Source organism: Cynocephalus volans, chromosome 15 (genome assembly GCF_027409185.1).
Source record: "Cynocephalus volans isolate mCynVol1 chromosome 15, mCynVol1.pri, whole genome shotgun sequence".
NCBI lineage: Eukaryota > Metazoa > Chordata > Mammalia > Dermoptera > Cynocephalidae > Cynocephalus > Cynocephalus volans.
Window position 1 is genome coordinate 85,661,181 of NC_084474.1, and position 144,179 is coordinate 85,805,359.

A 144,179-nucleotide genomic window follows, 5' to 3' on the forward strand; every position below is an offset into this window, starting at 1 on the left:
GTTTTGTGTTGCTATAACAGAAATACCCGAGACTGGGTAATTTCTAAAGGAAAGAGGTTTATTTGGCTTACGATTCTGGGACAGCTGCATCTGGCACAGGCCTCAGGCTGCTTCTACTCATGGTGGAAGGTGACAGGCAGGTGGTGGGTACAAGCAGATCACATGGCGAGAGGAAGCAAGAGAGAGAGAGAAGGTGCCAGGGTCATTTTAAGCAACGAGCTCTTGCGGGAACTAATAGAGTGAAAACTCACTCATTAATCCCCCCTCCCCCAGGGAGAGCATTAATCCATTCATGAGAGATCCGCCCCCATGACTCAATCAGTTTCCAACACTGCCACATTGGAGATCAAATTTCCACATGAGTTTTGGAGGAGAGAACACATCCAAACTCCATCACCCTCACTGTCACTTTTCTGTAATAGTCTTGTGGCAGCCACAGAGGTGTGTGGCTCAGACCTCTCTCCAGAGAGAACCTGCCACATGGAGAGCACAGAGCCAACAGCCTCAGCTGCAGTGCCTCCAGGATCCACTGCAGCAATGGAGCCAAGGCCATTTCTGCTCCACGTGTTCAACTTCTGTGGACAGTCTTTGTGCCAAAGCTCCCCGCTGGGCTGGCTGAGACTTCCTCAGAGCTGCACTGCAGTCAGAGGCTCCTTCCAGCCAATCTTCCTTCTCCCTCATTTTATAGGTGTCAAGCCTGTGTCTAAAGCCAAAAGCCTGAAGGCTTTTTCTTCCTACTTCTGCTCCCTCTCTGCTCCTTCTTTCTCTGGCATTATCCCCAATAAATCTCTTGCACTTCTCTGTTTTGGGGTCTTCCTCCTGGAAGATCCAAATACATAAGACTCTTCAAGGTCCTCTCAGCTTGACTGCTTCCTGGTCCCAAGCAATGACCATATGTCTTAAGTTTTTTTTATGGTAGCACTGCACTTCCAGGTACCAAATCTGTTCTAGTTGCTCTTGCTTCAAAAATAGCTACCCCCAAGTTTATGGAATTAAAACAACCATTTTATTCTGCTCACAATTTTGTAGGTTAGATTTTGAGAAACCTCAGCTGTGCAGATTTCATTTGGGGTCTCTCCTGTTGTTGCAGTCAGATGTTGGCAGGATTGCAGTAATCTGAAATCTTGACTGGACTGGTGTCAAAGATGGCATACTGTTTGGTTAGAATTTAATGTGTTCAGCTGGGAGTGCTGCTGGGGCTCAACTGGAATGTCTACATGTGACAATTCCAGCATAACAGTCACAGGGTAGCTGGACTTCTTACATGGTAGCTGGATTCCCCCAGAGGGAGTGTTCCAAGAGAACCAAGCAGATGTGGTATGGCCTTTTTCACCATGAAGTGGTACAGTCTTGACAGCAGTGTAGCATCATGTCTACTAGTTAGATGCAAGTCACTGAGGTTAGCCCAGATTCAAGGTGAGAGGACAGACTCTACTTCTTGATGGAAACAGTGTCAAATAATTTGTAGGAATGTTTTCAGACTTCCACAGTGACCAATATGACAATACCAGAAGTTAACATTGAGCTCCTTATACAGTCCTTTAAAGTCCCCAAGGGACTAGCCAGCCACCTGGCAGCAGGTTAATTACACTGGAACACTTCTATCATGGAAGGGCCTGAGCCTTGTTCTCACTGCAAGATACACTTATTCTGAATATTAATCTGCCTTCTTTTCCTACAGTGCTTCTACTAAAATCACTATCTGTGAATTTACATAATGAATGCCATATTCACTGTCATAGTATTTCATGGAATGTCGCCTCTGACCAGGAAACTCAATTTACAGTAAATAAAGTATGCCAATGGAATGATGTTATGAAATTCAGTGGACTTACCATATTCTTCAGCATCCTGGAGAAACTGACTTGATAGAACAGTAAAGTGGCCTTTGGAAAACTCAACTACAGTGCTAATGGGGTGTAATACTTTGTGTTGGTGAGGTAATGTTCCCTAGGATAAAGTTATGCTCTAAATTCCCATTCAGTACGTGATGCTGTCTCTCCCATAGCCGAGATGCATGGATCTGGAACCAAGGGATTGAAATGGAAGTGACTCCTTTCACTATTATCTCTAATAATTAACTAGCCAGTTTTACTCCCTGTTTCTGCAACTTTAGGCTCTACCGGCTTAGAGACATTAGTTCCAAAGGAAAGCGTGCTTCCATCTGAGAACACAACATGTTGCCTTCTAACTGGGAATTAAGACCAATCTGGCCGCTTTGGGATCCTTGTGCCAATAAAATGACTAAGAAGGAAATTAGTTTACTGGCTGTGTGATGTGACTACCACAGGAAAATGGGATGGCTACTACTCAGGGGAAGTGGGGGGAGAACAGGGAAAAATATAACTAAAATGCAGATGCTACCTGGGGCATCTCTTAGTACCTTCAATTCCTGTGGTAACAGTAAATGGAAAAGTAAATAACCCAATAGAGGCAGGACTGTGAGCGGCATAAAATTTGCAGAAATGAAGGCTGGTTGTTCCACCAGGCCAGAAACTAATCACCACCTGAGGTGCTTGCTGAGGGAAAGGTAATGTGAAATAGGTGGTGGGAGAAAGAAACTATAAATACAGTACAGTCATCAGCTACAACCATGAGACCAGCTGCAGAAACAAGAACTCTACTAGTGATGGTGTTTCTTCCTTGCTTTCATATGAATATATATGTGTATATATTTATCCATATATAAAAATCTATCTCTAAGTGTATGGATAAAATTTATATAATTACCTTTACTTTGTTTTCCTGCTCCCATTCTAACATGTGTTAATAGCGTTTAACTTTAATTCATAGGTTATCAAAAGAAGAGTGTGACTCCTTTAGAAAAGGGATAAAACCATCACCCAAGGATGGAAAAGATCACATATGGGACTTTGTGTATCTTTTTTTGGGAGAGGGACAGTGTCTTAGTCAGCTTGGGTTGCCATCAAAAACTGCTATAGACTGGATGGCTTAAACAAAAGTTTATTTCCCTCAGTTCTGGAGGCCAGAAGTCCAACTTCAAGGTGCCAGATGCTTAGGTTCCTGATGAAGACTCTCTTCCTGACTTCTTGCTGTGTCCTCAGATGGCTGAGAGAGCAAGAGAGCTCTGGTGTCTCTTCCTCTTCTTATAAAAACACCAATCCCATAAGGGCCCCACCCTTACGAGCTCATCTAAACCTAATTACCTCCCAAAGGCCCCACCTCCAAATACCATTACATTGGGGGTTAGAGCTTCAATATATGAATTTTGGGGAGATGCAAACATTCAGTCCATAATAGATAGCATGCTTCTGGTTGTTTAAGGGATAGTTGCATTAGTTTAGTCAGAAGGATAATTTGGATTTGTCTTTATGTGGAAATTAAATATAGTCTCATCAATGTAAATGGTTGCCAAGTTGATACGGGTTGGGCTCTGTTGGACTGTGAGATGTGGACTTGGATAAGACTATGGGACCTCTGTTTTCCAGAATCCCCTTCCCTGGTTGATGGGAAGAGTTGACCAAAAGAGGAAGCTGCATGAAGTTCGGGAAGTGGAATTAAAGCAAAAGGTGTTATCCTTGGACAGTCATCACCATCAGACACAGGACAGAGGCAGAGGTACCTAGCAGGCCCCAGCCTGCCCATGGTCTTCTCCACTCTGTGCCCATCTATCTTTCTTACTGCAGGCCTGCTGACAAAGGCTGCCCCAAGACCACCCACAAGGAGCTTGGCCATGGACCCAGTGGGCAGCAGCTGAACAGAGGCAGCACTTCAGCAGAGTGGTGTGCAAGCTCTGCTCGTCCACCTGCACCTGTCATCTTCCTCCAATTCTCCCCTCTCCCTTCTAGAACTTCACATTCCAGCTCCTCCCACACTAGTGTCAAATTATGTTCGTATAATCAGTCTCTTATCTTTATCTATAGTGGCTCAGTTTCCCAACTGAACACTGACTGATACCTTTTGGTCCTCTGCTAAAACGTGAGCAGAGCCTTCTCTTGGAAGTTTCTGGTAGAGAGAGGTCCTATCCAAAAATGCTCCCCATTACGACTGAGCTGCTCATGCTGCCCGACTCCCTCACAGCTCTCATCCCACCTTACATAGTCTACGTTTACACATGTGGCTGCTTTGCTGCAACTGAATCCCTGATCAACAGAGCAGTTGCCAGCACTCAATAGCTGCTCAGTATTTGTCGAATGAATATTTGGGAAAGCCTGATTTAAATGCTGACATATCATGACCAGAGTAACAATGATTCTTCCTACAGTGTATGTGGATTATTGAATTCATAATGTTCTAGATAAAGAAGAAGAGGTAAAAGTATGGAAAAAGTAAGGAAGGGGAGGGGGAGGAGGGGGGAGGGGGAGAGAGAGGGAGTGGAGGGAGAGAGGAGGGTAGAAGCAGGGAGAGGGAAGAAGGGGGAGGGGGTGGGGGAGGGGGAGGAGGGGGAGGGGTGGGGAAAGGGGAGGAGGGGGGAGGGGAGGAGAGGGGAGGGGGAGGAGGGGGAAGAACGAAGGGCTCTGAACGTGTGGCTGCCGCCGCGCTGAGTGCTTTATACAGCTGATTCTGAGACAGACTTTTGAAGCGAGCACAATTATTCCACAGTCACAGATGAAGCCACTACAGCTCAGAGAATTAAAGGACTTGCTGAAGGTCTTCACAAAGGGACTGAGCTGGAATCCAAATCCAGGGTGTCTAATTTCCAAACTCATATTCCTGCCATTCCACCATTCCACCAGAGACAGCAAACACGTCATACGAAGAAACCATGTTTGAAATCATATTAAAGCAATCCAATTGGGTCTGAAATTACAGTTTTAACTTCTGAGCTCCACCAATTTGCTGAACTACCAATTTAATAGTCAGTCATTTTATTTGTGACTCAATCTATTGCATAAGCAGGCAGTTATATGATGTATAATCAATGTTTTATGTAATAGTTCTATGATTTCACTGAGCATTTTTACTAGCCAACCCTTTATTAAAGACAAATGATGAGTTATGGCATATTTAAGGAGCACATTTTAACTTAAACTAGTTTAAGAATATTACTGTACTAAGTAGGAGTTAAAACGTTGGAGTAATAGTAACACCATTTTTACCCTGGAAATGATAATGCATATACTCTCTGCACCAAGCAAAACTGGATCTGGTAGGTCACAGCCAACGACAACGCAGTCTGATGTTTCAAATCAGTGGAGGCACTTCGGGGTTATCTTCAAAGTCTGGGTCTTCCTCACTTGGTATAATTTTGGGTTCAGATCCCAACCTTCTGGGTGTGTGGTTTTTCTCTTGGACTATGTTAGTCACATCAGGGAACGAATGCTTGCTAGGATCTACTTCTAGTTTCTCGATTTGCTTATTTCTACAACAAAAAAGCAAAGGGGAATTGATGTTACATCATTTAACACTGTGTTTCAGATAGATTCATTCATTTATTCAGCAAATATTATCAAGTGCTATCCCTGGAGCATAGAGATAAAAGTAAGAGCCCATTCCTGGCTTCAAGCAGCTTAGAACCTTGTAGGAGCAAGATTTTGGCCAGTGGAGAAATAAAGTGCCAAAAAGTGCTACAGGGCTGTGCTAATGCAAGGCAGTTGGAGGAGAGGTCACCTGGGAGACTCTGCTTACTAAGAGTTCTTTTGATACTTGCAGTGCTATAGCAGGCGAAGCTCCACAGGCAGGATCAATAATACAATCACTCTAGGTAGGTCTTACTCCTGAATACAGCTGATCAGATTTTGAACCCTGCTGCTTCAGACAAACCAAGCTGTCATGGTTTAGCAGTGGAATTTATACTACAAATTCCAAAGGCTCCCTCCCACAAGAACTTCCCCTCCCACAAGAACCTGTTCCTACTGCCCACACGCAGTTCTCTCAGCAATAGCAAGAATAAAACAAAACAAGGAAGAATCTCCGTCGGCCAATGATTTCCAATATCTTGTTCATACAGAAAACTCTGTAGATAATGCAGGTCCCTGTACTGCTTTCCTAGAAATTTTGATTCAATTGGTCTGGAGTTAGGCCTAGTAATTTTTATGTTTATAAAAGTTTCCCTAGTAATTTTGATAATCAGTGAAACTGTTTTGGAATCCCAGCACCATTCATTCATTCAACAGATACATATTAAGTGCCTACTATATTCTAGGTGCTATAGCAGGCACCATGGATTCCACGGTCTGTACAAATAGACAAGATTCCTAGTAACATTTAATAGTGCAGTGTAGTGCTCTAACAAAGAATTTATTATACGGTCATGTCACTGTGTCATTATTGGTCTGTTTTGCTATAAAACTGACATCTTTGAGGCAAAAATTTTACATCTTGTACTCTTGGCATAAAACCATACCAAATAAATACTTGTTGAATAAGTGAAAAAAAATTATTATTGTTCTATTGGGGAAATACTGAAATTACATAAGAAATTATTTCTGACCCAAAGAAAATCATGGCCAGTCTAATCCAGGAGCCACAAACTGGTGTCCTTGGACTGCTAAGTTTATCCAGCACACACCTTTTGTTGGGGAGAGAAAGGTTCAATCTTCTCTTGTAAGTGTGAACTCTCCATTGTCCTTGCAACCCTCCCTCCCATTTCTGTACCCTGCTCAGCCCTTGAAAACATGTGATTTTTCAATTCCTCTTAGACTAATACATACGGAACTGACAGAGAAAAATACAAAGTCTACAAAGAATATAGAATAGTATATCTTGAAGACCCAGATTATACGCTATAAACTACGTATGCCACAGGAGGAAGACGAAATCAAAAGGGGCTTGTGCATTCTCCAAAGAGGTGAAACAGGTGGGGACCCAAAGATGCTCTGAAGGATGATAAATGACGTGGATGAGCAGAGAAGGGAAACCAATGCTCTAGATAAATGAATGGTGCTGTGGCCATGACCTGAACACACTTCCTCTGGGATGCCTTTGTGCCATGGTATTCAGACTCCTCTGCATTTAAAAGGACAGAGTTGTGGCTTCAGCTATGATGTTGCCAGTCATCAATACACAGGAAATAACAGCCATGGATGACTGTGCAGAAAAGCATGAACATAGCAGGCCAGAGATGACTATCTTTAGAAAGTCCTGACTGTAAGGTCAAGCACTGGCTGGTAAACAGTTCCCTACACCGACATGCAACTTTCCCTAAACAGTGAGTGTGGCCCACTTTGGCTAGCAATATATGCAGGCAACATGGTTCATGCTCTCTTTCTGGGAGCACAGAGCTTTGGTAAATGTTAGGCATAAGGTGCCTACCAGCCCCCAGTAAAACCCCTGAGCACAGTGTCTCTAATGAGCTTCCCTGATGAACGTTTCATGCATGTTGTGGCAACTCATTGCTGGAGGAATTAGGTGTGTCCTTTGGTCCCACAGGGAGAGAACTCTTAGAAGCTTGCACCTGGTTTTCTCTGGACTTTGCACTTTGTTGATTTTGCTTTGTGTCTTTTTGCCATAATAAATCTTAACCCTGAGTACTACCATATGCTGAGTCCTGTGGGTGCTTCTAATGAATCATTGAACCTGGAGTCATTCTGGGGACTCCTGAAACACTGCCCTTTTCTGAGTCCTGTGCTAAGCTTTTTGTGTCATTAAATCCTCCGACAACCCTGTTATCACCTCCTTCTGACACGGGGAGGACAAGAGCAGTCAGCCAAGGTCCCACAGATAAACAGGCAGGGCTGGGTGCTGAAGCAAGGCCTGTGGTATTAACACACACAGTTACTTGTAGAATAATTAGGGACCACACAGCACAAATAGTGGATTTTCTATCCTTAGCATTTGGCACATAAGATTTTATCCCTCAGAAAAGTCCTCTAAGTCAGTACTAATTCTAAAACCAATTGTGTCATAGCAACAGTAAATCCATTACCTGCTAGGCCTTCTTTCACCTCACTTCTAGTTAATCAAGTGACAAAGTCTGTTACATCTGTTACTGGAAGTCAGGAGGCAGTAGAGTGACCAGGTTAGCTTGCAAAACCCTGGCTCCTGCCCACTGAGCCGAGTGCTCTTGGATGAGTTACTCAGCCACACTGTGGCTCTATGACCTCATCTTTAAAAATCGGGATGATGACAATAAATATAAGGCTGTGGACAATATCAAATAAGTTCACAGGTATAGAGGACAACGAGCAGTGACAGAAACTTGGTGAGCATTCAGTAAATGTTCAGTACTTTGTGCTACAAGAGTGCCTACGTCTGTATGCAGTAGTGTATGGGCAAGATTCAATTCAGCGTGCTTGTCGGTACACATCCTTTAGGTGTCCAGTGCTAAAACCAGTGCTAGGAATTTAAAGATGAGTAAGACATGGCTTGTGTCTACAATCAAATGAGAAGGACACACACATACTTGGCTGTCATGCACCATTATGGCAGGGGCTCTGCAAGTGGGATAAAGAAATCATGTTGAAGCACAGAGGAGGAAATGATCACCAAGGCCTGGAAAGAATTAGTTAGGAAAGGAATCATATGGGAAAGGAACGTGGCACCTGGCACTGAGGGAGGATAGGATTTTGCTAGATTTTGAAGGGGAAGAACATTCCAGAGAGATAACACAGACAAAAGGTAAGACAACATTTGCACTGCTCCCTCTTAGCCTGATACCTCCCGAGAATGAGAAACCTGCGACAGGGGGAAGGGCATTGGGAGTAGGAGCACTGGGCCCAGGATGGCCATGGTAGGGCCTCAGAAACTGAGGACAAGATGACAGATGAGTTGGGTTGACACGTTGAGGAGGCTGCCTGGAGAACTATGTTTGAGTCAAGTGCTGAAAGGCTTTGGATACATGGCAAGTGTTAATGCCCCAACTCTTGGGCACTGGACCACCTCACCCCACCATATTTTTCTTTTCATATTGGGGATACCCAAGCACTAGGTGTGTGTTTATTTTTAGGAAAATTACAGCCAGTAATTTTTTTAAAGAATAATGTGTAACCACCTATTAATTATATTGAGAGTCACATAAATTTAGTCAGAAAACAGAACACTGATACCATTCTCTGTTATTCTCCTGCTTTCCAAATTTCACATTTTTCCTTAATTGCTAATTGTCACAGACAAGATTATTTACTGTCTCTCCTTTAGCTGTTCACAATTCATGTGCCCATTCATTCAACTATCGTCTCCTGAGTATGTGCCCAGATTTGTTTGGGTCCTGGAGACTGAAGAGACCTCTTCCCATCCTTAGTACACTCACACTAAGTATATCAAGTGATATTATAGGTATTCGCAACAGGAGCTATTACAATAACAGTAATTATTGTTTTTAAAGTAGCCTTATGATCTGTGCCCAAGTGAGACAGTCTGACTGACCAAATTGCCCAGCTGCCCTGAGCTAAAAGCGATGTGCTGCTGCTTCTGCTGACCTCACTGTGCAGGAACAGCCTTCTGGAAGCTACGCCAGCCCTGAGCCTGCCCCACAGAGGAGTGTGAAGCTGCAGCTGAAGGCCAGGCTCAGGATTGTGGTGAGTGAAGATATTTCACTTAATATGTGGTCATCCTAATAACTTTTTAAACCTTTTTATTGAGTGCAGTACAGGTACAGAAAAGTGCCCAAATCACAAGCGTCAAGCTGTCATGAACTGAACACCCTGTGGATTAAGAAACAGAAAGCTGTCAGCACTCTACAAGCCCCCAGCCCCTGAGTGCCTCTCCTAGTCACGATGTCCTACCCCACACCTGGAATCACTATCCTGATTTCCAACAGCTTAGGTTTTACCTGTTAATTTTAAAGCTGAAAAAGCTTGTAGGCCCCTCTGTGCACCTCCCCAGAAGCTACTGACCTGCATCTTCTCTGACTTCAGGCCCTGGCAGAAACCCCCTGATCACAGGGAAGGAGGGTGTAAGGAAAATTAAGTAAATGGTCAGACTCCCTCAGCTGTTCGGAATCTTCCCAAGCATGATCTATCCTGATTGACGCAGATACGGTAACTGCCCACATGCACCCAGGTGTTCCTTGGCTATTGCCTGATGTAATTGGCATGTGCACCCAGGTGTTCCTGGGTTATCTGACTTAAGTATAAAGGACAAATGACTCTGATCCACAGTGGACCTGGAGACACCCCCTTCCCCCACCCCCCAGGAGGCCATGGCCTCTGCTGCTGGACCTGCTGCCGAGGTGGCTGGGGCTGAGCTCACATCCTAGTAAAGCATGTCAACTTTGCCAATGGCTCACAGGATCTTTTCCAATTGCCTAGCTCGCAGACTGAATATGAAGGGTCTGTGACCCCATCTGCATGATGGATTTGAAGGGGCTGGATCCCTAGCCCGATAGAGGGCTTTCAGCACCAAGGGAAGAGTCATAAATGACCCAACCCCCCCGGGCAACTCTACCCCGACACTCGTGCTTGCAGATGCATGGCTGCCCACCAGCAGCAGGAGTAGTTTGTCGGCCTGGAGCCTGGCAAGTAGGAAGTCCTATCCAGCTCCCTTTTGTATGAGTTTCCTCTTGCTGCTATAAGAAATTACAACTTAGTGGCTTAAAACAATGCAAATGTGTTATCTCACAGTTCTGTAGGTCAGAACTCTGAAATGGTTCTTGCTGGGCTGAAATCAATGGGTCAGCATAACTATATCCCTTCTGCAGAGTCTGGGGGACAATCAGCGTCTCTGCCTTTTCTAGCTTCTCAAAGCTGCCACATTCCCTGTTTCATAACCCTGCCCACCTTCAAAGCCAGCAACGGCCAGTTTAGTCTTTCTCACACTGCATCTGACTGCCTCTCCTGCCTCCTTCTTTCATTTATAAGGGTGCTGTGATGACACTGGGTTCCCCTGGGTAACCCAGGAAACGCCCTATCTTAAGGTCAGCTGATTGCACCTGCACCCTTAATTCCCCCTTGCCATGAAAGGTAACCTATTCACAAGTTCTGGGTTGTAAGATGGGGACATCTTTGTGGGCTACTATTTTGCCTACCATGACTTCCTTATGTCAGGATGCTGACATAAAAACTTGCTATGTGAAGCTTCAGAAGTCTTCTGTGATGCTGAAGGAAAGGCCAAAAAAATCACAGAGATACTAACCTGGAGCCTTAACTACTAAGCAGCTGAGCCCCTGTGGCACTACCTACTTCTAGACTAATTGTTATTTGGGATAATTAAACATCCTTTGGCAAAGGCAACCTAACTGGCACAAGTTACGTCCAAATGTCACCTATGTATAGAAATACAGGAAAAAGAACACCAACTCTGCCTGAAACCAGGAATCCCACAGCCTAACATGAATCTTTGCATAGCTCTAAGATAAACTGAACCAGTTGTCACTAAGTTTTCATACTTATAGTTCTCATTTAGTATAATTATTTAATTGTATAAGTAATAGTAATAATAACAATCACTGACACCGACATGCACTTTTCAGTTTGGAAAATAGGTTCTCATAGAAATGTAGGAAATTACAGTTTTCAAGGACCTATGTTACAGTCATTAAATAAAGCTCTACATTTCTTTCTTTCTCTCCCCTTTCATTTTGATATAAAACCCTATTTTTTAATTACTATGTTCTTTTTTAAAAGGTCATCTGTGTCTTAAGTAAATATCTGAATTCATCTATTATAATTATGTTGTCCTTGACTTTGAGGAAAAACAGCCTATCACAGTTCCAGGCATATCTCTTGGGCCCTAGTTTCTGGATTTTAGCAATAAACAATGAACTTAGCCAGGACACAGTTATCTGCAGCTCACCTGCCTCAGATGTGAGGGACAGGCTAATTTGCGATGGAGGACTTTAATTACTCATGAATCTCTAGGGGTAGTAAACAGGGAGCAGCTAAGCCTGGGGCACTTGAGGATTGCACTAATCCCCAACACAAAGAGCCGAGGGGCTTTTCTTCCCTGCTGTTTCCTGCTTCAGTGTCAGAGGCTTGAAGGACAGATGCCCATCACTGGTTTTACCCAACACCTGACTGTCAGAACCAGAACCTCTGCAGTCTAGTAAGAATAGCTGGAAGACAAAATGATCAGATTTATCATCATGGAAGTAAGCAAGAAAAAAAATGTCTAAAGTCAATGCCTAGGTGTAAAACACATCAGAGATCAATTCCTTCTATTAAAGAACATTAAAAAAAAAGAACTTTTTTCCTAGTAATATGGTGAGCTAGCTTATCTGGACCACTCCACGCTGCCACTGAAAACTTTCTTGAGATCATGAAAGGTCTGATAAGATCATACGGATCTACAAGGTCAGAACTCAGTGAAAGTAGAGCACAGAAGGAGAAGCAGAGCCCTGAAGCCACCTTTGCTCTGAGGGCATTTGTTGGGCCCTGGAAGTTGTGCTTTGGTCTTTCTGACCTTACAGAGTCTGAGGAGAGAGGTCAAAGTCCTGAGCATGCCCTGTGGGCAGTCTAACAAAACACCCTCTCCATAATAAGGGTACAGGGCCAAAGGGCTTCTCTTAATCATTAAGAGTGAATTAAAAATCAACCTTCTCTGCCCACCTCCCCAGCGTACTCAGGACAGCTGCTTTAGTGGGGCAGAAGAGGGCTGAATTGTCACCACAAGCTGGCAAGTTCACAGCAGCTGGTGGTTAAAAACCCTCAATCTTAAATTTCAATGAACGTAGTTTCAAATAGGCAGTGTTCTTCTCTGAAGCACATGCCAATGCTCCCTTGTCAAGTACCTCCCAGGCCTCTGAGAAGCCCCCAAACTATTTTCTAAGGCTATGGAGTGTGAAACAGGTTCACTGTGCACTGGCTACCGACTTGTCTGAGTCCAGCGAAATGGAACACCCACACACAGAACAAGTTACATGAAGCAGGTGTATTACTTACAGACTGGCAGCGAGGGACAACAGAAGCCCAGGAGACACTCATTGGGTGCTGGTCCCCCAAGGCTTGGAAAAGCTGCCTATGCCCCGGTTGCACTGCAGTTGAGAAACCCAGAAAGCAGCCCACCCTGGGTTTTATACCCCAGGGTGATGTGATTGCTGGGCTAAAGAATTAAAGGACAACCTGTTTCTGGGGCAGGGAAGGGGACTGGAACAAAGACTTAGCTATTCCTGCCACTTCCCCCTTATCTCAAAATGTTGCATTCCCAGCACATTCTACAGTTATTCTTGAGAACTACAAATGAGAAAGGAGGGAAACTTGGCCGGTCCAAAGTTACCCGGAGAACTGTTCTGCATGCAGCTCACATTAAAAAGTAAACAACATTTAAGGAAAAAGGATACTTTGCATGAGAACCAGCAGAAGCAATGAAAACCAAAATAGAATCATAAAAACTTCAGATATTAGAATACAAAAGCATGAATGCTAAAACCACTACAACTACTATGTTTAAATAAAATGTTACAGACTTAGTAAAATGCTGAATACTTTCACTCTGGGATTGGCAATAAGACAAAAATATCTGTTACCACTCCTCCATTCAACATTATACTGGAGCATTTCCCTATGCAGTAAGATATGAAAAAGAAAGAAAAGAGATGAGGATTGGAAAGAAAACAAACTATCATTCTTTGCAGATATGTAGAGAATCTAAAGGAACCCACAATAAATTAATAAAACAATAAGAGACATTGGTAGGGTTGCTGGGAACAAAAACAAACAGAAAAGTGAATTATGTAGTGGTGATGGTGGCAACATTGTGAACATACTAAATGCCACTGAATTATACACTTTACAGCATCAAAAACAGCACACGCCTAAAAATTAAGAAAACATGAGTATACTTATGAAAAATCATAAATTTTTACAGAGAGAAATCAAATAAGACTGAAAAAGACTTAGAGATGATAATGCTATAAGAATTGTTCTCTCTAAACTGATCCATATGTCCAATACAATTCCAAATAAAATCTCAATACACGTGTGTGTGTGTGTGTGTGTGTGTGTGTGTGTGTGTAAAACTCGACAAATTGATTCTAAAATATATATGAAATTGCAGAGCCAAGAATAGCCAACTCACTCTTCAAGAAGATTAAGGTGAGAAGACTTTTCTGACCAGTTTTAAAGAAAGACTCATTATAAAATTATGGGAAATTAAGGAATTAGAACAGAAGAGTCCAGAAACAGATCTATATGTACGCGGACACTTGATCTATGACAGAGGTGGCCTTGATGACCAATGCAAAAAGGACCAACTTTTTAATAAGAGACATTGGGACACCAGAGTGTCCATGTTGGAAAAAAATTAAATTGCCATATCTTCAATAAAGATCGCTTCCTGACAGATTATACATAAATGTGAAAGGTAAAACGGTGAAGCCTTACAACATGAGAGACTAACTTTATGACTTCAGGGTATGATAGGATTTCTAGAACAAGACAAAGAAAGGATTAACCATAAAAAAAGGTTAATATTTTTGATTATTTTAAAATCAAGATCTTCGGTTTATTAAAAGATACCATGACGAGAGTAAGAAGGTGAACCCAAAGTTTTATAATCCCGGTTCTACCACGCATCAACTTTGTGATCTTGGGCAAATTCAATTTCTCTGAATCTCGGCAAATTAGAAATAATAGTATTTATCTTGCAGTGTTATTTTGAAGATGAAACACACACACAGCATCACGTAACACAGTCAGCACTCAATCCATACCTTCAATTTTGAGGAAGTTGTGCGTCTTCCTTTGTGTGACAGTGTCATGGGACTGCAGGGGTTCGGCAAGTGTCACCCTCCAGTCCCAAGGAATAAAACCCTTTCACATTTGCCCTTCTCCTCATTGCCTCCGTGGCTGGAAAAAGGGACCACTCTGGCTAAGGGAGGGTTGGGAGGCCTCTTCTGCCCCCGGCGTACTGCTGCACCTGCCGTCTTTCTTTCCCTGCAACCGGTAACCCTGCCTGACTGCAAGCCCCATGTGCAACCTTAACAGGCAGCTGTTTGGTTAATGGGGTTGCCAGACAGAGGCTGAGATAATGTGTACAGCGACGTTTGTCAAGGATTAAGAAGGACCACAAACAACTTGCACATAGACATTTTCCATGTGGTTGTGAGGTGATCATTTCTCAGTAATCAAAATGAAAAAGAGTTTGCAAAAGTACTACAGGAGAGATGACTGAGGAATTGCGCTAAGACATCTCAAATCCTCAAGTGTAATCACAGTAATGATAGTTTTCCTGGAGTCTGAAAACCAGCTTCAAACTGTTTACAGTGATTTCACTTCCCATCCGTGCGATTCCTCACAAATTAGATTCAGACTCTTTACATGTGTTGAGGCTGCTGGGGGTTAATTATGACTGTGAATATCCATAATAGCTATAATACTTTTGGATCTTGTACCTGCAATGAAAATCACCAAGCTGGGAAATATGAGAGTGGATTTCCAAGGTTAAAGGCAGAAACTCACTTTTTAGTAGGAATTCAATTTCATACCTGTTGTTCCAATAAACCCCATGTTTAAAATCTCTCCAAAACTTTGACAGTTGTCTTTGAATAGAAGAATGCCTGACTGCTTTATTATGCAAGACAAAAATATAGCACTCGCTCAGGTATTTTTATGATGGTAATTCTAGCATACACATTTGTATCACAAAGATAGTTTGCCTTAGTTCAAAATAGATTTCACCATCTGGATGGTAAGAGTCTTGAAGTCGTGAGAAGTAGAAGGACAGTTGAAAGAACTGGGGTCTGGTTCCAGAGAAGAACTAAGAAATAGGAGAGCTTTGTGGGAAATACCTCAAAGGACGTCACTGCTTACAGGGGACTGGCTTTGGTCTGAGGGTTTCCAGGGGCCAGAGACAGGATCTTCACGTAGGAATCAGAGAGAGGCTTTGTAACATGGGGGAACACTGAGAATGCGATGAAGGTTCTTTAGGGAGGGTGAGGGTCCTACTGGGAAATTGATTTAAACGAAGGCTGGAAGGTGATCTACAATCAGGAGATTGACAGGATGATGATGTCAATCAACAGGATGATGGGGTTCTCGGGCCCTTTTAGCCCCGAGAGTCGAGGAGTCTATGAAGTGACATGTCGATCATAAAAGGGGAGCTGTGGGAGCAATGTCATGAGCAGGGCTCAGGGAGTTGTCGCAACATGTCACAGCTCCGTGACCTTGAGAACACTCTAAATGTCTCTCTCCCTCAGTTTCCCCATTTGTAAACTGAGGACAAAAACTGTGAGAATTAAGTGTGTTAAATACAGGTTAAGCTCATGGAATAGTGGCTGACACAAAGCAAGTGCTCAGAGATGTTAGTAGTCACTGGTGTTGTATTATCAGTCTTGCTATAATAATAGTAATAATAATAATTATTATTATTATCATTAATTATTATTATTATCATTAATTATAATTATAATTATTAATAATTATTAGAAATTATTAATTATTACTATTATTATCATCATTATTATTATTATTAGAAATTGGGACCTGCATGGATACAGATTTGTTGTTTAGGGATTGAGAGCCCTACAAATCAAGTCAAGGTTTGGAAAACTAACATTCATGGTGTGAATCACTAAACTTTAAATAATTGTATCATTTTGGAAGCTGTACTCTACCCAACAAACAACAGTGAAGAGCCTTTTAACAAAGCTGAGGACGCTGGGGAGGAGGTACCTTCTGCTTGTTTGCTCTCTGCTGCTGTTCAAGCTAGTTCTCGCATTCTTGGATGTTTGTCGACCACTTGCAATCACTTCTTCTACCTAAAATAAAAATACAACGCACTCTAAGTGGTGCATTATCCCCTGATATATCCTCAAAAATATACGTTACATATATATAGTTGGAGATATACATATTTTTAAAAGATGCTAAAACATTTAAATTTTTATCTACATATTCCCTGAAAGAAGCAAACTTTAAGCCCCTGTATGTGGTATAGAGATGGTTATATCACAAATTGTATCTGTTCACAGTAGTCTTGCAAAGCCACAAGCTATCTTACAATTGCCAAAGGACAAGCAGGGGAAGATGACAAATTAGTTTATTTAATAAACATTATCTGAAAGCCAATAACATGGCAGACACTTTGCAGCGGGTATTTGGGACACAGCGGGTATTGAGACGCTCCTTTGAGGTGCTCCCAGTGAAACGCGCTGTGTTGGAAAGCACTGAGCTGGAAGCTTCAATCCCTGTTCCCCCAGCTCACTGGGCCCTGGTTTCTTCCTCTGCAACATGAAGGAATTAGATCATGATCTCAAACGTTTCTTCTTGATCTGAAAAATCCTGTAATTCTTTTAAAATCCTACTTCTTTTAAACTAAATAGGCTCAGTGCTAAGCACATTGAGATATAAATAAATACAACTGATTGGTTCCATTTAACAGCCTGCAAAGATCATTCAGACCCAGCACCTCCCCTCAAGAAGCTCATGAAATATCCAAGAGTGGAGAGCAGAGAAATTGATCCTTTATGAGGCCCTGACCACATGCTAGGCACAGGCCTACAAATACGAGGTATTTTACTTCGTTTAAGCCCCCACCTCCCAACATCCCTATGAGACAGGGGTTCCTTATAGGCAGAGAGAAGGAATTTAGCACTCTCTCCTCGTGCTGCCTGCGTCCAGTGACCGAGGTGGGACTCCTGCTATTTCTTTTCAAGGAGAGGGTGATCTAGAGTAGGTGTCCACTCCTCTCTCCACCCTCATCAAGTCCCCCTCTGAGTGGGACGGGCTCATTCACTGGCCACACCTATTGAGCAGGCCACTGCTCTGAAGGGTGAGGGCCACCTGCCAGCCTTTCCCTGTTCTGCCTGGAACTGGGTGTGTTGTGCACCTGTGATCCAGGTCCATGCAACCACTAAGGAAAAAGTGTGGGCTTGGACTTTGAGGGCGTATCACCTCCCGGCTCCCATCTGCTGGCTCAGGCAAGCATGCTGGACTCCCGATCTGTGTTTGGGAAGGGAAATGGGAGCCTCAGTTTAGCTTCAACTCTAGGCCACATTCTCCTCTCCCTACTTTACTAGACTTTGCCATTGGAGTGCTGGGCACTTCATCAAATTAGTACATGGGGTAATTTGTTTCTCATTTGACTAAGGATTCTTGGTTGTGTGCTCCACTGGTCAGAACCCCACAAGCCTAGCCAATTGTTTATCATGCGTCTGCTTCAAATGATGAATGACGGATGAACAGGTAAAGGAATACACCCTAATCTGGGGGACTGCAGCATCAGACTCGGGAGGTGGGTGCTCTCATGGACGTCCGCCCCTAGGTGGCAATTCTCCTATGTCACCATAACACACTGGCACAAGAGCCAGTTTTTCACATAGTGCAGCTGCATAATTTTCTATCGGATTTTATAAAAATGCAACGTGTGTATGTATGTGCAGTATAGTCTGGATCCTTCACATAGGAACATAAGTACGTCCTTCTCTTCCCATTGGCCTCGTGGTGTTGTGGAAGGAGATGCCAAAAGAAACGGAGTCACTTGGAGAGACAGAGAACACAGATTTATTATGCCAGCAGACGCAGGGGGAATTAGCATTCCAAAGACGTGAGCCCAGAATGCAGGGAGAACTAGCCTTACATACTCTTCTTGGGTAGGTAAACAGCAAGCATTTTTATTGGCTCTGTCTGTATTCAGGCAGAGTTACCTAAATTAGGGGTCTTTAACAGGTGGTTAACTAGGTCAGTGGCTTTGGGGAGGGGGCTTTATCACAGCTGGGAGCAAGGGCAGGAAGTGTGGTCAAAGAGCAAGACTACTTGCATGAGATCTTGAGTAGGGGTCTTCTTCAGCACAAATTAAAAAGCAATTTTGATTCTCATCTACACAGGAAATTGCTGGCAGGCTGTGGTTTAGTACTAACATAGGAAGGCAAAAAAAGTGACAGGCTTGTAACCACAGAACTACGGAGAGCAAAAAGGCATTCAGCTATTAACCCTTAACACAACTCTAGATAGAAACTTACATACAGGCTAATATCAGCTGGAAAAAATTAACATAAGGGTTAAAGAAGGGGAGGACAAGGAATTCAGCCATATTAGTGGGAGGCCTATGTATGGCACAAAAAGAAAAATCTGCTCAAGCTCCACGCTGTCAATATGAGGGTACTTAAAATTTTGTAGAAAACATAATAGGAATCTTTCCATGAACTTTTTGAGGTGCCCTCTTGTAGGCATTAAACACCAAACTCAGGAAAAATAAGACCCTTAAGCACTACAAATGGTTTGTGCAGTAGCCAGACTTTTGCTATGACTCTAGAAGAGAAAAATGAAGAATGCCACTAAAGACATTAAATGTTCAGGCTGAGTTTACTCAGAAATGTTTCGAAAGAGGTACAATCTGTGTTACAGAAACTTGTAGAAGAATGCTGCAGAAGAATCAGCAACAAAGCCACCAAGGTAATGTTTACTGAGTGACTGAAGAAGGTGACAGAAGGAAAGAGTCACCCAACCAAGGTTTTCATGATCAAACATGGTTTGCTTTGGAGTAAGATAATTCTAAAATGTTTTATTTGCTGTGTTTTCAAATACAGTTGATGTCATAAATTTATCATTTTCCATTAATTTTTTGCTGGCCAATGATGTTATATTTTTGGATGTTAATATGGCAGGGTAGGGCCGGCCCCGTGGCTCACTCGGGAGAGTGCAGCACTGGTAGCACTGAGGTCACGGGTTCGGATCCTATATAGAGATGGCTGGTGTGCTCACTGGCTGAGCGTGGTGCAGACCACACTGTGCCGAGGGTTGCGATCCCCTTACCAGTCAAAATATATATATATATGGCAGGGTATTTAACACTGTTTTAATATGAAACAACTGGTTTTCTTCCTTTTCTTTAATGGAACTAGTGGGTTGAATACAAATATTTTCTCTCATCTTGACCTACCCTTAAGGAAAAGGCAGCACTTTTCAGTTGCTATTAATTCAAGTTATGGTTTACCAAACCAGATTAATGTCGATTGTGAATGAAAAGAAAAATAGAATCAAGAAGAGAGACTAAAACAAAATTCCGCTTAATTTTAGCGGAGGAGAGAGAGGCCAAGGGTGTTGGAGCAGTGAGAACTGGCACTTGCTCTGGCCACATCCAGGGAGGCAGCAAGGCCCCCGAGTGAGGTGCTGCACAGCACGTGGACAGCAGCTCCGTCAGTGGACTTTCCTGCAGTTCTATTTTATTCCAACGTTTCTGACGGAAATGTTCTGTGCTATCCAACACAATAGCCACTAACCATATGTGGCTACTGAGCATTTGAAATGTGGTTAGTGCAACTGAAAAACTGAAGTTTTAATTTTATTCAATTTTAATTAATTTTAATTTACATTTGTCTAGCCAGAGAGGTAGAAACATGACCAGAGTCAGCCCCAGACCATGTGTGGTGGTTGTGTGATGGGCTCCCAGGACTCCTCTTCACTAAGGAAGGACATTGTCCATAGCAATTAGCCCTGATTCATCTGTGGTCCTGGACCACATGGGCTTTTCAGTCCTGGAACTCTCTGCTCCTTCCTTGACATACCTGGGACCTGGCACTGTCAGAGAAGTGTGAGAACCTGGGAGTCTATAATCCAATCTCTCTGATCAATGTGGGGTCTAAAGGATGTTCCTCTTAGCCTGACACGGACAACTGTAAATGTCCGTATCAGCCACAGAGCTCTCTGAGGTGTTGGCTGAGGCCTCTGTTGGGCCTGCATAGCCGCTCAACTCCCCTCCCCCATTCCTGGCTCCTTCCCTCCCATCCCAGCTCTTGCTCCTTAGGGCACTGTTTACTAAATATTTTGCATGCTCATGTCCATCTCAGAATCTGCTTCCCAGAGAGCAGTGGCACCTTAGTACCTTTTTTATTTTTTAATATTTTAATTAACTTAAATGAGGTCAGTACTAATTAAAATTCACTAAAATATCAGCTTTAAAAAACAACCCTTGAACCCAAAGTACAAGCTTTGTATTGCTTCACGCTGTAAATATACCAACAAGAATGAGAGCATATGCATAATTAGTCTTAAAACACCCCATTTCTAACACTGTTATTTGTCACATCATAAGCACAGACAAAGATTCTCTGTGTTTATGGAAATGCAAATCGAGTCACAAATTTGGAACTTTCCTTCACAGGGAATTTGCTGTGTACCAGAATCTAAATGTGTTTCTTATTTTTAAAAGATATTTTTGGCTCATTTAGTTTCAAGGATTCTTTTAAGTTTAAAAGTTAGAGGGAATTTAGGAATCGGCAGTAAAAAATTATTAACACCAACATTCGTATTACACTGCAATTCCCCTTACCTCCAAGACTCATGTCAATGGCAGGTAAAATTCTCCTGGTGAGATCTAATTTGCCCAAGCCGAGGACTGCAGATTCAGAGTTTCAAGGTTTTACAATCCTGACATTTGGTGTCCTACTGTACCTGCAGTCCCGGGCCGTTCTTCCTCTAGGAAGTGATGCTTATTAACATCAAACATCGTCTATTCATTTGTACTGTGTGTTTAGAGATGACGAATGGAAAAGTTGTAAGGGCCAAAATATGTTTAATAAATTAGATAGCATGAGACTAATGATTTCCTAAATCTATACAGAGAGAAATGTAATCGACTACTTAAAAAATTGAATTGCAGGATAGGCACAAAAGTACAAATTAACTTTTTAATGATGTTACCTTATTTTAACTCTCACAGAGTCATGCAACTGAAAGTTGGAGTGAACGGAGCAGTAATATGTACAGTTCACTTCTCTACAGAATACAAAAGTCGCTCCTAAGGCTTATCTGGCAGATGACTTTCCAGCCTCTGCTTATATAGTACCCTGGGCTGGAGTCCTTTCACCTCCTGAGGCAGCTCCCTGCACTGAGAAGATCTGTATCTACTTTAAATGTGTGCGGCTGCTTTACCAACTATAGAAGTTACTCATACAAAGAAACACAGACTATCTGAGCTGTGTAAAACTACACCGAACTGGCGCAAGGAAGAGTCTTAGCTCTTAATCCTTTTGCTTTGGTTGAACCATAGAAATTGCCAATATCTGACTATTTGATCCATAAAACCGTGATTTCACATGGTTCGACTTAGTAGTTATTTATATAAATTTAAAGAATGAGCAATCAATCACTCCATTGCAGATGAATACTTGCTACTCGTAAATTAAGAGTAAATGGCCAAAGAAAATGGAATATAATCATAGATATTTGCTGAGAAATAAAATAAAAAAGAAAGTCCCATCTATTATATACCAAGCATAGAACCCAGTTGTAGACATGGAATTATAGATTAAAAAGGTATCCCTGATCATTTCATGGGGGAGAAAGTTATAACATTTAGAATACATTGAAAAAAGTACACTTGATGGATGTATGCATAGACTGCTACGGAAGCCCAAGGGAGGGATATGTAACGGGTGGCAGAGGGAGAAGGGATCAAATAAAGCATACTGGAGGATGTGAAGTTTGATGTGAATTTTAAAGAAAAAGTAGAAATTTTCCAGAAGATGGAGGTCATGCAAGGGACAAAGAACATTCCAAAGAGAGAAAAGCATGAGCAAAGACAGGAAAGTAAATGACCACACAAATAAGCACAGGATATTAGGCAGATGGTAGCTGGAGATAAGGCTGAAGAACTGGAAAAGGTCAGATCTTGGGGAATTTATTTCAAGGTGATTGGACTTTGCTCAAAAGGTGATGGGATCTTTGTAGTGCCTTTTTTTTTCTTAGTTATATAATTACCTATCTCAGCTCAAGAGCAATATTTTAAACATGCTTATTTTCTTTAGACAAGGTGTGTGATGTTAATAAAAATACTAAGTTCAGTGGAGTGATAGCTTTCTAAAGAAGCATCTCTTTCCTCACTAGATGAAAATAGACTTTTCTTTCTTTTCAGATTATTACAGTCAAGTTTCTGTCTCCCTATGCCCCCTTCCCCAACCCACTCTGAAAATACTAATAACATACAATTTGTGGAATATACTAAAAGCACATGTACTTCACAGGATCTGGTTTTCCAGAGTCTTGCAGTTTCAAATATTGACTTTGTGGAGGACTGGAAATTTTCCTCAGGCTATAAGTCTCTGGTGTAAGATAAAGATTTGTGGCACAGCAAGGTTGCTGGCTCAAGGACAGACTAGTTACTGATTGTTATGTAAAGATACTGAGAAATTGCTGTAAGAAGGAATGTTTGCTAAGATCAAGCTTTTGTTAATTGCCTTACTGGAATGTCATCTGGCTTGTTTCACTGAAAGTTACCAGCCTACATTGTTAAACTATAACCCCACCTATGTTCTCTTCCTGTAACTTCCTGGTCTGGAAAATAAATGCAGGAAGAGAACCCCAATTTGGGGTTAATTTCCCAAGGAAGGGTTGCCTCTCGCTTGAGGGTTCCAATGGGAGATTAACCACTTTGGGGCTTCTCGCTGCTCAGAAGAGATGGGCTTTGAGTAATCCTTTGCATCTCCATCACCCAGGGGAAGTGGGGTGACAAATCCATGGGGGGTGAAGCAACACAAAGCAACAAAATGGTGCCCCATGTGAGGATGTTCTCCACAGATTGGAGACTGACCTGCCAAGCATTGGAGAGGAAATGGACGTCTGATTTCATCCCAGCAAGGCAGTCCCTAGTAAGGGAAATGCATCCTGGTACAGGAATCACAGGTGGCTTTCGATTAGTAATTGCACACCTGCGGCAGGTCAAAGTTAGGTCTTTTTCAACCCTGGAGATATTTTTTCCTTGTCTTTACTTTTAAAGTATGGATAATTCATTAAAGAAAGGGGAGACTGAACATACATTACAACTCCAATGTCTCCTTAAAGCAGCAGGCTGTAAGTAACTGAATGGCAGCTTGTAAAACTGTTAGTGGATATTAAACAACCATGTCCTTGATACCTCAGGGAAGGGAGCCTTAACATAAAAATTTGGGAACAAATTGGTCACTGGTCATTTATGCAGTGGGTCTTGTTAAGGCTTTCCACCTAACAACTAGGAATCTATGTCAAGTCACTCTGAAACCTATCCAAGACCTTGACAAAAACTAAGACATGTTTATGTCACCAAAAAAGGATAAAACTTAATCTTTGCCAGTGACTGAGAAAATTTTAAATTGGACAATCTAAAGTAAAAGAATTTAATATTTACAATGTTGGTATTGTTTGAGCATGTTTTTATCTGCACGATGCTTCTCTCCTCTCTTAAATGCAGTGGGTCTTTTCTTAACTGCATGTGCTACTCTTTTTCTCTAAAGACTCTGGAGTTTTATGAAGAAAAGCAGCCATGGTGCCAACCAGACCCCTTTTGGGTCTTCTGCTCTTCTCCTAAAAACCTCAAGAGTCAAGTGATTTCATCTCTGATAGGTGGCTCAGCTCTTGAGCTCAGTAAGCCGTTTAAAAAACAAAAACTAGACTAAAATCTACCTGTTTAACTAGATGGTTTCAAATTTTCTGGCATCCACTTGGTTATCTTAAACAGATTTCTAAATTCTCTTCTAGTCTCACCTATGTATTTCTTCACAAAATCCTATTGGTAGAATTCTATGCTATTTTCTTAAGGGAAGAACGTCTTCTCTGCATCTTCTTGAAAAGGCTTGCATACTTTGCTTTAGAATGTAAATTTGTTATCTTGCTTTATTTAAGGTAGGGTGAGGCCTCACCAATAGGTCTTTTTGAAAAAACACAATCTAAACCAGAGACTGTCCTTTTTACTAGTGAGCTTTTCTATTACAGTTTAAACAAAACCTATAAGATCCTTAATTGTTCTTGTTGTTTATGTCAGCATATATGCATGTGTAAGATGTATGTTATTTCTATATGTTCATGTCTGTTTGTGTAATTGTGTTATGTGCAAGGTACCAAATTGGCTTATAATTAATGCACGCTCATTAAATAAATAAGTATACTTTTCAGGTTCACATGACTTAAATCTTCTAAAGTTTTGATAAATATATTTTCAAAATTTGATTTAAACCTTTTACCTAAATTTGTCTCTAGGTCAATATGTCTTCTTGTTATCTCAGCTCTGCCTCCTGGCCATGCTGGGAGAAACAACATCTTTTAGACATAGATAGTGGATACTGCCCTCTGCCTCTCTGGATTCCACTTGGCTCCAAATGCCACGTGGAAACCCGGGACCTAAAATGGCTAGTGAAAGGAAACCTATGACAAATATCGCATAGACCCTAGTTAGCATTAACTGATAAAGGGTATAGATCTAATACACCAAGTTTTTGGCTGGAAAACCATAAATATGTATTTGGTAAATATAGCTAAAACTCTAACTGGGCTTTGTATAATTTGCTCTGATAAACGGACGCCTATTTACTAACCTGAATGTATAAAAATGTTCTTATCAACACACATTGTTGCCTGAGTTTACTAATCAAAAAGGACTACATTTGTCTTTGCTAGAGGCTTTTAAGTTGTAAACCCCACCAAAACCAAAAAAACCCAAACCCTTTTTATATATAATTTTTAGACAAATTAGGCCAATTTAACATTGATAAAAAAGAAACAAGTATGTAAAAAGGAGGTGGTTTAAAGAAGGCTATGGGTGTGGGAATATGGTTATGGTTGGAGGGGCTAGAGAGAAAGAAAAATAATTTTTATATAAGAAAGCATCTGGTACAGTGTATTTTTGTCCTAGAGTAAAATGACTGGCTATTTAGAAAGTAGGAAGTATAGGACAAAAACTGAATGTCTGAGTAAGTCTTGATAATCGTTTATGTAGATAAGTTTGTTAAAAGGGTTTTACAGTAAAAAAATTAACTGGATTTAAAAACAAATTATGTGTGTTTTTCTAAAAATTAATGTCAAAAGTATTCTAATACAGAGTTAGAATTTGCTCTCCTGCGATGGAACAACCAGATTTTCTAAAAAAAAAAAAACACTTGAGGCCGAGCCCGTGGCGCACTTGGTAGAGTGCTGCGCTGGGAGCGCGGCGAGGCTCCCGCCGCGGGTTCGGATCCTATATAGGACTGACCAGTGCACTCACTGGCTGAGTGCCGGTCACGAAAAAACGATAAAAAAAACACTTGACTGCTCTTAATACAAAATTGTAAAAGGTTTTCTTTGTCCCTTAGATAACTGGTTTAAAAAACTTATTTCATGATAAGTTCTTGTGCTCTCTGCCTTTGAAGCGCTCTGTCATTTTGGTTTTACTTTTGGTAATAATTTGTGATCTTATTCAACTACATGTTTTAAGCCTTTTGTTATTTAACAAAACTTTCCAAAACCAAATTCTGAAAGCTCAACATTTTAACTTTAACTTTGAGGAATTCCAAGGGCCCTGGAGTTTCTCAAAGGATATATAAAAGATGTATCAAAAGTAATTGGCTTATTTAATAAATTAGACTATATGAGAAAGCATTGTCAGTACTGAAGGTGGTATGGATATGTGTTCCAAAATCTTGTAAGATTCTTAAATATCTGTGCCTTGATATAAATGCTACCAATCATAATCTTGGTTTAATTATAATTTTAAAATGTAATGTCTTCAAATATTTTATGAAAAAACTCTGATAGGTACAGTTTCCCTACAAACTTTGAGTTAACAGCTTTAAACTGAAGTTCCAAAACTCTAGTGAAGAAACTGATGGGTTTGTGAAATTGTTCACAAAGTTCAAAGCCACAAAAGTTAATTGGTAAATTAAAAAGAATTATGGGTTTTTACAATTTCCTTATTTTAAAATACTGCTGGTTCTCCTAATGTTTTCCAAATGTAAGAAAACTCTCTCTCTCTTAAGCTATCTATAACTAACAACAGTGTGGTAAAATGTCAGAGATAAAAGCATGTGTTTTCTCCCTACTTGATCCCCCCCAAAATTTAATAACTTTAAGTATCCTTATGATTATTATGGCAATGTGGCTATTTTTATAAGTTCAATGAGAACTGACTCTCTGCCAATGTTTTATGTGAGTGTGCATGAACACCACATACACACACTATTTAAAGGTATTAAAGAGCAACCAAAACTGAGCAAAAACTAGTGGGAAGTTGACCTTTGACAGAAGGAACTGCAATTAGTAAGATGCATGTTTAGATGGTTTGTCACTGCAAGGCACTCCCTGGTCCTTGCTGGATGCGGTAGCTGGAACTCTAGCAGAAAGGTGCACTCTTACTGGCTTGAGGACTTAAAAGATTGAATTTGAGACCACCAGAGTGGGTGAAAAGCGAAGAATCTACAGAAAGGGGCCCCAAAACATGCATATAAACTCCAGAAGTCCTTGGCTGGTTATGCATGCAGAGAAGCTCAGCAAAATGCAAAAACTAGAAGGCTAAAAACAAATAAACAAACTAAGCAGAAATTCCAGTTGCAGCCTGCTGCAGGAGACAGAGTTTAGAAACTGAGTATAGTCAAATTAACTGCCACAGCAATATCAACTTCTCAGAGGATAAAAGAAAACAGAGTCTCTACAACATATAATCTACAATGTCCAGAGCACAATAAAGAATTATTAGACATGTGAAGAAACAGAAAAATGTTTCTGACTTCACAGCCAGGAAGAAGAGAAACAGACAAGATGATCCAGATGCTGGAATTGGAAAATGAATAAATATATCAGGAATCTCGGCAGAAAACCAGGTCGTTTTTAAAATAAAAATTCCATAACTGAAAAGTATAATATTGGAGATTTAAAAAAAAAATTCACTGAATAGAACTAACAGCAAAATGGAGATGGCCAAAGAAAGGGTCAGTAAACTGGAAGACAGGTCAATAGAAATTATCCAATCTGAATAACAGAAGGAAAAATATTTTTAAAAATGCACAGAGCATCATTGTCAGGTGGGGCAATATCAATCTATAGATAGGTGCCTGAGAATCCAGTTTTTTTTAAACAGGATTTCTCCAGGTGATTCTTAAATTCAAATGGTTCAGCATATGCCTGGCTATGATCGTAAAGAAAAAAAGAGAGGGTATTAGGCAGGACAAATATTTAAAGAAATGGTTAAAAACTCCCTGAATTTGATTAAATACACATGCCTAGTGATTCAAGAAACACATAAAACCCTAAGCTATATAAAAACAAATACAATCATACAAATCAAAACAAAAGATAAGGACAAAATCTTGAAAGCAGCCAGAAAAAAATGGCACATTACATACAGCAGACAGCAATATAAACTAGTGTCTACTTCTCTCTAGAAACAATGAAACAACACCTTTAAAATACTGAACAATGAAAAAGAAACCTGTCAAAGAAAGTAACACATATCTAGTGAAAACATTCTTTGAAAATAAAGGCAAATTCCACATCTGACCATGTTGAAAGAACTGGTATTGGATTTGATCCACTGCTATAAATAACTGGAAAACTAAACAAAAATAAATAAAACAGCTATTTTCAGACAGTGGGTACCAGGCAGTGCAGGAATGTAATCTAGGGAAGGAGAAGAATATATGAAGGGAGACCTGTGATAGTCTGGACTTTCTCTGGGATAACTTTCCAACAATAGATAGATAAACAAGCAAAGAAACAAGGAATAAAGTTTGAAAGGCAAGAAATAAAACTCTGTTCACAGATGACATGATTTTTTAAAAACAGAAATCCTAAACAACATTTGAAAAAATTATTACTTCTGGCAATTAAAAATTACTACTTCTAGTAATTAAGAACATTTAATAAGATAAATACACAAAAGTACACAAAACTTCACAAAATAATACACAAAAAACACAAAATAATACACAAAATTCACTTATTTCTATATATTAGCAGTAATAATAGAAAAAATAAAAATTTTAAAATAATTTTATCTATAATGGTGACAAAAAAAAAAAAAAAACAAAACCCAACATAAAATGGAAATAATTTTAACCGAAGCTGGGCATGACTTCTACATTTAAAAGTAAAAATTGCTTCTGAGAGATAAATTTTAAAACACCTAATGGAGAAAAACCATAGCTGGGAAAGTTTAATAAGGACCATAGATTGGCAAATTTAATAATGTTAAGATGTCAGTTCTTCCCAGGTTCACCTACAGAGTCACACAGTCCGATTTACAACCTTCAAGCTTTATTATAAAGCTACAGTAATCAACATAGTGTGATACTGGCACAAGGATAAACAGATCAATGGAACAAAATACAAAGCCTAAAAATAGACCCTTACTTATAAGGCCACTGATTTTTGACCAAGGTGCCAAAGCAATACAATGAGGAAAGTAAAATCTTTGGGGGCTAGAACTGCATATCCATAAGGGAAAAAAATTAACCTTAACAACTGCTTCATACCATACATAAAAATCAATTTCAAATAGATCACAGACCTAAAGGTAATAGCTAAAATTATAAAGCTTCTAGAAAAAAATATAGGAGAATATCTATGAAGCCAAAGATTTCATGAACAGAAAATAGGAGGCAATCACCAAAAGAGAAGTAAAATAACACATAAGAATTAATCAAAGCTAAAAACCTCTACTTATTCTCCAATAAGAAAATAATAAGCAAATGAATGGCTGGAAGAAAATATTCAAAAAATGTATAAGGTACAATAAGATATAAATAAGAAGCTTTTGGAGTTTCATTTTTCAACCAGTATTTACCCACTAGAAGACAGGGACTATTCCAGACATTGAATGAATCAAGGTCTCTACTTTCATGAAGCTTACATTTAGATAGATGAAGACAAATCATACATAAACAACAAATAAGGCTATTTCATTCAGTAATAAATACTGTGATCAAAATAAACCAGGTAATATAGCTGAGAAAGATGACTAAGAAAATGTGACTGACCATGTTAGTTCTGGTATTCAAGAAAAGTGCCTTTGAAAATGTAGCATCTGAGCTAAGACCTCCATGATATAAAGGAGACAGGTGTGAAAAAGGCGGGCAGAGTACTCTCAGCAGAAAAAACTGGAAGGTACAAAAGTCCCATTGTGGGAGTGAGGTCACTATGTTCCAGGAAGAGGAAAAAAGCTGTGTCCAGAATATAAAGAGAAGAGGAAGGTAAAAGAAGATGCCAGAAACATAGGCAGAAGCTACCTTATACACAGCCTTCCAGGTCACAACAGGAATGTGAATATTATTCCAAGTGTTATGGAAAGCCATTGGTGGGTTTCAAAAAGGGAATAAAATGATCACATTTTTAAAAGGTGATTCTGGCTTCTCTACGGAGAAAGAATCAAACGGCAGTTAGAAGGCTGAATGAGGTAGTGTGGTTGAGAGATGATACTGGCTCGAGCAGGGGTAAGGGGTGAGGTGGTGATAAGTAACTGAATTCAGGGTATTTTTTGTGGTAGTGCCAACAAGATGTAAGGTGTGAGGTGTCACGGATGCTTTCTAATCTTTGACTTTGACAATTGGAGAGATGATGATGCCATTTTCTGAGACAGAGAAGACTTATGGGATGAGCAGGACTAGAGAAGAAAATCATGGGTTCATTCGGCCATTTGAAATTATTGATGCTGGACTCCAGCAAGATGGCAGAGGAGCAAGTCTGTGACAGTTACGCGTTCACCTGGCTTGTCAGCAGGCAGGTGCATAAATAGTCTCTTTGATTCTAAAGCCTATGAGCTTTGCTAATATTTACATTTTTCATTTTCCGAATAACATGCAATTACATTTTTTATTTCCTTTGTGGTTTATAGTAGCATTTTAGGACAGCATTTTGATTTTCTCAGTTTTATTTGTTGCTTTACTCTTTATTTTATACTCAATTTTATTTCTATTGACTTGTACTTAAATTTCTATAATTTTTTCTTTTGGAAATAAAAATGACATTGTCATAGCATTTTGCTTATTATGAACTTTTAAAATTATTAATGTTTTAAAAGAAGGTTTTTATTCTCCTCATAAGGGATGTAGATATTCCAAAATAAAAGGCCTGGATCCCTGTACCGACTAGCCACCAAAGAAAAAAAAAATTATTATTCAAATAATAAATGGTCTTACTTTTTATTGATCACATATATTAAAAGCAGAAATTGGTCATAAGTCTTCTTGTAGGATGGTTCTGTAGATTTTTCCTTGCCTTTCTAGGATCTTATGTTTTTTACACTTAAATAATAAAAAATCTAGTGAATAAAAAGCAGTTAGTTCTTTATTTTACATTATTTTTGTTACTGTAGAATAATTCTCATGGTTCCATTTAATGCTTTTTTCTTTTAAATTCTGCCATCTGATATTAATTTTTCCATAACTAATTTTGCTTGCACTCACCTAATATAGATTTCTATTCTTTTCCTTATATATTTCCTGTGTCTTTTAGATTTGGGTGTGTTCTTGTAAGCTGGATAGCATAATTGATTTTATATCTGTTACTTCCTTACAAATGTTTTTCTATACCATAAAACTGTATTGACTTTCGTTTATAATTATTTTCTGTAATGCTTTTTAATTAACACATTTTTATTTAAATTTACTCATTTTCTCTGAAAATATGTATATTAAATATCAATATGAATAAAGTGCAATTGTATATATTTGGAAGTTGTGAGAGAGAAAGTGTTATATATTTGTTCTCCCCACCCATAATTTTCCTATTTTCATGTTTTCATCTGAGTTTTATAAATAACATAATTTTCTTTTTATCTCATCTTCACTATTTCTTCCAAGGAAAATAATAACTTTTAGGGTCTTTGTGAAACCTTATCCAAAATAATTACAACTATTTATATAAGACCATTGAAATACTTTAGAGAAAAACCAGAGTGTCACAGCAGGAGAAGGGTAATGGGGGAGTGACATAATAGAGACTGGGAAATGAGAATCCATCACTAGGTCTTCAGTTCAAGGCCACATCTCAGGAAAGTATCACAGCCTCTGTCCTAACTCTTCAAGAGGATATATCCCTGGGCTATACAATTCAGTGAAAGTCTTCCTTTTTCTTTGCATTTTCACGAACCCAACATAGGTGCCTAGCACACAGTAGGAGCTCATTAAAAGTTATGGAGTATCTGAATGAATGAATAAACAGCTACAGACTATAACAAAGAGAAGAGACCCCTGGAGATGCCTATTCCTGCCTGTTGTATCTGTAAATGAGAAGGAGATGGGAATTCTGTATGCTGAAGCTTCGTGTAAGTTGGGCTTTGCTGGTGCTGGGTCTAACGGGGGTGGGGGAGAGAGGAATTTGGGAAGCCATAAAAGATCTCAGCAGTAATGACTATGATGTTAACCTCTGAACCAGCAACATAAATTCAAATCTAAGTGAAGGGAAGAGAAGCTACTTAGGAAGAGTTTAAGCCTATTTGAAACTGGGCCTTAGAGACTGGGGCAAGGGCAGATCTGGGTCTGTAGGAGGGACTGGCAGTCAATTTGACAAGGAGGACACAGGAAGGAGGACCTAAGAGACCCATATTATGTTTTTTTCTCTTCTGCAGTAATTTGCACAGTGCTTTGTATATACTAAGTGCTTACTAAATCTTTGTTGAATGAATATTTTAATTGATTAACAATTCATTAATGGTCTAAAGTTTTTCTGAATTTTGAGGGAGGTTTTCTATTTCTGAGTTCTAGCAACTTACTTCCATGGGTAGCAGCCCAAACCTGATAAACAATTCCCTCATCTGATATTAATAACTTCCATATAATTTATTTATGGATGTAGCAGATCTTTTCCCATCATCATTTTGCTTAAGTATCCACATTCAATGTCTTCACTATGCCTCATAAATAATTTCTAAAAATGCCCCCACATTTTTTTCTTTATAAAGCTCCCAAACCGTCTAAGTCCTTTACATACCAGCCTGCTTTGACATAAGCCAATTATACGATTTTGCGGCTGGGGAGAGTTCAATCAGGCTGTGTTAACAGTGTTCAGTGGTGAGGACCAGCCACACGACTCAAACGGACTGCTATTTTCTAGAAATCCTTATATTAATTCCAGAGTAATCTGCTCACTTACAAATTGTTCATCTTATTACATATTGCTGGTGTTTATATTTATTAGCTAATTACCATAATACCAGTGCTGACTCCCAGAAAGGAGTATTGATAATCTGAAACCTCAGCATCAACAAATCCCCTGGCACTAGAGGAGGTATGCAGGGGTCTTCAGAAGGTTCATGAAGAATTTGTATTATCTTTTAGTTCAAATTTTCCATGAACTTTTTGAAGTACCTTCATGTACACATATTTATGCCAATTTATTGTTGATATTTTGATTCCAGATGTGTTGTTTCTTAACTGTGCTATGATTGACTTTTCTAAGAAAAGCTCATAATTCACTGGGCATATTAAAAAAAAACATTCTGTAAGGAAAACAAGATCTTTTTTTCTATTTTAAAAGAGGTCATTAATTCACAATATTAGAAAATTTGTAAATTACCATTGGCACATTATTTTAAAATCTTTGAGGCGATAGAAAATAGCTGTATAAGTCAACCATTTTTGAAGTATATTCTCTCTCAAATAAGTGCATAATTGCAGGAAAGAAAAATAAAATTTGGAAAAACTGGAAAAATAAGGATGAGAGTGCTATTCTCCTTTCAGTCCAAAGATACTCAAGTTGTCTGAGGAAAATTTCAAAATGTGTAATTACTGATATGTGTAAAATTAATATTGACAGTTACATAAGACAGCTATATGGCTTTGAAAAAAAATGTAAGACAAATCTATCAACTAGTTCCTTAAAATTCTTTTATACTTGTATAGTATAAAATAACAGTTCCTCGTGGAGGATCATTCATACACTGCAGCCTGAAATTGAAAACGCTGTTTTATTAAGCTGGAACAAACATCAAGAATGATAATGTTTTAAAAGAAAAAAAAAAATCCTTTTATAACCTTGCTAGAGATAATATCAGTGGGAAACATCATCCATGTACTTAAAAAAGTTCATTACTCTTGCTTGTCATTCATTCATTCAGCAAACTACTATGGAGCATCCGCTACGGGCCAGGCAATTTTTTTTTTTTTTTTTGGTCATGAGGATTCAGCAGTGAACAAAGCTCACAAAAATTCTGAGCCTCATGAGCTTACATTCTAGTGGGGTGATAGGGTTTCAGGGAACACCTACTGGGAAGGAGATTTTTGAGGGAAGACTTAAAGGAGGTAAGAGAACAAGCCCTTCGAGGAGCAGGGGAGGATTTATCCTGACAGAGAGAACAGCAGGTGCAAAGGCCCTGAGAGCGGAGAGGCCCGGCATGAAGCGCAGCAGCCGGGGGCAGGGAGGCTCACTGGAGAGGGCCAAGGGCGGGCGGCAGGCAGCAATGTCTGCGAGGTGCCCTGGAGGACTGGGGGTACCCGGGCTTGAATTCTGTGTGCGATGGGCAGCAGTTGGAGCATCCTGAGCAGGGGAGGGATGTGGACATGACCTCTCTTGTGATACAGGTCCCTGGGCTGTGGTGTTGAGAACACACTGCAACACGCTAGAGCAGAAGGAAGGAGACTCAGTGGGAGGCTATGGCAGTGACCCAGGACAGAGAGACAAGGGCGGGACAAGGGCGGGACAAGGCTGGGCCAGGCAGAGGTGGTGAGAAGTGGTCAGATTCTGGACTTAGTTTGGACAGAACCAGCAGGGTTTGCTGATGTGTAAGCTGTGCAGAGAGGGTGACGGGGGTCCAGGTCGTCCTCCAGCTGTCTCTCTGTCACCCTTGGCTTTCCCGTACCTTGTGTGGTTTCTAACACAAGGGGAGATGTACACCTTCTTCTTTCTTTCAGACACTCATGGCAGCCCTTCCCGCTTGCAGAAATGTTTTCAGCTTTTTTGAGAAATGAGGGCCAGCCAGGCTCCGATCCTGAATGTTCTGCTCTCACCACCGCACCGCCCTGCTCTTGCCAAGTCTCCCTCTCCTCTTCCTCCACCTGAGAACAGCTGCGTCACCTGCTTTATCATCACGGCAATGTCTGGGGAATCTCCTCCCCCAATGCTGGGGGACCTGGTCCCTCCTGTCTCCTCTCCAGGTTCTCTTCATGGGCTGTGTCCCCTGTCCTTCAAGCTCTCTGGAAAGATAAATAAATAGAATATTCTGCCATTGGCTGTGCTTCCCATCAAACTACTCTGTTCTTCTTCATCTACATGGAAGATTTCTTCAATTTCCCTTTGACCTTATCTCACATGAGATACAAAAAGAGAACAAAAGGAAAGGAAATGCCAACTTATGCTTTTCCTACAAAGACTCTGATAATCTCACCTGAGGAAAAGGTCACGTGGCTACAAAAATATTTTTCTTTGCAGTGGGGGTTAGTCTTGTTTTCTCCTGAAGTAAAATGAGGCCAAATAAGCCAATAACAACGAGGCTCCACTTTTTCCAGCACCTCTTAGGAATAAATAAGACAAAGAGAAGTAAGCACCTCCTCGGAGGCAGAGGACTCCTGGGAGTGGGGGCGGGCAGGAGGGGACATAACCAAAGCGCCGGGCCCAGGTGTGACAGGACTCCCACAGTGAACACCTGCTGCGGCCAGATGACACAAGGAGCTCAGACTCTACCAAGGAGTGGGAGTGTCGACGGAGGAGAAAGGGTCAAGGTCAGCTAAGAGAAGCAGAGGAATTAAATGAGCGAATTTGGGGACACTGTGTCGGTGAGCACAACCTTAAGGAGAAGCTACAAACCTCCGCAGGAGAAAGGAGGCGGAGGAGAGGGCAAGAGCAGGCAGAACCGTGGGACGGTGCGCGTGAGCTCGTGCACGAGGTGACAGTGGGAGAAGCCAGAGCCACATGGCGCGGGCTGCGCTCCTTTGGCGAGACCATTAGGTGGGCAGCCCTGTCTGATCAGGCCTAGTAGCCACGACCTTAGGCTTCTCCTACTGATGGTGGCAGAGTTCTCTCAGGTAAAAAGTGTCAGGAGATATCCAGGCTGCCTTGCCTGGCCTTCTCCAGCCTCCCTGCTTAGAAGAAAACCCTAAAAATCAGGAACACTGGAATGAAAAAAATAAAAGCAATGCTCCCTCTCTTGTGGCCCCGGGTAAGGATCCAGAGTGATGGAGGCATTGGCCTGGTTCCCGGCCTCGGGGGACTATGGTGAGATATGCCAGATGAGGGACAGACATTCAGGTAATTATGAATGCCCACGGTGTCTGCCAGTTGTCGGGCTTCTGTGGCTGGAGCGTTTTTCCCGGAACCCTGGAGATCTGCTTGATCTATGCCAGCAGCAGTGCAGAAGTACTGGGGAATTGATGTCCCCACTGCCACCGCCACCATCCTGCAATCCACAACAGGGAGCAGCCATCAGTCAGAGACTCTCAGGTGCTGCTTTAAGATATCCCAGACCCATCGCCCTTAGGCAGAGTTAGCCTGAGCCATGTGTTTTGCACCGTCTCCTGGAGTTTTCCCCTGGGGTAGCTGGTTTCATAGAGCTCTTGCTGTTGGCAGCCTTTCCTTCCCTACTTCCTGACCAGCAAATAAACTACATTTCTATGGTAGGTTCTGCTTCTGGGAGACCCCCATTAAAACAGTGCTTTACAGTCTGTGTCTCACAATATAACATCTGCAATAACTGTGGGACTCTCAAGGTTATCCTGAAGGAGGAAGAGCAACAATCTGGCGTAACCGCGTTCCAAAACACTGAACGGGGTTTCTTCTGGATCTGTGTCCAGTTTATTTTTGTGTGCCAGACACTTAATTGAAATATACATATATATAATAATATGTATTATGGAGAAATTATATTATAGATAAATAATGTCTCCATGTATGGCTAGTTTATCTTTATGTGCCACTTAATTGAAATATATATATATATATAATTATATATAGAGAGAAATCATATATACATATGTAAAGTTTGAGTCCATGGGTGCTGTTAACTTCTAGAAAGACTTTTCAGTGGGTTTGGCCAGGAATATGCAGCTGTTACTCCTCCGAGACTACATTCTCCCAAGTCGAAGGCCCGGTTTGGGGGCCACTGGGAAAGTGCAAAGATGGGCTGCAGGACCTGGGGACTGGCTTCTTTCTTACTCACCTGACTCCTAGGTTACAATCCTTCAGAGTCACATCCCAAAGTGGGATGGCTTACTAGTGTCTGTTTTAAGAGTTTTGCAGTAAAGCAGATCAGGTCAATAAATAGAGGGAGAAGTTTTTATTTTGTGCTTTTTTTGTTTTTAAGAGGGGAGATATTTCAGCTTGTTTTCTAGTGTAAGATCCAGGGGGAAAAATTCAATGAAGCAGTACAGAGAGGAGAGAATTGCCAAAGGGAGAAAAATAAGTCTTCCGAAGGCAAGTGGAAATAAGATCCAGCACACGCCGGAGGGTTCGGATAGACCACAGGCAGTGCATTCATAGAGAATCAGAAGGGAGGAAGGCCAAGCAAGGGAATATAAATGCAGGTGGGTTGTAGATATGATGGTTGAAGTATGTGGAAATTACCCTTGAATGCTTCTATTATTTCAGTGTTGGAAGTTTTAGTAATTAGCTGAGAATGAGAAATAAAAGAGTAAAACTTTGAAAGAAACAGGGAGACCCAGCAAGAAGACCAGGCAGCACTACAGATCCACCGACAATCAGAAAATACAAGTGAGTTTATGTTGGATATATCACAATCATACCTGAGCAGAGAGAAAGTACTGTGAAATGTGTCCAGCTAATAAAGAGAAGGGAATCTAAGTCTTTGTTTTTTAAAATTATGGTCAGTTTTATTGAACTTGATGTGTGACCTTCACCTCCTGTGCTCAAATACACCTCCTGTGTATAAACAGAATCAATCAAGATATTTACCAACTGAAGTGGTAAATGTATTTTGCTGTTCAGTTCAGATGGCAACTTCCTTAATCTCAGTTAATTATTCTAAAAGAACACCCATAGGAAATCATGAAGTATATTCTTGGAGTGGTCTTGTAACTTGTCAATTGAAAATCTAGATCGGAGTTTAATTTAATGACTTTGATGCAAGTGAACAGGGCTCTCAGGGAATGCAAAATATCAGTTAAATCTTGTTAAGTTGGACGGTGGTGAGATCATATGCCAAGTGATGGGGCATATGATCTCATATGACGTAGGGGCTGATGACGATAAGACTGTTCATGTGCATATGACTTAGTCTGATTATACATTTCAAAAAATAGACTGAAGGGTGAGCATAAACTCTTAGAAAACGTGATGGAGAATAATCCCACTCAAAATAAGAACTAAAATTATATGTATGGTATCTATAAATAACCTTTAGAAAGTGTGTAGCAATTATAGAAAGAAAACTACAAAAGAACCTTCTGAGGGACAGAGAATTAGAGTAATAATGGAGAAATACATTACTGGATATCCAGTGTTGATAATGTTAAGATAGTCAGCATTCCATATCCATGGGTTCCACATCGTGGATTCAGCCAACTTCAGATTGAAAATATTCGGGAAAAAGCAAAACAAACAAAAAATAACTGCATCTGTACTGAACATGTATAGACACTGAATATGTACAGACTTTTTTCTTGTCATTTTCCCTTAAATAATACAGTATAAGAACTGTTTACACAGCATTTACATTGTACTATGTATTATAAGTACTCCAGAGATGATTTAAAATATATGGGAGGATGTGTGTAGGTTATATGCAAATACAACCTATAAATTCAATGTAATCTCAATAATTATAAAACAATGTAACTAAAAACAATGAATATTAATTATTTCATATTAATTACTAGTAATGAATAATATTAATTAACAGTAAACATTAATGCAATGTGTATTATGTCCCAAGTGCTGTTCTAGGTGCTTTACTTGCATTATTTACATAATCCTCAAAACAACCTTTTGAGGCCTGAATTATTAATATCATTTTATGGATGAGGAATTTGAGGCACAGAGAGATTAATAATTTGCCAAGGTCACACAGCTGCTGAGTGAAAGTGTCAGGACTTAACTCAGGGTCTCTGGCTTCAGAGCTCATTCTCTTAATCACTTCTTTCCACTGCCACTAAATCCATGGCAATAAAAACTCCAATGGCCTTTTTCAAAGCAGAATTTGATAAACTTATTTTAAAGTTAACCTGGAATAATATGCACAGAAAAATAATCAGGAAATGGTTGAGAGGAAGAGTAATTAGGGGAGATTCATGTTCTAAATATTAAAATGTATTTTTAAAATGCATTTAATGTAGTCACTCATTCAACAAAAATTTATCGAGTACCTACTCTTCACCAGGCTTTGTTCCAGGTGCCAATGACACAGCAGTGGCAGTGACAAGAACAGACAATCCCTGTTCTCATGAAGCTTAAATTCTTATTGGGGGAAATAGGGAATAAATGATTAAATGTTTAGACTGTCAGGTGGTGGTAAGTTCCATGGAGAAAAATACAGCAGAAACAGGGAATATAGAATGCTGGGACAGAGGAGGAGATGCTTTCTACACACAGGGATCAGGAAAGGCCTCACTAAAAAAATGTAACTTGAGCAGAAACCTTAGAGATGAGAGAGCAGGTTATGAGGCTCTCTGGGGGAAGAGCATCCAGCGGAGGGAACAACAGGTGCTAAGTCACTGGGGTAGAAAGATGCTTGTCATGTTTGTGAAATAGCAAGACAGCCACTGTGGCCGAATGATTAGAGTTTAAAGTGGTGGAAGATGATGTCAGGGAGATAATGGGAGGTGGGTGCCAGTTCTCAGGGGATTTCACCTTTAACTCAGAATGAAATGGGAAAAGTGACTTGGTCTGACTTACATATGTGATAAAATGATCACTCTGGCCACTGTGTTGAAAAAAGAATTACTAACTCTTCTCCAAAGAAGTGAGTTCCTGGTTGATAGATGACACTCATCGATCCATGTTTCTTGACTGGATATATCTAATGTCATAAAAGGCCACCAGCACTGGAGATTGAGACTCTTTATATCACTTCCAAAAGCCATGACTGATGAATAAAACAGTGCCAGAAGCTACCAAAGAACCTCTACTGACCAGTGGACAAGATTGAGAACTCCCCTCCCCCACCGCAACACAGCATGTCCTGGGCAGGTGATCCTCCCTTGTCTGAGGCTACCTCTATGAGAAGGCCAGAGTACTCTCTATCTGCTGCCATTCCGCATGCCACTTCTAGCCTAGACAGCAGCTCTAACGAAATGGTAGACAAGGCACAGTGGGAGTTGGATTTCTGGAAGATGTGGTTACCCACAAGTTAAGCTATAAAAATGATGACTGGAAAGTCCTAGCAGCATGCTAGGGATTGTGATATTTGTGTATTACATCAATCCATGCTATAGCATAGACTCTGCGGTGGATGTTAGGAAGCATCTAGGATTGCAGAGCTAGCGTGAGGTGAAGCCTCCGGGAATAAGGAGCTGAGATGGGGGCACCTACAAACCAGTCAGCAACAGAAAATTTAGCCATGACCCATGTAACAGGGAACAGACTAAAGTTGCTGAATCTTGTCTATCGATCAGTACCCAGTCTGTATAGATCCAGCCCCATGTAGGGGTAAGAGAAAAATAACAATTTGACATCATGAAAAAAATGCTGAATGAAGTGTCTAATAAAAAATACCACAGTTTTGCGGCTTCAGTGACAAAACTGGTGTACTTAGAAAATGTATACGAAGTTCATCATTGAATTTCCGCATATAAACATGATATAATCATCGCACCCACAGACACCATCAAATAGGTCAGTCTGTCACAGTATTCTTTACAAATACTGTCACAAAGAGGGAACTACTAAACATCAAATCTGATATTCTTTTAATTTATTCAGAGTATCCAAATATTATAAACCCTTAAGGGCTATTTTAGATTTCCTGGAAGTACGAAGTTTCACTTAACATATTGACAACACTATTCTATGAATAAATTGAAATTGTACCTAACTGTCTACCTGATTCTTTTTTTTTTTTTTTAAGGTAAGGTAATTTTTTTTGATTATTTAAACCACTTTGAGTCAGTATTTTCTGTTATTTGAAGCCAAAAGCGTCCTAATTATAGGACTTTTTAAAAATAAAATTTATTATGTATATTCAAGGTCTACGTGTTAGGAAAACATATAGATAGTAAAAACGTTACCACAGTGAAGTAAATTAACATATCCATCATCTCACATAGATGCGCTTTTTTTGGTTGTTGTAGTTTTTTGTGGCAAAAGCATCTAATATCTACTCATTCAGCATGACTCCCAAATACGAAGTACCCTCGTACTGAACAATTTTATTTCCTCTAGTCCTCCGGTTGTGCATTAGATTCTAGACTTGTTCATGCTGCATATTTGCTACTTTGCATTCTTTGACCTGCATCTCCCCACATCCTCCCCAACCCCCTGCCCCTGGTAACCACTGTTTCGTCTCTAGGCTCATTCACGTGCTGGAGAGTGACAAGATCTTGTTCTTTTTAAGGACTAAATAATGCTACATTGTATATATATGATGGTACTTCAAAGACTTTGTGGAAAGATTTGTATTATCTTTTAATTCTATTTTTCCACAAACTTTTTGAAGTCTCCCTATCCCACTGTTTATCAATTTGTCCATCGACAGATGGCTTAGGTTGATTCTTACAATATCCTTTAAGATTCCAAAAATACACTTCAGTAATTATAATGCAGGCCACACTCAAACAATTCCACAATAAGTGAGTAAATCTAGACATACAGAATAGCTCAGTGGATTAAACTTCAGTACCTAAAATATTTCCATCAATAGGAATTATGATGTTAATTTTCAGTAATACACATTTTTAATACTAAGTATAAAGATAGAGATTTGTTTTTTAACTTTTGATGATTTTTTTTTAAAAAAACCTTTTGTTATTTGAGCTTTACAGTCTTTGCAAATAACTACTCAAAAATAAAAACAACTAATTTGGGGGGCAAGTTATTAATCTCCAAAGTTTGTTTTTACTATCTGCCTTTTAAAAGAAATAATGACAGAAGACGACTCTAACTGATACGCCAATGTTACTTTAACATAGTAGTCTAAAATCTTAAAAAGTTGTGCATAGTTTATTGTTAGGGAAAAAAAGAACAATTCTTAGTCCTTCTATATAAATGATCTCATCTTCCACCAAACACTTTTTCCTTAATAATCCATTTATTATAGTTTTCATGTTTTTAATGTGAAAAATTTAGACAGATATAAAAACAGAAGGGAAAATGGAGATAGAATATTGAATTTATTTAAAAGACTCACAAGAAGTGACAGTGAGGGTTCTCTCATCAATTTCCCGACACTCTGCAAAAGGTGCACAAGTCCTGTGTTTTGATTCCTTTTAGGAAATTGCAGAGTTACCATTTAATCTTTGGCTTTTCAGTTACAATGGAAGTTTCCAAAAAAAGGCTGCTGATCATAGTGTCATACAAATGTTTGTATCAAAATACTGAAGTAATTACATTATCATGTAGATTTCCCTGCAGGATATTCTAGTTATTATAGAAGCATTTCCTTAATTTGTTGTAGTCACCAAGAACAATGTGATTCTTACAGTTGTGTTTGTTATTTTATTGCTTGACAACTAATTGTATTTGCTGTTTTATTGCCTCAAAGTAAAAACTGATTACCTATAATCAATCTGCTGGAAAATTGGCTACCGGAAAAGGAAGAATTATTACATCATTATGGAAATCTTATTGGCTAATCAAGTTTATACTCTTTGCACCAGACACTCCTACCCCCATTTTTCTTTCTTCCTCCCCAGCACAATTCCATTTTAACTGGTTGATCTACTCTTCTTTGAAATCTGAGTGATTTGGGCAAAGTTGATCCCACTCCTAACTCATGGGATAAGGTCTGATTAATAGGAACCAATCAAAGTACTACCATCCCTTTGGCCACAGACTGGTTCAACTATTCAAGGCTTGCTGGGCTCTTCAGCTAGATAAGCATAACCAATCCTGAGGAATTTTTATTCCATGGTGATGGGGAGAGATACTCTCTCTGTGTCTGTTTCTCTGATTCTCTTTTTATCTCATGCAAAGGTTAATGGACACAAGAAATGTAATGATGAACATGGTAATTATCCTGATTTGAACATCATATATTGTACACAGGTATTGATACTCAACTCAGTGTCCAACAAATACATGTAATAAATTACGCTTCATAAACAAAACAAAAATAAAGTAAGAACATGAAAGCATGGTGCCCAAGTTACGGCTAGTGCTCATCTCATGGGAGGAGGTCAGTCGAAGGACAAAGCTGACATATTAGAAAGACTGACCCTATCTGCCTGGGGCTCTCCCTGCCTTCTCCTATCTTGTTATGAGAGAAAACATTTCTTTCTGGTTAAAGCTGGTTATACTTGGGGTTTCTACAGTTTACTGCAGGAAACATCCTAACTCATTCACGGAGCATGTAATGTGGAATCCAGATATGGACAAATTAATTTTTTTTTATGTTTAATTTCCTTAAGTTCTTTCAGGCTTGTCATCTCTGCTAAGCCTGCCAAGCTTCCAAACAACTTCTGTCTCAGACACTTAACTCTGAGATTAAGGAGTCTGTTAAGGACTCTGAAAGTCATTAAGTCAGCAGAGGCAATACTACCAGTTTTTAGAAGCTATAAACACTAAGATTTTAATTCACCAGGGAGGTGAAACCTATATTTTATCTTCTTTTTTGCACTCAACATTCAATGAGTCTTTTATTCTATTTCTTTAATGTATCTTCTAGGTGTATCATCGCTGACCTCAACAACCCTGCCTTGATTCTTCATCCCCCTCCAGGCACTGGCCCATTTCTCTGTTCCCAATCACAGCAAAATTTCTTAAAATAGTTGTCTGAAATTCCTGTCTCCCCTTCCATACCACTAATTCTCTCAGCCACCCTTCCTGACAGGTTTCCATTGTCACTGCCCCACTGAAAAGACTTTCATCACTACCATTGATGGCCTCCGTTTCGGCAAATCCAATCATCACACACTGTACACAGGTATTGATATTCAACTCTAATTTTTCTATTTTTCCTCCTAATTCATTTGGCTGTCCATCCATTATTTCCTGTTCTGGCTCCTTCTCTATGCAACCTCAAAATGACGGAATGCCCCACTGCTCACTGTCTCTCTCCCCAGATGTGATCTTTTTCAGTCTCATGTTTATAACTGTCATCTATTTGCTCATAATTTCCAATTTCATATCTTTGGCCCTTTCTCTCCACTGAGCTCACGGCTTATGTATGCAAATGCTTGTCTGAGATGTCACCTGGATGCCTCAAGGATCTGTAATTTAAAATGGTCAGATGAACCCATAATTTACTTTCCTAAATCTGTTCCTGCCATAGTCTTCCCCATCTCAGAAAATGGCACCATGATCTACCCATTAGCTAAAGACAAAGATTAGAGAGCATCCTTGAGTTACCTCTTACCCTCACAACCTATGTCTTGTTGGCACTACCACCAAAATACGTCCAGACCACCTCACAGAGCCTTCTCACTGTTTCCACTGCTTCTTTTCTTTCTACCCTTTGATTCTTCACCTACTTAAAACCCCCCATGGCTCTCCATGACCCTTGCAATAATGCTCATATTCTCCACTGTGACCAGGAAGGCTGTGCACAAGGTAGTTTCTACCTATGTTTCAGGCATCATCTTTTTTCCACTTTTCTGCTCCTCATTACATTCCAGATAGTCTGAATTTTTTTCCTGTTCCGGGAATGATAGCTTCCTTCCCACCATGGGCCTCTTGCAGCTGTTGTTTCTGCTCAGCATGAGCTGTTTGCACACATCTTTACACACCTGGGTTACTCCTATCATTCAGGTCTCAGTTTAAATGTTATCTTTTCACAGGGGCCTTTCTTGACCATTCAACCTAAAGTGATCAGTCACATGCCCTCAGTTGTCCCTCTCAGTCTTATCGCCTGCTTTATTTTCATCACAGTGCTTACATCCATCTGGAACAACCTTGTCTGCTGAATTGTGTGTGGTTTGTCTTCCCTTCTCCAACTCTATGGTCCATGAGAGTGGAGACCATGGTTCATTCAGCACCTAAAACAGTACCTGGCTTCCATTAGGCACTCATTAAATATTAAAGAATCAAATTATAGTTCATACCTTTATCATTTTCCATCTCGATTTCTCCAGTAGCTGCCTCTCTGGTTTCCCCAGTATATCCCAATACCAAATTGCATCGAGTGATGTTTCTGTCTAAGGTCATCCATGATGACCTTCTAGCTCCCTGGTCCTCCCCTCTCTCACATTTGTCCTGTGTGCCACAGCCACGTGGACCCCCTGTCTGCTGGCAGACTGTGCCTCACGCTTCCTGCCTCCTTGCCACTTGGCCTTTCCCTTTACCCCTTTCGAAATCACAGCCCCACTTTGCCTTATCTCCAAACTAGAGCCCGTAACTCCACTATTTCTAGTACATTATTCCATTATTGTTTTTCTCAGACTGTAGTGAAATTACTTGTTTATAATCTTGTCTCCTCTACTAGACTATCAGCTTATTAAAGACCTGAAGTTTCTTGGTCATCTTTAGGCCAGCAACTGGCACAGTGGAGACCCCTCAATAAATGATTGCTGAGTTGAACTGAACCAAATTAACCCCAGGCCGCATAAAAAATACACGTATACTACCACCAGCCCCCAGGGGAAAAGAAAGTAGTTTTAGCCAAAATACCATCTGTCCCATATCATAAAAATACCACTGAAAATAATACTAACAATATTCATTGAGGGCTAACCATGCTATTAATTTATGTGCAGTGCATTCTCTCTCTTAAGAGCGATATTAGGAAACAGGCCTACAAAGGTTAGTAACTTGCTCAAAGTCACAAAACTATTAAGCCCAAAATTTGGAATTCAAATACATTTTTTTTCAGTGATCCAAGACCTACTACATCTCCTTTCAAAATTATTTGTAAGGAAAGTACTGGTCACCATGTAACAGACATGTTCAAGGGTACCTGTTCCACTTGACAGAACCATGTGATTTATCCAACCCAATTTCCACCCAGACTCTGGTCTGCAGAGATACAAGAAGGCTGCAGAGACCAGAACTGCTGCTGGTGAAGCAATGAAAAGATGAGCCACCTCAAACCCAACTACATCCCAGGCCCAGCTCTTTGTTCTCACAGGCCTTTGGTCTATCTAAGTTGGTGTGAGTAGATTTTCTGGTTCTCTTAACTAAAAGTACCTTAATGAGAAGTCATTAATCCTGATGGGTCAAGTTCCTATTGGAACCAACATATCCAGACTTGAAATCGATCCAAATGACATTACCTACCTTAGGCATGCAGATTACCAAATGTCCTGTTGTCTGAGATCTTTTAGCAGAGCTGCTGTCAGGTTTGACTTCTGCAGGAAGGACAAGCTGAAACGGCTGAAAATAAGTGGAGGGATCATGGAGAGTGCGGGCATGTTACAGGAGAGAGTGACCTTAATAGGTATTTTCATTACAAATTCAAGATGCACTGTTCAGTTAAGAAATCTGCTTAGACTTATTGGAAAATAATACATGAGCTATGCTTGATATGCATTAACTATTTTACTATTTTAATGAAAAGCCTAAAGAACAGTCATCAATCACAAACAGTGAAACACTCATGGGTCCATTTATGGTTGAAAAGTTTTATAGATAAAACTTTTTGTCATAAAATATCAACATATTTTCATTTTAAAGTCTTCAGTCTAACCCATATGAATGCTCTGAATCAGCAAAAAAGTACCACTTCAAAAATGATGATAAGATTATAGTTGCTATGAATGAAAACAATGACACTTTAGACTAGGTATACTATTTAACCTTGCGTGTATGCTACCACACTTATGATCATGGTATCAGCTTTGAAAAAGCACAACACAATAGACACGTATTTAAAATATTATCTTATCAAGCCCTACAATGATCAGCAGACATTTCCACTGTATACCATATTACCATGGCATAAAACCATTGCCTAAAAAAATAGCTCTCTGATTGGGCTTCTCTTTTCTATTTTAACAATACCTTTTAAAAATTGAAGCAACACAGCTTAGTTCAGGCCTTAGCCATTGAAACTGTAACAGTCTGCAGAGTTATACTTACCTTTCCTTTGACCATTACTCGCACATAAGTTGGCTGCACATCAACATCAATTAAAGAGGTATCCATATACCTTCAAAATTAAACATGCCAAATCTTATAATTTTCAAAAATATTAAGTTTAAAGAAGTACAAATAAAAATTCAAAGTTATGAGACCATTTAAAATAAAGAAGGTTTAAAATTTCCATGCTAAACAGGTCTTAAAAAATTAGTCTTAAATTAATCCCCAGACCAAAGGACATTCAATATATCAGCAATTTCATTTTTAGACCTACAAGTACACTTGGCATTGATTGTCCCTAACCCCAAAATATCTGAGGTCTGAAACACCAGAGGTTTGCAAAAAAACAGCTTGCCATGTTATTTCATGAATATTCTATTTTAAGCCCCTAGGATTTGAGTAGCCAGGAATGCTGAATCCACTCTGCTTGGGGCCTGCAACCACCAGCTCCTGTTCCTTGGTGGCTCCGGATTCCCTGCAGCTGTTCTGCAGCTGCCCTGATACCATCTCTCCTGGAAGACTAGCTTCCTTCTCCCCTACAAGGCACATCCTGCTGAACAAGCAAAGCCTCCCATTTATGGCAGTGACTCTAAGATCAGGTGGCAAGTATTCTCCTTGACTCATGAGCAAATTAAGGATTAGATTTCACATTATTTGTTACACTATGAAGTTTAGCTGCATAATTATTTGTATGTATTTTAAAATACTGATTGTGAACATTAGAAAATGTAACAATGATTCAAAAATCACAAATATTAAGGGAAGTAAGCTAACACAGGGTTACAGGCATAGGCTTGGGAGTCACACTGACTTATGAGGAATTGACTCCACCCCTTCCTGCTTTATTACCTTGGACCATGTCCCTTAACCTCTCCAAGCCTCAGTTTTCTCACCTCTAGAATGAGGATACTAATAGTGCCTGCCCCCTAAGATTGCTATGAAGGTACATGCACAGTTAGTGTCAATATACAGTTAGTGTCAATAATTACTATGTGTTATTTTTTTTAAAAAATATAATTAAAAATAGAGACATGGTTTCCTACAACTTTACGTGTAATATTTGACACTTTAATGGATTACATATTCTTTTCCTTGCTTGACCTCCTCCAAGCTGTCCCTGCCTGCAAAGCTTTTCTCTGCCTCTAACATTCTTCTGCCAGTTCTTCTGCACAGCAAATTACTTCTCATCCTTTAATTTTTATTGCTCCTGTCTCGATCCTTCACTGACCAACCCACACCACCAACCCCCGGACCCTACATACACCATTATTCTCCATCCTTGAACACTGTTGCACTGTCCCCTTCCTTTGCAGCACTCTTCTCCGTTTGTAATTACTCACTAGGTGCTATTTATCCCCTCCCCTTCTCCACTGGGCCATAAGCTACAGGAGAGCAGGGACTGTATTTAGAATACCCCAGTTACAGTCTCCCTGTGCCTGGCACATAGTAGGTATTCTACATATATTTGTTGAATAAAGGCAGGAAGCATACATGAATGAATGAATTTAACTTTCATGTATATACCTGTGGACCAATAAAAATAAAAAAGGAATTTTAGCATATTTCTTTTAGACAGAATCACGGGAATGGAAGAGTTTTACTACATCGACAGGAGAAATATCACCACCCCTCAAAATTCACATGCCTGGGGGTGAGGAAAGTTTCCATTTGAGGACTGAATAGGAAGCAGCCAATAGAGCTGAAAGAGAAAGGGTTACACATTCACGAAACTCCAGAACTAAGGCCTCACATGAAAGAAATTAAAAGGATGAAATAGTGAATGTTTAACTGAAACACAACAGAAAGGGCAGATTGGAGAGCTGCAGGAACGGCTGGACACTCTTTAAGGGCAGGTGAGCAGCCAGTAAGTTGGCTGCAAGTGGGCAGAAGGGTTGATAGGAGGTGTGGGAAAGACCGTTTGGTGGGAGGAGGAAGGAGCAGACTAACAGCCAGCTCCAATTCACAATCACCCGAAGGCAAAAGCAATGTGAATGTCCATCAGTGACAATAGATAAACAATATGTGGATCTATCTGTACAGTGGGATATTAGTGGACATAAAAAGGAAGGAAATTCTGACACATGTTACAACATGGATGAGCCTTGAAGGCAGTATGGCAAGTGAAGGAAACCAGACACAAAGACCACATATTGTTTGACTCTTTTTATGAAATATCCAGAATAGACAAATCCATAGAGATTGAAAGCAGATTAGTGGTTGCCACAGGGAGGGGGAAATGGGGAACGATTGTTTAATGGGTATAAGGTTTCCTTTTGGGGTGATAAAAATTTTCTGGAACTAAACAATGATAATGATTTAATAACACTGTGCATTTATTAAATGCCACTGAGCTGTACACTTTGAAATGGTTGAAATGGTAAATTTTAAGTTTATGTGTATTTTACCACAATTAAAAAAGTAAAGTTGGACAAAGCCCTGAGGGTTTATGTTCTGGCTCCTCCAATTACTGTTCTCTTTGACAAGACTCACCCTCTGAAAATGCATCCCCTATTGAGTAATTCCAGGATTACAATTCCTCCTACCTCCCAAAGCTACAGAGAGCTTAAATAACATAGAGCACATAAAAATCCATGAAAAAGAGATAAGCCTTTATTACAATTTGTAAATGTTCATTGACTCCCATAATCGTATTCATTCATTCATTCATTCATTCATTTCTGTATTTATTGAGCACCTAACAGGTCCAGGCACTGTTGTAGGTGCTAGAGATACAGGGAGAGAAGAACAAACAAATCAAAGTTCCTAAAATGACCACAGATTTTTAAAAATACAGAAAAATTTATACTCTGTCCAAAGGAAACAGAAAAGCAGAGAGAGGTGGAAGGAAGACCTGGGGCAGGGGTAGGTGCTGCTTTATATTGGGTGGTAAGGCAGAGACACCTCTCTGATCAGGTGACATCTGAACAGAGGCCGGAAGGACATGAGGCAACAAGGGGACCTAGGGTGAGAGTGACACAGGAAGTGGTCCCTGAGATCATGCAAGTGGACACTGATGTCACCAGAAGGACACAAAGAGAGTGAGCCAGAAACTAAAATCTCTAGTTTCTAGAGAATGAGGCAGAGTGACCTGGTGTCTTCGATGACTTCCACAAGGAAGGGCAGAAGGTGATATAGGTAGAGGGTGTGAATGTCAAAGCTGTGGAGCTTCAGGGAGGACAGAGAAACAACAGTGGTGGTCAGGGCAGGCAGGACACCTGTGCCACACCTGCCCACTGGAACAAAGCATGGTGGGAAAGCAGCCGAGGCATGAGCAGTGGCAGGGGAAGAGCTGCGGTGACCCACAGGCGGCCATGTACCCCCAGGATGGGACTGGGTGGGGGCCAAACAACTGACGTTTATTGTTACAGCAAAGTGTTTTGGAAAAATAACAACGAGGGATATAAAAGTAAAGTGGCAGCAGTGACAGCAGAGGGGGTCCTTGTGGTATCAGCATCAGAAAACAGTGGAGCTTTGCGAACTGTCGAAACTCTGCCTTAGACATTCTGGAGTTCACAGCCATGGAATTGAGGGTTTAGTTACTTTTCTTTTCTTTTCATTTCCACACTTTAAAAAAATTATAGTAACTTCTCTGTCATAACAAAATATACACAGTTCTTCCTCATTTAACTACATGGCAAACCAAATTCCATTTCAAAAGGTTTCAGAACTCAAAAGATTGCTACTGAAAATGAAAACAGACAGAAATGCCATTAATTAGATACATAGTAAAGTCTTTACCTATAGACAGCAAGGTCCAGGATGATCTGGTTATGTTTTTCATCATCTTTCAAAGAGAAGTCAAGTCTAAGAATAACACATTGGGGGAAAAAAGATGTCTTTAGGATACTGTATAGATAACCCCATCACATAATCAAATGTAAATTTTATAATAATCATATAATAATCTCCAATGACAAACTTATTTTGGTAGTTGGACAATAAAATGTGTATGTTAATTTTAAAATTTCTACAGAGACTTACAACATATCAATAAATTATTTATGTTTACATTGTTTAAATGTGAGACTTTTAAGGTAAATTACATACAAAAACTTAGCTTTGGTGCAGAGACAGAGACATCTGGTGGCTAAAGTTTTCTTTTCCATTTCATTGACTTTGCTAGAAGCAAACTAAAATACTGGAATTATTTGTGGAGAACTAAATGTTGTATTTGCCTCCCTTTTATCCAGCATTCTATTCCTGATGTTTTAAACAGTACTGTTTTCCTTTTTTCCTTTCCATCACTCTGGGAAAGGCAAGACACTGCCCATTATCTATTATCTCCACTTTACAGATGAAGAACAGAGGCTCACTGAGGTTGGTATAGCTGGGAAGAGGCCACAGGAGCCTGGATAGGCAGGACTGCAAAGCCCTCAGTCTTTCAGCTGTACCCTTGGCCTAAGTCCTAGGTATAATTTCCATACTGTCAACACACTATTTAGAATTACCTGGTCGATTTTCTTTTGAGAACTTCATTTATTATATTATTCTGTAATATACTTAACAACATTAAAGAACATAAGCTACATTGTTTGGAAAAATGTAAAGTTAGCTGTAGGGTTGGCTGTCAGTGGTATGTCTGCTTGTGGTGGGTGTGGTCTCATTGCCTCCAATAGTAGTGGTGCTGGACTTCCTCAGTGTCTCAGATGACCCATGCATTCTTTATCTTATCTCAGGAGCCTTTTTATGTGCTGTCCCTTCTGCCTTGATTACTTATTCCCCAATTCTCCAGCCAGCCAACTTGTATTCTCTCTTTACATATCACTTAAAAGGTAATTTCAGAGAGGTTTTCTATGACAGAATTGCTATTCATTCCCCACTATCTGCTTCCCCTTTATCTATAGTGATAGGACCCATGACTTTAACTAGGCACATGGCTATGTAGAACAAAGGCTACATTTTCCAGCCTCCCTTGCAGCTAGGCAAGGTCATGGGAGCAACTGTGTTGTATGGCACTTTCCAGGAATTTTCCTTAAGAAAGGGAGTGTGTGTCCTTTCTTCCCTTCCTTCTTTACTCAGCTGAGTACGATAGATTGCAGGAGGCCAACAGATGAACCACAGAGACTACTTAACAAGCTATTGCAATTGTCTAGGCAAGAGATGGTGCTGGCTTGTTCTAAGGTGGTGGTGATGGAGTTAGTGAGAAATGGTTGACTTCTGCTAATATTGAAGGAAGAGTTCATAGAGCCATAGAGCTCACTGATAAAGTGAGAGAGGGAAGAATCAAGAATAAACCCAAGGTTTTTGGTCTTAACAAATGGGTGAGTGCTTGCTGCTGAGATGGAGAACACTGGGAGACATGCACTTTACGGTGAAGAGTGGAAATCAGGAGTTCTGTTTTAGTTATGACAAGTTTGTGATAACTATTTTATATCCACACAATGTCAAACAGCTAACTGAATATACAAGCCTTCAGCTCAAAGAAGAGGCTGAATCTGCCTGTGAGCAATGTAAAGGCAGTGTTTAAAGCCTTGAGATTTGGTGAGATCCTTGGTGAGATCTTTGGTGAGCCATGAGATTTGAGTTCCCCAAAGAGTGAATGTGAAAAGAAAAAACAGGTAAAGACCTTGCCCCAGAGCACTTCGGAGACAAAACAAAAAGGATCCAGTAAATCATAAGTAGATGAGCAGCTTGTAAGGTAGGAGAAAAATCAGAAGCAAAAGGAAGAAATTGCTTTAAGAAGGAAGGCAATGATCAATTTGATCCAAATCTACTAGGCCAAGTAAGACAGGGACTGAGGTTTGAACACGGAATATAGAAAGGATGTGACTAAAAAGTTTAGGAATAACAAAATACACAGAAGTGGTTTTGAGGAGGAATGCCAGGTGAAAAATTGAAGACTAAGTACACACAACTCTATTGAGAACTTTGGCTATCAAGTGGGGACAGAGAAATAGAGCTGTGGCTAGAAGGAAAACTGGGGAAAGCAAGGGTTTCTGTTTTTAATTTTTGTAAGGTGGAAGTTATCCCAATTTGTTTGTATGCTGGTGAGACTGACCTAGTAGAGAGGAGAGGACTGATGCAGAAGAGCAGGGAAAATTGAGGAGCCAAGTCATTCTCCAGCAGGAGGGGACGGGATCAAAGTGTCGGCAGGGAGGCTGACTTCCGATAGGGAGTTCGCCCATGGCAGCAGAAGAGAAGAGAGTGTGGCTACAGGTCCAAACACACTGGGAGACTGGTGGTGGGGAGAAAAGAAAACTTAGAATTGCCTCTGTTTTCTCAACGAACTAAGAAAGGAGGTCCTCAGTTGCACCTGCGGAACTGTGAGGTGGTGCTGGAAGTAAGGAGGGAGGAAAAGGGGAGAACAGCCAGCAGGAGAGCAAGAGAACGGACTGCCTGAGAAAATACTGGAAGAACGCCCGAGTCCATCTGAGATCTGTGGTCATAAGTTGGCAGCAAGACCAGTAAGACCATGAACTGTTCCCCCATCCATGCAAGGGCGAGCCAGGAGTGGGCACCACGCTAGATGTAAGTAGGGCTGGGTTTCTGTGAGGTGAGGAGGGTGGAAGGACAGGATAAGGGACGTGAAGGTGTACCCAAGGACTGATTTCTGCGATGAGCGGTTCAACCAAAGCGGGGTGACAGAAGGTAAGAACATGGGGGGTGGGCAGTAAGAAGGATTCATGGTCGTAATGGGGGCATGTGATTGTTGGAGTGGGGGGAGTTCCCCGGGAACACAGGCGACAGTGCTCAGTGAGACACTTGAGGTGAATATTCTGGAGGTTGAAGAGATGACGGCAAATCTAGGAGTGAAAATGGAATCGTGTAGCTGAGCCGAGGTGGAGGAAAAGACGGTCCAAGTGAGGCGGCTGAGGAACTGAGAGGCCAGGGCCTTCTGTGGGTTGTCTGCATGTATGACGAAGTCACCAAGACTGGTGATGGGAGGGGAGACACAGACAGAGACACTGCTCTGGGTGCTATGGTCATCGTCCATGAACGCAGAGGCGGAGGTTGGGGTTGACCTGGGAAATGCAGGGGGACACATCCAGACGCCTCTGCTGCAGCACAGCTGGGACACTGTGGGCCAGGGGACACAGGTGGTCTGGTAGTAGTTATGGGATGTAACTCCCCCGTGGTGTATGTGGCGAGAAAGATAGAGCGCAGCGGTAGAAGCGGAATCCTGAGTCTCAGTGAGTGAAAGAAGGTGAAGGGACATTGAGAGAAAAGCTTGAAGACACAGGCTTTGCTGACAAAGCGTAAGCTCCAGAGGGCACGGGAGGGGGGGGCGGTCAGGCAGGGGGAGAAGGAGTTGGATTAGAGCCATATGGAAGTAAGACTCTGGATGACAATGGATGACATGGGAGGGGAATAAGGAGTGACCAAGGCATGGGGGGAGAAGGTGGAAGTGGGGGAGGTGGCGGGTAATCAGTGCCTCATGGAATCCACCTGGGTAGAACTGGTTTTAGGAGCAGGTAAGGTGGTCAGTGTGCTGAGAGGGATGGTGGCCTTACAAGGGCCACAGGGAGCTCTGAGGTTCCCTGGAGCCCTGTTGTAGGCTGAAGAGAGATGGTCTTCCCACTAGGTTTCTAAGCTCTGTGAAGACAGAAAACTGCCACATTCACTGATGTGTCCCCAGTGCCTAGCTTGTGTCTCGTGCTATCTGCTGGATAAAGAAGGTGCATGGTGGAGGGGGTGAGATTGTAAACTTGATCATGGCAATCACTAGAACTGGGTTAGCATAGGCAAGTCAGACACAGCACATATTAGCTATGTGACCTTGGGCAGGTCACTTCACCTCTCTCAGACTCAGGGTTTGGAGCTGTAATAAAGAAACACTGCCTGCTGCCTGTGATTGCTGTGAAGATGAATGACACCTGGAAATGACTGGAGACAGTGCCTTCGTCATGGCGATGACGCAAGTGACATGATGAAAGTAAGTAGGTTTTGAGTAATGAAGTGAGTGAGATTTAGACCATGAAAGGCCTTTTTTGGTTTGCTTTCTAGTTTTAAACTTTAAGACAGACAGAGAGGACCGATCAGATGTTATTATACTTGAGGATTTCCAGTTTGAACATTTTTCCTCTCATTAACTTCATTGAGATATTTATATCAATTTTTTCCCTAGCTCTTGAATGCTTTGTGATGTGTTCTGGAACCTAATGTAGATGTATAGGAGATGTTCAGTATTCTCAGCCAACTTGTTCATGGCAGAGTTTTACAGATTCATAAACACAACATTAATGCAGTGGCAATTTTTAGTTATAAAACTGTATATGTTTCAAAGTTTCATGGGATACATAAATATCAATGATTTCCATATGTCAAAATCATTTTCTGGATGCCAAGAAAATTATGCACTTAAAAACATAATAGATGTTTTGCTTTTAAATATGCACAAAATGACATTACTATTAGACTCATCAAACTTGTTAAGAGCAATCAGATATATTCTTTGCAGAGCAAACCTGGAATTGAAACAGTTGAGCAATACAACTAATTTTGCATCTTCAAGTCTCACTTATTCACATACTTGGGCTCATTTACGTTCAAGGCTTTCCCATCTTCAGTGATCAAAGTCCTGGGTGGTTTCACTTTCTTCTTTTTTTCACTTAAGATTAGGGTTGGGTAGAAATGAGGGGCAGTGGGAGATTGGGGGTGGGAGGGAAAAACAAACAAAGAGAATATAAAAGCAATTAATATATTTTTGTGAAACAGTTTAAGAAAAATTAACCAGACATTTGTGTCAACATTTCACTGCCATGAAGTCTATTCGTTTAATTCTATGCTGAGAATTGACAATCAAGCCAGATTTTTTACATGGTCGTACCTATATCTGTAAAGCAAAAATGTGACCAAGACAATTTGCCAGATAGTTTGAATGGGGGAAGAAAACTCCTTTTCATGAAGTATCCGTGAATATTTAAGTGAGTCTACTTTATGAGGAATTTACCCAGATAACTGCCAATTCTCCATTTGTGTATAGAGCTTCTGCTTTACTTAAAATTACAATTTTTAAAATACCAAGCAGAATATATCCTATAGAAATAAAAATACCAGTGCATAAGGATCTATGTAAATGGATAATTCTCACAGTATTATTTATAGGTGTCAAACCTTGGAATGTTCATCAATAGAGAAATGACTGGATCAATTATAGTATATTCATGCTCTGAAATATTTTGCAGCTATTTAAAATGTGTTTGCTCTCTACCTACTGATCTAGAAAAGTGATAATGATGTATTTAGTAAGAACAAATATATGCCCATTTTTGTTTTAAAAAAAAGAACCCAAATGCTACATTTGCAGAGATGACTTATACAATTACAGAGGGTAAAAAAACGTGTGATGAGATTGACCCAAGCCTGTTAACACTCATTACATTGAATGGCAAGACTGGAGGAAAAGAAAGGGAGCAAAGAGGAGAAGATACATGGAATAACATGAAATAAAAATGCAGTATGTAAATTTTATTTAAAATATTACTAAAAGTATATGCAAACCTAAAAAGGTATATATGGACAAGATCTAGAAAATCAGATGTTCTAATTTGCTTAGATGATGGAATTGTAGACAATTCTTTTCCTTAAATTTCTATTGTACTTTTAATATAGATTTTGCATCAATTAACTTTATTTAAAAATATCATTCACATTCTTCTGCATGTTAAATTGGACCTTCAGTTTATAATGTTTCAATGACCCAGGACAATTGAGGTGCATCCGGAAGTAAGTGGTTTCACCCTGTGCAGTGTAGAGAAGCACAGAGCTAGGATCAAAGGATTGCTCTTGTCCCTGCTTTCTCCCAGTTAATGAAATGACTGTACAACTAAAGAGGCAAACATCTCAGGGACCCACTGGGTCAAGCAGACTGCAGCACAATAAACAGAGTGACTCAGATATCCACCCAATGCGGCCTTATTTTTTTAGGTGTCAAGGAGGGAAAAAACCACTTGATTTCAGGCTCAATACAATATAGATTCCATATTATTTATATACACAGTCATGCTCTGCATAAGGGCATTTTGGTTAAAGACCAACAATAGCTCCATAAGAGTACAATGGAGCTGAAAAATTCTTACCACCTAGTGACGTCATAGCCATCATAACATCTTAGCGCAATTATTTTTATAAATTTAAAAGACTACATTTATAATCTTTACACTCTATAAGTCTATAAAGTCTACAGCAGTGCTCAGTAACGTCTGAGGCCTTCACACTCACTCACCACTCACTGACTCACCCAAAGCAGCTTCCAGGCCTGCAAGCTCCATGCATGGTAAGTGTGCTATACAGGTGTTCCATTTTTTATCTTTTATACTGTATTTTTACTGTACTTTTTCTATGTTTAGATATACAAATACCATCGTGTCACAACCGCTTACAGCACAGTAACATGCCATACAGGTTTGCAGCCTAGGAGCCATAGGCTATACCATCTAGGTTTGCATAAGCACACGCTATGGTGCTAGCACATGGTGAAATCACCTAACAACCCATTTCTCAGAACATATCCCAGTCATTTAGCAACACATGATGGTATACACCCACATGTATATATAAATATAACATATACCATGTGTGTATATATATATATGTGTGTATGGGTATATATGTTAGAAATATTACATATTCCATAAACACGTAGAGCCTCCATCTCAAAGGGCTTTTGAGTCTGCAAAGCAAGTTTACATTTATTTGTTATCTGATTTTCTTAACAATACAGTGGGATAGGTAAGACAGGTATCATAATCCCTGTTTAACAGATGAGGAAGCAGATGAGAAGTTAAGTACTTGCTAACATCACACAGAGAGCAGAGTCAAGATATGAATACAGTTTCTGATGTTATTCAGAAATAATCACAGAAATGGGTGGTTTCTCAGTGTACAAATCACCATGTTTCACAAATAAATATTTTAGATAAAATTTGATTCTTGATTGTTGTACCTCTCTATCTTTCTAATTAATGAAGAAAATTTTATGAAAGCGGCAGAGATTTCAAATAGTTTTTCTACCCTTTTAGCTTCTTGCTTTTAGTTGATAACTTCAGGGAGAGATATTGTTTCACTGGTGTCACTGCTATCCAGATTTCTGTATTACACAGATAGTTGATCACATTCTCAAGCTCATGAACTAGAAGTATTCCAACAAGTGATATATTTTACATGCTAGTCTTAGCAATGACATGAAATGAAATACCATAGAGTCTATCTTTGAAAAAGTGATTCTGAAAGTCATAGCTTAAGCATCCTAGCTTCTAATAAATCAAAAAATTATATCTAAACAATGCAAAAGTGAAATCATACTGTTAAATGTCCAAGAGAGTTGAATTAGGAAGATAAGTTCCTAATGAAACCAATTTCTAATTCTTCATTTTGCAAATTAACAGAAAAGACTCAAAGGAGCTCATTCATACCACAAGATTACTTTTTTCTTTATATTGTGATAACTGGTATTTCTAATCTAACTCGTACTATTAGGAGATATATTTAAAGTAGTTCAAAAGCTAAAGACATACAAACAAACAAAACTGTACCTAAAATATCATAATTTGTGATATTAGAAAGAAGGTCCTTTGATATGAATGAATGTTAGCCAATACAACACAACAAAAAGCTGTACATAGAAAAAAAAAAAAAATCCGTGTGTGATCGATAGCAAAGGTTTAACACAGATAATAAATAAAATAATGTGCAATCATGAAAATATAGCCCGTACAAGAGTGTTGCCTTCACTCTCAGTGATGAAAATAGGAATACCTTAATTTTTCTTGGTCTTTCCGTTGTTTTTCCATATGTCTAAGAGTTTCCAGTCTAGATTCAGGAGTAAACAAAGAGGGCTTATTCCAGAATTCCAGGTCATCTTCACTTTCATCTATTTTATTTTTGTTGTGCTCCTCTTGTATTTCTGGTGCCTGGAAGTGGTGTTTGCTTTCTAGAGATGGGCTGGGGAAAGCAAAAGACACAGAGTATATAAAGACCAGGAACAGACGTATGAGTTTCATCCTTAATGCTGCTCCTTAAATATCTCATACGCTTTTCTTATGTTACCTTCTTACCCTTGAATGACAAAATGTCTCTGATGTTGGAGGAAGTTACTGCCATAGCACTGGGGCAGGCCCTCATCCTGTTTCACCAGGGATATTGCAATAATCAGAGTCAAGGGTTCTCAGATATGGTTGATATGAATCACCTGGGGAGATTTATAAAAGTACACATTCCCCAGCTCTCATCAGAGAATCTACTCATTAGGTCTGGGGTAGGGCCTGTAAGTCTGTGTTTTACAGTATTTTGCAGGAGGTTCTGATGATCAGACAAGCGTGGGGACCACTGGGCCTTACCAATCACCCCACCTCCAGTCTTGAACCATCAATTCCACCCTCCACGCTGCTCCCAGGGGGACCTTACTAGCAGGCAAATTTGATCGTATCATTTCCAGGTTCTTTAATGATTCTCTATCTCCAAATTTCTCTTGCAGGACATACGAGACCTTCTATGGTATGGCCTCTGCCTACTTTATTTTTCATGGGATAACTTCTGATTATATTTATACAGTAACAGTTCTCTGTTCTTGCTTTTGTTGATGTTTTGTGGACTGTCAGAGAATTAAATGATGTCCTTATATGTCATAAAATGGGTATTATATAAGATATTCAACATTCTTTCCACAGGGATTCAAGAAATATTCATTGAACATCTTCTGTGTGTCAGTCACTGGGGACAACCCTACTTTCCACAACACTACTTTCAGCAGATTCTTCTCTAGTGGAGACAAAATGACATCATTTAAACATTACGCATAGTCAGAAACATTGAGTATAGTCTCTCTCCCTTCACCTCTCCCTAGAATGGCATTAAATGAAAAAAGTTACATAGAGCCTTTAGTACCAAGTATAGCAAATAGTAAGTACTCAGTAAATATTAGATTTTGGTGGTGTTGTCTTACTGAAATGAGGTGACACAAAAGGCTTCAAATTTAGTTGATCTTCAAATAAGTTGTTCTTTTGAAGGGATGGACCAAAAACACTAGAACATGAATTTTAAGTAGTATAAATAGAACAAAGAGTAAAATTCTGCTTAGATTCTTTACATATTATAAAATATAACTAGATATTTTAATAAACAAAGTAATATAAAGTACTGAAAATAAATGCTTTGCTATACAGTTATATTTCCTAATGGTACTGATAAAACAATTTATGAAGTGGATCTATAATATTCCATATTATTGTAGCTAATTGCTACTGATACAGTTGGTTCTATTCTCATTTAGATGATGTTTTTTTTCCCAGAAAGTGATTAATTGGTTCACTTTTACCTTTTGTGATCTAAAATAATAATGAAAACTCACAAAAATAACTGTACTTAAAAACTGTCAGAAATATCAGCTAAATAACATATGTCTCCAAAGGCAAAATGCATGTAGCTGGGTTGATAAAATAGACTGAGCTCATTAGGACATGAGCAAAAAACTTTCTCTTCAACCACTGCCTTTAAACCTGCTCCCTTGGAACTCTCTTCCCACCCATAAGCACCCTATAGTTACTTTAGAGACCAGTCTCATCTCAGTTAGCACTCTCCTTATTAAAAGGTCAACAGTTTAAATAAAACTTCAGACTTATGTCCAAATCGAAGCCACTCCCTCCCTCTCCAAATCCCTTTCTCCCCTCACCCAGCTCAAGATTGGGCTGTGCACAGGGAGAGGGCTGTGCACTGTCTGCTCCTACCCCTCATTGGTCATCTGTTCCTTGCACCCGTATCCCATCTCACTGGGCCTCTTCAGGCTCCTCCTGACTTCAGAATTCTGAGTAGATGGGGAGAAGAAGGTAAACATCTCTTACATGGCTGCTGCTGTTATACCCTGGCTGTTGCTACCCTGTCTGGGGCTGATGCCCAGATACTGGCTTTCTTTTCTTGTGCACACCTTGGTCGTTCTTGGAGACATTGTAAGAGCCCTCAAAGTGCATTGTTCCCTGTCAACGTGGTCAATATACTTGTCCTTTTTGACAATTCCTCAGCTTCTGCCACCAATCATCCACCCCACTCTCTCACGGCCACCTCTTCCTGGGTTGTATCCCTTCAAGACAGCTTAAGCCTAGCTCTTCCACCATACATACTTGGCCTATGGGATATGCACAAATCCTTGCCATGCAAAGTGCTTGAAGTATAAGCTTTTTCCATTAATGCCCTCTTTCCTGATCCTTCTGCTCCATGCTGCTCCAAGCCACTTTTCATCTTTTCAGTTTTCCAGGTTGGAAGCAGGCTCTACCTAATCAAGAGGTGAGATGTTCACCTCCCCTTCTTATAGCCCCAAATCTCTGTGGTATTTCTCCTTACAGCCTTGAAAGGGGAGTAGCACTCTACTCCTCCCCAACTAAGTCACTGATTCACTATTTCAATGACTCTCTTCCAGAATATCTGGGTTTCTGTTCACATAGGCTAAATGGGGTAATAGCAGTGACAGCTGAAGGATCAGCCAGTCCTTCAGCAAGTAGGGGAAGCAAGGAGGTACCTGCAAGAAACCCAAATGTAAGCTTCTATTAAAATACAAGAAATAGATGATTTTAAACTTTTATAAACTTTTATAAACCAAAAATAGCAAATGATTTCAAATACATTTAATGTGCTTATTGTAAACTTAATGCAAAACACCAGGAAAAATACAATGAGAAAAAAATACTACAGTATAAACTCACTTACGAATGTAAGTTTGAATATTATAAATTAAATGTTAGCAAAATTAGGCAGCTATAATTAACATTAACTTAACTGCATGTTATCAAATGGCCAGAAGAGAGATCGAACCTCAGCACAAAGAAATGTTCACATTTTGTAATGATGAATATGCTAATTATCCTGATTTGATCATCATGCATTGTATACAGGTATTGATATTCAACTCTGTACCTTATCAATATGTATAATCAATTATGTTTTAATTATAAATACGTAAATATTAGCAAAATAATTCAGCAATTCATTAATAACTCATGGATAAAGTGGGTTTATTCTAGAAATTCAAGGATGGTTTAATATTAGAAAATCTGTTCATGTGATTCAGCACGTTAACAGGAAAATGCAATTATCTCAATAGTTGCAGGAAAAGTATTTGATAAAAATCCAATATCTGTCTTGATAAAAGCTCTTCATCAACTGGGAATAGAAGGAAACTAACTTAATTTTACCAAAACCCTATAGCAAACATCATAGTTAATGACAAGAAATTGGAAACATTCTTTTTAAAGTCAGGAACAAGATCCAGATGCCCATTCTTACTGCTGCTATTATATCCTATAGTGGGAGCCTTCACAGGCATTATAAAAAAAAAATAAAGAGGAGGTAGAAGGACTGGAAAAACTTTTTAAAGTTGCTGTTTACAAACAATATGTTTTTCCACGTAGAAAACACAGGATAATCTACAGACTACCTGTTGCATCTTTTAAAAAAGGTCAGCTAAGTATTAATATACAGAAATCATTTGTCTCTTTAAACATCAGCAAGAACCAATTACTCGTCTATTTTTAAAATCCCATTCTCCTAGATACTTGGGAATAAATCTAATAAAAGATGTTGTAAGATCTTTATAGGGAAAATTAAAAACCTTATTGAAGGACTCAAAGGAAGATCTAAATAAATAGACAAAGCATTCCAAAGTTCAAGCAAGGAATGAATCAATGTCATGAAGATGTCAACTTTCCCCTAATTAACATATAAATTAAATTAAGTTTCAGTCGAAATTCCACTAGGGATTTTTAGAAAATTTTATTAGTGGATTCTAAAATTCTTACTGAAGAGTAAAGAACTGAGAATAGCCAAGATAATTTTTAAAATTAGAATATCTCCTACCAAATATTAAGATTTACTGTAAATCTATAAAATTAAAACCAGGTAAAGGTGCTCCCTGGAGCAGTCTAGGGAATCCAGAAAGAAACCTATGAATACATAATTAGAAGGTATATGGTAAGGGTGACATTTCAGATCAGTGGGAAAAGAATAGCACCTTAATAAAAGGGGCAGAGACAATCAGCTACCCTTATCAAAAACAATTAATACCCTACCCTACACCATAGACAAAGGTTAATTTCAGATAGACAGATATGACACCAGGATAATGAAAAATTTCATAAACAGAGTACAAAAATAAGTTTAACTACATTAATACTTTTGAATTCTATAAAACAGAAGCACTTATAATTAAAGACAAGTCAAAGACTGGAAGAAAATATTTGCAAAGCATATAACCACTAAAGAATTTGTATCCAGAATATAAAAGAACTACAAATCAACAAGAAAAGAACTTACAACATATTTAAAATAAGCAGAAGACCTGAATAGAGAAAATCTGAATAGCCAATATTCATATAAGAAGATACTTAAAAATATTCAAACTCACTAGTAATTATAGAATCACAAATTAAATAAATATTAGGTGATATTTAACAACAAACTTGATTGGTCAACATTTTTAAACATATTATCTAGTATTGGCAAAGATTGGAAATTCTTCTAGATGGGTCTTTAAAAAGTTCCTGGAAGGATTCTTATTATCTTCAAATTCAATTTTCCCATGAACTTTTAAAAATACCCTTGTATATTGTTGCTATATGGGTATAAGTTAATACAAGTACTTTAGAAAACGATTTGGCAATACTGTAAAGGTGAAAAGATGTCATAATTGATGATGTATCAATATCATTGCTAAATATCGTAGGAAGACTTAAACACCTGCACAAAGAGACGTTGTTTGAGAAAATGAAATAGGGAAAACAAAATAAATAACCAATCAAAGAGAGACGACTGCACCAGGGCTGATCAGCTGGCACCCACAGGTAGGGCCATGCAGGTTGTTAGGGCTGGTGCACATTCTGACGGGTCAAGGTCAAAGAATCACTGGCTGTTAAATATTCTGAATATCACCTCTGGGATAAATTGTAATTTATTCATTCAATGGAATTTTATTCCATAGTTAAAATAAATGAATAAATTTTACATGTATTCATATGCAGAAATCTCAAAAACAAAATGTTGAATGAAAAGCAAAGCTGTTGAGAGATACCATTCATGCTAAACACAACACGAACTACTCTTGCTTAAGAAGGCATAATTATGTAGGAAAAGTATTAAAAATATGGATGAGATCAGCATATGCCAAATATGTATCAGTTTCAGGATGGTGGATCTCACTGGTGATGAAGGGAGGAGTGGGATGGAAGAGAGGAACTTAAGGAGCTTTTACTCTCTCGATAATATTTTATTTCCTATGTAAAAAAAGCTAAAGTAAACATACAAACTACTGTCATTTATTAAATCTTGGTGGTCAAACTATAGATGCCTATTTAAACTTTTAAAACATGTATGTATGCCTGAAGGATTTTATAATAATTATTTTCTCAATTTGAAGATAATCCTGTTATCTAAATATTTAAAGCTTTCAGTATATGGAATCAAATCAACTGACTATAATTGTGACTGACATAAAGTAAACAAGCATGAAAATTTAGATTTGTAAAAAAGATCAATTAGAAGGTTATTAATCACATTAAAATGTATTCATTATGTAATTCACAAAATAGAATGTTTTTATGATGCAATCAGAATTACTCAATTTATAATAATGTGAATTGCATTTAACTTTTCTAAAATATTCTGATTTTATAAATCAAAGTACACCTGTGTATCCATCTCTTCTGTACATCTTTTATAGAGCTTTCTCTGAGGATAATTTTGGATGCAAATTAAAGTTGCTAGTTTGGAAAGGCATTTTTTTTTCCCCCAAGGGAAGAATGCCTTGTAGAATTGTCAGAAACATTGGGATACTCGTATTCTTCCCCCAAAATTAACGTCATATTTTATTCTTCAAATTAATCTTTTTGCATGTAAGTGATACTGTGAACACCTTCGGAAGAGAACACAGTTTCCTGTTTTTAACACACATTAACTAGGAAGTAAACTAACAATTTACATACAGAGTAGCACTGATGTCTGTGCACCAGTGTCCATCAAAGCCTGGGTTACTTCTCTTCTTGCCTTCATTTTCATGTTCTTCTTGGAGTTTCCTCTGAGCCTCTTCTTTGTCTTTGGCTCGTTTGAGACAGTAGGCTTTTTCCTGCTCCCTGATTTGTTGCTCAATTACTGGATAGTTCTGCAAGGCCTGAATCCTTTCCGAACGCTCTATTTCTTTACCATCCAACCACTTAAATAAAAAATAACAAACAGTACAATTATTCAAAAGTAGCAATGTGAACTAGACCCAGGTTGATTTTGATTAGAATATTTTAAATGTAGAAATAATAATGTACCATAGTGACAGAGAATTAAAACAAAGTCATTAATGGGAAATATCAGAAACATTGGTCAAAATAAATGACTTTTTGTTTGTTTTTTGGTTTTTTGGCAGCTGGCTAGTGCAGGGATCTGAACACTTGAGCTTGGTGTTATCAACACCTCACTAACCACCACACTCTGAGTGAGCTAAGCCGCCAGTCCTAAACCAATGTTTATGTCATAGAACTAACACGGTTTACAAGTATCTTTACTGATAATAGTAAGTAGGCCTTCTGTTAAAACCAATAATTAATGATAAGCTCTCAAAATATTTTATATTAATTTTATAAGTGCTCACTATACCAAGAATTTAAACACTTAAGTCAAATCACAGCTCCAAAGTATAACAATGACACCTCCCAAATGCTCTCTACAAAAATAGGCCTTGAATGTTACATGTAACTGAGCTCTAATACAAATGAGCCCATGTTCTACTCCTGACAATAAGACACACAGAGTTTACTATTAATTTTTATAGTCACTGATTACATCTGGTATTTTTTAAAATATTAATATAAAACACCAACTGAAATGTGAAGTGTCAAAGCAGCCCGTTTAAAGATACCTATTTATTTTCCCAGTCTCATTCTACAAAAAGAGATGAGGTATTTGAAAGGTGTGGTAGGCAGGTAATAGTTCCTCAATAATGTTCATGTTCTGATCTCATGAATGTTACCTTACATGGCAAAAGAGACTTTGCAGATATGATTAGGTTAAAGATCTTTCATGATCAGGGTGATTCTTATAAGGATCATAGAGGCACTTACAAGTAAAAGAGGAAGGAAGAAATGTCAGAGTCAGAGTTAAGAAGAGATGTGAAGATTCTACACTGCTGGCTTTGAAGATGGAGAGCGGGGCCACTAGCCCAGAAATGCAGGTGCCCTCTAGAAGCTGAAAAGACAAGGAAAGGGATTCTATCCTAGAGCGTCCAGAAGGAATAGTGCCAACACCTTGATTTTAGCCCAGTTAAACCATTTCAGACTTCTGACCTCCAGCCCTATAAAATAATAAATTTGTATTGCTTTAAGCCACTAGGTTTGTGTTAACTTGTTACAGCAGCAATAGGAAACTAATACAAAAGGAAAACAACACACATAAAGATTTAGTGAAATATAAATTAAAAAACTAACAGGATCAGTTAAATTAAAAATCAAAATTATAATGTGGAGGTTTGGAAAAAATAATTTCAAATATGTTCTGGTCACAACAACTCATGGCTGCTTTAGATGGGCTGCATATTTGGTTCTGAGCTTCTCAGCAGCCAAAGCAAAAAGGAAAAACATGATTAATTGCACAATTTTCATGGTCTTTAATGAAAAAATACATGAGTTTCTAGCTTTCCTCTAATACTAAAATACATTTCCTCCTCCTCTAAAGTACAGTTTCATAATGAAGATCTTGAAAGATGTACTACATTGTCTCTGTAGAAATATGTCTGTCCAGAAATAGGCTTCATAAGTCTGTTTCTACTAGAGTCCTTCAGTGAAAGATGAGGCCATAATGATAAAATCCAATTCAATAAACCTGTTCTTTAAGGTGACAAATAATTGTGGTCTACATACTTAAATCAACCTAGTTTAACCTAGGATTAGGATCTAATCAATTTGGAAAATTCTGAATACAATTTATCTAATATATGAATCTATATAAATCTGTAGTAAATACAATATATAAATAAATATATAAATATATAAGCATATTTATATAAAATATATACACAATGTATTTTATATAGTATTACTTATATAAATATATTATTAATATGAATATGTTATATATAAATATATACTACTATAACAATTTGGAAAATTCCAGATAAATATAATTTCTTTCAATTGAGATTTGGATAAACATTGGGAAGCATGTGATATTCTCTAACCTGTGTTTGAAGTGCATTTATTTATTTATTTTATTTATATCTGTCTCTATACTTGATTTAAGTAAACAGTGATTTAACTAGAGCTACTGTTTGTAAACAACTATGACAAATGAACTCTTTGTCACCTTACAGACAGGAGGCAAACGGCCTCCTAATGAGAACTAATGACAATTTTGAGACTGTGCTCCAGCACCTATTCCAACAACCTCAATATATTTGATGATCTCTGCTAGGCGGTCTTCACAATTGACCCAAATTTCCTGCCAGCCAAAATCACATGTGAGGTTAGAAGGCTGATGAAAAGAGATTCCTTTGTAAGTCGAGCTTAACTCAAGATTCTGCAACACAGATGCAGAGTGACCACAATTATTGATAATGACTGTGCATGTACTGCAGCAAAGAAGAGAAAGTGAAACTAAGATTATTGAAGGCCTCACAGAACTCCTTTAAGGCAGAAATCGTTACCCCATTGCAAATGAGTAAACTGAGGCATGCAGTTCACAGGTAGAGGAAACATGAGTAAAGCCCTGGTCTGTCTGCTAACAAATCTTCCCTCTGCATCGGTGCCTGCTTACTACAGGGAGCGGCTCAGACGTCGGGAAGAGAATACTGGATAGGGTTGAAACTCCTCACACCTCTTCTACGTGGCTGTCTAAAAGAAATGACCGCTCTGTTAGGATGAGTTAACCACAAAAAAGATGTGGAAGTCCTACTCCCCAGTATCTCAAAATGTGACCTTATTTGGAAATAAGGTCATCACAGATGGAATTTGCTAAGATGAAATCATACTGGAGTCGGGTGGGCCCCAATCCAAAATGGCTGGTGTTGTTACAAAAGAATGCCAGAGACAGCGGCACCACATGAGATGAAGGCAGAGGTCAGGGTGATGCATCTACAGGCCCAAGAATGCCAAAGATTGCCACAAGCCACCAGAGGCCAGGAGAGCCATGGAACACGTTCTCCCCCACAGCACTCAGAAGGAAGCAACCCTTCCGACCTTCCTCCTGAACATCTGGCCTCCAGAATTATGAGATAATAAGTTGTGTTGTTTAAGACACTCAGTTTGTGGTACTTTGTTACAGCAGCCTTGAAAAATAATACATCTCTTAACACAATTCCTTTCAAGCAGATCACAAGCTTTCAGTGAAATGGTAATTAAGATTCTAAAGTTTATCAAACTATTTTTAAATACTAGTAACACAGTTATGAATACTATTTCTCAAAAAGAGGCTGTGGTCTATTGTACCAGCTGATTTGGATCAGTCTTTCTGAAAGGAAAGACTTAGTCCAAAGCTTGTACATTAACCCAGAGAGAAGCACTGAGTGTGAGGACAGTGTGAACGGCAGTGGCTTCTGGGTTAGATACACATAGGTTCAAATCCCACCTGTGCCACTTGCCAGGCATGCCAACTTAACCAAGGCGCATCATCAGTTCTTTGAGCCCTGGATTCCTCATCTCTGAATTCATCTAACCGTTGCCCGGCAAGGGTCTGGGAGGATCCAAGATACTTGTGTAAAGCACCTAGCACAACACCTGCCTATGCTTCTGGCACCTGTGTGACAGCTCTCATGTTCTAGCACTGACACAGGCTCAGCTGTGGCAATCACAAGGCCTTCTGGTCTCCGAACCTTTCCAGGGAAGTGGCTGATGGCGTTATACTACAGGACATATTTCTATGATATTCTGGTTCTTAGTTCATTTTCTAGAAAGTCATTGTACAATGATGATCAGTTTGGGTTATGTTCAAGAAAATTTATCATTTCTTCTAGATTCAATTACCTTGTCACCCATTTTCTTAATCTAAGAAATTTACATTAGAAGAAACATGTTGCATTAATCCAGCAGTCAGCAATCTTTCGACCACAAGGAACACAGAAGTCTAAAAAATGAATGTCCTCTGAGAACTGAGGAAAACGCCTGTTACAAAGCCAATGTACCCCACGTGTTCTCTCTGCAGCAGCACGGAGCCATATGCAGGCTGGAGACTCTTGGGATTACATGAAAATTAACATTACTGCTTCAAGATTCTCAGTTGTATAACTGTATAATTGTATAAATTTATAATTGTACATCATAAATTTTAAGTATAAATTATATAATTTATCTAGAAATTCTATTTTTTCTTAGGTTCTAAAATTATTAGATTGGAGAGCCCAGTAGCATTGGCCTCATGTGAGAGTTTTGTCAGACCTGACCCAGAAAAACTCTGGAGTGGGGCACAGTCTTCTGTGCTTTTAAAAGCCCTGTAAGTACACAAAGTTTGAGAACCCCTGCCATAGAGAATGAGTTAAGAAACAGCAGCAATAAAAAATAATAATTATAAAGGCACAGTAGTTTAAGACTATGTGATACCAAGGTACATAGCTGTAGCTCTAAGACCCTAGTTTCAGTTTGCTACTAGTTATGATGAGTTATTATTAATAATGATGAATGAATGGCCTTTATAATGGTGACTTGAATTCATCAAGAAATAGTTAAATTAAGTTCTGTGTGTTTTGAATGAGAAAAAAGAAAAACATGCAATCTATTTTTCAAAAATTTACGGAAACAATGTTAAAGATATAATAAGTCAAAGAATTAGTTTTGATTCTCTGGAATATTCCATTCTCTGAAGCAACATATTCTCTGAAAACGCTGTGAATAAACCAGGAATTATTAAAGTTGCTCATTTTCCTTTTTCTGTGTGTGTTTTTTGCATCATTAAAATAAGCATACCTTCAATTGTTCAAGAGTTGCCACCACGAACTGCCTGTAGCCGTCAAAGTCAGCGCAGGGGTTCCCCATGAGGAAGAGCTCCTTCAGGTGGATGTTGTGCCGCAGGGTTTGAATGCTGCTCAGCTCTCCAATGAAATTTACAGTCAAGTCTAGTTTTGTCAGCCCTTCACATCCTTTTGAGAAAAATAAAAAGACAACAGCAAATAAAAACCAAAAGTCACAATGGTGATAAAGTCTAATTGCACATAATGGAAGTAACAGTTGCAATATTTCAAATTTGCTGATCAATTGCATTCCTTCCCAAGAAGTGTCTTTTCAGAAATGTCAATGCAAAGGCTTAGTAATAGCTCACTTTTCTCTCTGCCTCTTCCTTGATTTCAACCCCTTAAGCCCCCTAGCTGGAGGAAATCACTTTCCCTGCTTGCACTTGCAAGGCCTCAGCTGGCTAACATTTGATGTTGGTCACTATCTGGCATGAAAAAAGCCAAGTATAAGCTGCCATTAGGGTGGGCACTGCATCAGAACAAAACTTGCACTAGAAAGGGCATCTGGGATCTGTCCTCCTGAGAGTTTTATAAAGCAGTTAGGACACACCTCACCATGGCGGGTGATGGTGGGAAGTTTTCCCCAAAGGAAAGGCATTTCATAAAACGAATGCACCAGAAGCAATATTTACGAAGTCAGCTAGAAGTAAGAGAATGGCTCCAAGACCACCAAGAACTGAACTGAAGGTATCAGCAAAGGTGAAGAATAAGAGGCTTTGATGCCCAGAGGAATAATAGAAAAAGGGCGAGCCGCGGAAGTAGAGGTTTATAATAAGTCTGACCCATCCACCTTCATTATAGAGATAAACACATGCTGTAGAAATTTGAATCGAATTTGAATTTGAATTAACTCCCCTCACTCACATTTCATGGGAACTTGATGGTTAGGAGTCCAGACTTTGTAATGAGACAGATATGAGTTCAAGTCCTACCTCTAGCTCATCCTTGCTAATGTGACGTTGGATAAGTTACAAGCCTCTTCCTCCTCATCTCCTCAGACTGTAATAGTACTGCTACCCAGTGCAGGAGTTGTTGTGAAGATAACCCAAGATGACTCATGTAAAGTGCTTAGCATAGTGCCTGCTGCCTAGAGAGCTGCAGTAAATACGAGCTATGATTAGAGCAGCACAATGTACACTCCTCTGATCATCACATGGCTTCTTGGACAATGCGCCTATGGAAAAGCAAAAAGCATGACTGTCCTATGATCCAGTTTCTTAATGAGTTTTCTTAAAGAGTTTTCAGTTTCTTACTGTGAGATTAGAAAGAGTTGACCTGGTTTATATGGCAGCCTCTGCGGGTTTGGTTCAGTATAAAGCTGTCTCTCCCTGTGACTGACTCATGCTTGTGGGATTTACATGGCAGATTTCACAGCCTTCAATATTTAGAACACCATCCCCAGCTGACAACCCAGCTCTACCTTGCTCTGCACTAATTTCTTCAAACTTCTACACATCCTGCCCTCCTTACACTTCCTCATTGTGTGCTGCTTTTCTACCATCGTTTTGAAGCTATATAACTTAGAGCAAACTTTGGTTCCTGGTATCTTAGATTAAAGGTGCCAATATGAACTTGATTTAGATTTGTTCGTAGTTCTGCAACTGTGTCAACTTTGGTAAGGTTTTCCTCATTTCTGAAGGCTATACAATGGAACCAGCTTCATTAAATGAAAGTGTTCTCCCCGGATTTCTTGATTCTAGCACCTGATGCCACCTTGTCCAGAATTCCACATTGTCCTCTTATCTAGTCAGATCCCAAGCCAGTTTCCTCCAAAGAAGTTAGCTCTACCTTAGTGCTTCCAGATGTAGGTCCTCATTCTATATCCGTCCATCCATTCACCCAGCCATCCAGGAGTTGTTGGCTGCCTGCTATGTACAAGTTACTAAGCTAGGTCTTCAGGATACAGTGATAAAAAAAAAAAAAAAATCCATGATTCCTGACCTCAAGCTTACGTCCAGCATAGAGAAAGGAGAAAAAGATAGGCATTCCAGGAAAATAAAATTTACTGTGCAAAGGCATCGAGAAGCAAGGCGGGACCCTGAAGTAGACAATATTCATCACACTTTATAAGTTACCCTAAATCTATATCCATTCGTTCCTCTTTCTCAATCCCCATTCATAGTTCAACCCATTGCTCCTGACTTCTACCTGAAACATTCTACAAAATTTTCCCCATGAAGGTATGCAAGGACCTTCATATTGGCAAGTCTAATAGACCTTCTTCAACCCATTACATCACTACAACGATCTTCTGCATTTGGCGTGATTGACCATGGACTCTCTCCTAAAACTCCCAACTGTCTTGGTAACACTGCAACACTGATTCTACTCTCTCCTTCTTGTCCTCACAGTGTAGTCTGTACCACTTGATCTCTTTTATGGACTTCTCCATCCTTTCAATAGTGATGTAACTAAGAGTTCCACCCTTGACCCAATATTCTCTCTCCTCATTGTCTTCTTGATGGCAACAGTTATGTCATTGGTTTAACTAACCCCCAGATTCTGATGACTCCCAAATGAAAACTCCATATCTGGCCTTCCAACTGAATATCAGACTCCTATTTCCAAATGCCTGGAAGACAAATAACATTCCACATGTTCAAAGCAAAATTCTCCATATTCCCTCTCATTTTCCCATCCACAACAGCTTCTCTGTCCTCTTTATGTCTAAGTTCTATTAATGCCATCACCATTTTGGTGTCAGATGTGAATTTGAATTTGACACCAAGGGTCAAGTCATGAACTTGAAAGCTAACCTAAATTACTCTTTTAATCTCTTCATGTTATCAGACAAGCCCTGCAGAACTTAACTCCTAAATTCTTCTCACATAGTTCCTGTCCACTATAATCCCATTACCAACACTCCAGTTCATGTTCTTATAACCTTTTGCATGGGACATGGCAATAATATCCTAAATCATCTACCAACTTTGAGAATATAGGAAGTAAGGAAGAAGGCAAGAATGGAAAAAAGCAGGAAAATAAAAGAGGAGCCTGAATCATTCTGATGTACCACAAAGCAAGGAAGTACTCAGAGGATAAGAACATGTCAAAGCACAAGGGCCTACCTGAAAGGGCTCCTCTGGCCAAACCAGGACAATTTGATCATCGAACTAAATAATGGTAGTAACATAGTCCATTGAATAAAACGAGAATGCATGAGTCCATACTGATATAAGAAATAATGAATAAATAAATAAAGGGGGCAGAAGACAATGTTCTTCCTTAAAGTAGAATGTCATCTAATAAATATAGAAAGGATGATGGGATTAGAAAGTTGTTAACAAATGTTAAACTAGTGCATAAAAGTATGATGAGGAACAGGATATTTATATAATGTCAAGGAATCCTGCAACAAATTACTTATTAATTAAGAAGTGAAATATAGAAACTTTACAGTAAAGAAACCTGGTAGACACTGCCTTTCCTTTGGTTCCTTCTGTGACAAGCAGTCACTCTCTAGCACACATTACCCAGTTTTAATTCTCTGTACAGCATTTGTCATAGCTGATATTTTTCTTTTATTGTGCTAGTGTTTATGACTTGTCTTACCCTATTTGAATTTAAGCTCCTTGGACTGGGAAACTGTCTTATTCATTACTTTATTTATCATGAACAAAGAGACTCCTTGGCATAAGATAGGAGGTTACTAGATGCCTGCAGAAGAAAGAAACAGATGGACGGTGAAAGAGAGGGAGGGAGAAAAGAAAAAATAAGAGAAGAAGACAAAGAAATGGGATAAATCGGTACTTGGAGCAGATCAGTCATCAGGGAAATTAGTGGCTCAGATGAAAACTAAAGATAGTACAACTTCAAAGATAATCAGGCAATTGAAGAAAAAGGAATTGACAAAGACTGAGCCGAGGTCAAATTCCTTCAGCACCACCAGGTGATCACTATTAAGGTTGGATATTAAATTACAGCAAGCACAACTGCATGATATAAAGTGAATCGGCACATGTAGAAAGAGAAGAAAAACCCACATGCTCAGTTTTTAAAAAATGGTTAAGCAAATTCTAGCATATATATTCAATGTGCTCTTATAAGAATATTAAAAATGATGACTATGAAAACTATCATCACAGCATGGGGGAAAATTTATAATATAATGAAAGGAGAAAAAGTAAGATAAAACATTGCCCATACACTATAATTATAGCAATGTAAAATAAAAATAGGAAAAATAAATATAACAAAATGATAACAGTAATGGTAGAATTAAGAGTAAAAAATTCTACTCTATTTTTCAAAATTTTGCAACATGATTATGTTTGAGAGTTTTGAAATATACACAAAAAAAGAGTATACATAAAATTTATAGAAAACTAAGACATAAGCTAGTATAGTTTTCTCAAATGTCACAAAAATGCTTTCTAGGCATATAATATGCTTATTAACTATATGGCTGATATCTATTCAGTGTTTACTCTGTATTAAGCAGTATATATACTATCTTACTTAATCCTAACACCGGGCCTATGAAAGAGATATTATGATTATTATCCCTATTTTAAGGCCGGGTAGCTAAGTGTGGGCACTTGGCTCCGAGACGGGCACCATTATGTGCATCCCCCACCATTCCTCATGAGAGATGGCATCTATTCCTTCTCCTCTCTCCCCATAGCTGGGCTGGCCCTAGTGACTTGCCTAACCAATAGGCAGTAGTGGCAATGAGATATCTGGGAATTCTGAAGCTGGGTCAGTAGCAGCCTGTGGGTTCTGCCTAGATGTCTTGGCATGCTTGCGCTGGGAGCTTGCTCTTTGAACAATTACTCCGGGAGGTGTCAGAAGCCCTGTAAAGTGTCTGGCTACTTTGAGTCATTACGCTGTGAGAGCCTGAGCCACCTGGGAAAACTATGAAGGCAGCATGAGAGAGCAAAGTCTGTATCTGTGAGAATAGGCTAAGAAGCAGCCCCAGGCAGGTAACTAAAGAAGCCATCCTGGAAGTGGATCCTCTAGCAACAGCTGCTCCATCCGATGCCATGGACCAGAGGGGAACCACCTAGACAAGCTCCTTCTGAATTCCTTACCCACAAAATCATGCATGTGGGGTGAGGGGACTTGCTTTGAGGCACTAAGCTTTGAGATAGTTCCCCACCCTCTCCCCCCACCCTACTGCAATTGATATTAGAGCTGTAAAGCAAATGAGCTAAGAAATTACCAAAGTTCACATAGCTCCAAAATGGAGGAGTTGGGATTTGAACCCAGGTCTGCCCAATGGAAAAGCCTCTCTAGACTGGTATGCTGGGGATCTCTTTACCAATGTTTGCTATTTATTATGAAAATATCATCATCATCATTTTAAAATTCTCAAGCTAAAACTATGTGAAACACAAATTTGGGTCTATAAGTAAAAGCAGTTGTCACTGCTCAGCAGAGGGGTGACCCAGGGCAGGACATGCCTGGAATTCATGACACTGGTAGAGAGGGACAGACCAACCTGGAGGAAGGTGGGAAGAGGAAGATGGGATAAGAAAGGCCAGAGATTAGACATAGGTCAGGTCAGCAGGGAAGTGAGTGTAATCTCCCTTCCCAAGAAAATAAAATGTAAATTTTAAAAAGCAGTCACCATAAATGGGTCCATATCCCATATTTCATTATGGTACCCTGTTCTGTGATATAATAATATAAGGAAGATGGGTAGGAGGGAATTGAGAACCCGAGGACTGTATGAGGGAACAAAGCCTGCATCTTACACATCAGGAAGTCAGTAGATGACGTTTAAACTGGGAATATCAGGAAATAACAGATAGGCCTGATACAAATGCTTTACTTGGAAATATGGAAATAAGCATTATATGAATGCATTATTTGGTCACATGTAGCAGAAGAAACAAGGGGAATTGAAAGTGGTCACCTCTAGGGAGCAGCACTTGGGGATCTGAGGGCATCGACAAGGAACTACCGTTTTGCAACATAAATATAGCCCTTTGACTTTTTGAACTTATTGTATTACTATGCTTAAAATATTAATTATTAAAAAGATGGAAATCTAAAATGTCCAAGAACAAATAAACACTTTTAAATATTCCGTATTTTACTATATAGGTGAGGGAAATTCAATAACTTCACATCTTCAAAAATAATTATGTAAATGAAAGAGGACAACAGATTTCTATTAAATTACTATTTCTATTTCTATTAAATTACTAAATACATACATGGACGTTTTAAAAAATATTGACAAGCCTATGAGATAATAGTTATACTTTTCAGCATGCAATCTGTCAATACATGAAATAGAGTTTTAAATTGCTTCTCCCTCCTATATCCAAAATTTCATTTGGGGAGAAAAGGTCCCAATTAAATACCTCTACTGCAAACAGAAGTAATTTGTACAAAGCTATTGAGAACAGTTGTATTCATAATGACAAACATAATTAAAAACATTTCAAGCACCAAATAATGAGTTTTTAAAACACATCAATACACATGATAATGCAGTAGTTAAATATGAAAATGTGGACTCATCCACTATATGAAGAATTCATGTAAAACTACATATATAAATACAATGAAGTCTACATCTCTATACCTACATGTTTGTTTTACATTGGCAAAAATGTTATATGGATTTTATGAATTTAGAAGATATGTTTAAGGTAGTCTGACCTAAAATGCAGGTGATATGGTATCTCTTACGTTTACTTTGGGAGGCTCGGAAGACATTTAAATTATGTTTTTCTTTCATATAAGAAAAGGCTGATATTTGAAAGACTCTAATGAAGTAAAAAATTCACATATTTTTTAAAATTTTGCTGTAATTATGTAAATAAAGAACCCTCCAAATGTTTATTATATTTTGCAAAGTGACAAATCTTAATTTTCCTTCTACTCGGCCTAGACATGAGAAATTAAATCAACTTTGCCATCTTAAAGATGGACAATTCTTGCCGAGCTGGCTGAGCTTTAGAAACCTCCTCTCTGGAGTCAAGCAGTCCTTCCTTCAGCTGAGTCCCAGCCTTTATCTCCTGTTCTGCAAAAGTCCAGCTCAGTGACGCTCCAGGGTCTAAAAGTCAGTGAGATCAACGTTGACTGCCCCTGGGGGCAGGAAAAGCTCACACTATTAGAAACCCCACCTCTCCTTCCAGGTTATGGGTGGGGGGGGATAAGGAGGAGGGATGGATAAAGAAGACTGTTTATTCTACCCTGGTGAATTCTCAACAGGGAAAAAAGAAAAAAGGATACTTGCTATTTTTTGCCATCCAGAAAGAAAAATAAAATAAAATTTTAAAAAAACAAACAAAAAAACTTACCTTTTAAATTATATTGAGATTTACTCAAGTAGATGGGCTGAGTGTGTAGTGTATATGCATGCATCTTCCTACCTCTCACCTCAAACTCTTAAAATTAAACAAAAATGATTAATTTGCCAGTAGATGAGATGCATCTTCTGTTTCTACTCCCCTACCCGCCACAATGTTCTCAGACTACGCTGTATGCAGTTCATCCATATTAGAGCTGGAAGGCAAAGAACCAAAAGGAAGACCTGTCCAGAAAAAAAATGGCTGGATGTGGACTGTGGACTGAATGAAGTTTGCAAAGTTTAGAAAGACAATAGTGACAATCATGCCCTCTAGTGGTAAATGAACAAAACATACTGCAAAGACAACTTTCCATATCCTATAAGACACTTTCTTAACAAAAATGACAAGCCCTGGACAACCTAACCTAGAGTGAGAGTTTTAATTATTTCTGTGATGCTTTAGATTGAAGTTTTACTATCACAAACCATGGATATATAGCAAATTTTGCTATTCCATTTGTTCAGAAGAGAACACAGAAATAGGGCTGCAGAAGTTAGCTGGGAGAGAGCAATGACTCCATTTCTAATGCAGAAAAATGACAGTAATTGAAAGAATCATCTCAATTCCAGCACTGAGGTTGGTTTTGGAGGCTTTGATAGTGGTAATTCTCTAGGTTTCGAGGATGAAAATTAAAACCTTATGTTGCATATTTATGTCACGGTTGATATATACCCTTGATAATCACTGAAATATTCATTTCTATACTAGGAGGCAAATAGGCTAAAATCCATTATGACCTAAGTGAAGTTCTCCTAATTTTAGCTATTGGCAGATGGCAGTGGGGTGTGGAGAGCAGCTTGCCTGCCTCTGCTCCATGCCCCTGCACTCTAAAGTGAAGCCCATTAGTCTGCATACCCCACCCACTCACAGAGTGGCTCTGCCAGGCAGGCAAGAGGCTGGACGGGGAAAGAGAACCTCATAACTGCAGAATAAGCCCATACCAGCCACCTATTAATCAGACACTAAGTGTTACCAGACATTTAAAGAAAAATAGCACAAAATAGAAGGCCGTGCAGTAAAACAGGAAACCTCAGATGAAAAGAGATAATTCAGGGAACTGAAGAAATTGAGAGCAAAGTGTTCTAACAAGTTCCACCAAAGAAATTTTAGATAATATCTCACCCATAAAATAACAATAGACATTATAGAAAAGCAGCAATCAGAGCACAGAAATGAATTCAGAGGAATAAAAATTATGGCCAAAATAAAGGGTTAATTACAGATTAACTGAATTATAGAATGAGCAGAGATGAATATAAAATAATTATTCTGGGATATAAATCTGATGAAATATCCCAGAATGTGCAATAGCAAGAAAAATGGGGCTTAAATAAGGAATGCAAGTTAAGAGGCACAGACGATCACCAGTACAATCAAAATCCAGTTAAAAGCAGTTCTAGGGAAGATCAAATAAAACAGAAAAGACAAAGTTATCAAAAAAGATGATTGATAGATGAATGAAGAATTGAAGGAAGGAAGGGAGAGAGGGAGGGTGGAAGGCAGGAAGAAAGGATGGGTGAAAAAAATGTTCAACCAAGAATTCTATATCTGTGAAAACTATCTTTCAGAAATGAAAAAGAAATTAAGACATTTCTAGATAAACAAAAACTGAGAGCTTGTCACTAACATATCTACCCTACAAGAAATACTAAAGAACATGTGTCAGGCTGAAATGAAAAGACACCAGAGAGCAACTCAAATTCATATGAAAAAATAAGGACCACCATAAAGATAACTACATAGGTAAATATAAAAGGCAATATAAATATATCTTTGTATCTATTTTTCCCTAACTTATTTAAAAGATGACTAAAAAAAGAAATAATTATAAATCTGTGTTGACAGGCACATAATGTATAAAGATGTAATGTGTAATGACAGCATAAAGAAGTTGGGGAGGAAAACAAGACTATATAGAAACAAAGCTTTGTATACTATTAAAATTAAGTTGGTATTAATTTGAACTAGATTGCTATAAAATAAGATGTTAAATGTAATTTCTATGGTAACTACTAAGAAAATAACCCAAAACTATATACTAAAAGAAACAAAAAAATTAAAATGGTACACAAGAAGATATCTAAGAAAAATAAAGAAAAGAGGAAGAAAATAGACATAAGATATATAGAAAATAACAGATCACCAATTACATTAAAAGTAAATGAATTAAATTCTCCAAACATGCAGGATGGATGAAAAATAAAAGCATGATCTATCTATATGCTGTTTAGAAGAGACACACTTTAGATTCAAAGACACAAATAGTTGGAAAGTTAAAGGATGGAATATATTTTTGTAACAACAACAAATTACAAATTGTAACAACTACAATAAAAGAGCTGAAGTAGCTATACTAGTAACAGACAAAATAGACTTTAAGAAAAGGTTTGTTACTGGAGACAATAAAGGACATTTTATAATGAAAGAGGATCAATTTATCAATAAGATAAAACAATTATAAACATATATGTACCTAACAGCAGAGTCACAAAATACATAAAGCAAAAACTGACAGAATTCGGGCCGGCCCGTGGCTCACTCGGGAGAGTGCGGTGCTGATAACACCAAGGCCCCGGGTTCGGATCCCATATACGGATGGCTGGTTCGCTCACTGGGTGAGCGTGGTGCTGACCACACCAAGTCAAGGGTTAAGATCCCCTTACCGGTCATCTTTAAAAAAAAAAAAAAAAAAAAACTGACAGAATTGAAGAGAGAAATAGACCATCCAAAAAACAGTTGGAAATTTCAAAAACCTGCTTTCAATAATGGATAGAACAATAAACAAAATGTCAGCAAGGAAATAGAAGAGTAGAACACCACCAAAAGCTGTCAAAATGATACAAAAAAAAAACAAAACAACTAGGCTCAACAGACATCTTTAGACCACTTCACCCAGGAATAGCAGTATACACATTCTTCTCAAATGCATAGGTAACATCCTCTAGAATAGACCAAATGTTAGGCCACAAAACAAGTCTTTGTAAGTTTAAAATAACTGAAATCATAGAAAGTATGTTCTCTGATCCCAATGGAATAAAACTAGAAATCACTATCAGAAGAAAATTGGGGAAATTCACAAATGTGTGGAAATTAAACAACACTCCTATCTAAGCAATGGGTCAAAGAGGAAATCACAAGGGAAATCAGAAAATACTTTGAGATGAATTTTTTTAAAAAAAACAACATACAAAAACTTAATAGATGCAAGAAAAATAGTGCTCAGAGGAAAATTCATAGCTGCAAATGCAGACATTAAAAAAAGAAAAAGATCTCAAATCAATAACCTAAACCTCCACTGTAAGAAACAAACAAAAACAAAAACAAAAAAGAAAGAAAGCAAACAACACAAAACAAAGAGAAGGAAAGAAATAATAAAGATAAGAGTGGAAATAAAACAGACAATACAAAACAATAGAGAAAAATCCACAAAATCAAAAGTTGGTTCTTTGAAAAGATCAACAAAATTGACAGACCTTTACTTATGCTAACCAAGAAAGAAAGGGAGAAGACTCAACTTTACCAAAATCTGAAATGAAACAGAGGCTATTACTATTGACCTTATAGAAACGAAAAGAATTATAAGAGAGTAGTAAGAACAATTGTATGCCAATAAGTGAGATAAGCTAAGTGAAATCAAAAAATTCTTGCAAGACATAAACTACTAAAACTGACTCAAGAAGAAACAGAAAATCTGAATAGGCTTTTACAAGTAAAGAGATTAAATTAGTAATCAAAAAATTTTCCATAAAGGAAAGCCCAGGACAAGATGGATTCTTGGTGTGTTCTACTAAGTGTTTAAGGAAAAATTAACACCAACCATTTACAAACTCTCCCAAAAAGTAGAATAAGAAGAAACCCTTCCTCATTTATTCTATAAGGCCAATAATATCCTGACAGTAAAACCAGACAAAAACATCTCAAGAAAGGAAAACTACAGGCAAAATTAAGGATGATTGTGCTCTAAAGGACACCATCAAGAAAGTTGAAAAGAAAACCCACAAAATAAGAGAACATATCTGCAAATCATATATCTGATCAGGGCCTACTATACCGAATACATAAAGAACTCCTACAACCTAACAGTAAAAAGACAAATAACCCAAATAAAAATGGGCCAAACTTTTGAATGAACATTTCTCCAAAGAAGATGTACAAATGGACAATAAGCACATAAAAAAACGTTCAGCACCATTAGTCATTAGCTAAATGCAAATCAGAACCACAATGAGATACCACTCTGCACCCATTAGGATGGCTTCTATAAAAACAAACAAAAATACAGAAAACAACAACTGTTGGCAGGGATGTGGAGAAAATGGAGTTCTTATAAATTGCTGGTGTGAATGTAAAATGATGCAACTACCTTGGAAAACAGTTTGACAATTCCTCAAAACGTTAAACATAGAGCTATCACATGACCCAGCAATTCCATTCCTAGATTTACCAAATTAACTGAAAACATATGTTCACACAAAAACTTGTAGAGGAATGTTCTTAGCAGCATTATTTATAATAGCCAAAAAGTGGAAGCAACCAAACACCTATTAATTAATGAATAGGGTAAGCAAAATGTGGTATATCCATGCAGTGGAGTATTATGCAGCCACAAAAATAAATAAAGTACTGACATCTGCCAGAATGTGGAGAAACCTTAAATATGTTATGCAAAGTGAAAGAATCTAGACACAAAAGACCACATACCATGAGATTCCATTTATATTAAATGTTCAGAAAGGGGAAATCCATAGAGACAGAAAGTAGATTTGTGATTGTTAGGGACTAGGGCAAGGGTGACTGAGAAATGAATGCTAATTGATAAGGGATTTCTTTTAGGGTGATGAAAATGTTTGAATTGGACAATGATGATAGATGCACAGCCTTGTGAGTTATACTAAAAACTAGTAAATTGTCTATTTTTAAATGGTGAATTTTATATTATGTAAGTCATATCTCAATTAAAAAAACTAAATGTTCCAAATATTTCAATTAAGAGACATATAAAAAAATACATTTTGGTTCATTTTTTTCACAATAACTTTGAGATGGATTAGAGAGATTAAATGTAAAACATAAAATCATTAAAATTAGAACTTAATATAAATTATATTCAGAAACCATAAAGAAAATGACTGACAACTGAGTATATTAAAATGTAAGACTTCTGCATGATACAGTATCATGATTGAAATAAGTACCAGATCAAGAGAAAATATTTGCAACATATATGAAATGTATAAGAGCACATTAAAAAAGACATGGCCAAAAGCTATAAAATATCTTCTAATTCACATAAGAAATACAAATATTCAATAAACATTTTAAAGTTTATATACAAACTCAATTAAAAGTAAGCTGCAAATTAAAACAATCAGTAGATAACAATGTCTTCCTATCTTAAAAATATATTGTTTATAAGAAGTATTAATGAAATTGTGTAGAAATGGGTACTCACGTGGACTATCAGTGCAAGTATAAAATTTATACAATTTTGGGGGGGGAATTTGGCAATACCTTTCAAAATATGCATATTTAAATCTAGGAATTCAATTTCTCAGTATCTATCCCCCCAAAAAACTGTGCACATGACCACAAAGTGAAATGTAGAAGGATGCTCATTGCAGCCATGTTTATTATAGCAAAATGCTGGAACCCACTCAAATGTTCACCTGCAGACAACTGGTTAGATAAATCAGTCCACAATCATTCCATTATATACCTCCCACTCACTTTCTTAGATATCAAAGGAGCAAGGTAATTTCAAGGAAGAAATTAATTTTCAAAACAATGCTCACGGTATGGTCCCATTGACAGAATGTAAAATAAAACAAAATCACTTTCTATACACCAAAGTGTTAACTCTGGCTATCTCTGGAATGGGGGGCTAGGTTACGAAGAGTCAAAGTGGACTTCCATTTTTTAATTTATATTATCACTTCATTGTTTGAATTTTTATAACAAGAATTTATAATACAAGATTTAAATAAAATGTTAATTTTAAAAGTATACCTATTGCTTATGTAATATTGCTTAATTTTAAATCTTAATTTTAATTTAGAATAAAATAAAAGAAGAAAAGTCTTACCTTCCAAATTTTCTATTTTTTCAATGTTATTTAAAGCTAAATTCAAATATTCAAGTTTCTTGAGTTTGCTAACATTTTCTGAAATAAACAAATAATGTAGTTAATTAACCCTCAAAATAAAAGACATTCTTACACAATCTACTGTGAAAATGGTAAAGAGAATCTAAGGATTATTATTATCATTATTAAAACCATGTTGCTTTTTCAAATTCATACCTGTACATCAGACTATGTGGTTGCCTTTGCAGTATCCATTTCTTCCTCCATCCTTCCTAATGGAACCCAGTTTGGCTCATGTCTCTACCCTGCCCCAACTTCAGGGGGTGAAGTTTAACCAAGCTGGACCAGTACATAGCAATCCAATCTCTCTTGCTAATAACAGCCCAGGAACCTAGGCTTACTCAAGCCAACCAGCTCATGGCAGTCTCCTGGCAACCATGTGGTACAGGAGAGGGCATGTACACCAAGTACTTTCAATCAGATGAAAGGGAAAGATCTATGTTCCATGCTTGGGGATATCCTATCTCTTTTTCCTGCTGGACTTTAATAAGAAAGGAAGTGCTATCTGTATTGGTATTCACACTTAATCATGAGGAAACCAATTGTGAGATGAGGCCCACCCACATTGCAGCTGCTAGAGCAGACAGAAGGAATCACCTGCCCTTGGAGTCTGTCCTACCTCTAGGAACATAGTTGGGTAAGTGAATAGATTTCCTTTCTGTTAAGCCACATTGAGTTTTTTTTTTTTTTTTTTTTTTTTTTTTTTTTTCCCACTCGAAGCCAAAACAAACCTGATACAGGATTACCTTCTTGAATAAATATGAAAGCCCATACAGGCAAAACAATAAGCATAACCAAGTCAAGAAATCACTGTAGAATGAGGCCTTTTAAAAACAGCTAATAATACCATAGCTGACATTGCTGAATATTTATTATATGCCACACTGTGTTCTAAGAATTTTGCATATATTATCTTATTTAATCCTCATAATAACCCTGTAAGGTAAAAACCATTGTTGTCTCCTTTTTACAAATGAGAATACCAAGGTACCAAGAAGTAATCTACTTGTCCAAGGTTGAGTGACAGAGCCAGAAAGCTTGGCTCCAGAGCCTAGCGCTAAATCATTATACTACACCTTAAAAGAACAGTCTTTTCTAAGATTACATGAATGTAGAAAACCCTGCTAAGGAATGTACGTTTGGGCCAGCCTCACTTAAATACTCCCTCCTCTGGTCATGCCTCAGAGAAACTACAAAGATCAAACATGGTGATTTATAACCATCACCCTTATCACCATACATAGTTCATCTAAAGTTTACAAAACACCATATATTTCTTCCATAGACCTGAGAATAACATTTACCTCTCTGAGCTTCAGTTTACTAATTTTTCAAATGACGATTTTGGAATAAATTACTAACGTTTCTCTTAGCAATTAAATTACTCAAAGTAATACCAATGTTTACGAAAGGTTCTCTAGCAACATCTGAGCATTCAATAGTCAACAGATTTGGAGGTTTCTGTGTGCCAAGAATTATAACACAGTGTCTAGTCTGTATCCTGAACAAAAATATTTAAAGTTATCATTGTTAAAATTGCCATCCCACAGCAAAATACCTGTTCAAAGTAGAATTTCCCTTCCCCACCTTTGTTACTTGTGTAGCCCTCTAAATGATAAAAGAGTCAGCTGATAGAAAAAAAGGTAAGATCTATTCAGGACGGACTTCCTAAGTTAACTCTTCGGGAAAAACAGTGGCCAAATTGGTCCAGGGGGATGGGGAGGCTCTGTAAGTAAAGATGTATAGAACCTCTAGGGCAGTAGGCAGGGTGTCTGAGAGTTCTAACCCAAATCCTTCCAGAAGTTCTCACAAAGTGCCACGACCAGACCTGCAGCTTGTAGTGAACCAAATCCCTTCTCAGGTTTAAGAAGCTCTGCAGCCCTCAGCTCTACCCAGGCATGATATCCATTGGGACACTGTTGCAAAAGTCCATTGCTGGAGACTGCTCCTACAGGTTCTGATTCCATAGGTCTGGAGTGCGGCCCAAAACCCACACTTGAATGAGACCCCAGATGGCCCTCAGCTACCATGTGGAGCAACAGTAAGCAGAGCCTTCCTCCGCAGCCCATCTGCATCACCCAGTGTGGGACAGAGCTTTAGCAAAGGCAACTGCTTCATAAACTTCTACCTCAATGGCACAAGAGCAAGTCTGAATCCCAGAGAAGTCATTTTACTTGCTAAATAAGTGCCTAAATGCCTATGGGTGGAGTAGCATTGAAAAAAATCCCATTATTAGGATTTAAAAGAGTGTTTAAGAATACTTTGGAAGCAAAAATTTAAGCTTCCTCACAGCTCTGAAAAGGACTGAAATACTATGCTACTAATTAGTGATTGTGATGGACCCAGCTGTGGAGATTAAAATTTCAGAAACGCTTTTAGATCTGTACAATTAGGACTGTTCTTTAATGCCCCCATGTATAAAAGCTGGTGGTTTTCTGTAATAGCCTTTTTAATTGAACAATGTGCCAGAGTTTCTAATTTCTAGCAAAGTAAAAGATGCCAAAAATAATTCTCTGAAGAAATACAGGGAATTTTAGTAAATATTCAAAAAATGATGGAAATCTAGGCTTTTTACAAACCTAGAGCCAATTTTCAATTATCCACAAAACTATGGGCAGCCACATCATCAGGGTTTCTCAGCCTCAGCAATACTAATATTTTGGGGGCCATCTAATTCTTTCTTATGGGGTGCTGTCCTGTGCATTGTGGGATGGTTAGCAGTACCCCTAGCCTCTATATGCTAGATGCCAGTAACACACATCTCACACAAACACACACACGCTCTTGTCAAAAATGTCTCTAGGCATTACCAAATTACCCCTTTTGAGAACCATTGCACATTGCCATGTAAAGTCAAATATGACCTTAAAAGCGGACCCCTGGGCTCCAGTGCCAGAGCACAGAAGGGTTGGCACTCTCTCTGCCTCATCAACCCTAACTCCGTCCCTTTTCTTCCAACTCCGTTTGCTTCTCCCTTCTGTTCCTACCTTCATATGGCTAGCCTGGGCTACTCTTGGGATAAATGATAAAATTAATAACAACAGTAGCACAGGAGCTGTCACCTACTGAGCACTTATCTCATGGTGAGCAAAAAGCTGAGCACATAATTTCATGTAATCCTTATACCGATTCTGTGTGTTAGGTGTTATTAGCCCTATTTCACAGATGGCAAAACTGAGGGTGGAACAAGTTAACTGACTTGTCTAATTTCACACACCTTATAAGTGGGAGAGGCAGGATCAAACCCAGGTCTACCTGATGTCAGAGGCTGTGCTTGCTCACACCACTAAACTATACTGTTGTTTCTCTGAGTAGTGAGAATATTCCCCATTTCCATGTGACACGACTTCCATTGGAGTGACTCCACAGGCCTGCCTTCTCCCTGCCTCTTAATTCATTCTCTTGGGGTGGTAGGGTGCTGGCAGCAGGGGAAGTACCAGCTTATCTGATGGGTAAATTGAAAGAAGAAACTGAGCATGCCCAGTCCCACCCTCTTTCCTGGCTTCTAGGATCCTCCTGCCAGCAGAGAGCACATGGTCTCAAACCCCTCCTTCCATAAAGCAAGAGCCCACATGGGTAGTCCCCTACCCAGCTACATGCTTAATTTGTGGTTGTCCAGTTCTGCACACGACCAGGTGGATAGGTTTATTCTGAGGGTAGTATTAACAAGCCCACTTAGCTACAAGTCTAAGCCACATCTTCAAAGAGTTTTATCAGTTATAATGCTGATGCTTTGATCTTCATCCATCTAATTTCTGTATTTACCTCTCACTTTCATTCCCAACTGGAACCCCCTCACTAGCCACTACTGAGCACAATGCCTTGCACATATACATTCACAATAAACGTGGTGGAGCTCACAATCTCAGTGGTAACCTGACAAGGACTTGGTCGATTCCTACATAATCTTTTCAGTTTTGCGGAGTGATGTCAAACCATGACAAATGCCTAGATGACGTCCTCTTCCCTTTCAAACTTTAAAAAAAATCAGGTCAACTAATGCATACCCTGCTTTTACTGCTCTCCCAACTCCTTGATGGAGATTCTTTCGGGCAATGAGACCACACATGGAAGAGTTCAGGGGAACATTCCATATGCAACTACTGAGAGATGGCTATGACTATTTCCCATGTAATTCTTTTTGAGTTATTGCCTTCCTCTAAGAATAACACTGCATGTTTCAAAGTTCTTCCATTCAAAATGTTAAGGAAACTATGAGAACAAAGTACTAAAACTTACCAATTTTTCCAATAAGATTATTTTGAAGATAGAGAATTTTTAAATCCCGGCACCACTTGTCAATATGTTCTAGTTTTTCTATTTCTTGCTGATGCAAGGACAGTTCCTCCAGGGAAAAAATCACACAGTCATTGTGTTCTGCATTCCGTCTAATAAGATCTTCTGTGACTGAAAGAAAATACACTACATATTACATTTCTGTCCCCATCATTCAGCATCAGGTTATTACATTAATGCATTGGTTTCTCTTTGCAGTTAAATGTCAATTCTCCAGGCCCAGGTGATTTTCAAAAACAAAGAGATCAGAAGAATTCTGCCTCTTGCTGGAGTTTTTGTGAGGCCATGCTGTAAGTCATAGGGAAGAAAGAGACATGGTGATATCTTAAGTCTCATTAGTCTTTGTATGTGTGGGTGTAGGGTCTACACACATATTGCTATATAGATGGAGACAGAATTGACAGTCATGGCTATAAGAATGTTGATATGGAATCTCATGGTGATACCATGTCAAACTGGATGAGATCCACTAACTGATCCGAAACAGAGCAACTTGCCACTGAGAGGCACAGTCAGGCTGACAGAGAACAGAAATATGAAAACATCTGGAGTTCCGGTCAAGATGGCGGAATAGAGCATTCCCAGCGTCACTCTCTCCCACAAATCAACCAATTTACAACTATGAAAATGTAGCATCAGCCAAGCTGGGGCCTCTGGAGCTCAGGCGAAGAGGAGGAGAGACCTACAGAGTTCATGAAGGTGGGAGAAACCACAATGAGAAAAAGAAAAAACTGCTTGGAGCGTTTCAGGCCACGGCCACTTCAAGGCTGGAACTGCTGAGTGCATGGAGCAGGAGCCTGCAGAAGCCGTAGCCGTGCCCTTCAGATGGAGTTACTTGGAGGCAGCAGGAGAGAAGAGGGCCTCAGTGGCCCCCAGGACAGCAAGACCACTAATAGGATTCCCGTGGACCCATGCAGGAGAGAGGAGCCAGAACAACTGAGAAAAGGGAGCCATTCAGAGGCCGGTGACTCAATGCAAGGGACCAGCACAGGGCCCACCCCATGGGAAATGTTTGGAGCCCAGGTGGTGGGGGAGACAGGCCCACCAGGAGAACACTGGGACACAGCAAGGACAGCCGATCTGCCCTCCAATCAGCACAGGACCACTCAGAGGAGATTGGTCGGGAATATAGAATTGCATGGGATGCAGTTTGATGAAAAAATTCAGGCCCAGGTCAGAGTTTCTACACAACCTAGGTGCACCAGGTCTCTGGAGAGCTGGAAGTAACTGTAAGGTCAACCATTAAACCCCGAGCTGCACAAAAAGCCTTCCCTAGGGAATCAGCAGCAAGACAGCAATTTAGCTCAACCACACAGCTCAAGTACTGGTTCCCACAGGAAGTTCCCCCATTTTAGAAGTAAGCAAAAGACAAAAAATTAGTTCTGGCTAAGGCATGCCACCAGTGTCCTGGGGTCTGCCAGGGGGCATGAGACATGGAACTGGGGACCAGACCCAAGAACCGGACCCCCACCCACAACCACTCATACCGCCAGTGCCTCAGGGCCCTGCCAGAGGCCCAGGGCATGGATCTGGGGACCAGACCTCACTCCCACAACCAGGCACACTATGCCAGTGCTTCGGGGTCTGCCCAGGGACCCAAGGCATGGAGAAGGGGACTGGACCTCCCTCTCACAACCAGGCACACCATGCCAGCACCTTGGGGCCTGCCTGGAGACCCAAGGCTTTAATCCAGGGATCAGACCCCCCTCCCACAACCAGGCACACTGCACCAGTGCCTCAGGTCCTGCCTGGGGACCCGAGGTATGGAGCTGGGGACTGGACACCCCCCACTACCTGGCATACCACCAGCACCAAGGAGTACATCAAAAACATCACCCCCATGTGGGTGGCCCACCACAGCCACCACAATAATCATGGCTGCTGCAAAAGTGGCTAGATGCCACAAACACCATGCAGATGGTCCACCAGCCACTGGAATGCATTGACACAAGGAGAATCACCAGCAGAGATAAAGAAAAGAAGAAGATGTCTCTCTCCACAAAGCCCATTCCAGAGTGACAGAAGCAGCATCTGCTCTATGATAATATTGGGGGACCTGATCATACCTCTCAGCATTGGACAGATCATCTAGACAACAAATTAACAGAGTAACCATTATTCTTTCAGAAGGAGAGAAGAAATCTAGGGTAATTCATGGGTGGAGGGGAGAGGGAGAAGGGAATAGGGAGAGATTGGACAAGGGGCATAAAGAATAATTACGATTTGGAACAATATATATGCTAGTAATCTTGATTTGATCCATGTATCTCAATGTTGAACCCCCAAAATATGTACAATCAATTTTGATTCAATAAAAATTTTTTTAAAAAGAAAAGAAAGAAATATGAAAACATCTCACACCATTCACTAAGGAAGGGTCATTCATTCATTCATTTAACAAATATTTGCTAATTTAACTAAAGCTTAAGAGAAAGGAAAGGAACACCCAGATCTTGCATTACAATTGTATTAAGCAGCTACCACTCGTTCTGTTTCCAAGAGAAATAGAAAAAGCTGCTCACAGGAGGAGTAATGGGATCTCCCACCCCTCTGACAAGAGCGATGTGTAGCACTGGGCTTCTGACACAGAAGGTCGGTGATATGTGATGACAGTGGCACCAGAAGACTGGATAGAATGCTATGGTCTACACTTGGAGCCAAGAACAAAATCATGAACCATCTTCATAAGATGCACTGAAATCAAAGAGCTACGGCAGTAGGGAAACCACGCACTTTCTAGGGCTACTAAAAATGTTATTAACGTAGTTGAACCCTTATATTCTAGCTCTATTCGAAATGATCTGCAAGTGTTAATGTATAAATATGTAGAGTTATTATTTATATTTGTCAGATGAGGAATTGAAGCACAGAGAATTTAAATAACTTGCCCAGGTCTTGGTAGTAAGTGCTAGAGCCAGGTTTTAAATTCACAGTCCAGTGCCAGACCACGTGCTCTTAACCACTATGCTATAGAACCTCAAACATGAGCAAATAAGAGCCTCTTGAGATTTCTCAGGCTTCCTGAATGTGCAGTCTCCCCTGGATGAGACAAAGCTCTTCACAGCAACTTCACCTGCCCCACCTCTGTGCCACATCCTTAAAAGTGAACTTTCCCTTTATTTAAATGTAAAAACATGTATAAACTCGATCCCTTCTGTGCAGTTAGCTGAGCTCTCTGCTACTTCTGGCAGGAGGAGACAGGGTTGCTTGCAATGACAGTACTTTAGAAGAAAGACAAGGAGAATGTAGAGACCAAAAGAGTAAAACACACACATGGGGAATGTCCCTGCTGCTATAAGCTTTGGCTCAACTAACAGGCAGAGATGGCTCCTCACCAAGTCTTGGGAAGGGGCAGGCCAAAGTGGCTGGGATGGAGGCTGAGAAGGCAGCCCCACCAGCCCTGGCTCGCTGGGATTCTCACTGCCAGCTATACTCCGCTGTCCCAAAATGCCACTACTAGTTTGCAAGCCAGCTTAAATAGACTGCTCTATTCAAAGAAAAGAGGTGGAGGGTGGAGGGGTGGGGAGACATCCTGAAAACCAAGCCTGTAAGAACAGGGCATTAAAACTACTCTCCACCCCACTGCACCTCCAACCCCAAAGTTGGTTCACATAGCTGAAATCAACTGATAATAAATAAATGGGTACAGCCAGTTTGAAAATACAGCTAAGCTGCTGTGTAAAGTAAAATCCATTATCTATATGTTATTTATCTATAAGAACTATGTTAGCAGGGATGCAACATGGGTTAAGAGGTTGAGATGGCACTACCAATCTCATCTGAGCTAACTTAATAAAATGTGGGAATAATTCACCACAACTAGTAAGAGCCTCAATGAATGATGGTGTATCTGTGACTTAAACCACACAACTCCACAGAGCAAGTGGTGGAATGCTGGAGGCCTTGCTGCCATTAGACCTGGAGTCCATGGTGTCAGGAGGACGTGCCCATCCAGAGCCCATGCCCTCCCCTCTAGACCACATCCCATGTAGGGAACAACGGGATTCTCTGCTTCCAAGCCCTGCACTGGCCGCTGAAGACAGACTGTGCCATCCGATATGCGTTCTCACACCCAGGGCTGTCCAGGGAGCACTGTTTGCTGGAATGTGGATGGCTTCCATGTGTTGGCTGGATTATCCACCCTCATCTGAAGGCATGAAGGGCCACACAGAGCCAGGGGTGGGAAGAGAAGGGAGAAGTGGACCAGGGGACCAGCTCTCCCTAAGCCACCACACTCTGGCATAGAACTCCAAGGAGTCTGAGAAACATATTAAATGCAGTCTTCTGGAATGTCATGCAAGTACACTTGTCAAGGGAGGAAGATGCATTTTATCTAGCAGTTTGATTTATAACTTGACACACGGGCCTTTACTTATATTCTTGCCCCAGATTCTAGTTGAAGGCTTACTTTGGTATCCATATTGAAGATAAAACCTAACTTGAACCCCATAGACACTGTCTTCTGTGGTTACGACGAATGTGCTCAGGGGAATTCTGATTGCATCATATTACCTGGTCTGTGGTTTCCTGCAGCCACATGTGCATTTGCACAGCCCACATGGGCTTCCCGGCTCTCAAGGCTGCTAAAGGTATAATAGGTTCCTCCAAGCTCTACAATCCTAAAGGCTTTTCCAAGACTTAAGAGTGTTGACAAAGTTCCTATTGGTACCAAATGTCTTTCCTGTATTCTCTTTCTGCTCCTTTCAAAATTTAGAAACTCTTTATCATGCTATTATGTGTGTAAAATTGATCATTTACATACAATTGTCAAACCTTCCATTTCAGAGGTACATAACTAGTAGGAAGGAATTATGTTGATCTGTATCTCCTAACCAGGAGAATTAAGATGATAAAAATCACCATTAGATTAAGAAGTGTGGGTGGGGGAACCTCCCTTAGCATGAATAACCAATTTACACACGCGCGCGCGCACACAAACACACACACACACACACACACACACACACATACAAGAGAGGAAGGACACAACAGTTCATTCAGCACAACAGGGAAGTTTGCCCAATGGCAACAATTATACACATTAGTATAGATTAAAAGAGAATGGTGAATTACAGAGGAAAGTAGAATTGTGAAGGTCTAGAATTTCCCAGGGGCCCTTTTCTGAATTCTTCTATTATAAGCAAACAGCTGTGTAGTATTCTGTTTTATAGCACTTAGGGAAGTGTTGTTACAATACCACTTCACCTCCAATGCCAAATATCAGTACAAAAACCAGAGTCCCCAAGAAGAAATGTGTAAGAATGTCTACATGGTGCATAAAGATTATAGTGTTTCACACTTTTAAATGGGAAAACATTTTGCAGTTTTTCAAACTAATTTAGACCAAACATTCTTTTACTCCAAGAAGGATTATTCACCTTTAGAAATTCCTACTCCAAATAATGCAGCATTGCACTTACATGAGATCATTCCAGAGATTTAAAAATGCTTAGAAGCATTAATGTGTCATCACAAGACTATTTCAAGAAAGGTGGAATTACAAAACCTATTATGTGCTTTAGAAGAACATGCCAAGGTACTATAGGAAACATATTGCTTTTACTTCCTTATTTTAGAAAATTTCAAATTGCAAAATACAGGACAGATGGATTCTGAGAAGTGTCTTGCCCAAAGAAGGTGTTAACCAATATCTGCATGTCTAAAGGAAAGAGTGGTTGATGAAGGATATTGACAGCTTTAACCACAGATACATACTCATCTCGCTAAAAGATGTTGCTAAGGAATCCAAAGGTTTAATCAAAACTGATCAGCCAGCCTAGGCTTCTTTTCAATTCCTAATATGATTGGATTCTCTATAATTTGAGGAAGTTTCAGTAAAATGCCTTTGCAGTGAGTGGGGGCAAAGGACAGGAGAAGGTTTGGGGGATATTGGAGTTTGCTGTGCTGTGTTTGCTTCTACAAAGCTTTTCAGTGTATTGAGCAAAGTTCTGGAAACTCCCAAAGCCAACAATTTAATGTTCATTCCTTCAGGCTTTATATCATATTTTGTAAACAGCCCTCTCTTTCTTGCCAGCTTAGAATAAAATCAACCAATATATGTTTATAATAGGCTTTGCAGAATTTTCAAACACCTTGAAAGACCTAGCAGATACATATATGAAATAGAGATTTAACAGAAATGAAGGGGTTACAAATAGGTAAAAGCTACCTCTTAATAGCCTCTAAACTTTTTTTCTCTTTTACCATTTTCAGTGGAAACTTTTAAAAGCAGGATTACACATTTTCCCTGCCTTTTCTTACCGACTTGGGGTCATCACAATGAGCATCAGTAGCCACACGGTACTGCAATCCAGTGATACCTTTAGGTGCTAGAAATAGAGCATGCTTTTCAAAAGCATGGAGAAAGTGCAATGGGGCACTTTGACAGAAGCAGACAGCAAGTATAATGAGCACGGAGGAGGAGCCATCAGTGCTATTGAGTGAAAGGAGGGAGGTCAGAAGAGGCTTCATGGAGAAGCCTGAGCTGAACCCTGAAATGGGAGCAGATGTTTGCCAGATACACACATGAGGAAAAGGCACCCCGGGGCCACTGTGGATGACATGCTGCATGGTCCAGCTCTCCTTTTGACACTAACAACGACGTCCTCCGGCAGCTGGGAGCTCCCCTGGCAACAGCTGTTACTACTCTCCTTCCGGAGTCACCTCAGTTGAAGAGACACCTCCACCAAGGTCACGCCCTTTCTCAGGAAAGCCCATATCCAATGACCAGGTGGTGTGGGGCTGGAAAGGTCCGGTCCTTCACCCCAACTTGGGCAACTCAGAGGTTTCATTCCAAGTTTAGAGCTCCTGTGCCATCGGGTACATGTTCTCACAACCAGGGCTGTCCAAGGAGCACAGTTTACTGGAATGTGGATGGCTTCCATGGCTGAGGCCTTTGTTAAAATGCATCACAGCCCAACTTCCCCCTCTGCCCAATCTTGCTTTCTTTCCTACCTGCCCTAAGAACATTTCCTAATAAACTTCCTGCATGTTAATCTCCATCTAAAAATCTGCTTCCTGGGGAACATGACCTAGAAGGCTTGATATCAGAAGTGGACCATAAAAGCAGATGCTAGCTAAGATGGGATTTGGGAGTCAGATCACCTGCTGCCAGAGTGGCAAAGAGGACATCATTACTGGTGCTAGGTGAAACACAGACAGTGCCAGGCCCAAGGTAGCTGTGTAGTTGTTAAGACTTTCACTGGTGTCAAACAGAAATGGGACACCAGTGCATGGGGATGCACTAGTAAGTGTGACATATCAGGCATTAGAGAAATACGGGGGAAATTGTAACTTATCAGGTGGCTGCTGCTAAACACAATTGATAAGGAAAGGCTGAGAGACATTAAGCAGCTATTAAAACCTAAGCGTGAAAACCAAAGGACTGCACTGGCTGCATATAAAGAGGTTTTCATTACCTGAAACCAGAGGGCAGAGAAAGCTGAGGACCACGACCAGGATTTAATCATAACAGTAGCAGAAACTTCAGGTTCCAGACATGATAGAGACATAGGACAGGATTTACCCTCCAGCTTAAAATAACTAAAAATCCAGACAAAATATATAAAAGTAACTTTTTAAAATTAAATGTTGGAAATCAGGAAATCAAAAAGGAAACTAGAAAGTATTTTAAACAGAATAAAAAAATACAGAAACTGCAGAAAAATACAGAAAATTGGGGGTATGCAGCTAAAACATTACTTGAAGGGCAATTTATAGCACTTACACACCTAAAGTAGGAAAAAAGAAAGGTCAAACATAAACTTCTACTTTAAGAAACTAGAAAAAGAACAAATTAAACTCAAAATAAGCAGAAGAAAGCAAATAATAAAGATTATAACATAAATTAAATGGAAAGCAGAAAAACAATAGAGAAAAAATCAATAAAAATTAAAGCTAGTTCTTTAAGAAAATACACTGGTAAACTTCTAGCCACACTTAGTAAAAAAGGTAGAAGACACAAATTGCCAATATTAGGAATGAGAGGGGGACATCATATACACTGTACAGATAATAAATGATAATATAATAAGGAAATAATATAAATAACTTTATGCCAATAAATTCAAAAACTTAGATTCAATGAGTAAATCCCTTAAAAGGTGCAAACTACTAAGGCTGACTCAAGAAGATATAAATAAGCTGAACAGCCCTATATCTACTAAACTAATTGAATATGTAGTTAAAAACCTTCCCACAAAGAAAAGTATGGCACAGATGTCTCCACTGATAAATTCTACCAAACATTCAAGGAAAAATAATATCCCATATATACAAAAATTGGAAAAGAAAGAATACTTCCCAAGATATTCTATAAGACCAGAATTACCCTGATTCCAAAACCAGATAAATACATTACAAGAAAAGAAAGCTATAGAACAATGTCCCTCACGGACACAGATGTAAAAATTCTAAACAAAAATTTAGCAAATCAAATCTAATAATATAATGAAAAGATTATACATCATAACTAAGTAGGATTTATCCAATGTACGCAAGGTTGGCTTAACATTCAGAAATACACGTCATATATATTATTAATAAACTAAAAAAACACAGTCATATCAGTAGATATAGAAAATGCATTTGACAAAAATCCAACATCCATGCCTCATTTAAAAAAAATAAAAATAAAACACTTACAGCAAACTAGAAATAGAAGGGAACTTATTCAAGGTCAAAAGTGGCATCCACAAAAGACCTACAATTAACAATATACTCAATGGAGAAAGACTTTCCACCTAAGATCAGGGAAAAGGCAAGGATATCTGTACTCACCACTTCAACACTGTACTGCAGGTTCTAGCAATAAGACAAGGGAAAAAAATGGCACCCAGTTAGTAAAGAAAGAAGTAGAATTATCTCTGTATACAGATGACATGACTGTCTATGGAGAACATCCAATGGAATCTACATAAAAAGCCACCAGTACTAAGAAAGTTTAGCAAGTTTGCAGGATATAAGATCTATATAAAAAATATAAATTATATTTCTATATACTAATATCGTTTACAATGGCATCAAAAATGTAAAATACGTAGGGATAAATCTGACAAATATGTGCAAGACCTGTCCACTGAAAACTACAACAAACACTGCAGAACCACATTTTATAAGACTTAAATAAATGGAAATACATACTTTGTTCTTTGGTCAGAATATTCAATATTTTCCCCAAATTGAGCTACAGAATTAACACAATCACAGTCAAAATCCCAACAGACTTTTTTTTTTTTGTACAAATTGAGAAGATACCAAAATTCACATGGAAATGCAAAGGATCTAGAATAGCCAAACCAATTTTGGAAGAGAAAAATAACCTTGGAGGACCAAACTACGTAACTTCAAGACTTATTATAAAGCTACAGTACTTGAAACAATGTGGTATTGGCATAAAGAAAAACAAATAGACCCGTGAATCAGAAAAGAGAGTCCAGAGCACATAAATATTGGCAACTGATTTATGCAAAGGTACGCTACAATAAGGAAAGCATAGTCTTCAATAAATGCTGCTGGTACTACATGGATTTCCACATGTAAAAAAAGAACTTTAATCCATATCTCACAACATATACCAACATTGAGTTAAATGAATGATAAACTAATATAAAACCTAAAATTATATAACTTAAAAAAAAAGAAAAATCTAAGTGAATTTGAGTTAGGCAAACATTTCTTAGATATGACCAAAAGCAAAATCTATAAAAGAACAAATTAATAAATTAGACTTAAAATTTAAAACTTCTGCTCTTTGAAATCTACTTAGGAGAATTAAATATAAGCCATATACTGGGAAAAATATTTGTAAATCATATATCTGATAAAAGACTTACATGCAATATATACAGAACTCCTAAAACTCAGTGATAACCAGGCTGGCTGATTAATTCAGTTGGTTAGACCATGATGCTGGTAACACCAAGGTCGAGGGTTTGAACCCTGTACTGGCCAGCAGCCAAAAAATTAAAAAATTTAAACACTTAAAAAAAAAAGCAAAACTCAGTGATAACAAAACAAACAAGTCATTATCAAAAATGAGCAAAATATTTGGACACTTCACCAAAGAAGATGTATGGATGACAATATATCACAGTAATAAAAATGAATTCATTACTATGATATGACATTTAAAAGCAAAGAGGTTAGGTCTTTTCTAAGTCATAATCCACAGCAGATTAAATGTACAGAGAGGACTAATTCTTTCATTTTCTTCCAGCCACTGCCCCCAGGCTCGACATTGTTTTTCCTGAGAAACAATAGTCTCTTTGACTTAAACATGAGACGTTGCACCATGACTTCTCTTTCTCATCAGACCTTCCATTACTCCCAGGGACAGTGTAGCAACATACACAAGAGTGCCTCATTTCCTTAGGTTCACATCCCAGGTTTACCACTTACTGTGTGACACTGGGCACACTGTTTAACTTCTTTGTGCTTTAGATTTCTCATAGGCAAAAAGGGGGTGATAATAGTGTCTACCTCAAAAGATTTTTAAGAGAATTCAAGGAGTAAATACACAGAAACACTTAAAAACTGACCAGAAGGTAGTAAGTGGTTCAATAAATGTTAATCATAATTATCATCCTCCCTCAGAGACCCAAATTTTTCCTTCAGCTGTAGGGAGTTCAGAACGGTGGAAAGAGCAGCAAAAACTGGGAATCTTGTATTCTAGTCCTGACTCTCTCCTGACTGATAAGCGGGACATCAGCTGGATCACTGGTCACTCGAGGGTCCCTGCTCCCCATCTCTATAATATAGAGGTACACTAGATGATCTAGCAAGCACCATCTGTAAAACCTGTACTATTGACATCCCAGCATCTTTCTCTGGAAAATACAGGAAAGCAGCATCAAGGAGCACATGGGAGTAAGGAGATGATAGCAAGAGGCAGAAGGCCATTTATTAAGGAAGCATGGGGGAAAAAGAATATGTAAGAAGGGTTGTAAGATGCAGTGGGGAGGGTCACTTTCTCCACCCACCTCTCTCAGATCTGTCCACTGAGCATTTGTCCCATGGGAGGCAGTACAGTGTGATGTGGGATCCAGAGAATCCAGTGACTGTGTTATTTAATCTCTGTGCCTCAGTCACCTCACCTAAAAAAAATGGAGATGATAGTATTTCCTCCCTGCCTCCAAAGGCTGTTAGGAAGATGGAACAAGAGAGGGCATGTAAATCATTTTAACCAGGCCTGACACACAATAGACACTCATAAGAGGAGCAGTGCTTGTTATGTGTCCTGCTGCCACAGCTTCAGTTCAGGCCACTACCTCCCACTTGAACTCCCTACATTGTCAAGTCATGCTCATGAACAAACCTTTTGGTTTCTCTACTCTCTTTTGACAAGAACAACCTACAAAACCTGTATCATCCGATCTCTGCCTACCTTTCTCTCAGGTCTTCCTTCCCTCTTTGGCCTCCATCCCTTCTTTCTGTCCCTCACCCGAGCTCCAGTTGTTTGCACTTTCCCATCAAAGGGCCCTGCTCTTTCTCACCTGTGGGCTTCATTTGCCTTCAGCGTTTCCTTTCCAGACAACACTGCTTCCTCAGAGAAGCCTCCACCTACCCTGGACTCACCTACTCTCAAGGCTCAGGCACCCTCTCCCACCCTCTCTAACCACCATATTTGTAAGTGTTTGCCTTTCCCTCACTAGGAGGATGGGCCCATCTCTGTCTTGCTCATCACTGCGTCCTCAGTGCCTGACTCAAGGAATGCTCTCCAATGTAAGTCCAGTAAGTTAAGGATTTAACAAATTAAAGTAGGCAGGAGTCAGAGAAAGAGGGCAAAAGATATTCTACAAAGAAAGTAAAAAAGGTTAATAGCCAAGAGATGGAATCAACCTAAATACCCATCGATGGATGAATGGATAAAAAATCTGGTATATATACATAATGAATACTCTTCAGTTGTTAAAAAAAAAAAGAAATTGTCATTCACAGCAACAAGGATGGAACTGGATAACATTATGTTAAGTGAAGTAAGCCAAGCACAAAAAGACAAATACTGCATGATCTCACTCATATGTGGAATCAAACAAACAAACAAACAAACAAACGAAAAAAAAAAAAAAAGTCAGTTTTCATAGAAGTAGAGAGTAGAATAATGGTTACCAGAAGCCAGGAGGGGAGGGGAAGTGGTAGATGAACAGGTACAAAGCTATGCTATCCATCCTAACTGAATCAATGTACAGTAGAAGCATATATTAAAACAATACACTGTACCCCACAAATATGCAAAAATAAATGCTAAAATAATTTCTGGGGAAACAAAGGTAAAAATGGTTGATAAGAAAAAGGAGTGGGACCAGGGAATGGGGAAACCACCCCGGAGGAAATATCAGTCACTGGTTTAGGAACAGAGTTTTAACATTTACATATCACTCTCCCCACCACCTCCTACTCAGACCTCTACCTTTAAGCTATCAGGTCTTCCAGGGCAGAAACCCTATCATCTAGTACAGTCTCTTGATTAAAAAATATTAATTATGACACTTTTACAATGATAAGTGATAAATTAAGTACAAAACTGTATAGAACTGCCATTTGGGGAGGTCAGAAACGTTGTGGATATCAGAATGGTTCGATCTAATATAAATAAGTGATAATCCCATCACCTGGCAGTCTCTTAATATATTTTTAAACAAACACTTTCACAACAAACAAGACTTATACTGCCTTCATTTTGGAGATGAGGAACTTGGAAACTGAGGCCCAAAGGCGTGAAGTCAGTGAAAGTCAGGTAGCTAGGGGGCGAAGGAGGCAGGATCTAAACCTTGGCTCAGGAGTCGGTACCCTCAACCACTAGGCGACACTGCCTTCCTGAATGAGTCCGAGGGCTGCGGCTCGGAGACAGTGACTAACTCACGTCCACACAATTTGGAAAGGACACGCGCAGGCCCGAATCCGGTGTGTCTGACACCCAAACCCGTGTACCTTCCACTACCCACTTTTGTCAAGTCCAATGCCTTTCTGTCCCCTCCCCTCTCCTCCCCACAGCCCATTTTACAGATGGGGAACCTGAGCCTCGAAAAGGCCAGGCTGCGGAGGACCTGGCACAGGCGGATCTGCAGAGGGCAAAGGGCCGGCCTGGGCCAGGATCCAGACAGGAGGGGGCGGCGGTGACCTGGCGCAGGCGGTGAGGGTCCCATGGGACCCGGGACGACGCCTGCAAGGGGGACGATCGAAGGCGAAAGGCGGGAAGGGGCGCTTACTCCTGCCCATGGCGTCTCTTCGGCTCGCTGGCCAGGGAAGCTCGATCCGGACCCCCAAGGCCTCCCTTCGCCCTTCACAGCCACACCTCAGCGCGTCGGTACCGGGATCCGGGAGTCATGGCAACGGGGACGCTACGGCGGCCGCGCGGGGCCAGGCGCCGCCGCATTTACCCCGCTCCGGGAGGTGCCAATGGAGGAGACCCGCGTGGAGGGGCTTCCGGGGGACACGGGAGTCTTTGCCCAGCCCAGACCTGGACTTGCTGCACATTCCCGCCCTCGACCTTCCGCAGTCGTCTTCCCTCTCCCCAGACCAATTGTCCAGACTGAACAAAGACGGGCGGCTCTGATGTCCTGATGGGATCTGCCTCCTAGGCAGCCTCGCCATTTACTTTTACTCTTTTTATTTTATTTAACGCTTCCAGAGCCAGGAGATCTGGATTTGGCCTCCGCTCTATTTACTAGCGGTGTGACAAAGTTCCTTAGCCTCAGTTTCCACATCTGCAGCAGGAGTAATAATAATAACCTCAAAGGATTACTGTGAAGCTTTAATAAGATAATGTGAATGAATGAAAGACACTTTTGAAAAAATGACAGACTCAGTATAAAAGATAGTTGTCATTGCTATTATCTCATGGGTTTAAAATCACCACCCAACACCAGTCGATTTCCTGCTAACAAGTTTTCTAAAGTTACCGCCTATTATTCCCCACCCCCCACCCCCACGGTTAACTTTCCGTACCCACCACTCTTAATCACAAGGTATAGGAAGTGTGCCGCCCACAGCACCCACTACTCCCTCTCACATGTCTGCAGGCCCCTCTCCAAAAGCGTCCAACACACTTTACTCCAGTTCCAGAGTAGGAAGGACATCAGTAAGCTCATTCATCCCCAGATGTTCAGATGTAAGCACTTTCATATATTACACCTCCCAAGAATTCTTTAATGTTTATTACCACAAAAGTAATTATTACTCTCTACCCTACTGGCAAAAAAAAAAAAAAAAAAGTGCAGTATATAAAAGATAAAACCTCTTCCCATCCCAGTACACAATATGGAGTGCACGCTTCTTATCTTGACATGTGTATTATGTTTGCATTTTGAAAGATTCATAGTGCAATGCTGAGTGCAAAGAAATGTATCCTTTCAGCAGACACCTGTGAGGCATTTACTACTGGCAATTATTAGGGTTTGCCAAGTGGAGACAAGGGCATGAACTTGGACAGAGTGGCAGGAAAAGTCAGACAGGGTGGAGTGAAGGAGGGGCTGGGGCTGGTGATCCGTTTGGCAATGGAGAGAACTGCATAGAAGGGATTTTTGAACAGGAAGCCTGAGAGATTAGATTGGGGGTAAGGGAGGCCTTAAGTACCAAGCCAGAGGAACTGAACTGGAATGATGGGATTTAAGTCACTACGTCCCTGCAGTGGGAGGACTATTTGGAGTTCCAAGGAAACCTCTAAAGTCACTCAAACTATAAACTTAGATGATTTTCACTGCTCCTACCCCCAAATCTGGTTCTTATCTTTTCACTATTTTTTGAAAGCAGGACAGTGTGTAGTGAAGAGTATGAGCTCTGATACTGGAAAGAAACTTGGTTCATATCCACGGGTTTATGACTGTGTGTCACTGGAGAGATGACCCCACTTTTAGGAGCTGCAACTTCCCCACTTCCACATGCAGATGATAATATGGGCAAACAACTATGGCTGTGCCAGGGAGAGGTCAGAGCACTGGTGTCTGATTACTCATGTAGGAGATAAAATGCCATGAGCAGCAGATGAGTGTAACAAATATGCCTGTGCTTGAACTTGTGCATTTTGACAGCAAGGAGTTCATTGAGGCTAAAAAGGATCTAGCTTATGGCAGGAAGCTGGTACCAGGGGGTATTCCAGATAGAAAGTTTAGTTTCTAAGCTGACAGAGGCATGAAGTCAGGCCCAGTATAGAGGATCTCAGCCTCTGGGTCAGAAGAGACAGAGGGAGGCAGTTCAGGACTCTAGAAATTTCTCCAGAGTAGTGGCAACCCAGGTGTCTGATAAGTTGGCTCTGAGCTCCTATTCTCTCCCTCAGACCTATTCACTCTCAAACTCTCAACTTTACTCTTAAACTCCCTAGTTGTCAAAGGGGCTGCTATGGTTTGAATGTTTTTGTCCCCTCCAAAATTCGTGTTACAACTTAATCCCCAATGCAGCAGTATTGAGGTGTGGCCCGTAGGAAGTGATTGAGTCACGTGGGTTCCACCCTCATGAATAGGATTAGATGCCCATCTAAAAGTGCTTGGTGAAGGCAGTTTTCCTCTTTCTTCCCTTTCTGTCTCTTCTACCACATGAAGAGAGAGTGTTCCTCCATCCAAAGAATACAGCAACAAGGCGCCACATTGGAAGCAGGGACTGGGCTCTCACCAGACACAAGCCTGCTGGACCCGTGATCTTGAATTCCTAGCCTCCAGAACTGTGGTAAATAAATTACTGTTCTTTATAAATTACCCAGTCTCTGGTGTTTTGTCATAGGAGCGCAAACGGACTAGCACAGGGGCCTTGGATTTTTCCCATGAAACTTAATATCTGTAGAACTAGAGATATCACTCAGTAAAAATCTCTAAGATACTTTTAAGCACTGTATTCTCAACAGTGTCTATGTACTTTGAAATTGCTAACCCAATCAATTCTCTCAGAACCCTCGCAGGTAAGTCATGTTATTATCAACATATTACAGATAAGGAAACTGAAGCCCAGTGACATTATATTACTAGCACATAGTGAGCCAGGATTTTGCGCCCATATGAATTCTTTACCGGATCATTTTGTAGACTGCTACTCAAGGGCAGGGAGAGAGTTTTTGCTCATTTGTTTGTTTCCATATCGGAGTCCTAGTTCTCAGTATGATTCTTGACACTCATTGGGTCCAATAGATATTTGTTGAATGATGGAATGAATTAGTGAGCCAATCTCTCCAAGAGCTTGGCTATCGTGGATGTGAGAACCACACCTTGAGACTTCAGTACAATTACCATAGAGGTGTCCATGTTGTAAGGGGATCTAACAGGCTACTCAGAATGGGGTCCTGTTCTTCTAGTCATTGGATGGTTCCTCGTCTTGGGACCTTTTTGCCAAAATCTGCAATAAGAGCTGGTTCCGGGGACAGGGTCTTGACATATTGTCCCACCACTCTAGTGGAGCAGAAAAGAAGCCTTAGATGATAAATCAGGGAAAGCAGGAATATCTTCTTTGTAATTTGTGACCAGGCTGAGCTGGTTATGTTGTGTCCTTCCTCACCCTAACATCACAGGCACTGATAAGTCCCCAGGGCTATGCCCCTCTCTCCTGTTCCTGCTTGCTCATAGAGAAAGTATGTGCTGCGCTCAGGAACCGAGGGGGACCTCCCTCAAGGAAAAAAGGAATCTTTTGACCCCCTCCCCCAGAAGACCCAGGTGCCCATCTCCCTCTGTACTGAGGTCATGGCAGAGACCAGCGCTGTCAGTGAGGGCTACCAGGAAGATGGCAGAAGCACCGCTCCTACGCAAAGGAAGAGCTCAATCTTGTGGGGCAACCCATTCTATCTAAGGCAGCCTGAGTCTGAAGGGGGTGGGGCAGTGGCAGGAAGGCCACATCAAGGACCAGACTTGAGATACAAAACCACAAAGTGTCCACCTGTCACTCATGGGTATGCCCTGGTAAAATACCATATGAACAGTGGATCCTCTCAGAAACTCCATACACAGCCCCTAAAACAATCCCTGGCATATGTTAGGCACTCAATAAAAAATATTTTTGAATGGATGAATGAATGAATGTAGGCTCATTAATTTAATTTAAGGTAAACTAAGTCTAACATGAATCCTACCCAGATCCTTGCTGAAAAACTGGAAAGTTGCCTCTCCCCTAAAACTACCCCAGTATGGACTTGTTATTCTAGGACTACCGTGTGTATTCTCCTATACACACACACACCTCTGAGGACACATGTGCAGTGATGTTTCATTCGCACAGCTTCCTCCTCAGGCATGGAGGTAGCTCAGAGCAGTGAATGTGGTGTGTAACAGGAGCTGAGTTAAAGTACTTTGTTGGAAATCTTTCTAAATAATATCCATTCTGCTCCTCCTCGAGCAAACGACATTGAACGTGTTTGATGCAGTGCAGTGACTCGGGTTTCTCATTCGACACATCCATTACTGAACTGTGTAGCAGTGGAGTCCAGTCAGCTTCTTAGTTTCTGAGTATCCACCAGCCATGAGATGCTATCACAACTGTCACTCTTCTGTCATTTGTAGTTGCCACTCACAAACCACATGCTTCACTTTTGGTTCACCCTTCTAATCTGCAGAGGTTGGTACAATCAGAAAGCTATGCTTGTTGGGAATTCTACGCCAAGGAAGGATCAAGAAGACTGTGACCATCTCAGAGAGCACATGAAGGTCACTCACTCACTTCCAGAGGAATGGGTGTCATATGTTGGAAACCCCAGCTTTTCCCTCGAAAGCATTCCTGTGGCCACATGCAGAACAGATTATTGTAAAGCAGATCATAATTTCCAATAGCAACAGTTTTATAATCAAGGATTGTTTTCCTAAAAACTCGCCGTCAAATAAACCAGAGATGTGACCAAAAATATGTCACAGATAGATGCAAAAGTTCAACACCCATAAACTTCCATCATCACTTAGTTATTGTACGATTCTGCTTCCAGCCATACACTGCTGGGGATGGAGCCTTGGACACTATCTGCCAGTCAGGAGGGTCAGGCTGGGCTGCACGCTGGACAGAGCCTAGGATTCTGGTGTGGGTGGGAAGTGAGAAGAGACACATGTAGATCATGGCTGTCATACAGAACACAATGTGAACCACATGTGTAATTGTAGGTTTGCTTGTGACTGAGTTTAAACAGATAAAAAGAAACAGGTAAAGTTAATTTTAATACATTTAACCCAAGATGATAGCATTTTAACATATAATCAATATAAAAAATTGAGATATTTTACATTCTTTTTCTCCTATGAAGTGTTTGAAATCTGTGCTCTGCAGCTACATGTGGTATTGGACAGCACAGATTTTCAAGACAGAGAAACTGAGTATCATGGTGAAGAGACCGGTGTAGACAAAGGAAACACAATAACATATTTGTTCATTCATTCTTCCATTCATTCAACAGCCATGAGCTCCTCCAACTTACCTCTACCAGGTTCTGTGCAGGAGTTCCCCTTGCTGTGTGATTGCCCCACCCCTCCCAGCCCTGGCTCTAGGTGAAATGGTGAGGCAGCAAGCCCCGTCGTGGGTCCCCTTCTCAAACTCTGTTCTCAGCAGATCCCCTACCTGGGGGAAAGGGAAAAAAAGGGACGGAGAAAAGGCCCTTCTGCATCTCTAGCCCTGGAGGATTTAGGGACACAGGATCTAGCCCCGAATCTCCTCCCCACAGCTTCATTCAGCACATATTTATGGTGATGGCCCAGTAACAAGGCCTGGGGAGGAGTGGCAAGTGGCCCACACAAGCCCCTGCCCTCACAGAGCTCCCACTTCAGAGTGTAGCAGACTCGCTTGGTGCTCCTGAGGCTTCATACTAATCTGGAAAGAGTCCAAGACCTGGAGATGCCCAGGGAGGATGGAACAGCTCCTCAACTCCTGGTTTCTCCTTGCCCAAAGAGAAGCTGGCCTCAGGAATCGAGTCCTCTGCTTCCCACCTGCCACCTATGGTGTCCTCAGTCCACCTGAAGCCATGTCTTTCACCAGGGCCGGGCTCCCATGTCCCCCAGCACTGCTCACCTTTAGTTCCATCCCAGTGAAGCTGGTCTGCCTGGTCACAGAATCCCTGAAGTAAAGTCAGTTCCCATGTACCGCTGTCCTGAGGATGGAAACATGACAATCTCGGGGCAAAGATTACCCCCTTCCTGCCATGACGCAGACTCTCCACTTGACGCCTGGCATGCTTGCCGAGTGACTGTGAGTGATGTAAATCTCCCAGCACAACAGAGACGCCCATTTAGACCATATTCTCCCACCTGTTGGACTCCTCGCTACAATCCAACATTCCTGGAGGGAGCAGGGTTTCTGCCACTAGCCAGTTGTGTAATCCTGGGCGGATTCCTCTCTACTCTCTGAGCATACTTCCTCGTCTGTAAAATGGGGCAGTAACACCTACTTTGTGGGATGTCATGAGAATTACATAAGGTCATGGTATAAAGACTCATGGCACATAGAAAGTGCTCTGTCAGTGGTTGGTCACTGCCTCACCCCCTTTTCTGCTAGATCTCTCTGCAAGGGACAGCCTACTGGCCATCACCTCCTCCCTCACAGTAAGAGGGCATCCTAGGGTGCCCAGTGGAGCCTGGCACACATATGCCTCTCTCTGGAGCAAGGGCTCATCACCAGGAACTTCCAAGTGTGTTTTATGGAACCCAAGGATTGCACTGGGGTCGCCTGGAGCTACTGGGGCAGAGGGAGAGAGGTTGATCTTGGTGGGTGGGGTTCTGCATTCCTCACACTGAATTCTGAGTTGCTCCACTTTTGTCTGCTTTATGTATTAGGGTTCAAAATATTGTTTGAAAAGTTACATTTGTGCCCCCAAATATGAAGCCATTTCTTTATAACCTCCTCATTTTATAGACTGAGGAAATGGAGGCTTTGCCCAGAACCATAGAGAGAACAATGAAGCTACAGCTCTTATGGCCACAAGTGGGAACCCCAGCCCTGGAGCAGGTGGCTGCTGGCACACAGGGGTCAGAGCCCACAGCTTTCCCAGGCAGTGATGACTCAAGCCTCGGCCATCAACATCCCCAGGATGGGCAGGGCATTCTGCTCCTGGATCCTCACTTTCTTGGATTCTGTGGGCTCAGGGAGGTATGATAAGTGGGGGTGAGGGGAAGCAGAGCTGCAGGGAGAGCTCAGAGATGCGAGCACCCAGACCAGGGGGAATGCATTCAGTCTGGGTGCTAAGAGCTCAGTGGGGGTGGTCCCAAGCCATGCATATCTTTGGACACAGCCTGGGAACTCAGAGACCCCCAGCAATATGGAGAGTGTGGGAGGCCTCTGTGTATAAGGCATGCAAGTCAATCAAGAAAATGCCCTCTGTGTACAAACTGTCACCTGGTGCCAAGGGATAGAGGGACCCACAGTTACCATTCACAGGGTGAGACTTTCAGGGGTGATGGGAATGTGCTGCATCTTGATTTTTATAAATTTATCAAAAATCATCATGATGTACACTTAAGGTCCATGCACTTTACATAAGATGTACCTCGATGGCTAAAAAAAACCCCACAAAAACCAAAAATCACCTGAGGGAGAGAGACATGGAAGGAGGGAAATTATGAATTGGGGCCACCAGACAGGTACGTGCCACCCTTACAAAGGCCAGAGAAGAGAGGACAGAATGGAGAGATGAGTGTGTCACCTCGTCCCCGCAGGGAGCCCTGGGAGAGACCAAATGGATTCTGTGTCCAGAAGCCAAGTCCAGACACACCCACCTGTGCGTGCACATTTTAACCAAAATCCGCCCTCTGTACAGGCCTCACTCCAGTCTGTAGGCCACACCCAGACCTGCACCTGAGTCGGTCCAGGCTAACTCACTCTTGATCCCTTTTCCCATCCTCAGCCTCACCCTCAGGGCCTGGGTATGAGGCTGGGAGAACTGATCCCCCAGTTATAGGAAGAGGATTTGTCCACCTGCAAATTCATTTCCCTACAGTCCACCGACTGGGGCCCTGGTCCACTACCATCTGGAGAAGTTGAGGCAGTCATGAGCCATTAGCAGAGAGAGGCTCTGGGGAGCACCCCAGTAGCTGCAGCCACCCCAGATGACAGGGTGTGACCGCCAGCGGCTTGGGGAGGCAGGCTGGGAGCCGTGTCTCATCACTTGGGAAGCCTGATGCAAGAGCGGACAGCTCCCCTGACACAGGTGGGGGGTAGGGGAAGGGTAGGCAGGTGTTGCTGCTGGAAGAGCAGCTCTCACCTAGCCTGGGGGTGGGGGAAGTCCCATAGTGAATGCCCCACGTACCCAGTGCACTTTCCCTAGGGGTGCAAGTCCTGGTGGACCCTTCCTCCTGGTGGTGATGGGGTGGCTCTTCCTGGCCCTGGAGTAGGAAGGCTCCTGGGTGACAGCGCCCTGGGTGAGGCCAGACCTGGGGGAGGGATGGATCTACCTAGCTGCAGCACCCCCCAAAACAACCAAGCCACACCTCTTCTACCTGTAACAGGTGAGAGCTCCCCAACCCTGTCCTCCCTGGGCCAAACCCATCCCTAACTTCTCATAACTGCTGTGATGTGGCATGATGGCCCCTGACATCTGTCCCGTGTTGAGCCATCCTAGTAACATTAACAAGCCCAGCTCCCCTACTCCCCCAGCTCCAGGAGAGAGGCTAGCACTGTCAACCTCCATGGTGAGAGTCTGGGAGAATGGGGGCAAGAGAACAGGGTTTACCATTGTCTGCCCCCCCCACAACGCCAACACCTCCTATCTTCCTGATTCCTAAATCTTGTAACTTGCCCCCAGGCGTTTTCCGAGCAGAATGCTTTGTTTGCATAAACCCCAAACCTTTCCCTTTGCTTAAACCAGCAATTGTTGAAGCCCCCATGTGGGTCACTCAGGGCTGGGATGACTGAGTGTTGAGCTCAGGCTGCCTGCCTCTCCCTGGGTCAGACACAGAGGCCAAGCCCAAGGTGACCCCACAAGGACATAGTAGCTGGTAGGGAAAGCCTGGGATTGGGATCAGGATTTTGCTAATGAAGTCCTGGAGCTGGTACCTCTAAGAGAACCCCTTCACAGGAGCTTCTTTCCTGGAAGGAGAGTGACTGAAATTGCCATGGAGCTGCCTGCCCAGCCAAAGTGAAAACCAGGCCAGCATCCCAGCAGGGCCTGATTCAACTCAGCAATGCTTGCTATGAATCTTTGCTCTGTGACTAAAACTTTGAGGGGGAAAACTATTCCATGACATGACTTCTGGACTTCATGGTGACAGGACAGTTTCTGTTAGTGTTCTGGTTTTCCACCGGAAATGCTGAGCTCGGAGAAATCCCCCCACTGTGTGACCAGAGCATGCAGGCCAGGTCACATGACCACAGTTGCCTGTGGGCCAAGCATTTCACCGGGTGACATCATGCTCTTGAGGATTGCGCAGGTGTTTCATGGCCTGCCAGGGCCCACACAGAACATGCAGCATTTCTGATGCTTGGCTTAAATTTGTTTGTCTGGTTAATAGTAAACCTGAATTGGGGTCAGGGAAAGTGTCAAGGCAACTAGACAGCAAACATGTCCTACAGAGAGCTTGGCAGGGCTTGGCCTGGGGCCATCTCAGGTCTTCTGGGCTAAGACCCTGAGGCAGACAGATTGATGGTGTCCTTTATTGCATCAGTCCCAGGATATCCGTCAGATTTGGAACCTCTCTGCATCAGCCTCAAAGGCACAGGGCCAGGCACTGCTGTGTCTTACACTTTTGCATATGTCTTCCCTGGGTTCCCTTCCTTTCCTCTGCTACTGTCCATTTACTTGCCTGCAGTCAGAGCTTAGCTTTCTAGCCATGCCCTCACTTTTGGGCAAATCATTTCACAGAACTGTGGAGGGCCAGGGCGGGGAGACTCTGTGGAGACCCTCTCGTCCATTACCTTACGGAAGAGGAGACCAAGGCTGGAGGATGACTTCCCCAAGTACCCAGAACTATTTACCCCATTCCCCTCACCCATCAGCGTACTCTTGCTCTGGGGTGCTCAGAGTTTCTCTCACAGAAACTTGAACGTGGAACCCAGAGCTAGGCTACAACTCACCATCTCAAAGTCGGTGGGGCAAGCAGGCTCTGCTGGCATCCAGAGGGCCCAGGACAAGGCTGTAGGAGGGTGGGGGGGTGGAGAAGGGGACAGGGGCAGGCAGAAGGGGAGGTGAAGAAAGTGTCCCAATGATGCCTCTGCCTCTTGAGCAGGGTTCCTCTGAAGGTCGTACTGCTACCCTGCACTGGTCCTGCACCCTCACAACCAATGTCCCCTTAGGCTTACGTCAAATCAAGTTTCCATTGGTTGCAACCTGTGAGTCTGAACTTATCCACTCAATAAGCTGCAGACCTTTCTTTGCAGACCCCCCCACCTCACCCAGCACAGACATCAGCCCAGGTGGAGCTGGGAAGGAGCGGGTTTCAGCACCAGCTCCAGCCTGTTTGCTGTGGACTTGGGACAGGGCTGTAGAACTCTCTTCCTCAGTCAACTCATCGAATGTGAACTTAGGCAACAGTCAAGGCTCCTTCTTCTGAATTGTCCCACTGTTTGAATAGAAATGAATATTTCCAACATTGGCCACTCAGTATCTGAACATCATTCCTGCTTAAGACCCTTCAGTAACCCCCCATTGCTCTCAGGATTGATGCAGCATGAATCTCCCCTTGCCCCTCTCTGTCCTCATGTCCCCCCCACTTCCCACTGGCTCTCAGCTGTACTGACCTGCTGGCAGCTCCCCAAGACCCCATATTCTCTCTGGCTGCTCCCTGCATAGAATTGTATTTTCCCAACTTCTAATCATTCTTTAGGCCTCCCCTTGGATGTCACCTCCCTGGCACGCCCTCTAATGTACCTTGTACCCTGGACATCTTCCTATTATCACAGCACTTTGCAATGGCCTATTTCTATGTCCCCTTCCTCTGCTGCACCATGAGTTCCCTGAGGGAAGGCACCATGTGTCACCCCTCTTTCTTCACTGGAGCCAACATGGTGAGTATTCAAGGAATGGCTAAATAATTGCTGAGGCCTGAAGAATGAAGGCTCTGGAAGGCTCCAGCACTCACTGACTCCAGAGGCCAGCACTATTGTCCAGAGTGACCTCTGGGAAATCCAGTTTTCCAGAGGGAGGAAAGGGAGAGGAAGGGAGCCCCCAGATGGGTCAGATAGAAGTTGTTGCCATGTGTGATCAGAGAGGGAGCTCTTATGGAGGAGAAGGTGTGGGTCAGAGGAGTAGTGAGGTCAGCGGGAAGGAGGTGACAAAAGCGTGGGATCAGAGGGGATGTGAGGGATGCATGAGGAAAACGGGCCCTGGGTACAGGGTGGGGTTGACCAGATCCCAAAGCAGGACAGGGTTTTGTTCTCCAAGGATCCCCAGGGCTGGCTTAGGGTGAGATTACCGGGGTGGAGATCAGTATGTACTTGCTGACTGAATCAATGAATGGTTCTAGTTCACCACCCGTAGGTGGCACCCAAGCCATGGGCTAATTAATGTCTCTTTGGTTGGGAATGGGCTCAGGTCCCTCTCCTCCAGGATCTCCATGGGCTTCTCCCAAATTTAGGAAAGTGGTGCTATGATGTTCCAGGTGAAGATAGAGAGGAATGGGGTTACCACTGGATCCTGAATTGAAGAAGAGGCAAGAGGAGAGGGTGGCTAAGCAATGAAGCTGAGGTCATTCCGGTTCTGGGGAAAAGGACATATATGCCAAACAGAATCCGTTTGCTGCTCTAAATGATTATAGTTGGTACCAATAGTTATCAATTTAAATATCAGGCTCTTATTTCAAAATCTAAGTGCATTTTTAAAGTACTTTAAATTTCAATTTACTAACTTTGCCAATATAACTTTATTTTAACTAACAGTTTTTTGATTTTCGTTGCTAATTCCTGAGAGAGAGAGAGAGAGAGAGAGAGAGAGAGAGAGAGTGTGTGTGTGTGTGTGTGTGTGTGTGCCTGCATGTGTAGGGATTTCATGCAAAAGTCTAGGGCTTTGCTTTTTCTGGGTTCCTTAGCATTAGGGCTGCCCTAATTTGCCAGTTTTTTCTGGCAGTAAAAGGCAGTTTGTCTGAGGTGGGTGGTATTTCTTGCCTCCCATTAAACATGCACCTTCTGGATTTTATAGGCAGCCCCTGAAGAAGATGAAAGGAAAAAGGGGTGACAGGAAAGGAATAAGATTGCAGATGCCAAGTGCCAGAACAAAAAGAATTAAAAGATGAAGTGCCTGCAGAAAGTGAGTGCCTTCCACCTGCCCCTGCCTCCTGCTCGAGCCTGTTCCCATCAGCCTTGCTAACAGAAGGGGAGTTAAAAAGCCCCTTGCCTGGTCATGTTTTCCCAAGAAGAGCCCCATAATTGGTAGCAGAAATGCCAGTTGCAGGATGAGGAGGTAGGAAAGCTGTTAGCACAATGGACATGACTCTGGATGTATGAAAAGCAGGTGTGTGGATTAAAAACTACAGGATCATCTGGTGTTCAGGCTCCCAGCAGCCTCAGCCAGTCCATACATGTCTAGCAGCTTCCAGGCTGCAGGACATGCCAGCCCAGTTAAGGAGGCTTCATTTGCCCTTTTTCCTGAGAAAAGGAAGCTGCCAGCTCTCATCTGACTCACTGTGAAAAAGCCTGTAATTAATCTCTTCAAACAAGTTATTTCCTAATCTGCAAACTGTGGTTACACTTTCCTCACATTCCTGCCTGTAGCCCCTCTCCCTGGCCAGTGTGTGAGCTGCTGGCTGCCTGCAGGTGGCCCCCCTTGAAAAACTCTAGGGGGAACAGCATTTGTGGGCAAGTGGGGCAGGCCACGGTGTCAGCAGCCTGTCCAATGGCTGTGTCTGTTTCCCCATGTGTAGACAGATCAGGGAGGAGTCTTGACCCAGGTTCCTCAGGTCCCCAAGGGATCTGTGGATTGCTTCAGGGGGCCAGTGAAAATTAGGAAATTTTTTGTTGCCATGTGTTAGACCATTTCTGTTGCTTATAATAAAATACCTAGAAATGGGTGATTTATAAAGAAAATGAGACTTATTGCTTAAAGTTTTGGAGTCTGGGAAGTCCAAAGTCCAGGGAACACATCTGGTGAGGTGACTCTATGGCAGTGCAGGGTGTCACACGGTTGGAACAGAGGAACAGAGAGAGACTAACTTCCTCATGTGCTCTGTTTCTAAAGCCCTCAGATCCACACCCTGACCACCACTATTAACCCATTCACTACTGCAGGGTCCTACAATCTAATCACCCATTCAAGGCCTCACCTTTCCATGACCATAATAGGATTTCCCACCCTCAACAGTTACAGTGGAAATTAAGCTTCCAATACATGAACCTTGGGGGACACAATTCAATCAATCCACAGCATCATGTACATTTTTTCTGGAGACATGAGCTTCTCAGTGAGATCAGTGACTCACAAAAGACTAAGCACCATGAGTCTGGACTTCTCCCCAGCTCCCAAGGCCCTTTCAGGTTCAGAGAGGACCTGCACAGAGGCAGAGGAGATCTCTGGACTGTTCTACTGCAGCATCAGTACTAGCAGAGTCACAGCCTACCTCCAAGGCACCCCTAGGGATTCTCTGAAGAGGCTCCCAAGTTCAAGGACTTCTCCAGGATCTGCTTTCTCCCAAACCTCGTACGGCCGTCCCATTCTTGTGGCGCACTCTAACAGGGAGCCCACACATTCCCTCTGCAGGTCTCTCCCAGCTTGACGAGCCCCAGGGTGTCCCAGGTGCTCCCCGCCATCCAAGCAGCGCCCCCAGACCACCCCCTCCCCACTGGCCCTTGGCTCCATTGCGATCGCCTCTGTTGCTTGTCCCCAGGAATCAGAGAAGCTGGAGAGTGTGAACGCCGAACCGATGGCCGAAATCGAGAAGCTCGAGAACGAGAAGCAGCATTTGATATGCACGCTCAACCTTCATCGGCCCACGTGTATCGTCCGGGCTCACAATGGGCAGACTCCAGAAGATGAGAGAAAACTCTTTAACCAACAGATAAAAGAAGGGACATTGCAGAGCTAAGCAGCCCGGTTTGGGGCAACTGGGGAGAACTTATCAAATTCTCCTTTTACACCCCAAACCCTGAAGCCATTGGAGAGCTGACTTCCTGTGCACCTCTAGAATCCCAGCAGGAGAGAACCATCGAGGCAAGAGGGACCGCGGTGACTCAGCTGGGCCTTTCCACTCTGCCCAGGTGGACTTTGGCCTGTGGCAAGCGCATCTTTTGCCTCAACTCCAGGATTCAGGATTTAACATCTTGGCCATTCTCAGATGTTCCAGGTGGCTCCTGGTTAGGGTCCTGCCCAGCTTTCATCAGGTTTCTACAAAAACCAGGATGCCCACCATTAGGATTCATGCAGAAGTGTTTGTACCTTGGGTGGATGGGGTGGGTCATCTCCTCCACTGCGGCTGCCACTGTCACTTGTAGGAGTTGTGGAGTGAGGACGGCTTTTAGCCAAGTTGTGCAGTGGCCAAGGGTGTGCTTTCTAGCAAATATGCTGTTCTGTCTGGGAATGACTGTGTGCAAGCCACCCATTTCAAAACTAGGCACTGTGCTCTTTTGATGTCTGTTTCGCACAACACTGGTGTGACATTTACATGATATTCCTCAGATCTGGTTTCCGAGAGTTTGGGGGACTGTCATCATGTGTAGTGACTCACAGAATGTTCAAGTGGCCAGAAAAGCATGTCAGCCTCCAGAGAACATAATTCTGCTGGCATTAATGCAAAACCCATGGGCATGACAGCAGGTCCTCTGTTGCAAACTCAGTTACAATGTCACGGGAAGAAAGCAAAAAGTAAGTCCAACTTCCAAAGGGTTAGGACTCTCCGCTCAGTGACTTAGGTCAGGAGTCATTTCTAGGCCAGAAGAGCCAAAGAATACTCCATTTTCCTTTCCTTGTGGTCAAAAACCACAGTCAGTGGGGACATGTTTGAAGCCAGGTGGTGCCTGGGCTTTAGCATTATTGGATGTCAATGGCATCGTTTTTGTCATGTAGCTGTTTTAACAAATCTGGCTCAGAGCATTTGCAGCTGTGAGAAGTCACTCACACTGGCTACAAGGACTGTCTACTGTCTGTTAAATTCGGATGTTTCTGTGAAATCCTCAGAGTGTTGAATCCGATTCAACAGTATCATTACAATTTTCTGTAAAAGAAAATATCATGTATTTATCTGAACATTCCTGTCAATGTAATAAATATTGGAACCAAGACATGGTTAACGTAAGTGTTGTGCTGGTTTCTGTTCTTTCACATCTGTTGGTTGTTGAGATCCAGTCATTCCGCACCCCTCCCCTCTCCATTATGGGAGGCGTTTAGCTTGAAATTGTAGGGGAATCGCAAAAAATTGTAGTGGAATAGTTGAAAACTATAACTTTAATGTCCGCAGTTTTGTAACAAATGCTTGCTAAAAACATTTTAAGTAAAGCAGCTTCTAAGGGGCCATATAAAGGTCAGGCCTGAGCACACTAAACATTCCAAGGAAGGGAGTGACCCCCACCAGGTTCCAGGAACTGACTAGTTCCTTATCTAAACGCCACCTGGCCAGGCCCCAGGGAAGATAAACATTGAGAAATGAGCTGTTCCTTATCGAGGTACCAGCCTGCTAAAGCCCACCTGTAAATCTAAAGGCGCCACAGATAACCAACAACTCATCCTGTCACAAAGGTCTGTCCAGAGAAACTGTATAAAAAGTGCTTGTATTGTAAACCAAGGGTCGCTTCTGTCCAGGAGACTAAGTGACCCCAGCATGCTGGAATAAAGCCCCTCTTGCTTGATTGCATCGGTCTCAGTCTCATGGTCTTTGTGAAGTGAGCCATCCTGGTCTGTGGGATTTGTGCATGGTGCACGGATCTTACAAAATATTCCCCTGTGTTCTTTGGGGCACCACTGGAAGGGATGGTTGACTTTCAATCTTGTGCCTTAGTCTTTGGCCCCTGATGCTCAGTTTCTCACAGACAAATCCTAAAACACAGCACAAGTACTAAGATACATTTTTGATATAAAATCCAAATTGCTAAATACCTCAACTATCATCTTGTCTGAATGAACAAAATATCTGAAACTTACACCCGTTGTTCAACCTGGGCCTTGGAAACCTTACGTTCTGCCACAGAACTCCTCTTAAAGAATTGTTCACTTGAATCACATCTGTTATAAGATCCAGATGTGGAAAGGGGATGGGGATAAAGAAAGAATAATTTTAGACAGGATGGGTGCGATAATTCAAAGAAAGATATTCCACCAAATTTTCTGGACTCTCCAGGGTAGATGATTCCTTAGGTCTGGAAAAGAACCAGGCTCCCTTCTTTTTGCCTGTGCACATACATGTAACACTCACAGGCTAGAAATAAAAAAAATGGCATCTCTGCTCCCAATGCCCTTGTTCAGAGAAGCACTGGCTTCATTATATGTTAGATTCAGCCACACGAATGGTGTGCCTGCTGCATTGAACTATCACTTGTGACACAGGTGTTTTAATTTTGCTGCTTTAATTGCACATCAGGAGTTGTTCCTAATCTGTAAAGAGTCATCAGGTATTAGTACCATTCACCACCATAGGAGAGTAGGAGATAATCTGCATTCTTTAAGTTGGTGAAGGGGAAGCATACTTAACATTTCTCCTGTGGTTATGAGTAGAGGTACCACCTACCAGCCCTTAGGAAACTCAAGACAATTAGTTAGCTGCCAGGAAGGGGAGCGCCTGGGGCAAGAGAAATTGATCCGAGAAATGCACCTTGTATGGCTAGTATAACTAAGACTTTTCAACAGATGCTGAAAAAAGTTTTGTTTTCTATAGCCAAGTTTATGTTTTGATGCCTTAATAAAGAAAAGGGTGAATACATATTTACTGTCAAGTTGTTTAGTTTATCTTGTCTCACATTCCAAGCAGAGGGAAGATTGGGAGGTCTGAGAGAATAAATTTACATGGAGCCACTACCAGGATCAAACACCTGGTTTGACAACGTCTCTGGGGATGGTGACATCACAATGGCAGGGATGGAGAGCTTCTTGCCTTGCTCCTGCCCCCCCACCCCCGACCTTTCCCTGAGATCTGGCCTGCTACTGGTTGGTTTCAGAGTAAACAGCTTTAAAGGGTTCTGGCCCAGGACAGGGTACTCTGGAATTGAACCCTTCCTCTTCCTGTCAAAAGCTAAAATGCTGACTATTTTCCATCTTTATCCTAATTTCCCCCCATGGGCTTTGAATAAACCCTTGACACCCAAACCCGTATCACACTTTTTCTCTCTCCCCAACCTCATGCCCTCTGGTTGGGATCCCCTACTGTCTCTCTGCAGAGAGAGTGACGTCTTCAGTCCGGATCTGCCTGAAAGGAGGCCACCATTGCGTGTTGAGCGTCCATCTGTTCTCACGGTGGCTCAGTCCCAGAAGTTTTCCTAGGTCTCCTCGGGAATTGCTCTCAGGAAGGAATTCACACAAGTTCAAAGGACCATTGAGGACTAATGCTAATAATAGCTAACATTTATTGAGTAAGGCCATATGCTAAACGCTTTTACATGCATGATCCCATTTAATCCTCCAGACATCTGTTATCCCCATTCTACAGATGAAGTGGAGAGTTCAGTAACTTGGTCCAGTCACACAGCTGAGCTTTCGAAAGCTGAAGCCTATGTTTTTAACCACAATGGTTTCAAATAATAGTATATATTTTTTTCTTTCTCTGTGTGTGGGTATGTGTCTGAGGTCAACTATATATATAACATAAAATTTACCATTGTAACCATTTGAAAGTGTACCACTCAGTGACATTAAGTACATTCATAAGGCTGTGTAATCACCACTATCTAGGACTTTTTCATGACCCCAAAACGAAATCCTGTACCCATTAAGAAGTCACTTCTAATTCACCCCTCCCTCTGGCCCCAGAAAACCACTAATCTACTTTCTCTATGGATTTGCCTATTCCAGATATTTCATATAAATGGAATAATGTAATATATGGTCTTTTGTGGCTGGCTTCTTTCATTTAGCATAATGTCTTCAAGCTTCAGCCATGTGACAGCATGTGATAATACTTTATTCCTTTTTATAGTTAAGTAATGTTCCATTGTATGGGTATTCTACATTTTGGTCACCCACCCATCCATCCATGGATGGTGTGTATTTTAACAGAGAGATAGCCTTTATCCTCAAGGGATGATTGTCTAAGGTGGGATTTCAGGCATAACATCCAACTGGGAAATCCCTTATTCTGTGGCTAGCTCCGTGGGAATGGTGACAAGGCGGGAGGCACAGTGGCATGTGCTCCCCATAGGTGCAAACAACTTCTCAACGACCTACACATGGCATCGAGGTCAGTACAGGAAGGCATTTGATAGGCTCCTGGAATTTAAGCCTACACCTCCAGTCCTACCCTCCTCCTCCTCTGTTCCCACCCCACCCTCAGCATTTCACTGGGCAGTGGGCAGGGAGCAAAAACTGGGGGCCTTAAGAGAATGGCTGGGCTCCCACACATAGGTTGTTCAGAAAAGCATGATGCAGGAGAGGAACCGAGGGGACCCTGGATATTTTCGTCTCCAGCTCAGCCCAGCCACTGTCTGAAGCGGTTGGTCCTGGGTTCTCTAAAGAGCACACACACACGCATGCACGCACACAAGCACACACCTATGCATGCATGCAGGCACACAGAGGGGGGATTAATTATGCAACTTCCAATAATGAACCAAATTGGTTTTCTTGAAGACAGTGAAATCAGTTCAGCTTGAAAACATGGTCTGGCCCAAGCTTTCTTTACTGGAGTGGTTCAGAACAAAAACTTTAGAATCAGCTAGCCCTGGATTCACATAATGCCTCCACTACCTGTGAGCTCTGTGAGTGTAGTGACACATGTCAATTTCTTTACCTGTAAAGTTGGGACAGTAGCAATAATATCAAACTCAAGGAGCTCTTACAAAAATATGCGAATTGTATATTGTGGCGCCTGGGAGAAGCGATCTTTAATGTTATTATTAAAGGTTAAGGTTACTGTGAAAGATCATCATTGTCAACAACTACTGATATTTAATGGAAGGAAGAGCTAAGTATCAGGACTGTCAATTCCAGGTTATTCGATAAAATTAAACCATGATCTCAAATGGCTCAAATTTTCCCATCATCTTGGATTCCTGTAGACTTTCTAGTGCTGAACCTTGTAAATTTGGTGTGAGGAAAGCATCCACACAAAATTGTCCTATGTGAAAAAAATTGTACCTTGGCCCCCACCTGAGTGGACAGGGTGGGGCTGTCCTTTGTGAGGGCAGTGGGGTGTTTAGGGGGAGGATGGTGGCCCTGCCGAGATGGGACAGAGGGAAGGATGAGATCAAAGGGGTTTGTGACACTGATGACGTCACAAAGGGCAGCAGAGTATAAATAGGACTGCGTGGGGCTACAGGCTCAGAGTGTGTTCACTTCTCTGGCCAGGAGTAGAGTTTGGACACTCTCAAATAGATAATTTAGAGGTGCAGGGTAGGGAGTTAGACCCAGATGAAGATTTCTCTGGAGCTCATTCTGCATCTGCACATCTTTGAAAAGATACAGCCTGTGATCCAGGAACCCTACAGAATCCATACAGCCACCATCCCCAACCCGGCCTCTGGGAGGGAGCCTTAAGGCAAGACCTGCTGTACAGCCACCCGGTAGACGACATATAGCCGATTACCTGGTATACGACGTATAAACAGACACAAGCCGGCCATGTGTCTGTTTATACGTCATATACCAGGTAATCGGCTATATGTCGTCTACCGGGTGGCTGTACAGCAGATCCTGCCTATACAATGTATATACAACGCTGCTGCTCCTCATCTGCCACCAAGGCCAAGGAAGACCTGGGACCCTCCTCGCCAGTGCTGCCGCCATGACTGAAGCCAGTCGTGGACTGTGATGAGGATGCTGAGCGTGGCCAGGCCACTAAGTGGAGAAACTGCAAAGCGGCGACAAGTCTAGAGCTCACGAGACTCATTCCTTTGAAGTCTGTAAGGAACTCTGCTCATCACCGTGAGAAGCAACTGCTGCTCTGCAGTTTGCCACTGGTTCTTGCTACATTCAGCTGTGTCCTCAAGCCCAGGAAGACTTGTTCCTCTATTGGGAACAGGTAATTTCCCTCCTGCGACCACCCATGGACAGTAACAGCGGTACCTATGCTATTCCAGCTGAAGACAGAATATGCATGCCTGACTTTGAAGACAGGACGAGACTGGACACAGCAGATTCCTAAGACCAGGTCAGCCACGGGGTCTCTGAGGTAACTGGGGCCACCTCAGCTTCTTATGCTGGAGGGGAGGGAATCCCACGACTCCCACAAGCCCACTACTGAGCCCGATGTATCCACCCCCATAGACTGTGCAACAGGGGCGATGGCAGAGGCAGCTGTAGCAGGGGCCTTTAGCTGCACCACACGGCAAAGACATGGACATCGTGGCCAAGACTGTACAGGAGCAGCATGGAGGCCGTCGTGAAGGCAACGGAGAGTGGCCCAGGGCTGCCTTATTCTGCAACATCTGGAAGCATAGGCTAACCTTTAAAGCCCATTAAATAGGCTCAGGGAGCCTATTCCCCTTCTTTACTGCAGTTTAAATAAAGAACCGTTAAATCTCAGAATAGCTTGCTGTGTTCTGTCTGAATTTCCATGACCCACAGCCTGGTAGTGACCTCACAGTGGATTCTGTGATGTCAGCTGTGCTGCAGCCTGAGGCCCCGGGATCCAGAGCAGGGGTTGCTCAGCAGAGCCCGTATGAGCGCTCCATCTCACCTCAGCCCCTTCCTAGCTTTGGTTCCCCAGGGCTATGGCTGAAAGTCCCAGATTGGGCTGGGAAGCTCTACTTCCACCATCTCCCTATCCTTCTTATAAACTTGTTGGAAGACAAGTGGACTTTCATCCCCCAGACTATATAGGGGAGGGGGAAGGGGAGCAGCAGCATTTGCTGGCATCAGAACAGGGACAGCCATTGTCTAGACTTAGCAATTCCACTCCTAGGTATGTACCGCAGAGAAGCACACTTGTCCTCGGACACAGCTATGAGGATGTTTATAGCAAAATAATTTGGGCTGTTTCCAATGTTCTGCTTCCATTAAACAGCCCAAATTTCCATCAACAGATGAACTGATAATACAGTGGAATATGAATGGAAGGGGGTATTCAGTTAAAAATGAACAGGAGCTTCACATATTAGCATAAATTTTGTTATTTAAAAACAAGTCACAAAGTAGGATATAATTCCACTAATACAACAGTTCAATCAAATAATACATTGCATACATGCTTGGTAAAACTGAAGACAAAAGCAAGGGAGCAGTGAACACAAAATTCAGGGCAGTGGCTTTCTCCAGGGTGGGAAGACAAGGGTTGTGGTCAGGGAGGCAGACACCAGCTTCCAGTGGTGCTGGGAATTGTTTTAGTTCTCGAGCAAGGAAGCAGGTACAAGGGTGTTTACTACTGTTTGTTGTTGTTTTCCACATTTCAACATCTCTGATGTCAGGATGGTCCTGCAATCACCATGTCCATTGTAATGAAATGATTGTCCCAGACATACCTTAACCTTTCCTTCACCTCATGCTTTCACTTTTATGTATACACAAGAGTGATATAAGTCTGAAAGGCTTGTTAAGATTTAAGTTGTAAATGGCATTATTACAAGAAGCCTTGTTTATTCAAAAAAGAGGAGTATACCTATTTTACAGATGGGGAAACTGAGGCTCAAGAAGGTAACTTACCCCAATCACCCAGGGGGACCTTTACAGAACAGTGATCCACCAGCCCACTTCTTTATGCATGCAAAGCCTTGTCTGAGGCCTGGAAAGTAGGCAAAGCAAGTCCAATGAGACTGGGGCACCACAAGAACCTGAGACTTGCCAGGTTCTTACCACCAAGTTCCAAAATGCTACAGAGATGAGCCCCAAATTTATGGGATTGGGAGGAGGGAGAGGTGGGAGCTGGGGGAAGCACTGGTAGTGAGCCACGGTGAGCTGGTTTTCCAGCTTCTGTGCACTCTCAGCCCTTAGCTGGCCTTATCTAAAGAGCTGTGTCTGGCTCCCAGGCTTCCGTCCCCAGCCTCTGCCACGGCTCTACAGCTATAAACAGACCTGCCGCCTGGGATACCAGGCCTTACTCCCCACCAAGCACCACTCCTGACTGACGCTGCATCTCTCTGCAGCCCAGGCCTCCCCCAGCTGCTAATTAATCTCTTAAAAGCCAGGTCCAGAATAATTTCTCCGTACCACATCTTCAGGAACTTTCTTTCTCTGGGCTTCCCCAAACAAATCCTTAAACCTCATGTGAGGGAGGTTATGAGTTAGGGCCCAGCATCCTTGTTGCTTAGACCACAGTTAATTCCTAGAGCTACTTCTGAGGAAAGTCCTGAGGGTAGGGAGCAGTCTCTTCTGTTGGTAGAGGAAATTGTGGGCATTAGGTGGGGCACTGTTGAGAAAGGAAGAGGGCCCAAGACCTACACCATCCACCATTTCCTTCTGCAAAACAAAGTTCCTGACCCCAGGATGAAGAATTATGGGAGTCAAATTATTCTTAAGGGGGGAACATGCCAAAGATTAGATACAAATTGGCCCTGTGAGGAAAAAACCTCAGAATCATTAACCCAGAGCTCCTGAAAAGGTTGGGGGCCTACAGGGAACTAATTAATGGTTTATTCTTGACCAGCTTTTCCCTTGATGCAAGGTAGGGAAATTGCAAAAAAATCATTTCACATTCCTTTAATCTTACAGTTTCCTCACAGGCAAGTAAGACTAGGTAAGCAAGAGCCTGGAAAAAGAACAAGCAATAAAGACATTTGCATAGCACTTAGCCGTCCACAGAGTTCTTTAGTGTACGTGCTGTCTTCTGAGTCTCACATCTCTCCATTTTGCAGATCAGCAAGCCAGAGCTCAGAGCATTTAAAGGACTTTCTCAAAGTGGGAGGTGGCGGGCAGACAGGGAGCAACTCCAGTGCATCACCCTGCGAGCCGTACCCACTGTGGACTGGCCCTGGGTCTGCACGGAGGCACAGAGCCAGTGGAAGAGACAGGGCAGGTGCATGAGTAGTTATTACAGCTCCGAGGAGCAGATACAATGAGAGATGCGTGTTTGGGAACAGGATCTGTCCAGAAGAGGGATTCTGGGGCATGGGAGGGAGCTGTGGGTCAGGCTTCACCAGAGAATTGGCAGTTTTGAGGGACAAACAGGTCTCTGTAGTGAAGAAGGAACAGGGACCAAGAGTAAGGGTGGAGGAGGTTTCGGGGAAGGGGTGGGGACAAAGGACTAGGCCATGGAAAAGGTGTGGGCAAAGTACAAAGGCTGGAAGCACCATGTTATGTTGGGGCAATTACAAGTATTTCAGTCTTGCTGGTTGCAGGGCAAGGGGAGAGGATGGACGTGAGGCTGGAGAACCTGGCAGCTGGACCTTGGGGGGCCCAGGGTGCAGTGTGAACATACAGGCCTTTGAGAGCCACTGAGGGCCACTGATGGCAGCGAGGTCTCTCTGGCTCCAGGGTGGGAGTTGATGGGCAGGGGCTGTCTGGAGGGATGGGGTTCCTCCTGGCCAGAGATGGGGGCAGTTGTCTTTCCCATGTCCCATGTCCCAAGGGATAGGGAACTCATGGTTTAGGCCTGGCACTTGTTTAAAGGAGGTGGAACTAACAAAAGAACTAACCTTCCTCCTGTGGTGACAGCTGGTCTGTAAAGGGGACTTGAAGGAGAGAGGCTTTCCAGAAAGCAAGGAGGAATGGAAGGTATAAAACAGCTTGTAGACAGCTAAGGGTCAAACACAGCATAAGGCAACCAAGGGGGGCTGTGGGGCTTCAGCGTGGGAGGTCACTTAGACTAGAGACCCCTGAGTGTTTCCGTTTTGCGGGGGGAGCTGGCCGGGCGCTCTCCCCCTTGCCGCCTCCTCTGGCCTGAGACGTCCAGTAGAGCCCCTGTGGCCACGTGCTGTTACTGCAGGTAGACTCTGGAATGAGGGGAGCCGGGACTGAGGCTGAGTCACAGTCACCCGTTCAACTTTGTCACACCAAAATTAGCCTCATGCTGACTCGTTGGTTATCAGCCCAGTCCCTCTGGGGCAGCCACCCCTGTGGCAGGTAGCGGCCAGAGATGCCAGCTGGTGAAGTGGATGAGTCTCGTCCAGGCTGCATAGCTCTACTCCCCTGGGAGTGGGGTGGCACAGTGGAATGGCCACTGACAGGTCCCCTGAGAAGCCTGAGATTCGGATCCAAGGGGACAATGAGCGACCACCAAGAACAGGAGTGGAGGTGGAGTTAATGTCAGGGTCCCTCTGCAGCCTGGGGATCAACTGAGAAACAATTGTGGAGCGTCTATTACCGACACAGACACATGTGCACAGACACATGTGCACACACGCACACACACACGCACACGCACACACACACACGGTGTGCAGAAGGAGGCTTCACAGAGGAGGAGCGGTCCCAGCACTCCTGACGTGAGGGGAAGGAGACGAACTTGGAAGCTTTGGGCTAGTCACAGGCGACAGGCAAGTGCAGTGCGCCCCGGGGCGCAATGTGGAGGTGTGTGGGGGGGGGAGAGGGGGTGTGAGCGGTGGGCAGGGGTGAGGGAGGGATGAAAATGAGGCTGGAGGGAGAGATGAGGCCCAGAAAGGAGGTGCGACTAACAAAGTGGTGGCTTCTTCCCCCCGTGGCGACTGTTGGTCTGTAAAGGGGGTGGCAAGAAGAGAGGCTCCCAGGAAAGCATGAGGAAGGGTGGAATTCCAGATCTCCACAGAGAAGAGACCCCGAACCCCACATAACTCTCCTGAACCCCCGACCTTCATTACTACAAATGGGACCTGTGATGCAGGGTGAGGGACGTGCACAGCCGGGCTCTCCAGGAGCAGAAGGGCCCAGGACGCCTGGACTCCCGTTGCCAGTTTCGGGAACTTGCAATGTGTCATGGAGGGCCCTGTCTTCCGAGACTCTCTCTAGCGGACCTCCCCACAGGTGTGCCCAGGTGTGGACACCCCTCACCCTGGAGGTGATGAAGGGTGGCGGGGGAGCCCCATCCCGATGTCATTTCCTGGGTGTGCAGCGGTCTGTGGGAGGTTGGAGGCGTCTTTCTAGACCGGCCCACACGGGGCCTGGGAACGGTGCAGCGACAGGAGCAGCTGCGGGGCACGTTCCCCGGGAGCCGGCCTGCCCCTCGCAGGGTCAGTTGACTCCCACAGTGTCACCCGTTTTCTTTTCCCTCTGACAATGTCACAGCCCCGGAACCCTGCCATAAAGCGTCTCACCCTGGCTCAAGGAGAAATGAGGAAAATGTGGACAAATAAGCACAGTAAGTTCTCCGTAAAACTTTTCATAAAGCTAAGTTGGTTTTTTAAAGACCTATTGAGACCATGTCCTTCCTCCTGTTCTTTTTTAATGTCTTATTTTGAAGCACAAGAGCTCTTCAAAACCATCGTGGAAAAATGGAATGAAAAGATAATACGAATCCTTCCATGAACTTTTTGAAGTACCCTCTTATAACGTACTCCCAGAAAAGCAAACAAGTCAAAAGCACACCCCTCAATGGCATTTCACGCAGTGAAATCCAGCCACGCATACAGCAGGTACAACAAGCACCTGGGAAAAGAATCGAGACACATCCAGACCCCTCAGACACTCCCCACATTTTCTTTCAGTCACTACCCCTGATGGTAACTGCTATCCTAACTTCTAACACTGTAGGTTAATTGTGCTTCCTTGTCAACTTCTATAAATGGGATCACACGGTAGACACTTTTTTTTGACTCTGGTTTCTTTCCCTCAACCTCATGTGTATGAAATTTGTCCATGTTTTTTCCTGCAAGAGTTCATTCATTCTCATTGCTATGGCATTCCATCGTGTGGACATACTACAGCTTGCTTATTCATCCTGCTGTTGACAGGCATTTGGCTTATTTTAAATTTTGGACTATTAAGAATAGTCTACTATGAACATGTTTATACAGATCATCTGGTAAAAATGTTCATTTTCCTTAGGGCGTATACAGGGGTACTTCAAAAAGTTCGTGGAAAATGGAAAGAAAAGATAATACAAATCTTTTCGTGAACTTTTTGAAATATGCTTGTACTTAGGAATGGAACTGAATACACAGTTGGCCCTGTATGTCTGTGAGTTCCACATCCACAGAGTCAATCAACTGCAGATCAGAAATAAGCAGAAAAATTTTTAATAAAAATGCAAATAAGAAACAATACAGTGTAACAACTATTTACATGGCATTTACATTGTATTAGGTGTTATAAGTCATCTAGAGATGATTTAAAGTATGTGGGAGGATTGCGGATACTATGCAAATACTATGCATTACTATGTTTGCTTTTTTATGTAAGGGGCTTGAGCATCCGTGGATTTTAGTATCTGTGGCAGGTCCTAGAATCAATGTGTGTGCACACTTTTCCCTTTAGTGGATACTGCCGAGCTGTTTTCTTTTTCTTTTTCTCTTTTAATTTAATTTAATTTTATCGATATACAATGTGGTTGATTATTGTGGCCCATTACCGAAACCTCCCTCCCTCTGTCTCTCCCCCCTCCCTCCCAACAACCTCATATCTGTTCACGTGTCTTATCAATTTCGAGGAATTATAATTGTTGACTTAGAATTATATTAAGTGAAACGAGTCAGGCACAGAAAGAGAAATGTCACATATTCTCACTTATTTGTGGGAGCTAAAAATAAATAAATAAATACACAAATAAACTGGGGCCTGGGGTGGGGGTGGGGGAGGGGACGCCGCCGCTGCCGAGCTATTTTCCGAAGAGTCTGTGCCATTCTGCACGCCCAGCAGGAGCACACCCTGCCAGCACTGGATATTGCTTCTCTCTTTCATTGCAGCCATTCTGGTGGGATGTAGTATCTTTTCTCCCTTTTTCATGATAAAGTAAACCTCTAAAAAATATAATAAGGTGACCTATAGAAGATAGTAGTTTCCTTGTAATGTCCTTAATGGGCAAAATTAAAAGTTGGTTTCCAAATTAGTTTTAAAATTTCACACATCTCTGAAATCTTGAAGTCTTGTTTATACATTTTGAAGGGTTTTCATTACTAGGTGAGACATAGAGGCTTTTTAAAAAAAATCTCTCCTACTTGTCCTGTTTCAGTACCTTTTATTTGATAACAAACTATCACGAAACTTGATGACTTAAAACAGACATTTTCTTCTATCTCATAGACACTCACTCCTACAGCAGGAATTTGGGCAGAGCTCAGCTGGGTGATTGTCCTACTCCCTGCGGTATAAAGTGAGGTTGATCAGTAGTACGTAGCTGGAGCATGTGCTGGGCTGGAGGGTCCAACATGCTTCATTCACACATCTGCGTCTTGAGGGAAACGGCTGAAAGGCAGGACTTAGCTGGGATTGTCAACAGGAATGCACCTATGCGGACTCTTCAGCATGATGGCCTCAGTAGTCAGATTGGCTTCCCTCAGAACAAATGTCCCAAGGTAACTGAGTAGAAGCTGCTTTTGACCGAGCCTTAGAAGTCACTCAGAATAACTCCCATCACACTGTATTGATTACACAAGTCACAGGCCAGCTCCAATTTAAAGGGAGAGGAACTAGACTGCACTTTTCTGGATAGGGAAATGGCAAGATCACATTGTGAAAGAGCACGTGGGGTGATATTATTTTGACTCTCTTTGGAAAATACACTTTGCTATACCACCACTACTTGAACCCATCACTGACAAAAGTACCCCTGCAGGAGGCACGTCAGGAGCGCTGAGGCGACTGTGGTGGCCGCCTCTGCCTTCTGTGCTCCCCCTCTCCTTATCTCCCTCTCTTACGTCCTTCTCTCTTCTGCCTTTTTACCATATTTTCCTACTGTTCTCTCCTTCCCCCACCCTTCCAGATAACTAAACTCACTAGGACACCCACTGGACATTTCTTAGCCCCCTCCTTTCCATCTCACCCCACATATCTGCAAATCTTTGATCCCTGGGTGATGGATTATTGGGACACCTAGACCAGAGCATGTCAGGCCTGGAAGGGTCTTGACTAATCCCAGATGCACTTTACATGTGAAGAAGTTGAGGCCTAGAGAATGGACTTTCTCAAGGCCCTACTGCAAGTAAGTAGCAGAGTTCTGGCTGGCACAGCATAAACATAGCATATGGTGGGTCCCCAAGAATGTCAACGGCTTCCTCTCCATTCTCACTGCCTGGAACTAAAGCCACTTATCTCTGCCCCACATCCATTATCTCACCATTTCAATGTCCTTTGACCTCTTGGTCAAGGAGCAAAACCAAAGCTGACAGGTTTCTGTGTGCAGAGAGGTTGTTCCAGCCCTGGCTACGGTCCCAGCCTTAAGAGATTGTGTGGGGAGGGGCTTGTGGATGGAGCAATTTGGAATCAGTGTTCCTTAGAAACAGAGGACCCATGGGGTATGAAGGACATGTGTACAATATGCTGTGATTGTTAAAGTGCACTGACAGGAAGGAAAATTGAGAAATAAATCACAAAGCAACAGCTCCAAGTAAAGTCAAGTTCGTTTCACTCAAAGTGAGTGAAATAATTTAGAGTCACAATTTCTGTCTGTTTATGCAAATGTTATTCCAAATAGATTTGTTTCTTTGGCTCCCTCAAATACATCAAAAGGAGTGGTGCTTCCCAAGCAAACTGTTGCAGCACGTTGTGTATGTAAGTAAAAAAAAATAAACCTTGAAGAGGGTTTTTTAAAATTCCAGTAACAGCAAAATAGTCCTCCTACTTCTTTTGTGCTGATAAATTCCAGGGACATTGACCTAGAAAGTTATTTGGTTCTTTTTATTTTCATTATTGCAAACTTCAATACTTTTATGAAGTGTAACCAATACTATGGTTTCAATTTCATTGTACTTTGCATTAATTTTCTTTCATAAGAGCTTCCTTATTGCAACTTATGACAAGTAAACCATACTCACAAGTTTATCAGCCCCTCTACAATTTCAATCCCTTCCTTCCCCTTCCTTTCCCCCACCTTTTCCCCTTCCCTTCCTTCTTTCCTTCTTTCTATCCATCAGCATATATTTATCAAGCACCTTCCATGTAGAAGACACTGTGGGGAGTAATTGGGGAGTAATTGACACAATACAGGTGCTGTAGACTGGATGCCACAATCTCAACCTCATCGAAGCTTAATCCTCACTGTAAATGTTGAGGATGGGAAATCTCATTATGGTAATTGAAAGGCAGAGCCTTGAAGAGGTGATAAGATTGTAGGACTGTGCAACAATGAATGGATTAAAAACGGTGGTCATGGGCATGGTTCTGAGGGCTTTAAAAGGACAGTGCATGAGGAACTCTCTCTCTCTGCTCTCTCTGCTTCCACCATCTTGCAATGTGAGCCCCCTGGGTCACTGTTGCCACCACCAGATGGACTTTGGACTTCCCAGCCTCAGAAACTGTAAGCAATTATTTTTCTTTTTTCTTTATAAAATACCCAGTTCCAAGTATTTTGTTATAAGCAACTAACGACTAAAGAAATCAACTAAAACAACATGTAAAACCCTTAGAAGAGTACTTGACATGTTAAAAGTACTCAGTATGGATAAACTATTCAGTTTTTGAAAATGAAGTAATGTCCTCCATAGATGGAGACCCTAAAAAATAAAGTGCATACTGGCATTTAAAAAAAAAAAAAGAACTTCACAAGTATGTAGTGCCAGGAAAGGCCAGGAAGGGAAGGGGTCTCATGCATGTATGCCTGATAACAGGAATTATCACAAAGGACTCAACAAAACTACATTGTTGCATAGAGGCCATTGCAACCTTAAACAAAAATTACTTCTGTGAGGACATTTGCCTAGCAACTATCTGTCCAACCTCACACTGGTGTCATGCATGTTTTTGATTTTTACAGCAAGGGATAATTGTCCCTAAAAAATTATGTAACCCTCCATCACTTTTCTTTTAAAATATTTTGTCTTCCTTTACTTCCCTGAATGTGCATATGGTTTACTAAGGCACATGTATTCCCATTGCAATCTTCTATTCCCAATTAAACTTATTCTTTCAGAGAGCTTCTTTGTTATTTCAGGTTGACACAGATAAGGAAACTCAGTTTGCTTTGTACCAACCCTATGTAAAAATATCTGAGAAAATAAAACTTAATTGCTTTGCTTAGAGGAGATTGGAAAAGGGCAGCATTATTTAAGTTGGTCTATTGCATCCATCTGAGGGTGATTTCTCTTATCTGGTAGACAAAAACAGTAAATGTGAAAAGAGGCAGAATAGAACAACAAAATAATTTTCCAGTGCTTCCTTGACCAATTTCTATGGGTATAAATTTGTGTTATTAGATATGAATTCCCCAAATATCAGACACTTCAATAATCAGATAGAAGTAAAAAAAAAGAAAAAAAATCATATCTCAAAACCAAGTGTAAATGTTTTTTAAATGATTATCTTAATTTATTTGTCCAAACTTTTGCTTATCTCCATTAGTTTAATAAAAGCAAGAGTTGACATTTTAGGAATTTTACTAATTTGAATATACTTAGAGGATAGTAACTATGATGTCGTACCATATCACTGAGGGCTCAGATACAGGGATGTTAAGAAAATTACTTAGCCTCATGTTGTCTCAGTTTTCTCATCTGTAAAGTAGAAAAAATTAAAGTGCTTATGATTGAATTTTAACAAAGTTTAAAAGTAACGATGTGTAAAGTGTTTGCCCATGATAAGTGCTCGATACATCCCAATATGAGATACGAAGTTTTTAAAACATGACTAAAACTTATTTTACATTTCTCCCAGTTGAAAGATGATGCCTGTTCCCATCCCCTTGAATTTGGACATACTTGTGACTGCTTTGACCGATAGAATTCAAGGCAAGAAACACTACATGACTTTCAAAGCTAGTTCATCAAAATTCTTACATCTTCCACTTTGCTGAACACTGGTTCTTGGAGCCCTGAGCCACCATGTGGAAGTCTGACTACCCTGAGGCCACCATGCTGGAGAAGCCAAGTGTGGATGCCCCCTTTAGCCAACGCCCAGCCTTCCAGCCCTCTCTATTGAACCCTCTAAACCAGCCCATTCATCAGCTGATTATCACTGAATGATGATCTCTGTCAAGCTGCATGAAACAGAAGAATCACCCAGCTGATCCCTGCCAGAATTCCTGACCCACGAGATTGTAAGATAAATTAAAATATTTGTTTTAAATGTGTGGCTAGCTTTAGTACAGCAAAATATAGATGAAATGTTAGAACTGACTGCCTCGGGAAGTGGATAAACCCCTTTCACTACCATGTTTAATGGGATGAGCCATCTGTGTGGGATTCTGTAGAAGGAGATGCTTCCTTTAGGTAGGAAGCTGGATTCAGTATTTTCCAAGCTTTGTTTGAGCAGTCTAAGTCTTCTGTTCTAATGCATAAAACACTTAAAAGAGGATCTTCTCAGGTTGAAGCAGGTATCAATGACATTGATAACCAACCTGAGGGAAATGGGGCAATCCAATCAATGATCTATGTATGTAAACCTGGTAAAAGAACAGAACTTGGTTTTGTTTGATGTTGAAGGTAGAGCACATGGGCTCAGCTCATGGGGAACTCCACAGTATTAGGGTTTGAAAACCAAGTCTTCCCTTGGTTCCTTCTGAGGCTGCTGAGGACCATCCTCTATATGCCCAAATCAACTAACCCCACGCTGTACCCCCAATGTAGTCTCCACAGTCCTTTCTCAGTTCCAAATTCCATAACTATAGATTCTCTCCCTGCTTAACTAAGCCAGTAATTCTTACCTGAAAAGTTAGAACAGCATAAAATACTGGAGGGTGTATTAAATCCCATCAATTAAACTTAAACCCTTTATTGTCAACGTGGATTATGTTTGAGTAATCCCTCTGATACATCCCTGTAACACCCTAGGGAGAAAGCTCGGACCCAGTTAGTCATTCCCATAAAGAACACAATTTCATTACTGGCAAGTCTCAAGTGCACTCAGAGTGCACGGGATGGAATAAAATGTTTCAGTTCCCATCAGGTCAGCCTGTCTTGGATGGGCACTTGGCATGCTCTTTCCCCTTCTGGTCTCTTGACCTATTTCCTTCGTTGCCCCTTGGCCCAGCCTTCTCCACTGCCTCCCAGCTCCATCCTGCCAGTGCCCAGGAGGTCAAGGCATCTGTTGTTTCTGGATCCTCCCTAGCCTCAGTGGAGGAGACTGAGTCTTCAGATTCTTCTGAATAGAGAATCTCTAACATGAAATGGAATCTGGTTCATATTGATCGTCTTTCATAGTGTTGCTTCTGAAGCAGATATTTGCCATGTTTTGGTACCCAGCATCTATTCCACTGGGTCTTGTTGGAGAGCAGTTCCAGGTGCCAGTTTCCTGCTACAGAAGCTAAAGTGGCCCTACTGTTTTTCTCCCAACCCTGATACAGCAGCCAGTGTGCGGATACATGACCTAAATTTGCTCATGTAAATCTTCTCTCGAGAGAACATCTGTTGACAGAGACTGGGGGAGGTCATCACTGTGGTGTAATGGTCAGACTGTTTTACCTGAAAGGTGGTTGATATGCTTCTTGCTTCTAGCTTCATGGCACCCCAGAGCATCTCCAGTTTTTGCCATTGTAAATTTTGGTGCCCCTAGTGCAAGTTGTTAAGGCCAATTATACAGGTTTAGAGGGTGCTTGCTTGACAAAAGACTTCCCTCACTCCTGATACCAAATGAAAGTTCAGGGGTTCCCCAAACTACTCTGAGTATCTACAGTATGCTAGAACTCACGGAACTTACTGAAAGCTGTTATACTCACAGTTAGTTTTCTACAGGGAAAGGATGATATTAAGCAACACATAAGGCAGAGTCCAGAAGCTTTCATTGTCCTCTCTCTGTGGTGTTAGGACAGGTACTCTCCTAGGATCAATGTGTGCCCACACATGTGGAGTACTGCCAACCAGGAAAGCTCACCTGAGCTTTGGTGTCCACACTTTTTATTGGAGCCTCATCACATAGGCATGATTGATGGATTGATTGCCCATGTGGTTAATCTTAGTCTCCAGGTTGATGGATACCATGTGACCCAAAGCCCCCCCCCACACCCCCAGTTTTTTATTGGTCTTTCTGGCATGCACAGCCCCCACCCTAAAACTACATGGGTGTGGTCAGCACCTGCCCTAAATCACATTGTTACACTAACCACTGTGACCCAAGGTCCCCAGAGAAACAAACACTGAGATTATCTCCTAGAAACTGAGGACAGGTCAAAGGCCAGAGCCAAATTCTTTACTACACACCTATCCAGATTTCTATAATTTATATAAGTTCCCCAGTATTTTTTCATTACTTTTGATTCTGTTGTCAGGGTTGTTTTCATTGCCAGCAGCCAAGAATCCTAACTAATAAAACACGGATGCCTTATGATGCTAAAAGATGCCCTCCCCATTAGGGGGTGAAAGGAGAGGAACAAGGCCAAAGGGTGAAGGAGACAGAGAGTTCAGTCCTGCCCCTGTCCCCACACGGTCTTACCCATCAGCATACATTTCCACAGAATGAAGACACTATTGATCTGAGAAGGGTGGTGTCCAAGGGTTTTCCTTGGTTAATTTATTTTCTTCAAGTTCAGTGGTTTTGTCATTTTCTGACCCTTTCTAGCAGACAAGTGGTAGCAGGTGCTAAAGGCTTAAAGAAAATTATAACAGAAAAAAATTAAAAATTTACCTGCTAATTTAATTTTCTCTGAGAAATGAGTAAAAAGCAGCTTTATTCAGTTTTACTGTTAGAACACCTGAGTCCAGCTCATAGAAAACCTGGTATCCTCAAGATTATTATTGGAGAACCACTGAGCTCTGCTAACTATGGATAGGGACATTTTGTAAATGAAGTTCATACAAATTAAAACTGTATCTCTAAAACCATTCATCCTTCCTAATATAACCTACAAGGATAAAATTAAAATAAGGCCCCTGGGGAAATTGCAAGTAGCTGCCAATTTTGCTAATGATAATAAGTTTATTTTAATTGCTAATATATTCCTAATTACTCTAGTTTTAAAATGTTTACCTCACTGTCAGTCATCTTCTTTGATTTATGTTCTTTGTGAAGAGACTTTTGTCATATCAATCAACCCTTTTCAAATTTGGTGGCAGTTGCTGAAAATGATCTCACCTTCTTTGTCACACAGCTCTGCTGGGCACCATTTGTCCAAAAGCAGAGAGAAGCCTTACCCACAAAATCTTCCAGAATTCATTGTTGCCTGTTTCAGCCTAGAGAAAAGTTGTATTTTCTAGGCTTTGGTTAAATGAATGAAGAGGACTGAATTGTCTATTCTGAAATCTGTTTTTAATCTAATCTTCCACCTGCTCTATCTCTCACCTACTTGAATATGTGTGTGTGTGCATATCCAAATAATTATGTTTCAAGAGCTGACGTAGTTAGTGTAAAGATTTCTAATTTGGATGGCGCAAGGGTCCCATTAACCCATTAACTCATTTTTTTTTTTTTTTTCAGCAAACACTACTGAGCTCTGGGAGCTCTGGTGAGAGCTGGGGACCCAGACTGAAAAGGTGTTTGCTGGAAATTCTGTGTTCATGGGTGTAAAGGGGGAAAAGACAATAAACATGAGCTCCCAATAACCATGACACATCATGAAAATTCTATATTCATGGGTATAAAGGGGGAGGAGACAATAAACAAGTAAACAAATAAATACTCCATAAGAAGATTGCAGATTATGATATAGAGTATGAACAAAAAATGGGGTGATAGAATACATGTAGAGGGGGGCTACTTTGGTAGTCAAAGCAGGTCATCAAATGTCATCGCTAAACAGGTGGCATTTGGGAAGATGCCTGAGGATGAGAGGGGAACAGCTATGTAAAGAGCTAAGGGAAGGTTTTTCTTAGAGAGAGGGAAATGAAACAGCTCTCAGACTGGAAAGAGCTTGGCCTGCTAAAGGAACAGAAAAAGGAGGTGAGTGTGGTGGGGCAGGTGAGCAGGGAGAAGATGTTAAGGGGTAGGCGGGAGGCAGGTAAAATCGTGTTAGTAAGGAGACAGGGTGTTATCCCCAGTGGGGTGGGAAACCTTTGCATGGCTTGGCGATGACAGGTTCTGATGCACATCTTTAAAAGATTGTTGAGGCTGCAGTGTGGGAAATGAATCAGGGTGGGTTTGGGGGTGGGGGAGGCAAGACCAGGAGCAGTGAGAGCAATAAAGAAGCTTCTGAAGCAGATGACAAGGTACATAGTGAGTCAGCTGGACCAGGAAGATGGCAGTCGTGATGGAGAGACGTCAGCGGGTTCAGGACAGTTTTATAAGATGAGACTCTAAACTTACTGATGAGGAAGGTGAAGAATCAACAATGCCTCCTACTTTCTTGCTGACCGTGTTGACTGAAATGAAGAAGACTGACGGAGAGGAACAGAGGAGGAATGGATTTGAGTGTGTTATTTTGCGATGCCTACCTCTGCCCTCCCATCAGTGGTTCTTATATGTGGCAATGGCCACATTTAATTTATTATCTTGTCATCACTCTGTCTCTCCTGAACTGTGAACTTCACGAGGACAGAACCCATGTCCTTTCTATTTATGCTTCCCCAGCACCGTGCACAGTGCCTCACCCATATATGACACTCGGTAAATCAAAAAAAGTTTGCTGAATGCATAATTATATGAAAGAATACTTTTCAATCCTAGACTTTAGAACTACTGCCACTTCTAGTCAAACTTGCAAAGCAAAGATCAAGGAGGGAAATTTGATAAAAATCACACATGATAATATACTAACAATATATTTCTTAGGTATTTCCATTTAGGCCTGCCTACATGGGTGGCCAAGTATCAGAATGGAAATTATTCATTCATTCAACAAATAGTGCTGAGCAGCCCCTACGTGCCAGGCACTGTTGTAAGCACGTGAGTGCGTCTCTTTAGACAGGCAGCTGTTTCAGGTCCTGTCATCGGCAGGTGGACCCAGGCCTCCACTGCATCCTTACCCTATGCAATGAGCTTCTCGTGTATTCTCCTCTTTAGCCCTCACCTGCATAATGCAGCTGGCATCATCGTCCCTACCTTACAGATGAGGGAATGGAAGCTTAGGGGATAAGGGTCAGGCCTAAGGTGGGGAGCTCAGGCCCTGAACTCATCTGTCTGTCTCCAAAGCTCGTTCTTAATCACCAAATTATGCTACTTTTGGTTTCCATATTTACTTGCACTAACTGTCTGCTAATTCACCACAGAACCCATTAAACACTGAATGGAAAGCGTTCCTCCAGGATCTACATCGTTTTTTTCACATCTCTTAGGGGACAAGTGATAAAGGATATTAAATTACTACTTAATGAGGATACTAAATTACTTCAGGTAAACTATGAAGCAATATAAAAATGTAACATCGTGATATCTTTTCCATAACCACATACATTTCTAATTCATTTTTTTGCTTTTTTCTTTTCTTTCTTAATTCTCGATGTAATGCAAAGAATAAAGTTTGGGTTCAAATCAAAGTTTGAATGTGTTACTAGCAATGTGGCTTTGGGCACATTACTTAACTACTTTGATTCTAAATATTCTCACCTGATAAAATGAAGATAGTAATACTTCCAAGTCAGGTATTGAGTGCCTGTCATTGTAGTTAGAATGCATTAGATACTAAATAGGTAGATATTTGCTAGCCCCTTTCTCTTTCATATCACATCTTAGATATTACCCAGCCTGTTAACCCATGGGGGGAATGTTTTACACTTAGTGTAGAAGACATCTCTTGGCTCTTCCTGCCAGACATCCATTCTCTCTTCTTCTGGTAACAGCACCCCAAATAATAGCCAAGGAGTTTCCCCCGTACTCTCCATATGGTCTTGATATGGCTGACCCCACCTCTAGGCTGCAGAATGGTACTCTGTCTAAGGTCTGGTAATAAGAATTCTGCCTTCTGCTAACCACAGTGTTTGGTTAGTAGGTGAACACATGACCCAAGCTGGGCCAATAAGTCAAATAACCATAACCAATGAGCATCAAACTTAAGACTATTGCTAGAACTTTTAGAGACACTTTTATTTTCTGCTGAGATTGCTGGTGGCTCTCTGGTCACTGCAGTAGAGGAGTCTAGATGAGAATGAAGCCAGCATATTGCAGAGAAAAACAAAGAGGTGGAGAGAGTTCTCTGAGGACACGGTATGCATACCTGGATCAAGATGTACCTGAAGGTAGGCCCTGGACTTTTTGTACACATAAGACATTAATTTTCCTTTCTTAAATCAGTTTGAGTTGAATATCACTTACCTGCAACTGAAAGAACCCTTATTAATATACTCAGAATCACTTAAGTTAAAAGTACTAGAGGATATATATATGAAGAACTAGTGGATATATATTCTAATACATGCAATGGAACTAAGTGTTTTTGCCAGTTTCCTTAGAATTTTAATTCAAGATAATTTAAAACAGTATAGTCTGTATCCTCTAGAAGATTTTGAATCTTGCTCAATAATTTTTTTTTTTTTTAATAATCTGCTGTGTAGGCTTTAAAGAGGTATTCATGCCCAGGTGATGTGATTAAAGAAAACATGGCATGTGGCCCAAGACCCAAGGTCACTTCTTATTGTCCAGCTGATGAGCTGTGAAACCTTGAGCAACTCCTTGAACAGTTCTTTGCCTCTTCTGTAAAACAGGATAGTAATAAAACCTTCTTAAGAGCTACTGGGACATCAAAGGAAAACATCTCTGTTAAAAGATTTCAGAAGCTTTGGAGCACTTGCAAATATCACCTGCTCTTATTCATACTTGAAATGCAAATGCCATAGAGGTAGGAGTGGAACTGGATCTTTGGTACCCAAACCTAGTCATCAGAATCATCCAGGTTTTGTTTCTTTATTTATTGACTTAAATTTTTTTTTAAAATGATATATGCTCATGATGCACATCAACAATACAAAAGTATAGAAAAAAATCACTAATAATGTCACCCCAGTAATCCAATGCCACGCCCTGAAATAAATGCTATTAACAGTTTCCTGTGTATCTTTCACATTCTTTTATGCTCATTCCTATATAGCCACATGTTCTTTTTGTTGTTTTTATAAAAATAGTAATATACTATATACATTACTCTAAAATTTGCTTTTGTTTAATTAAAATATATCATGACCATTCTCCATGACAATAAATAGTGATTTGACTCATATTTTTAAAAACTGCTAAATATGCATTAGTATGGGTTACCTAACTTATTGGGGCCCTTTTTTAAAAATTAGACTTGGAATTTTTAGATTTTAGAAAATCTACATTTTTAGATTTTCAGTTTTAGATTTTTAGAAAAATTTCAAAAGCAGTTCAAAGAGTGCCCATTATATCCCACACCCAGTCTCCCTTATTATTCATGTCTTACATTAGAATAGATATTTGTTACAATTGAAGAATCAATACTGATACATTATTATAAAGTCAAGTCCGTACTTTATTTAGATTTCCTTTGCTGTTACCTAATGTCCTTTTTTACTCCAGGATCACACCCAGGATATCACATTACATTTAGTCATGTTTCCTTAGGCTCTACTTGGCTATGACAGCCACTGACACTGTCCTTGTTTTTGATGGCTTTGACAGTTTTGAAAGCCACTAGTAAGGTATTTTGGAGGCTGTCCTTCGATTGGGATAATCTGCTGTTTATCTCATGATTAAACTGGCATTATGGGTTTGGAGAAGAGCACTGCAGAGATGACTGAGCCTTGATCTCCTGGCTGAAGCAGTAGCTGTCAGATTTCTGCCCTGTAAAGTTGCTCTTCCTCACCCTTCCTCCCTGCCTCCTTTCCATTATATGCTCTTTGGAAGAAAGTCACTATGTGTGGCCCACACTTCAGGAACAGGAAACTATGCTCCATTGGTGTGGAGTATCAGCAAAGGTTATTTGGATTTCTTCTGCACGGGAGGTTGATCTATTCTCCTCTGTTAACTTATTTATTTGGACTTCTGCACAGGAGATTAGTCTATTATCTTTTGTTCACTGCTATAAATAAATCCAGTATCATGAATATTTATTTTATACTTTGGGTTAGAATCCAAAGTCATTTTGTTTTCCTGTCAAGTTAGCTCAACTTTGGCCATTGGGAAGTCTTTCAGTTGGTTCCTATATCACTTTGACATATACCCATCATTGTGTTCTCTTGTTTTGTTCTGTTTTTGTTTTTAGTAATGCTTTAATTTCCGGCACTATGAGATCACCTGGGCTCATCTTGTATACTTCATATCCCCAGTCATTGCTCCAAGGAGCACCAGTTCCTTTTATTGGGGAATCCATATTTGAAACCAAGATGGATTTGAGGAGTTTGAGGAATGGGCATGTGGCTGAAGGCTAGTGAGTGAGTGGGTGAGTGTTCTAGGCGAGACTGCAGAGCAGAACCATGCAGAAGATACAGCGCCCTGTTGTCCATATTGAGGCGTTCAGAGAGCATATTTGGAACAATGAGAAGCCAATGCATGGTTTAAGTAGGAGAGTGATGTGAAATGGTTTACTTTTATAGAGACTGTTCTGCCTGCTGTATGAAATAATGAATAGTAGGGGTCTGGGTAAAGAGTGAGAACAAAAGTAGGGAGACCAGTTTGGGGGCTAATGGTGCTGTCTTATAGAAGGTAGTGGCAGTGGAAATAGTGACAAGTGGCGACTGTTGTATAACTTGGGGGTGGGGGAGCCAAAAGGGCTTGATTATTTGAATGGGGGTGAGATAAAGAAAGAAATCAAGGATGATGCCCCCCACATCATGTATATAAACTAATCTGTTTTTTGTTTTTTAAACATAAGAAATTGTATCATAAATATGCTTAGCTTTCCTGGTAACCTTAGTCATTCAGTTCTCCCTCTCTGGATCTAAGTTTCCTCATTAATAAAAGAGGAGGTTGGATGAGATCATTCCAGAGTATCCATCAGTCTGGTAAGTTTCAGAGCTGGCAAGTCTGCAGAACTGAGTGCAGGCAGTCAATCTCTTAAATGATCAGTACTAATAATAGATTTTAATCCAGAAGGAATGGCACAGCAGTAAAGACTAATGCACACAGACCAAGCAATATTTCTGACATCCAGGTACCAACACACTTGCATCATTAGGCAGTAAAATAAAGCTCTGGCCCAGTACCACTTGAAGACTGTCCAAACCTGGCACCACTCTGTTACCCTGTGCATGTTTTCTGTCTCAAATCTGGCCCTCTACTAATTCCCAGCCATCCCTGCTCCTAGGGTCCATCCACCAACCTCCACCTAGACAGGGGCTGCCATGTACTAACTTCTTCCTTTCCTCTTCTTATTTCCCTGGGAGAAAGAAGTATCCTTGAACCAATCATCTGTGGGGGCTGAAAAAAACATGAAGATGCTGAAATGATCACAACACATGAGTTTATTATGGTGCAGAATCATGTAATTAAAAATTTTTCCATCAACACACATGTACTCAAAAGGAGCACCTTCCAACAATGAGAGGTGGACATGCCCACAGCTGTAGGACAAACCACATACTGCCCTGATGACTATAAGTCCATCGTGCTGGTGAGTGAGATGGGTGGGGATGAAGGAAAGATAGGGGAGGCTGCAGAAGTGAGCTGGAAGAGGCTCCCTCAGGTAGCTGCAGAGCCATGAAGGAGCACAGAGCGACACAGGAGGAGACACAGAGACAGAGAACAAGCAGGACATGGGAAGTGACAAAAAGTCACAGTGTCGGAGTGAGAGTATGCAGAGGGTGAAAGCATTTCACTACTATTGCTTCATTCTTTCCATATGGATAGATGCCATTAATTTATTCAACAAATGTAGAATATAGATAGAGTTATGTTCCAATAAAACCATTGTAAGTCAAAAATACATTTAACACACCTAACCTACCAAACATCATATCAATTGGTAAATGAATAAACAAATGTGGTATATCCATACAATAGAATATTATTCTACTCTATTAAAAGGATGAATAGTGATTCACATTACAACATGGGTGAATCTTGAAAATACTATGCTAAATGAAAAAAGCCAGACACAAAGGACACATATTATATTATATATTACATTTATATGAAATGTCCAGAATGACAAATATATGCCGAATCTGAGATAGAAGTCATAGACAAGCATTTAATACCCTTCAGTACTATGAAATAACCACATCGCAGAATTTGTAAAGCTAAATTAGAAAAAGCCTGGTCTAAAGAGTGCATTTTAAAAATCTGGATGCAGTCAACATTTTCACCGCACTCTGTACCACCCGAGGCTCTCTTTCTCTGCACCAAACATAATATATTTCTTGCCAGTTCTCCAGTGCGTAATGCCCAGCCATCTGCTCATTAAACAATGACATTGGGGACTTAACAAATTCTTGGAGATTCTGTTCTGGTGAAAAAAATAAAATAAAAAAAAGAACAGAGCAGAGGGAGACCAAAAACCAAAACCAAAACAAACAACAAAAATCATACACCACAAATGAGGAACAATAATTCCTGATAGTAAGATATGTGAGTGACCCGGGGTGGTGTGGGTGAATGGAGAGAACACCCCTAGGGTGGTAGGGACAGCCTCTCTGTGGAGGAGGTATTTGCATGATGAGAGACAGCTGGCTTTGAGACGTTCAGGGAGAAAAGCATTTCTGCTACAGTGTCCCACAGGTGCAGAGTCCCTGGGGTGCAGATGAGCCTTGTACGTGGTAGAAACAGAAAGGAGGGCAGTGTTACAGCCACAGAGTAGTGAGCAAGAGGAAATGGAGAGTGGAATGGAGTGTTTTTAACAGGGAAGAGAAGAGATATGATGAACGTTTTAGAAAGATCATTCTAGTTGCTCTGTGGAGACTGGACTGTAGTTTGGAAGAGTGGAAGGAGGGGAGGCCATCTAGGAAAATGTCTCTGTTCTGGAATGAGTTGCTTCCTTTTCTTCAAATGTCCTTTTCTGTTTCCTTCTGCTGCCAAACTTGTACTTCTTCAAGAGTATTTCAGAACTATTCGCAATAGCCAGGAGGTGGAAATGAGCCAAATCCCCATCTGTGGATGAATGGGTAAACAAATGTGGTATATCCATACAGTGGAATATTATTCAGCCATAAAAAAGGAAGGAAGTGCTGATGCTTACTACAGTGTGGATGAACCTTAAAAACATTATGTTAAGTAAAACAAACCAGCTACAAAAGGTCATATATTGTACACTCTCAGTTATATGAAATATCCGGAATAAGTAAATCCATAGAGACAAAAAGCAGACGAGTGATTGCCAGGGGCAGGGATGGGGAAATGAGGAGTGACTGCTTAATGAACATAGGGTTTTATTTTGGGGGGGGGGGGTTGTGTAATGAATGTGTTTTGGAATTTGATAGAGGTACTGGGTGCACAACACTGTGATGATACTAAATGCCACTGAATTGTATAGTTTATGTCATATGAATATCATCTTAATTAAAATTGTTAAAGAAAAAAGAGCATATATTAGATATATATTTTGTATTTTTAGTAGCAGGCAAGATAAATGTGTTCTGACTAACATAAATTAAAAAGGAGGGATCTATTGGAAAGACACTGCCATGGCCTTCCTTCAGTCCCTGGGAGGAAGGGAACTGATTAGCCAAGGCTGTATCTCAGAGTTTGGAGTCTGGGTTTGAAATCAGCAGCTCCACTAAAGTCTATGGACTGAGGAAGGTGTAATTGCCCAAAGCAATGGGTGTAATAAGGAACCAGAAGAGGAGAGGAAGGGATAATGTGTATCTTGGTTCATTTTGTGCTGCTATTACAGAATACCACAGACTGGGTAACGTATAATGAACAGAAATTTATTGGCTCCAGAAGTTCTGGAGGCTGGGAAGTCTAAGAACAAGGGGTCAGCATCTGGCAAAGCTCTTCTTGCTTTGTCATCCCATGGAGGAAGGTGGAAGGGAAAGAGAGAGCAAGAGGGGGCCAAACTCTTCCTTTTATAATGGCACTAATCCCCCCCTGTGAAGGTGGAGCCCTTATGACCTAATCACCTCCTAAAGGTCCTACCTCTTAACATGGTTACAATGGCAATTAAATTTCAACACGAGTTTTGGAGGGGACAAATATTCCAACCATAGCACTGGGATACAGAACAAGACAATAGATGTCTACTACAAACACAACCCAGCTTTCAATTACATCTCTCTGGTCAGTATTTACTGACCGCCCACCCCCCCGCCAGCTGACAGTGGCTAGGCATTAGAGATAGCGTGATGACCACAACTGAAATGGTCTCTGCCCTCCTAGAGCTTGTAATCATGAGGAAAGAGGGATGCTGGACCTGGGCCAGTGGGCTGAGCGCAGTGCAGGGAAGTACAGAGAACTCCTGGGAAACTTTTCCATCTGTCTTTCTGTTATCCAGGCAGAGATGGGAATGCCTCCATCTTATCGCTTGTCACACTGATGTCACTAACTCTTTGTCTACCTTGTTCATTAGCCTGTAAGCACCTGAGCTACATGGAGTAGAAAACTAACACAGGGGCTGAGAATAGAAAGAAAGAAGGAAGGGAGGAAGAAAAAGAGGGAGGAAATATTGAATATACTAGATTTTGGTTTATGTTCTCTTCCCTTTTGATAAAGTGCCTTTAAAGCTAACTTTTCTTGTGTGGCCATCTTGTCCCCATGTTGGGGGGGAGGGGCAGAGAGTGACAGCTGATGGCACTGCCTATGCAATTGGTCATAGCAGGTGGCCGGGCCTGTCATCTGGTAGAGCCCTCTGCTTCTAACAGGCCACATGATTGACCCCAGATGGCGGCTGCTCTTGTGTCCAAAGTTCTTCTCTCTAGGTGGCCTGCTTTCCTATCTCATCAGCCTTGCAACCAGGAAGAGTTCTTGGACAAAGACCAAGGTGTTGGCCGTGGCTATTCTTGAGTTGAGAGATGAGGGGTCATTTTTTCTCTTTCAGTTACTTAAATTTTCTTTCATTTAAGTAAAATGATGGTGATTCACTTTCAAAATAAAAGTGAATTAAAGAAGCTATTTTTAAAGTCAATGTTTTCTTATGCCACTGTATAAGCTCACTTTCTCTTATTTGGTCTTCTCCATGTCAATAAAGTGACACTGTCCTCCATACTGTAGCTAGCACTTCAGAGAAGGCCACCAGTCATGAAACCATGCCTGTGGTATAGATAAGGAAAATGAGGCTCAGAGAAGTTGAGTGGTAAGTTCAATATCACAAAGTTAGAAATGGCAGAAGTCTAGGTCTATTCGTAAGTCTATGTCTATTTCTGCC

At 41.1% G+C, this 144,179-nt stretch overlaps 1 protein-coding gene across 1 annotated transcript; it reads right to left on the minus strand.

Annotated features, from left to right (window-relative positions):
- Positions 1-5,145: 5,145 nt before the first annotated feature.
- DNAAF11 (dynein axonemal assembly factor 11) lies at positions 5,146-100,404 on the minus strand. The gene is made up of 12 exons (XM_063079278.1): positions 100,233-100,404; positions 87,130-87,297; positions 82,831-82,908; positions 69,398-69,570; positions 64,445-64,671; positions 58,239-58,424; positions 55,012-55,089; positions 50,280-50,345; positions 46,542-46,611; positions 45,741-45,836; positions 16,449-16,534; positions 5,146-5,323 (listed from the first exon to the last, which is right to left on the minus strand). Exons 1-12 carry the CDS (start codon positions 100,402-100,404, stop codon positions 5,146-5,148), a joined length of 1,578 nt encoding a protein of 525 aa, XP_062935348.1.
- Positions 100,405-144,179: the final 43,775 nt, after the last annotated feature.

Excerpts from the sequence above, each read along its gene's own strand:
- DNAAF11 (XM_063079278.1), bottom strand. The coding sequence starts at position 100,404 with ATGGGCAGGAGTAAGCGCCCCTTCCCGCCTTTCGCCTTCGATCGTCCC. Across the intron at positions 87,298-100,232 it reads TGCAGATCCGCCTGTGCCAG|TCACAGAAGATCTTATTAGA; the intron begins GTCCTCCGCAGC and ends ATTTTCTTTCAG. Across the intron at positions 50,346-55,011 it reads TTGAACGTAAATGAGCCCAA|ACTTGACTTCTCTTTGAAAG; the intron begins GTATGTGAATAA and ends TGTTATTCTTAG.